The 144,179-nt window shown below is 40.0% G+C and overlaps 1 protein-coding gene and 1 non-coding gene across 4 annotated transcripts; one reads left to right on the top strand and one right to left on the bottom strand.

Annotated features, from left to right (window-relative positions):
• Window positions 1-3,864: 3,864 nt before the first annotated feature.
• On the bottom strand, window positions 3,865-69,570 carry TRIQK (triple QxxK/R motif containing). 3 transcript variants are annotated; one of them, XM_035546330.2, is made up of 4 exons: window positions 68,916-69,015; window positions 51,710-51,790; window positions 21,145-21,230; window positions 3,865-11,710 (listed from the first exon to the last, which is right to left on the bottom strand). In XM_035546330.2, exons 2-4 carry the CDS (start codon window positions 51,768-51,770, stop codon window positions 11,597-11,599), a joined length of 261 nt encoding a protein of 86 aa, XP_035402223.1. In that variant the 5' UTR covers window positions 51,771-51,790; window positions 68,916-69,015; the 3' UTR covers window positions 3,865-11,596. The 3 variants fall into 3 exon arrangements, with proteins under 3 accessions (XP_035402223.1, XP_050564959.1, XP_035402225.1); XM_050709002.1 differs by lacking the exon at window positions 68,916-69,015 and adding an exon at window positions 69,554-69,570 and having other exon boundaries at window positions 4,000-11,710; XM_035546332.2 differs by lacking the exon at window positions 68,916-69,015 and adding an exon at window positions 66,365-66,381 and having other exon boundaries at window positions 4,000-11,710.
• A 36,445-nt stretch (window positions 69,571-106,015) lies between these two features.
• TRNAS-AGA (transfer RNA serine (anticodon AGA)) lies at window positions 106,016-106,097 on the top strand. The gene has a single exon. It is a non-coding gene; the product is annotated as a tRNA-Ser (tRNA).
• The last annotated feature ends 38,082 nt before the right edge of the window (window positions 106,098-144,179 follow it).

The raw sequence follows: 144,179 nt of genomic DNA on the forward strand, positions 1-144,179 counted from the left end.
CTGGGCTAATGTTTCTATTGTAAATTGGCCCCCAGGAGGCTCCCCCTGAGCACCAGGAGCACTTCTGTGCTGTGCGGGTGACGGAGCCCTGGCACAGGCTGCCCAGAGGCTGTGGGGTCTCCTCCTTGGAGCCCTTCAGAAGCCGCCTGGACGTGGTGCTGGGCACCCTGCTCTGGGTGTCCCTGCTTGGGCACGGGTGGCACCGGGTGGCCTCCAGAGGGCCCTGCCAGCCTCAGCCACTCGGGATTCTGTTGTGGCACAATCCTTGATTCACAGAAAATGAATTTATATGGGAACATTGTGGGCTTTGGAAGGAAAGATGGCTTGCTCACTTACTACAAGGCTAGTTCTCCAGACAGGCTTTATAATGAACTCAATTGGGCTATGGTAATGTCATTCATGTGTATGTTGCCAGTGTATTGCTTTAGTTTCTTAAGTTCTCCTTAAGTCATACACAGAAAGGATAAAACTATGCTACAGCAAAATTAGAACATTTACATAAAAAGTTGAATTCATTTGAATAGGCCCACAGTCTTTCTCAAAATCCTCTACTACCATACAGACAATAGCCACAGGCCACCCTAAGAGCAGTTGGTGGCAGCCCTTCAGAGATCACAGTCCCACAAACCTGCACACCCAGAAGCAAATTTATTACTGGCATGCTGTGAAGTGGGCGAGCCTGTCACCAGGTTGTTCCAAAAGTTACCCATAAGGTCCCAGTGCAGACAAGGGGCCGATAAACTGGGAGGGCAGCCATCCTTTGAAGGCAGGGTCACATATCTACAGCTCCAGGCTGCCTTCTGCTCCCTGGTGACTTCTGGTGTGCGCAGCTGTCCACTCTACATCCAGATCAGCCAAAAATCAACCCTAAACCAACCCAACTTCCAAGTGCCCTTCATTTGTGACTAGAGTTGGATTTAGACACCATCCTCCTGACAACTTAGCGTACAGGCTTTGTGTCCCCTGAGGCTTCTGCTCATCCTCCCACCTGCATTCCTGTCTCAGTTTTGCCTCCAGGGTATTGCTTGCACAGGAGTGCTTTGAAGATAAGCCCTGTCAATGCTTAAACTGCTCAGAGGGCTGATGCAGCAGCAGGGAGCATCATCAGCCACCCTGGCCCTGCAGGGACTGAAGAGTCCCAGAGCAGGCGAAGGGGAGAAGTGTCCTGAGGGCATAACCATGAGCAGACCCCTGCCTTCTGTAACATAAGCTGCCCTGCCAGAGGTGCTGCATCCATCCCTGTGAGCAACAGCGATCTGCATCAGCCAGAGTGAATCAAGCTACCATCTGTGTGGGCATTTTAATTTTTTTTTTTTTTAATGCAGCTGCCACATATATATAGAAAGCAAGTCATTAGGAACATTATGGTGTTAGTCAAATCAACTTTGTTTTTCAGAGGGATGAAAGCTAGATATGTAATTCACAAATAGTGGGTGTTGGTGGGTGGTAGCGTTACACAGAGGCTTTCAAGCTCTTTTCTCCTGTGTGAGCAAGTTTTCATTCTTGGAGAGGCATACTGTGTAACTGCTGTTAAGTGGCCATGCAAGGTTTGTTTTTCCCAAGCTCCCAGGTAGGGTGAGCTCACCAAAGCCTTGGTCTTTGGATGGAGAGGCAGAGCTGCTCCTTTGGGCCGTGACACTGTTGTGGGTTTGAGGTTCTGGAAGAAGGGACTCCTCTGATTGCTGGTTGCTACCCTCATATCAGGACTGCATATTCAGCCTTACATATCACTGATTATTCTTCCACTGGGACATACAAGGCCCAAACATTTTTCCGTTGTGCTTTCCAAACAGGGACAAGAGCATCTTTTCTGGAGTACTTTATCCCAGTTCCACCTTCAAGGACATCTGTGATGTCTGCCTCTAAATGATTAAGACTAGCATACAGCAGAGCTTTTACAGAATATCCTCCTTTTCTTCCTCATTAGTCTGCAAACTTCAGCTCACAGCCTATGCTAAGGTCAAGGAACACCTTGTGAGAAGAGCAACATAAGACAGAAACTCTCACACATGTGATGGTCTCTGTATTCCTCAAGACTTCTGAGAAACAGAAGAACTTGACAGCACACGAAAATGTTGCTGGTGGATCTGTTTTTGATATTTGTCTGTGAGGCACGTAATAGTGGGGTATCTATATAAGCTGTAATTTAATGAACTGAGATCTTTATTTCTGCAGCTCTCCAAACTGGGGCAGCTAGGTAGCCTGGTGTTTTGTAATCCTGTTTTACTTAATTAAAGTCTTCATGTTGGCTGGGTGGAAAGATATGTTACCCTGTTGCTAGCAGATGATGAAAGGAGGCAGACATCATTAGTGTACATGACTCCTTCCTCAGCCTCCATCAGAGCTGGGGCCTCTGTAGTTCCTCTGGAACAGAATTAACATATTTCTCATTGAAATGTTTCTTTTCTCTCTTGTTCAGCTGCATACATTCCCCGTAACAAGTATTAAACTGTTTGGTTATCTGTAATGTGCCCAGACTTTCACAAAGGTTCATTCACAAATGAACTCCTGCTGTTAGGTCAAGGAAGGTCTATTTTAGCGCTTGCAGCTCCTATAATATTAAGCTGTTAATGAATTGACCAACTTTTCATCATACTTAGCATGAGGGATGCTTCTCATGGCCTCAACTCTGACTCCTGAAGAGCAAGATTTCACTGGGGTCCTCTCATAAGTTTTCTTGGGTTTATGCCATCGCAGGAGGGAGTGCATAAGAAGTAGCATCTGGCAGTACATCTGCATCCAGTCCCTGATGGCATCCTGAGATCCATCTGCTCAGGCGCGCTCCTCCCTTCATACGGAGCTTGACGTATCTGGTACCCCACTGCCAGACAATCTCAGCACATACTTCTTGCTCTGAGGGAGGCTGAGTCACTTTTTCAGTGTCTTCATCATTTGCTGACCTCCTTGCTAACCTGATGTAAGAGTATGTGGTCTCTTTTCAAACTGCTCACCACTCTCTGGAAGAAATCTGCTGAAGAGTCTTGACCTGAGCAAACAGACCAAAGACCCTAAAGTCTTAATTCTTTTCAGAGGACACAAAAACAAAGCTGGTAACTGCAATAAATGTTGATGAGTGGGCGTGACAGATCTCCAGGCTTTGCAAGGAAGCAGCAAGGAAGCAAGGAGGGCCCCTAGGCCTGCTCCGCTGTTAGCTGATCAGTTGAAAGTCAGTTGTTATTTCTTTGTTATTGTACACCACGATGCATTTTACGTTATTGTACATATCATCCAGTAGACCCTTTCAGAGAAACCAAATAATTGAATACTTAAAAAGGATGCTTTAATTTTCTTCAGTTCTTGGAACTACACAATCATTTTTTTATTCTGAGTTGGCAATGAAGATCCCCAAACTAGTGGTGGAATAGGAGGGATAACAGCTTTGTGGAAGCTACTCTACAGATTTGTACTCTAAGGCAGTGAGTATATGACAAAGGAGTAAGACCTACTTTTATCCTATGTACATGTGCATCGTAATGAAAACTTCCTTTCTGTATTTATATTACCTTTTAAATTTAACACATTTTATGCCCATGCATGTCTCCTGTGCTGCAGCAATGATTACTGTTTCCAAATGCCCTTGCTCACAGGGAGTATTTTTCTTTCTCCTTATGTGTACATTTTACATGAAGATGTACAAAACAGAAGCTATCTTCTGCTGCACACAGTATTCATTTAGTGACATGTCTCTTCTGTGTCTAGGAGCATAACGTAGTGTAGCAGAATCACTTGCCACCCAGAGTTCGGGGTGCAGCAATCAAAGGAAACATTGCAGATTGTCTCAGATGCATCGCCTCTCCATCACCCTGTACCACCGATATAGTCCATTCATAGCAGTGTGTATAAAAGAGATTAAACAATCTATGTGAAGAGTCTCGTACATGTTTATTTTTTTCTTTTCAGTTGTTTTTCAGGAATTACAAACTCCAACATGATATCAAGCCGAAAATTTCCAAATACAGAAGGTAAAATTAGCAGTCAAGGAATAGTTTCAAAACCTTTGCTCTTGTTAGAGTTATAGATCTGAAATTTCCAAGAAGAAATTATCAAATTTCAGCATCACAGTCTTTGGAAAAATTCATACATATGACAAGTAATTCCTATTTTGATGCAACCCTTAAGCAAAGAGAGGTAAATTACCATTGTGTAACATTTCAAATGAGATGCTACATTTGACCAAACTGTATTAAACCAAAACAAAACAGCTTTTCTATTAATTAAAGATGATGAATGTCTATGAGAAATAAACAAATAAATAAATCTGCAGTATTGTCATGAATAATACAATCATGTTTTTAGCTTGCCTTACTTTAATGTGAACTCACAAGTCTTCATGTATAAGTGTGAAGACTGTTAAATAACATTCACAGGAATACAGCAGGTTTTAAAGGGCTGCTTTTCATACTCAAAATCTGGAAAAATTTTCCTAACATAGGTTGCCCAACTTTAAGTGAATTTGTGGCTTTGGTAATCATAGAATCATGGAATGGTTTGGGTTGGAAGCGACCTTAAAGCCCATCTAGTTCCAGCCCCCTGCCATGGGCAGGGACACCTCCCACCAGACCAGGTTGCCCAAAGCCCCATCCAGCCTGGCCTTGAGCACCTCCAGGGATGGGGCACCCACAGCTTCTCTGGGCAGCCTGTGACATTTCCTCACCACCCTCTGAGTGAAGAATTTCCTCCTAACCTCTAAACTAGATCTCCCCTCTTCTAGTTTAAAGCCATTCCCCCTTGTCCTATCACTATCTGCATTAATGAAAAGTTGCTCTCCAAGTAAAATGTTGCTCTTCAAAGACCTGAAGAAGCCTCTCTACTGTCTCCAGTAATCTGAAGAAGCCCCTCTACTGTCTTCTCTGTTCAGCACTTTCTATTATTATTTGAAGGGCAAAGACACAGTGGCACAAAGGTAAAGTAGTGCCTGAGACGAGCAGATTGAGAATAGCTACAGTTAATGAACAAATAAACACAGATACGACCATCTGACTTTTAAGAAGGGACAGTCACAAGCTCATTTGGGCAGCAAGAACCCATGCTACAGTTATTAAAGCAGCCCTGCTTTAATTAGAAAACTATAGCACCTTAGCTCATCTTTTTAAATGAGAAGCTAAAGGAAGCCATCAGAAGACAAGAAAGCAGATAATGACATAAGAACTCTAAATATGTGGGCCAGTGTGAAAGCTCCTGAGGTAAGAAAGGCTCAAAAAAAATCTCCCTGACTTCAGATTTTACTGTCCTTCCCAAAGCAGAGCAGGTCTTTCTGTATTATAGCGTAATAACTATTTGAGGTCTCTTCAGTTTCAGCCAGGTGAGAGCAATGCAGGTGGCAGCTCATCCTGCCCTTGCAAAAGAATAATGTCTACAGACTTCCTACCAAAAGTAGTAAGCATGAGCCTGGCACCCTTTTACTGGAAAGCAGTCCCACACTGAGTAAGGCAAACAACTATGCAGAAACAAGTTTCAAACAGACAACAACAACAAAAAAAGACTTTTCTGGCACCTCTCTGAGAACCCAATAAATAAAAGTAAAAAGCCTCAACCTCTCAGCTTCTCTTTATTTGTGGTAACAAATCAGGCTCCAGTGATGGTAGGAGACTCGCCCTCTAGGTTAAGCACTGCTCTGTTCTTTTTTGTAGCCTGTCCAAAGCAATCCAGGAGTGCAGTACACTCCAAACACCAGCAGCTCCCTGCTGAGCAGGGGTGATGTTTGAGGAGTGCAGAATCAGCAAAAGGGCTCCCCGGCCATTTCCCTCCCTGTCTGTCCTCTCTGCTGTTCAGATCACAGGAGAAGAAGGTGTCTCCAGAGAAATGAAGACATTGCCAATATCAGTAAGAACATTTACATTTAACTCAATAGCAGACACACAATGCTACTTTAGCTTGGCTTTTTTGTTGGTTGTTGTTTTTAATGTGAAGGTAGCAACAGTTAGCCAGGTGTAAATTTACCAAACCCAGTTTATTCCTTACTTAAATATATGAACCATTGATCCAGCGAGAAGCTGCTTCGTTTCAGACATCTTTATTTCCTCCTGCTCCCCTTCCCCCTTTTTTTTTTTCCCTACAAAAAATAAAAAGTTGAGTGAGCTCTGATTTGACATCAGAATTAGCATTTCTTCCACCCTCTTCTCCAGCAACATGGTGACTTGCATGGTGGCTGTCTGCTGGAAGAACTGGCCATTTTTGTTCTTTTTCTTTCCACTCTCATTCCCAGGGGGGCTGTGATAGGACAAAGACATCAGTTTGTCACCATACTCCATACTTACCTCCTGTGCCTCTGCTTTATAAATTCCTACAATTTCCTTGTGAAATGGCAGACTCCCAAAGATCTGTATGCTGCTCACTTCTTCGAAGGTGCAGCAAAATGAAGCTTTTCATATCTCATAATATCCATACCTAAAAACTGACCAGAACAAACACCTTTTGGGAAGAATTTGGAAAAACTAGATAAGCTGTCAGCTTTTATCTGCTTTTCAGTGACTAAGAATAAGACAAGGGAATCAGGACTCTCGTTTGACTAGTCATGTATTTATTTGTGGCTTTAACATGCAAAAACAGTATAACAATTATAGAAGTTAGAAAAAATATATAGCACTGAAAAAAGTACTCATGCAAAATGAGGCTTCTACTTGAACTATTCTTCACAATCACCAGTTAGTTGATTTGTCCCAATATTTATAGTTCATCGTTAAAACTGCCAAAACTGGCAACCACCAGGATTGTTGTCTCAATTAAGGACAGTAAACAGATTGTCCCATTTTTTTAAATGAAAAAATCCAAAATGTAATACTTCACAGTTTAACATGTTTATTCATTTAAACGAGCTAAAAAATAGTGGTGTGACATCTGCTTGAGAGACACTGGTACCTAACATTTTGGCTGTCTCCCCACCAATTTGGTTCTGATTAAGGGGGGGTGGGGGTGGAAGAAGAGTAGAGGATTCTGTCAGTTAAATGCATTGATAAACTACAAAAAAATATTTCTTCACTCTTGGAAAAGTGTAGAAATACATCTACGAAAGAATGTATTACAGCAAACTAAGAGGATGATGGGGAAAAGTGCCGCGATATATCAGCGTCAGCTCTTTCAGGGAAAAATATTGTAAGCATATGATCACAGACAATCTTTGCCAGTTTATTTATCTCATGGATTCATTTCCCAAAGTGCAGGCATAATCCACCACAAAATCTTTTAAGAAGCAGTTCCAACGTCACATTTCTGCTGTCTTATTGATGTGCCATATTGTTATTTTCTTAGTCATAAGCATCACTAATTATTATGCTACTGTAAGTAAAACTTGAAATGCGATCAAGATCTGTAGTATCCTGTTTGTTGGCACACTAACTTGCATAGTCTGCATTTCAAGTACAGTACGTTACAGAAAATTGTCCCAAATGCATTTGACCTTCACCAGTTGGCTCAGTTGTGCCTTTTATAGGCACAATCCCATACATCAGAGCAAAATGAATCATCACTCTACTGGGAGCTGCTAGCAACGTTTTCCTCTCCGAAGGGGCAGCATTCAAAACTTGGCCCTAATTCAGCAGAAAAGCCTCTTTCTTGGTAGCAGTTTTCATGGACATGGGATGGGTAGTTTTGTAGGGCTTCCACTGTGCCTTCGCTTAGTTGGGTTGTTTAGAAGTTGCTTCCAAACACAGCTTGTTAGGTCAACTATTCTAGATTATACCTAAATGAAAGGATGAGTTTGCTGGTGTTGTACATCTTTGCAGTTATGTACGTGCTGTCCCTGCTACAAGCTGGTCTGATGAATGGAAGGAGCTATGACATACCCTGAATCACATGATGTCCATATGATATGCAACAGTGAAGTTTAAATAAAGCGTTCTTCAACAAAAGTTTAAATACATCTCTAGGGTCCATTAGGGAAATGCTTAACATGCCTCCTAAGCTTCCAGTAAAATATATTTATGGACTCTAGGAAATAGAGTTAAAGCCTTTCCTTGGCAATGCTCACCAGCAGCACTAGTAAAACTGCTATACTGAGGCTTCTGTCCTGAGATGGTCTACATGCTGGTTCTGCCTCTGTAGGATCAAAGGGAAAAGAAAAACTGCTGAGGAAATATTTACTGAGCAAAATCACTGCTGGAAGGCTGTCGTGCCTTCCTAGCCAGAGACTCTTCCAGATGGGACATCCTCTCCCACCCACTGCGTGAGGGCCCAGTACAGGCATCTCCACCACAACCTCTGCCTGAAAGAAACTCTGTTTACTCCACAAGCAGACTGAAGTCTGCCCTGTTCCCAGAGGTAAATACCCTTGAAAAAACCTACCCAGTCAAGCCACGGCTGCTGTGTAAGTGATTTGATCAGCAATCTTTCTTTGAAGCAAGTGTATAAAAGTATCACTTTTATAATAAAGTCAACTTGTCTGAAGTTGATGGGAGCTACACGGAACAACTTCATCTACAGAAAATCTGCTGTATTGGTATTGGATAAGATGCCAAGGGAAGTTCTCTTTATTGTCTTTTAAGTATTCATAGGCTACACTTAGTTTGAATATGAGCTCAGAGGTTAGAAAGGTATAGAATAATACAAATATTCTAAAGCTGGTGAATATCACTGTGCACATTTGAACATTGTGCTGTCCAGATTGCTTTAGTGTCCTTTAAAATGTATATGTAATTCAATGTGACACCTCCAACATTAATAAGAGCACAAAGATAATACAAACACATTTATTATTAACATAGGCACTAAGCAACTCATACAAAGATAGATGGTCCAAAAATAAGGAGGCATATTTCAGTCTGTGATATAATTAAGAGCAAAATAAGCCACATGTTTGCAAGATTCAAATCAGTCCCTATCCTAAATTACCAGGTATGGTCACTAGAAAGTAAAAATAACTTCTGGTTAGATTATGATCTTCTTTGAGTAAATCAGCTGTAATTTCAGCGAATTCATAAATGAGTAAGCTCATAATCCAAACTCATTGTTAATGTTGTTGTGCTTGTGCCTTTTAGAAAAACAGGAATGAAAAATTTTATGAAAGGTGGAAGCTTTTAGCTTTAAAAACATATTGACATGGTTCCATTAGAAATTATTGTGCTGATAAGAGACACAGTGTGCTTGCTGCAATATTTACCAGGAATTTCTGTGTACACTGAACAGAACTCTATCCAGTTTATTTAAGCAACAGAAAATCTTCTCATTACATGAAAATATCTTTCATGTAAATGAGAAGGCCTAACCTTAATGAAGCCAACAGACAAACTGCAAACTATGGCACTTGTGGGCAATATGGACTGATAAGCCACAAAACAGGAAAGTTGCTTCAGTCACACATTTATGCACTTCAGATTTTGTCTATGAGTCATAATTATGGGAAATGAGATCTTCATGTTCTAAGAACTTCATAAATTTGACAGTAAGAATAGCATGCTTTTTAATGTAACCAATTCAGAAAGCAAGTTACGAGACAACTTGCATGATGGGGATAACCACACATCATTCTGAGACCACAGACCACCCAGGGAGCTACATACACACATTAAGAAAGCAATCCTTCCAGCATTTTATGGAACAAGAAAATTGCTCATGCAAAGTAAAAGGAGAGGTCTGTAGGTTCTGTGACATGTGGTGTGGCACTGGTGAAATGAACGGCATGTCACATCCAAGAAGACAGATTGTGATATGCTTTTCTCTGCACTGAAAGGCGGGCCATGTGTCAGAAAATGCTTCACCATAAATTCAACATGTTGGTAAGCGTTTGGTCACGTATAAGAGTATTAGCCGCCTATAAGTCATATGAATGTATAAATGTTAAGATTTTGTGTCTGTAACAGTCATAATTAGAAAATGAGAAATATTTGCATGTGTATGTTTTTCCCTTTCATATTCTTGGAAGACGGTTGTACTCTGAATTTCTAGAGGAGTTGTTTTGCATTACATAAAGGGAATGAGGAGTACGAGAGATAAGAAGTGTATCCTTAGAGAGTCATAACGTATATGGTCATAGTTACTGTATGGTTTAAAAATTAACTGCATTGATCTAAGTTCCTTAAGTGGTGATAATGGGACTGTGTCAATTTAAAATAAATATATTTTCCATTATAATAGTTGCTAGGATTTGGTATGCCTTTGTCTTCAAAATCAGTGTATGGAATCTTACTCAGGCATTTCTGGAACAAGTCAGTAAATGTCTCATTTACAATTAAACCTAACCTTCAGCCCACAGACTAGTATCAAAGACACAACCAAGCTAGTCTGCTAACAAAATTTCAGAATTATAGTAGCTTTTCTGGAAGTTAATCTGCCTAACTCATTTGCACATTCAGCACTAATGGTTCCATGCTCTTCTTGGTTTCAAAACAAAACCAAACTAGAGAAAGACTGACCACAAATTTAAAGGATCAAACCAAAACCTTTAAACCATAAGCTCAGTAATATGCTGAAGCTGAAGCAGAACAGTGTAAAGGCAGAATTTAACAGCTCCCTGCAGCTGTTTTGACATACCAACTTCTTCAAGTTGCTTGTGGTTATCAAAGGTATCAGAAATGTTATCTACACTGCATATTCTGAAAGAGACTTTGTGAAAATTAAAGGATGACACAGAGCCAAGATTTTCCCAATTATTAGAAGTGTACATAAAAAAAAAAGCCTCTTAATACTGACAACTTCACACATTAGTTTGATGATAAAAATGATTGTATAACCACAAAGAATTTTTTACAACATCCCCCTCACAGGTAGAGCCAGTTGATACCACAAACAACAGGAAGAGTATAATTAAAATATACTTTTGACTTTATATTAATAATAGAGCAATACACTAATTAAACCCAACATCGACTGAACTTTCTATTTACACTAGTTCAGACAGCACAGGAGGCAAAGAACTGTGTTTCAGAGGCATATGCGAATGCTAGAGCTTCTGTCATCCAGGTGCCATTTCTGACAGAACACATGTGTGCTGAACAGTTGGCGAAAGAATGAAAAAGATTACTGTAGATATATGGGCACACAGAATCTGGGATGACATAAAATTAAGTCCATATAGGAGGTGACAGACTGCTTCTAAAAAGATATTTTTTTCCTACAATTTCTTCCATCTTTGTGTGTGCATGTGTGCGCACACATTTACAAGAAAGATTAAAAGGGAGAGAAAGATTGAGGGTTTTTTGATATACTTTAAATATTAAACAATAAAAGATTATTTTATTTGGTATTTCTGCTTCCTCTTGGGAAAGGGAAAGGAACTTAATTTGGCTATTAGGAAGCTTTGATTCCTAAATTTACTCAAGGCAGATTCTTCTCCTGTGAAGTCAGCATCAATACCCATGATAATAATAGCACCTGTCTTTTGACATCAAAGTTCTCTGCCTGAGAAAAAATAATGTAAACAATAAACTTCATGTGTTGTACTGCAGCTCCTGGCTTCAGCGTTAAGCAAATATACTTGCCGGGCGTGAGTGTTCTTCGTTTATTTTGGAGATCTGGAATGTAGAAGCAACTGATGTATTGCAAAACTTACTAATTTGGACTGCAAGAAATGGCATTGTTTACTGTCTCACAGTGAAGAGACTGTGTATTCCTACGTAGTCTTGTTCAAGCTGAAGAAATCGTGATGATAGATTCATTGCATCTGCTAGTTTTCATCTGGATCCAGATCAAGGTCAACTTCATTGGAAATGTTAAGATAAAAGAAAGCATAGAAAGCCAACAAAAATACCAATATAGCTGCAAGGACAAGGGCAACTTCCTGCAGAAAAAAAAAAAAAAGCAAAACAAAAACTGTTAGGAACACTATCATAATTTAAGATAAATAAGAAATAAATGTTACTTCCCCTCTATAGCGCACATCAAAATAACACCAGACGTAGACTCTGCATAATGTGTCAATACTTTAATGATTTCTTCTTTTTGATTACCAATTCAGAGTGTTATAAAACCCATTCACTTAATAAAGATTTTGGTGAGTTTGATACACTGCCAGAAAGAAGATACTTGGCTCAAAGATCTTGGTCTGACCTAGAAATAGGAGCTTTATGTCCTTTTATTATTCCATCCCTTCCTTTTCAAAAGAAAACAGAATTCATGAACCACAGTTTTGAACACAAATTTAAGTTATGAATTTACACTGTGAATTTTGATGTTTTCTAGCAATATGTTACTGCTTTTTGCCAACAAATTTGTAATTTTTTAATGAAGCAAACACAGTATGGTGGAAGTCAATGAAAATTGCTACCTCTACCTCCCAACCTCCTGGCATACTTTACAATATGGATCTACAAAATCCTTCAGAATTGGATGAAACTTTTCTTCTTTCCTCTCTTCAATAAGGCAAAAAGCACAACAATTCGCACTTGCACTTGCCTCTCTTCCCATAAAATATTGCAACTTGCTGCATCTTCCTTAATTAACATAAAAGAGTCTTCCAAAGTATACATGATTTATAGCAGCTTTCAGAATCAGAAAAAAATGTTTTTCTACTAAACGTCATATTCACTATGTGACTGCCTATCATCATATTCTATCTTAAGGCTGGACTCTGTTAAGCTCCAGCTTTAGATCTTGGATATAACAAATCAGAGTGTGATCGTCCTCTTTATAACACTACTTCTTGCAAAGTTGCAGTGTTTCAGATTTTTAAGTTTTTATTTTCCAGGAAAGCACAGCACACTCCCTTTACCATTGACTCTCATTTTGTTAGACAATAAAAGAAGAAATACAAATTTGAGAAAAACCCCTATGTTCCTCCAGCTCACAGTAAGTACCACTTCCACAGCTAACAGCATGCGCCGCTTCATTACCTATCATCATGAAGGATTTTTGAAATCATGTACTCATAAGGAACAGGTCAGTTTGCCCACCCCCACAAATCACCTACCCCCTACAAAAAGAAGGAATAATCTCTCCTCAGAATCTCAGCTTCATGTTAACCTACAAATCATCTGCATCAGAGCAACCCACCCATATACTTAAAAGGAGAGAAAGAGTTTAATGCATTTATAGCAACTAATCTGAATTGGTACAGAAGATGCTTACATCAAACTTACTCTGCCAGTGGGACAGAAAGGAGATGCCTACACCTCACCTAGACAATAAGGCAACCTTTTCAGGTGAAGGAGAGGATCTGACCCTCTTCAGTGTAAGATTCCTTGTGTCCTAAACAAGAAATCTAAACAAGGTCACAGGGACACCCTCTAAAAATGCCTGTTTCTCCCCTTAGACTATGAAGGGAGTGTAGATGATGGGTCAGGTGTAGAGACCTACACTGCAGGACAAGTCCCATCCAGGATCTCCAGATTCGTGGTAGCTTTGTGACTGACTTTGCATGTCCACTGCCATGAAGGAGTTAAAAGTGTGTTAGCTTCACTTTTTAAAGTCTAGCCCATAATCTGGCATTCTTCTATAGAACAGCATTTCATTTGCATTTACATGAATGCATTATATAGTTTATCAGAATGTTGGATCAATAATTCAACATATGCCGTCTAATAAACTTTGAAATACTACTGCCTAGTTGGTGTAAGCTTTATAGAAGTCTTTGTTCTATAGAAACCTTTGCTTTACATTTTATATGGATGATTAATTGATATGCACTTTAAATTTATTTTACATTAAAATCGTTCCTGTAAATTTGCTGAGGCTGTTTGCTAAGGATTTCAGCTACATTTTCCTCCTAGAGTTGATCCCATTCTCTGAGCCTTACCCTCCTGTTTTTATATGATTTGATTAAAAAAAAATACATCTAATTCACTAATATATTAAAGGAAAGTGATTTTTGCTTTGTTGCAGTTACAACACGTCAGTATCTCACAAAAGGGCATGGCAGCATCAGACAGGTTTCATTTATTTCCTTGTATCCACAGCTGTGCTCCCAGACCCATCTGGCCACACAGCTACTAATCTTAAGAGGATGTAATAAACAAGTGACATACAACTGCAAGCTCCATCTGCTCAGGAGAGTGGACAACAAAACCATACAATGCAGGCACCGTTCACACTTGACACAGACAGCAAATTCATTCCAGTATTAAAAGTTTTTTCCCTTGTTTGGATGTCACACTTGCCATGTTTTCTGCTCTACAATCAGGCCACCTACCCTCTCCCTTCTCCCCAGACTCCCTTATGAAATACTGTGGTAGCAGCAGCAAAACCTGGGGGGAATGTTTGCATTAAAGATTTGTTTTCTGGGATGCAAAACTGGGAAAATCTTGATTTTATTCTCAGGCTGCCCAATAACTGCTTGGGAGCAGTTCTTTAATTTCTCTCTGCCTAAGTTTTACAGCAAATAACACCAAGATAACATTACTTTCCTTACACAGGCATTAGGATGTAGGTGAATGGATCAGTATTTATTAACCCTGGGAATGACAAGCCTTATTGAAATTCCAAGCTTGAGAATTATGCAAGCACCTTAATTCTGAGTTACTGAAGAAGGCCAAGTAACAAAAATCTAAAATAAATGGTCTAACAAAGGATGCCTGGCTCTTAGCTAGGGATATGCAGTCTCTTAAGAATTGTATCCAGTTTATGAACTTTTATAAACATACATTTTGCAATGTAAGTAGCAAATGAGACGCTACACCACTACACTGTCTGTGCAACAACAGTACATATTGTCATTCTAATTTGTTTTATACTTATCAGGCTTTGCTATTTGTATTTTAAGCCATGCATATAAATGAAATGTTAAAATACACCCCGCTTGGCATATATACCTCCCTTTCTCTTGCACTTTATGGATCATCCCTATCATCCCTCTGCAAAATCCATTTATTCTGAGGATTTCACCATGAATAATTAACCAATAAGAAGAAGTCTTATAGAAATAAACTTAAAATGATCACAGGGCTTTTTCTCCTTTTTTCTTTTTTCTTTTATAACATGGTACAGAACAGTAGGAAATAAAATCCCTGCTCTCAAATTCCAAAGTACAGTCAAAGAAGCTTTTAAAAGGAACACGATTTTCTACTATATTCTCTCAAATTTAGAATTTCTGCAGAAATCTATTGATTGCAGCTTAGTTAAGTTTGTCAGAAACTTCTCCATAAAGGAAACACATGCCATTACAAAATACCGTAGATTTAATTCTCCTATCATTTTTGTCAGTTTTATGTCTCTCATGCCAAAATACTCCGGTAATGTCCTCAGATTCAACCTGATGGAATAAGTTGCAGAGTTGGGATCTAAATAAGATTAATCAGGATATGAAAAAAAATGGGGGACTAGGTGAGGAAAATATGTTGAATATAGTTGCACAGATTTGGACACTGTGTATAACAGTATCATATACCACATATATAACAAAATACCACACTCAGGAAATTTTAAATTTTTTACATGTTAACTTATTTGTTTATTGTCCTTCAAATAGAAGTGTGTATATATATATATATGTGTGTATATATATATATTTATGTGACACCATCTTAATCTAGGTGAAAGAGTACTACAAATTTCTGTCTCTGAAATGGTAAACTATTCCTAAATATTTCTGAAAAGGGATAAAAAGAAAATCACATGGACCAAGGATATTTGTCTTTTTAGAAATAAAACTTACATGGACTTAAAAATAAATCTTCTTATCCCATATAATTTCTAAGTGGAAGACTTTAGCTGGGCATTCACTGTGACCATTTTTTAGAATTTCAAAAAATAAGAACTAAAAATGAATGTTTACTTGTTAACAAGACATTTAACATCTAATGCAAGGTAACAAAAGTAATTTACTAACTTTTATCAGTAATTTTTATGTTATAAACTTTTACCATTAAGATTTTCAGATGTTACAAAAACCATTATGGTCTCAAATAATGAAACCAAGGTACTACTACAAAGTCATCTAAAACAGATGGTTATATGATCACAAAGCAGGATTCATTTTAACATAGCTAAATGCAAGATAATATAGTAGTTATAATTGTAATATTGTAGTACTACAAAGATGCTACTAGCTATTGTAAGTGTTATTGTAGCTCTTACAAAGGCAGTACTTACAAAATGGAAGACTCTGCCTTGAAAGCTTGTGACTCTAAAAAGGTCTTTCGATTTAAGAGGTAACCACTCCCTCAGTGCGATCTCTAGATGTGGAAAGGGGGATTTCCAGTAAGAAGATGACTGTTATTTATTTTATTATAGAGAAGAATGAGAGGTAGCTTGGTTACATAACTATATGCCATATACCTGTATTTAAGTAAGATGCTTCACAATGTGGGGTCCTTCTACCTTGTTTACAAGAACCTCTCAAGGTCCTGCCGAGATTAGATAAACTCGGTCTTGAAATAAGATGTAATTTCCTAGGAACAAGAATGAATGAACGTTCAAGTAACCTCTTGGGGAGAATATGGACTTCCATGGCTGTGTGTCTTTTATAGCAAGGTTTCTCAAAGAAATAAAAAATAAAAATAAAAACAATTAGCCATTGGGAAGAATACTTCAACTTGGGCACGTGTGAAAGGAGGTCCTGGCTGCTAGCCCTGGATCTGGTGAACAAAATCCTCCAGACTGCTCCCTTCCTTCAGGGTCTGGGAAGACTGGAATTGTTTTCACGGTCACTGCTACATTCTGAATCCCTGGAGGACCAGATTGTCAAAAATAATGACAGTTCATGCTTCTGTGCTTCAGACTTTTCTATATAGGATCAGAGCATGAGTTTCCTTCCTTTCCAATAAATTTCCCTTCAATTATATTGATTCCATTGCTGGGATATGATGTTTTATTGTTGGACTTCCTTTCTTTCAACTATCCTTTGAAGTGTTAGAGCTTGGTCATAGCCAGATACTAAAGCCTAAGAAAGATGGACTTCTGCTCAGAGATGGTACAGAAAATCCTCCTAAGCTCCCGCCTGGTGCCTCTTGTTCACATGCTGAAAGTCACCATGATTACTGTGCTTAAGTGTACAGGTCAGGCCAGGGTCAGATGGGAGCAATGTGATTTTGTTTTTCACTTTGTACGCTTTTTTTCCTCTCTCCCTTCCATTTCAAGGTCAGGGATCAAAATCTGACTGCTGGGAGCACTGGGAATATATCACACTGCTCATTGGTGGTACATTAAGCTGCCCTGCTCTTTTTGTGAGGCACTTAAACTGGTTTGAAGACCCAGTACTTTGGGCCTACAAAAGTGCTTGGATTTCCTAGAAGGTATCTGGATGAAATTTTATGATCTGTAGTATATAGGAGGCCAGATCAAATGATCTAATAGTCCCTTGTGGCCTTAATTTCTGCAAAGCTATGAAACTGTATTCCCAACATATCTTGGCAAACAGAGTCCACTAACTTAGCAGATTATGAGCAGCATGAAATCAGAGAACACCCTTTGCCAAAATACACTAGGAATGTTTTGTTATCTCTTCATACATAACTTGTTCCAGATGAGATAAACTCTTAATAGAGAGCTAGCTAGCTAAACAATAGATTAAGCAGATATGCAGAAGAATGACAGACAGAGAGCTTTCACTTCTCTAAGAAACATTTATTTCTTAGCTCAATCAATGTACTATGATGCTAATAATTCTCTATGGAGTGGTATTCTGCAGCTGATTACATCTTTGCAAGTGGGTGTAAAATGCTACTGTTCAGACTTGTGTCTGCTTTTCAACAGTAGAGAAGATTTCATCATCTATCCCTTGGACCACAGATTCATTCTTGCAACCTGTGAAAAAAATATCTCTTCAAGACTTCCCATTACTTTTGGCCTCTGCATACAAACCCCAGCTATTTGGGGCTGAACTTGAACACTCCTCAAACCATTTTCCCCTTGCCACCCTCCCACTGGCACCTCTAAGAGCTGAGTCAGCACCGACAGCATAGAGTCCTTGCTACTCCACCTGGTCGTCACCTCCAGGTGGGCTTCCATCAGCACGACCTCTGGGGGCAACAAAACAACCACAAAGAGAAAATTCAGAGGCTCCCTTTTTGGTACCGCTATAAAGAATTTTGTCGTATCCAAAAACCAAGAAACATCCAACAGATTGCTTTCTCTCCAAGTTATTTCTTAAGACAGGGGTCCTGCTTGTCAAAGACACACCATGTATTTTGGCACTGTCTGCATTAGTGTCATGTATACAAACAGAGCCAGCACAATAGCTCTTTTACAATATTTAATTTTTAAACATGTTTAAAGAGCAAATATTACATTGAATACTAGCATGGTCACTCTGCTTGAACTAACTTTTGATAGTTATTAGTGCTTAGCTACTTCTCTGACATTATCAACATGGATAAAATCTCTCATTGGGGAAATTAAAAAGTACTAAATGGCAGTGACTGAAAGAAACTTTGTTACTTTAAACCTTGCATTAAAATGACAAGGCAATCAAAGTTTGACAAGACAAGCTAATTAGTATGCCAGCGATGAAATGTGAAGGATCTCCAGGGGATCAGTTCTCGAAAGTTTTATGTCATTTATAAGGCTTTTTTTTTTAAAGCAAATGTTGTCAGCTCTTATGGTGAAATACACAACAGTGGAATTTCATTATCTTCATAGATATTGAGGACTACATCCCTTCTCTGTTTTTCAGTCCTCCTCTTTCCCTAAATACTTTAGTTTATATCTAGTGGTTGTTCTTCCCATGAATTGGACCCCAGTGCAAAACAATGCTAGAGGTATCAATGAGTACTAAAAAAAAAAATATTGTAAATGGCATTTTCATAAATGTATAAAATTTTCCTCTTTCCTTGAGAGGTTGTACTTCTATAAGTATGATAAGGTTATATCTCCTCTACAGTATTTTTATTACCTGCAACTTAGCTTTTATAGGAAAATGTTAATATATTTTGAAGTGCTGCATACTTACTATATCGTGTATTGAAACCTGGATAAACAAATAAATGGAGAGTGCACATATATATGTTTTTTCTCAAACATTTAACAAGAGTCTTGGCCATTTCTATTTAAAGTGCTGCCTACTTATTGCATTGCACTGTAATTACACCACTTTTCTTTCAACACAAACTGAAGTTAGTCAACTGTCACAGTACAGAATCGGAGCCTACATCGTATAAAAACACTAAAACCTCACCCTTAGGAAGGTGAACCATGTTGTTTACCAGCATCAGATAACTTTGCTAATATGAAGTGACAGCTGTGACAATACCTTCCCAAATGAAGAGCTCACGCATACGCAAAACTCTGAATATTAGGAAACAAACAATTACGTGCATTTAGCCTCAAAATAGTTTCAGAATTGTACATAACCTGATGGGTTATATAAGCTCAGCGAGAAGGTTGTATACAAAGGCATTGCCTTCCTTGCCTCACAAGCACATCCCTGTAGGGAGAAGTGTCCACCTTCCCTTCCCTTTTGCTTAAGCTCTGCCAGCTTTTGTCAGCAATTAGGAAGCAAGGAAAACAACCGAGATCTGTTTGGGGGCAATCAGAATCAGATTTTATGGCCCATGTGTGCAAGAAATGTAACAGCCAGAAGACAATATTTTAAAGTTGTTGTTGTTATTGTTGTTTTGTTTTGTTTTGTTTGTTTGTTTGTTTAAAAGGCAGAGGCAGAATTGCAAACCTAAGACACCTAAGACATTGCAACTAGCACAACCCAAGGAACACAACACCCCATGACCTGGAGAGCACATGTGCACTTTGATGGCAAAGGTCATTCCAAACTGCAACAAAGCTGGCATTCTACAAAAATATGCAGGAACACATTTGTACAGTATAAACTGTTCTTGTTCTCCTTATTCACTAATATTTGGTATTCATTACACATATGATTACACATATGCTTTTCTATTCTCCATCATTTTAAAGTAATAATTACTCAAGATAAAAATGAAACAAAACATAGTCTGAAGGACATATTCTTCTCACTTGTAAGAGATACACGTAAAACTTGTACATTTCTAAAGAACTAGGCTGTACAGCAAAAGTCTCCAGGTAGAACATCACTTTTAAAAGGTCATGTCATTGAAAGTAAAATGAAAAGAAAAAGTAAAATTTAATAAGAAGGGAAGGAGAAAACATAGAACTCAAAAGGTTAATAATCTATCCTTTAAACAAAAAAGGCAATCTACTTTTTCTCATTAAAACCTGACACACAGCACTAACTGAGGAGATTATGTTGTGAAAACATACTGCATCGCACGGTAATGCTTGATCGAGATCAGCAATCAGGAGCAAAAAGAAAGCACTGTTTCGTGATTATAATAGCAAATTCTGGAAGACAACCAAATACATCATCTGGCAGCTCAACAGCTGTTACAGCTTGGTAGTAATACCTTGGCATTTGCTATAAGCTATAACTTGAAAAAATTGATTTCTCATCTGCCAGAAACAAGAAAATGTTCTCCTTTTAACATTTCTAAAGTTCCTTTCACTAGAATACTCAGGTGTCTGATCTTTTAAAAACAAAACAAACAAACAAACAACAACAACATACACAACATTTTTTAACCTTCCTGCTAAGCTAATTGTATATCACTTTGATTCAAAAATAAGTATGATGGAAAAATATTGGATGCCACCTAAATAAACAATGTACATTCAGCCAAACTCCATTTTGATGATACTGGATAGAACATAATATTCCTGATTGCCTTCCTTCTTCATATTCACAGCCATGATCAGCCAGCCACTATTATACTTCATACCAGCCTGGAACAGGGACATTTCCAAAACATATTTCAGTCCCTTTCCAAGTATTTTGCTGTTAGCTAAGCCTACTGTTTTCCAAGTCAGAGGTAGTACACTAGAATGTAGACTGAGATAATAATGCTGTGAATTTACAATATTTAACAAACACTGTCTTTAAATGACATATGAAACTTATTCTAGAACGCCTAGTTCTTAGAAACGGGTATAGGGCAGGAAGAGGAAGAAGGGAGATGTTTTGTGTATTGTCACTTTTGTAACAATATAAAATCATTAAAACATTTGTTCTGTGCACAGAGTGGCTCACAGAAAAGATCAATTTTCTAAGTATACAATATTTTATTGACATTAAAGTATGCATCATAACAAGAACATGGACTACTTAAAATCCTTTAGTGTTTCATCTATTCTAGTTATCTTAGGGTTAAGTAAAAGCAATCCATCATAAATATTTTAGATTCTGGCATTCCACTTAGATTTTGAAGTGTCATAAACAATATCTCTCAGAAATCAATATTCACGCAGTACATCTATGGGGAGAAGAAACAAGAAATACACAAAGGTGGGATAAGCTATCAAAGAGAACTCTACCTTCACGCCTAGTGCAGTTTTCTTGGCCTCTGCTTTTAATCTTGTTGCTCTTAACATAGGCCTGGTTTTCTTATAATCTTGTTTTCCTAGAGCAGAAAAACACATTTATTGAAAATGATGAAAAAAAAAAAAAAAGATAAAGAATGTCAGCAATTATTTCAGTTTGAAAGACAGATCTAACGTTTTGAAAACATCCCCCAGTTCAGCACTTTAACCAGAAGCTGCTTTATAAGCCAGGGGCCCAACCAGTGCAACAACGGTCCTCAGCACAGGTGATGATAGCAACAAGCAAGAGTTGATAAATCAGTGCAGAACTTATTACTCCGGAGAGACATCCAAATACACATACTGACAGCCACCCACTAGTACAATGTTTTGTACTAAATTGTTCTGTACGCATCAGACAGCAAATAAGTAGATTAAAGACGGATGATGTTTTTTTCCCCCACTTTTCAATCAAAACAAAATTTTCATTATTATTTTTGTTGGTTAGTCATCTCTAATGCACTTATAAATGTGTAATACGTGACATTCTGGTGAGTGTAAATGTTTCATCATTCTGAACGGGAACATAATTCATGAGTAGCAGAACTCGGAGACATGCAGGTCAGTCCACGTAAGCATTAATAAAACCACTGCTTCACACCATCCGTTTATAGAAACACGTTACACAGAATCCTCTAGAAGTGTCTTAGATGGACTTTTAAAAAAAATATGGGGACTACCTCTTGCAGCCACTAAATAGTGCAGCCAAGTGTTTCATTACTGTGAGTCTACATGAACCGAGTTCAGAGGAAGACATGAAAGTACTTAGAAATGTCATAAATCTTTTATCTCAACTTAATAATAAAGCATAAAATACTTGATATCTCTCAGGTATATTTTTCCTGCTTAAAGGCCCTACTACTGTTGTACTGTATACTATTAACCATAGCCTCTTTAAGTCCACAGAAGTCAAGGTACTGATACAGTCAGAAAAGGAGGAGAAGGAAAAGAATACTCAAAGAAAATGCTCAGAGGGGTAGAATCTCAGTGAAACCGCTTTGTCTTTTCAAAAAAGTCCTTTCTTCCACCCCCCACCTGCCCCATGCGTACATGCATTTTGTCCTTTTTCCCTATTTACAAAGCTGAGCTGCAATGCTTAAAGCAGAAATCTTTCATTATTTTCTTTACCACTAGTTTTACATTTAGGTTTCATCGTTGTTACATTCAGATAACTTAACCTTTCCTCTAAAAGAGTGCTCAGTAGTTTTGTGCATGCAACACTCCCATTTAATCTGCCAGATGGGGCCTTATGTTCACAATCAATAGTGCAATCTTCTCATTTCATTGTCATCTTCAAAATTGGGATATTACAGCACAGTGGAGAAATTCTGAAACATGAATTGGAAAAGAAAGATCTTCTCCAGCAATACCCTGAATTCATGGAAACACACTTCTACCTTTGTCCACCTTTTCTGTTTCATCTCTCTGCTCATACTCAATGCAGAGCTCTTCTCTGTGTAGAATATTGTGGATGCTGAACTCGCATTATGAATTTGCTCTCATGGTATAATCTCTCCTTAGCCCTGGGGATTATATATTGTGAAGGTCTCTGTATTATCCGCTGGTCAGGTATTATTCATAAAAGAACTGAAATAACTTAGAAAATACCCAGTGACAAATGGAAAAATAACCAAAACCAAGTGAAAAAAGCATATATCCAAGGAATCTTCTTAGAGGATGGCGTGAAGATGACAAAATGACTACTTATGACTGATGTTCCAACATATTCATCCAGTCAAAATATCATATTTACAGGACAGGATGACTGCAGCATTATTCTTCAGAAGTCAATGCTATTTAAAAACAGGATGCAACAGAGAGCGGAGTGCTGTAATATTCTGAACAGTTACGGAAAGAATTGCAGGAACAACCCAAATGGCTAAGTCATGAGATGAAACCAGCCTGAAGGACAATGTGTTTCTTCTTCCTAAAGTACTGCAGTCGTACTTTTGCAATGAAACAGTTAAAGAGCTGTCAGAATTTCCATTATAAATGGCAGGAGTTTATAACTCATAAAAATTCACTCCAGGGTGAAATTTGGCATAGGTATACCCCAGTCTTGAATTTTTTTTTGTTTGTTTGTTTGTAGCCAACTTTCAATAGAGTGATGCAGCTGTTCTTACTTACTCATGAACAAACTATAGAAATTTATCCATCTGATATGTTTTAAGCACAACAAATACTTTCGTTTAGAAGTATAAAACTGACAAGGACTAGGTTCAATTTCAGTTCTCATAATTCAGATTTGCTGTTCTCCCATCTGGGGTAAATAAAGCAGGACAGACGGAGGTTTCCCTTCCTGTGATGCCATGGAGTTAGGTAACAAAAACTAGAAAGCTTTGTAAGGCCCATTAGGAATGAGAAAAAAAGTCAGATGCTGATCCCCACCTCCTCTTCCTCACATTGCCCATTCTCCCTCCTCCTCTCCAAGGACCAACTGTGAAGGTGACTAGAGCAAGCGTAAATATTACACAGTCTATTCCTAGAAAAGGGAAAGATTATTGGTGTTCCTTCCCTCAGTGTCAAGCGTTCTGGTACTGTTTATTCCAGTACTGTGGGTATGGCTAAGACTAGATTCAGCTTATCCAGAGAATATGTCCAGATTTATATTAAATCTGATATGAACAACTAAACCCCCCTATATAACAAATAGGCTATTTTAATAATGACTCTAGAGCTGGTAGTTCTCCAAATCTATGCACCTGTCATGAATTTACCACTCTCCTTGCTAAATGTGAAAGCCAAAGGAAAAAGATATATATGGTAGGGAAACAGTCTGAGTCCACGAAGTGCAAAAGTTTAAAAAGGGCATCTGTGAAGTCCTTTGTAATGAAAACCAGATTTAGCTATTGTACTAAAAGACTCTTAAAACATCTGAACTTTCTGAGGCCTTGGGACAGACATCTGCACTACAGGACTATAAAGAACTATGAAATGCAAAGCCCCTATCACGTGAACACTGATCACTACCACCTGGAAAACAAGCAGAAATAAATAATAATAGCTCCCTATGTTCTTTCGAGTCTGCAATTTCAACCAGTTGGAACACGTACATTCACACTCCCAATTTCTTCTAGTTTTATCTACCTCATCCTGCAAGCTTTCTTGTACATTTATCTGTCAGAGTCATCAGCTAAAGCTGTTTCTTCTTCCCAGGAAGTGACCGTCAAAGCCAGTTAAGATGGACTTATCAGACAAAGCCTCATTTGTCTGCTTTACCCGATGTCTATTCAAGACAGAGAGTTTTCCTGAGGGAACATAGGAAGGCCAGAAAAGAAGCCAAAAACATAGAATTGGAAAATTTCCAGACCAAATCTTACTTTCTGTATTACCTAAGCAAAATACTTTCCTCTTTTACTTCTTCACATTATCATTATTATCAGTTCTTCATTTCTTCTCTCAAACTCCAGTGCTGACTTTCCTTGTTTTGTTTTTTTTTAACAATTTTTTTTTTTTTTACAAACTCACCACTTCTGTCTTTACAACTTTTCTGAAGTCCATCCATCACTTTCTTTCAATTTTTAAGGCCAAAGAACTAGTCCATGATAAAGAAATTTTTCTTACTGACTACAGCCATCTCCTCCCTGCTTCTCTTGCGCCTTGCCAGTCCCTCCCAAGAGCAGCTGCAAAGACCATCCACCTTTCCATTTCAGTGCTTGAAGTTGTCTTCAGAAGCTCTCCAGTACTCACCCTTCATCCCACCCCTTTATCCTGTCCTTGTCTGCCCATATTGTTTTACTGCTCCTTGGGTGGCAAAAGGACCTCAGTAGTAGCTGAACAGAGTTGTGCCCATTTAGCAATCATGCTTTGAAACTTTCCAGGAGTGGAAATGAAGACTCTTCTATTAGCTGTAGAATTAGAAAAGCGTAAAGATAACAGTGAAAGATGGGGAGAGTTTTTCAGCTACTAAACACAGCTGTATTGTGAAAAATGCCAAAGTGTTTCCCTCAGAGCAAATGTTAGGTATTCATAAAATATGCAGCATAAAGTTGTTTCTCCTCATGTAATTAGGATTAAAATGCTATGGATTTCACAAGAAATGTTGTGATTTTTCTCTATTCACACTAGAGAACAAGATCCCAAATAGCTCCTATTCAATAATTTTAATAACAGATTAGAGATGACCCTATCTGGTATATTCAGCATTGGTGTATTCTGGTATATTCAGTATTCTCTTTAACTAAATATCCAATGGCACCACAATTAATGCAAAACTTAGACTAAATAACACATATGAGCTAGATAAGTTCATTAAGTCCTGAGTGATATTTTTTTTTTTTACTCTGCAGAAACACTGTGACATTATGAGGTACTATGCATAACTGTATTTTTGCATAGATAACAAACTCTGTAACACGTGTAACTGAGAATGCAACGTGCTGAGTGCAATATTTTAAGAAAATGGACTACACCTAAGATTTTGATTAAAGATGCTGCCATTTACCATACAACCTGAGCCTATACAATAACTTCTTAAAAAAAAATAGATTCCTGATCCTTCTAGATGTTTACTCTTTCATTCCAACAATAGCTTATTACTGGAATTGAATAACTGACTAAAGACTGCCTCTCTGCTTTTCAATTCATCAGGCTTAAGCAGAAACAGGACTGCATCTTTGGCCTTTGTTGATACTGCTGTCCAAGCTTATTATCATATGAATATCTAGTTATTGTTTTATAAATGTTCACATTTCAGGAGCTCTCTGCTTTCTTTTCTCTCAGTAGACTTTACCATACCCACCTTCATTATCATCATGTGGCAGCACTGCTCTTTGCCTGCATTTGCTACTTTAAAAATTAATGCACTGCTATTTTCTGAATACTGTACTGCGTAAGCTGCTTATGAGTACATTATGCTATCAAGCGAGCACATGCAGAAAAGCTTCCTAAACTGTTATTCTTTCAATGAAAATACAGCTGGTTCTGCTTCAAAGGCACTTCTTTTCACCTGCAAATGGACTTGCTCCTACACTTATTCCTCAATTCATTGTCTTTTATTTGTGTCTGCAAATCTTTAATTGCCTTTAATTAGAAAAAAGTAAATTCAGTGCTTTAATCTTGCAAATACATTCAATCATAATTCTGTCTGGGATGAATACCAAGTTCTATTCACTGACTGATCTTTATAACAAAGGTATATAAATTTATTGTCCGTTTATATAGACCACACCAATTAAGCCACAATGGAAAAGCAAATAGATAAGAGTCAAAATATTTGAAATGAGAAATGTGCAATCTAAATTTAATTACTCAGACGAATTATTTGAAGATGAGTTATTTACAGCATGCCAAAAAACCTGACAGACAGTAAAATTTGCTAATCAACATTACAGATTTAAAATTCCTTTCAACACTTTCAGTATAATTTGTAGCAACCAACAAACTGCTGTCCTGAATCTTTCTGTGCTGGTATTATAGTCATAATCAAAACACTAGTAAGATTTTTTTCCACATCGTAGCAATACATTTCATATGCTAAAGTATTGTTTAAAGCGTAACAAAACTACAGCTACTGTGTAAATTTTAGCTACTGGTAGTAGTTTAATTAAAATACATTAATGTAACTGATGCTGACACCCAGACTAAAATGTATATATAGATAATTAGAAACTAGAGATAGACTGGGGTAAGCTTTACTGTCAAACTGGAAGTGTGAAACAGTACACCTAGTTAAGCTGAAATCAATGTCATTATTAGTATTATTATTATTGGTTTGAATTAGTGAAGGTTCCAGGAACCCTCCTGTGAAATCCTACTGAACAAGGACAGAAGAAAATGATCCTCTGGACTTTTTAGGTTTTCCACAGTCTGCCTTTGAGCAGCCCCTCGATTTCCCCACTGTAACAGGGGTAACAAAGTAACAAAGGGCCACAAAGATGATGAAGGGCCTGGAGCAGCTCTCCTACAAGGAAAAGCCTAGAGAGCCGGGACTGCTCAGCCTGGAGAAGAGGAGGCTCAGGGTGAGTGTCATCACTGTCTATAAATACCTGAAGGGAGGGTGCAATGAGGGCAGTCAGGCTTTTTACAGTGGTTCCCAGTGGCAGGACTAGAGGCAACAGGCACAAACCGGAACACAGGAGGCTCCATCTCGATGTCAGGAAGCACTTCTTGACGGAATGAAGGAGTGACGGAGCACTGGCACAGGTTGCCCAGAAAATTTGCAGAGTCTTTTTGCTTGGAGATCTTCAAAAGTCACCTTGCCATGGTCCTGGGCAATCAGCACTAACTGGCCCTGCTTGTGCAGGGGGTTGGACTAGATGATGTCCAGAGGTCCCTTCCAACCTCAACCATTCTGTGAAATTCTGTGAATCAGTAATGTAACTGATGTGCACCAAAGGAATTGCCAACATGGTTTTACTAAGGTCAGATCGTGCCTGACAAATATGGTGGCCTTCTACAACAGGGCTACAGCATGGGTGGATAGGGGAAGAGCATCTGACATCATCTCCCTGGACTTGTGCAAAGCATTTGACACTGTCCCCCATGATAACCTTGTCTCTAAACTGGAGAGACATGGGTTTGATAGATGGACCACTTGGTGGGTAAGGGATTGGCTGTATGGTCACACTCAAAGAGTTTCAGTCAATGGCTCGATGTCCAGGTACAGATCAGTAACGAGTGGTGTTCCTCAGAGGTTGCTATTGGGACTGGCACTATCTAATATCTTTGTTGGTGACACAGACAGTGAAATTGAGTGCACCCTCAGGAAGTTTGCTGATGACACCAAGCTGTGTGGCGCTGGAGGGAAAGGGCTGCCATCCTGAGGAACCTGGACAGACCTGAGAGGTGGGTCTGTGCGAACCTCATGAAGTTCAACAAGACCAAGCACAAGGTCCTGCAACTGGTCGGGGGCAATCCCAAGCACAAATACAGGCTGGGTGGAGAACAGGTTGAGGAGAAGGACCTGGGGGTGGTGGTTGACAAGCAGCTCGATATGGCCAGGTTGGATGGGGCTTTGGGCAGCCTGGTCTAGTGGGAGGTGTCCCTGCCCTTGGCAGGGGTGTTGGAATTAGATGATCTTCCAACCCAAACTGTTCTATGATTCTGTGAATTCAATAGGCTGCAAATACAGCAAGTTAACTGACTCAAACATTCAAGTCAGTTTGTACTTTCAACAGTTCCATAATTTCACAGTAGTTTATTTTTTAATGTGATGGAATAAAGTTTATTTTTTTTCTATATGCCCTGAAACTCCTGCAAATGGACCGTCTCAGTAGCAGAGTTTTTAAGTGCCTTTATTAATGCCAGCAAGTTAGGTGTCCGGTATGGGGAAAGAAGTGTTTTCTCAAGTGCTTTGTAAAATCATCCAGATCCACAGAGGTATCAATGCACAACTATCACTAAGATGTGTGTACAGAAGTATAGGCTTAAACCTTTTTCGGAGATCTTAAACTAGCCACTGTGCATTCAATGAGTAATAGAATTTGAATCCAGTGAAACTCTGTGAAACTCTAATCATAACTGACATCTATGTCTTAAATACGCATGCATCATCTATAACTCTACAACTTTAAATTTGGAAATAATTATTGGTCTGGGAACCTCAGAAAAACAAAATTCCAAAGAAAATTCTGGCCTAACCTCAGTTAAAATCAGACAGCAAATCACTTATCAGTAACTGTATTTAGGGTGTTATAATCTACCTTCGAGAATTGGTGCCAGAACTCTAGTTCATACGCATGAAAACAGGACCAAGCCCTCAAGTATTTACTATAGTTTTTTGTGGTCTCAATGTCACACAGACTATTCAAGTACCACTCTTTTCCAGAGAAACAGGAAAGAGGTTTTCTTGTTTTTAATTGCTGTGATTACAGAGTTTTTCGAGTCTCAGGTTAACAGAAACACTTTGTTATGTCTTACACATACTCAAGAATATGTGTGTACTCAGAAAAAGCATGAAAACCCCCCACAGACTCTCTTTTTTATTCAGGTTTAATGGCAGCTCAAATCACTGACCATTTTTCAATCTTGAGAGACAGAACAGCTTGACACTAATAATACATTTGCAAAGGACACATCATCATTTAACACAACATTAAGTGCTCAGGGACAACTTTTTACCGTAGACACAATGTGCTCTGAGCTCAGGGTTGACATTTAATGCTACAAAGATAATCCAACCAGTCATTCATGAGGGGTAAATTAATTTTCAAGCAACTATATTTCAGCTCTAAGCCAACAAGAAGGATGCATTAAAATGAATAAGTTCCTTGTATGCTGTCTGCAAGATTAAAATAATAAAATAAAATAAAATCAAAATATAAAGCATCCTTAAATATATCAAAATATACCCATTTAATTATTGCTGTCTTTCTCCAATTCCAAAACGCAAGTCTGGTAATATTTGTTAAATATAATATTCTGACTGGAAACAAAATCCCTTAGAAAATCCCTCAGAATTTCCTCTGAGTTGCCATGAAAAGCAGCATTAATGAAATGCTTTACATTTAAAATCTCAACTAGGGATAGGTTGACTATAACAGGCAATTAAGAAGTATAGAAAGGTGCTAATTCGAATACTTTTTTAAGGAACCTTTCAAAAATATACATAAAAATTTAAGAAAAACATTTCAAAAAGCTGGTTATCAATAACAAAAAAAAATCAATACTTTAAATCAGTTAATTCAGTCATGAAATTTCATTATTTTCAACACCTGCAGAATATTTTCAATTAATTAACCATAACAAAGGTTATGAAGAACAGCAGTAAAAATATTGATATTTACTAGACAGAGTTTGATGGGCATTTTTTCATACATTCCAAAATTAAATAATCTTTTTAAATTTTTTGCTTAAGCCCAACAGGTGTGTGCTGACAGCCATTAAAAAGTAATAGCTCCATGTAGCAAGGAGTATCTTGAACACACATGATGACAGCTCTCCAATTAACGTCTCCAACAATCTCTCTAACATTTTTCACTCAGACAACTATGAAAACGTTAAATACCTTTATTAAAAATAAATTAACATAATTAATTCAAAACAGGTCACTGGGTGAGTGTTTCGCTTCTTTTCTTCTCCACTTACATAATATATACATGCATTAATGTGCATATGTAGTTTTGAGCACATTTTTATTACTTTGCTATGGAACAACTACCAGCATTTGCACTTTCATATACACAACCATGTTTTAGTATAAATTCTGAAACTGAGGAAAGCAAAACAAAAATGTGACTGCTTAGGAGCGAAGTACCAACATTAACATGAGTACAAGCATGCTTTTATCAAACATTTGATTAGATTTTGGGGAGAGAATGGAAACTATCGTATGGTTTCTTTGACAATCAGAGGTGTGAAAAAGGCAGCACAATGTGTGGTAAGGGCCATATAGCACACAAAGAATCTTTCTGCTTTTTTGAGATAGGCTGAGCCCAGCTCCAACTTGGCTTACACCGATTTTATTAACTTTGCTGGCTGCAAATAGAGGAAAATGTGATATACCCTGTAACAAATGGAAACAGAGTTACAGACTTATGGTCAAAGTTTTCTAGGAAGACAGACACAGCATGCAGCACGATCCTTCCAGAACCATGCAAGGTCTGCGAGTGCTCCTTCATTCTTCGCAATCTCTGTCTTTGCAGCCTCAGTCTTTCCTTAATATATTTTGTTTTATGGTACACTCATAACCTCACCTAATAGGTAAAAAAGCTGAACAGGAGGAGATCTACCAAATAGAAGCTATGTAGCAAAGGCAAGAGAAAGGGAGTGTCATCGTCATCATCACTGACACAGCATCTGGAAGACCTTCCAACAACCATGTTCAACACAAACACGGGAACTACAGAATCACAGAAGACAGGTCTGGAAGGGATCTTAGAAGTTACCTTGTTTGTGTCCTCACCCCAGAGGAAGATGAAGTTTACTTAAGTAATTATCGATGGATGTTTGTCTACATAGTTCTTAACAGTCCTTAAAAAGGGAGACTGCACAGTCTCACTAGTTTTCCCCTAGTTCTTCACAAACTTTATCATGGAAGTTTTCCTCATGTTCAATATCTAACTTAGATCTTCCTTACTGAACTCTTAGAACATTACTTTTTGTTATATCCATCATAAACTTGGAGAACAGTTGATTTATTATCTGCTTTTTTTCATAAGGTAATCTTTTACTCCTACCTCTTTACTTTCTCCCATACTGAATTTGCAAACTAAATTCATCATCCCATTTACAATTAAAATACTGGGTCCAGAACAGATCTCTACGGACCCCTCATTACACTTTTACAAACAGACACTAAACCATTAATAACCACCAAGTAGAGTTTTCATAACAATTTGGTACCTATCTTAGACTAGCTCCATATTCACACGTCTCTGTTTTTTTATCAGAATACGCTGTCAAAACGCCTTGATAAAGTCGAGGCATATGGCACCTCTTCCTTTTCTCCATCCTTAAGATTTGCTACTCTGTCACAGAAGAAAATCAGATTGGATTGACAAATCACATTGGCTGCTACTTACCTCCTGGTTGTGCTGTAGACTCTTATAAGACACCGTGTGTCCCTGTCCTGAAGGGTGTGAAAGATGAGGGAGCTGCATTCGATCATTTATGAATATTATATGTCCCATCTGTTTGATTGTTATTGTGATGTTGGCTGTATAATTACTAGAGGTTAGCTCCAGTAAGAGTGAGCCCGTCCTTATGCAGGAGGGCAGAAAATGACTACGAACAGTTCTCCACTGAGAGTATTTCAAGAGGATAAAGGAAAATGTGGAGACTGACAACCAGGTCACCCCATTCAGCTGCCCACAATAAAACATGTCTGTGTAACAGATGCTCCACAAAACATCTTCCCTGTTCTTCTCACCCCCAAAACTACAGACACAGAAATTTCTCCAACTTTCTTAGGTAAAGTTACATTTTTTTGACCTTACACAGAATATGAGTGATTGAGGTCACAGGAGAAGTTAAAGATCCCCTGCCAGCGATTTTTTTTTCTCAAAAAAAAAAAACAACACACATGCAAATGACTCTAAGACCACGATCCGAAGAAAACCAATACCCCCTCTCCTCTTTCCCCACTGAAGAAAACCCGTTCAACACTCTGAACCAGAAAGAAACTCTTCCAGACAATGTCTCTGGCAATAAGTTTAACCTCTGAGCATATGAATGGACCAAAGCAACCACTGCCTAAAAAAACATTTTCAATACTGGTAATGCGAAATTTATTCCCAATTACTCTGGTGTATATCATGCTGGTGCCAGACAACATCACTGAATCACTCACGACAGTGGTTGCTGAATAAGCACCACGGTATCACCACGCACTGTAATATTAAACCTTCTGGATAAAGGGTCGGTGGTGCTTCAGGTCAGCAGAGCTTCTCTCCCCCTCTGCTACAGTTAACCCCTTGCTACCTGATGTCTCCAAGAGTACCGATTGCAGCCTGTCAAGTATATATATACTTGACATTATATTGACATATTATATATACAAGTATATATAATACTGACCAGTATTAATACATAAGCTGTCATTAAATCCTATATCTGATTTTAGGAAAATCAAAAAAGACTTGCAGCAAACAAAGAACTTTGATAAAGTCACATTATGAGTCAGGTGCAGAGACTTGGAGACAATGCAGCTAAAGAGAGGCTAGGCTGACTTCCTTCTAACGCCTGCTTGATGAAAACATTTTTTTTAACATTAGCCTGTCTCTTTGCCACCAAGACTAAAAACATTCTTTGCTTCAGATTGATGTGCTGGTAATTCATCACCGGTGGTCGCAACTTGCTGAAGAAAACCTTCCCGACTCTGAACTAAATCATACCTGAATTGGAGCTAGAACTTGTGTGTAAAGGACTAAATGGAGAGATTTAGTCCAAGTATGAGATTCATGGATTTCACCTAGGAGAGGAGAAGCTGCACGACCTGAGAGAGACACCCTATGAACACTCGCAGCCAGGAAAAACACTCGAGGACAACACTTGATCTAAAAAGGGACAGAGTGGGGGAAGGAACTAAAGACATCTGGGTGAAGGGACTTGCATGAGGTCAGGCACCAGAAGAATGGCACAACTGTGATCCTGAATGTCTTAACTCCTGATCCACTGTCTTATCCAGTGGATAATGCTTTTCTCAGAATTGAAAATAAATTGGATGCTGTCTGCCAAGATGCAGTAATTCCTTACTAGTAAGTCATATCATTCTGGACCAGCTGTATATTACAAGACCATCCCAAAATACAAGTTATAATTTATTAATTCTGCCTAAGTAAAAGGTTTGCAGTAATACTGTCAGCATTTGCAGTTCTCACTTCAATGAAGCACATTGCAAAGGATGCTTTGTCAGACCTATATATCACTGTCACTCCTGGAGTCAATGCACTGACAGCCTTAGCAGAGGTGGATGTTACAGGATACTGTGAAAGTGATTATGTAAGTTGGAAAAGCAGGTTTCTGGAGTCTCACTCCAGCAATGCAGAAATCAGAGGCTTTTAATGGAATTAGCGGAGAAGGGAACATCTCTTGTATACATCACCATTACCCCTTGAGATCCTAAAATTACCTGTGAGGAATAATCTCTCCAACTCACTCATAATTTTAGCACTCCTAAGAACTACATATCTTCAGTTCACCCATAATTTAAACTTCTTTCCTTCAACAGAAACATCACCTGACAGGTCTTAACTAAAAGTGAATGACAGCAATAGCAGCTTACTTGTAGTGTAAAGGAAATGCATATTTACGAGCACCCAGAGTAATGGCTTATGGACCTCAGAACTAAAGGTGTAATAACGTCTTCAAGGCACATCAGAAGGCACAATTTTACCTTCAAAAGCCAAACTGGGCTACAGCCAGTGATGAGATCTGTGTTTGTATTAAGATACTAAAGCTTGCTGCTACAGAAAGAAATGAAGCATGTCTGGCCTTTACGTTTATCTTTACTTTTCCAGACTTACTATTCCATCTTTCTTTCCCCTTTGTGAAGGCTCATGGAAGAAGAACTCCATGTGTGTGTGCAGTGTATTAGAACATGTGAAATAACAGCATCTTACTCCAGACTTCAGGACTGGACTTGATGCCTTACAGGAGAATGTCTCATATCCATTCACTGCACTCATCAATATAGAAACAAGAATAGCTAGACTTGGCTTTACACCTCCTCTTTAGGCATATACCTTTGGCAGTTAACTAAAACACCATATTTTTCCAATCACATTGCCATCAGAGCAATAGCAATGAGTTTATCTGAGACCTTTTGATTTTATTTCATTATGTCCAGAATCAGCCCTCTGTTGATGTTTTTATGAATCAAGTCAGTCTGTTTCAGTAATAGTTTTATTTTGAACCTGACTTCATCATAAACAATTTAAATGGTGAAAGGCATCTATGAGGGCAGTTTACTCAAAGAAGAAAGGACTGCTCCCAGCATAATTTTTTTCCAAAACTTAATTCCATAGGATGATCTTCTAAGTATGTTGCCTCTTGTAGAAAACATAAAAGCTGGAGAGAATGCTGAGGAAAACAGCCTAGAGTCTGGAAAACTATTCTATTAGAGTAGATAAAACATGGGAACTGCTTTTTATTCCTCAATCTGCCACAAAATTATTGTATAACCCTGGGAAATCTTTTTCCCTCACAAGACTTTGGTACTCATCGAAAACTCTGAGATGTAATGGTGTAATAGAAGTGAAAAACGCTCATGAGTGTTATCTATTTGAGATGATTCTCTATTGGCCTATATTAATTTATTTTTTAATATTTTAAAATTACATTTACAAATATAATGAGAAACAATTAAAAAGTACCTGAAAAAGTAACCGAATCTGCTAGTGACCCTTAAAGTCAATTTCTTATTCATTAAAAATGTATGTTAAATATTTATAAACCCATGCACAAAGCAATTTCAGTTTCTGGAATTAAAAGCATACACAAATACTCTAAATTAAACAGAAAATGAACTTTCCTCTGTGCCTGCTTCCTCAGAAACTCTTACTGTTGACATTGGTCTGATCACCAAGGTCCTAAGTAACATCTCCCCTCTCTTTTTCTCTGCTGAAGAAATCTCTTCATGTAAAGTCACCAAGTTTGGCCTCAAGGGCGATACAGGACGCAGAATTTCACCCAGGCACTGTTACATGCAGCCCAGCAATTCGGTCCTGGGTGAGGTGCATCTGCTGGGGGTTAGTCCTGATGTGCAGCAGCAGCAGAGACTCCATCGCTTCCCGTGGCAGGGTGCTCCCAACGGAAAGGACAGGCATTGCTCAAGACAGATGAAAGAGGTTATTTGTAAACTACCAGAACAGTTCTCTATTAACATTCCTCTCTCTGACTGATTCTTCAAACATACCAAAACGGACACATTTATTATACATAGCATGCAGAGTGAAAAAACAGTCAATGCATTTCTTTTTCAGTCATTTTTCAGTCCCTCGCAACCTAGAGGTTTGTCTCACACTCAGAGTGAATTGCTTTTGTGAATGTCTTGTTTCATAGATAGATAGATACGGAAACACAGAACAAAACAAAGCCACACACCCTCCCTATGGCCTGTTTTTGAACAGTTCAGTTCCTCAGAAGAAAAGAGACACAACTTCACTTCCAGTAACAATGCAGTCCTTATGACAAATATGCTTTTCATAGATCCAGGGAAAAGCCTGTGGATTTGACTAAGCCAAGTTCTAAGAACTGAGCAAAGGGATTTTGTACATGCATAATAGGGACCACTAAATTATTAAAACAAAACTAGGGCAACTAACATTTGAGTGAAAGGTGCATAAAATGAAGATTTCCATCAAGTTACCTCGTAGTTCTTTTGGTGCAAAATCCAAAGGAGTGTCAGAAATACAACGCTAATTTCAGGTTCATTTCTAATCTGTAATTTTTTTCTTATGATAAAAGGGCTACAGAGTGTGGCAAAAGAACTCGCTGACAGTTCACACAATGGTGTGGCAGTGCTTTATTTTCTGTTGGTCCCCCCCCTCCGAAATAACACATGAAAATTCCTGAGGTACCCACCTACCTGTATTTTTAATACAGATACAGATACTAACAGGTAGGAAGGCAGGCACTGAAAAGTCAAGGAATTAACATAAAGTTGTCTGTTCCTAATCTATAGCTGAGCACAGAACTCCATTTTACAATAATGTTCAGAAGCACCTTCCTCTCGCCATAGAGAAGTAATATGGATGGTACGATTCATTGATCAAGTAGTATGGTATGTAACAAGTGAGACAAGGGACCAGAGGAAGATAACAAATGCATTTTTTGGTGAGGATAATAGACAAGGACCAAAATCTCTCTTCTTCTCTCTGCCACATGTTTTGTGTATGACCTTGGACAAGACTTTCAAGTCCTAGATTAGTCTTCCTTCTTTTTTGGTAGTAAAAGTGTAGAGATTTTACAAGGTTAAACGTATAGCAATGGCCTTATCTCATTCTTCCGAGGCCAGCATCCCTCACCACCATCACACAGCAGCCCTAGCTGATATGTTAGTGACCAACAATCCCAGTAAATACATGTACCTTGACCACTTTCTGGTCCAGGGATTTCCCTAACTATAACCCACTTCAGCCAATATAGCCATCTACTGCAAGATACACCAGGAATGAAGCTCTTTCAATGTCCCCCATCATAGTGTCCAGTTCAACAGTGGCAACATTTTTATGCTGAAGATTTCAGCAATGTTTAGTGCTGTACACCCACATGAATTTAATTTAAAATGCGCTAAGCTAAGTTAAAATTGTTCTTGGGAAACAACTGATTTCGCATACACTGTTCAATACATACATAGATGGTTTTACTTCTGAAAGAGAACTCTACCTAAAAAAAGCACTTTAGTCAGTGATGTACGCAGTGGAGACCACCCATATTACCATGCCCTTATTCTATAGCCTTTGGCACCCGCTATAAACTCTATCCAAACTCCTCCTATTTACTTACTGAACGAAATATGTTCCTGGGTTCCTTAAAAACCTACAAATGCTTTGTGCTTCTCTCTTCTGTCCCCTTGGAGATGAGGTATTTGCTAGAAGTATTTGGTATGAACCTTTTGTTTTGTTTTGTTTTGTTTCCCATTGACATTTTTTATGATGAGAATGCCTGAGTCACATCCTATTCCTGCCAGTGGGACATCCCACAACAGCTAGGGCCAAGGGATAACAGAAAAGTCTCGTCAAAGACGTATCTTGGGATTCCCCAAGAAATTGTATACTGTAATTACTAATAGACTCTGTCTCTCTCTCAGTACTGTCCTTCTCTAAAATAAAGTATAAAAAAAAAGGCATCAACATCAAATGTACCTAGCAGATTATCAAAACAAAACAACAACAACCAAACAAAAACAACCAAACAAAAAGAGATGATGCTATGGAAATGCTTTGAAAGTTTTACCATACTACGTTGAGAGCACAAGCACTGAAAAACAAAATGTAACATGACCACAGACATGTACCCCTTTTCTCATATCTCTCTCCTTCCATCCCAGACTTTCAGTATGAATTTCATCTTCACTTCAACACGGAGAAAAAAGTGTGTGAAATTCAACATGATCTTTTCAGTTCTCCTTAAATTTTGATTTTGGTGAAAACACCCAGTATTAATTTTTCCGCAAGTAAAACTACAGGCAGAAAGTTATGGTAATCCTTCCAAATGCATTTTCTAGCTATAAATATCTTGGAAAGCTGCTCCACTTCACAGTGAAACTTTGTCCATATGGAACATATGACTAGAAAGGACTTTGTGAACTACTGAAATCCAGTATTCTGTTAGTGAAGGCACCCATATCACTCAGTTTTGTTCAAAACTGATCATAGGAAATGATCAGTTGGAAAGCAATCTAGAGCTTTTCTCGTCTCTTCTCTAAACTACAGGTAGGACATCACTCAAGAACCTCAGTCTCCTACTGGTAACAAATCACTGTCTGTTTTCCAGCTGTGTCTCTTTATGGACAATTTAAATTCAGTTACAGACTGGGTGCATATGGACTGCTGTCTTTCCCTAGTGTTCACTCCTAAAACATTCACTAAGAGCAACACATTTGTCTTAGCTTGTGTTTGGCTGGGCTACAAAAGTTAACTTTAAAATTGTGTTTATTTTCTTGGTCATTCTAATAGTTCTTTCAGCATCTCTCTTTCAATTCACTGATGAGCAAAACAGTAATCAGTACTTCATATGCACCGTCACCTTATCCAATAGTTTTAATTATCTAATAGCTTTTCTTATCTCTACATTCAATACACACAATGATAAAACACACTTTTTCATGGCTGTATTTTGGGTGATCACTGGAAACAAAGGCTCCTATCCTGTCCTGTCCTGTCCTATCCTGTCCTATCCTATGCATTTCTGGCTGATGAATTCACAGCACTGGTAGCAAGCTGGTCATCAAAGTAAAGATATAAGCCATACCTTGAGACATTGACACAACCCACCCTGATATTCTCACATAGCAATGTCTGACAAGTGCCACATCTTTAGTTTTCTATTTTTCCATCTGCCCAGGCAAAGGAGGGTAGTGAGCAGCTCTGAGGACCTTTTCTGTGTTATGACATTATGCCAGTACCATTCAAGTAAATACACTATGAATGCATTTCAGAAGCAAATAATCAGAGGGAAGGTCAGAATAATTCAGGCTGGAAGGGACCTCTGGAGGCTACCTGCTGCAGCCCACTGTTAGGGGGGTAACCTAAAGCCAGGCTAACCTCAAAGCTAGATCATGTGAACTGGGTCTTCATATGTGCCAAAAAGTCTCCAGAGATGGAAATTCCACTTCTCTAGGAAACCTCTACCCATGTTTAGCCTCCTTTATAGCAAAACTTTTCCAGAATTGTTACCAAGTTAGCAACGCGCAAAGTTCTTTGATACTATTTTGACACGAGGCAATAAAATCCTAAAGCAACAGAAGCCCTTCCAGTGTCTAAGTTATTCATTTTTCATCTTCACACTTACAGATTGGATTTTGCTCCCGGTTAAAAGGATGAGCTTCTGAAATAACTTTGCTCAGTTCAGTAGTTCAATACCTGTCCCAAATCTCCACCAGAGTAAAATCCAACCTTCCAGTCATGGCTTCTTGACTGTAGGAAGTGTTTCTCTTTAGACTAAAAATTGCCTAAAACGTAGCTATATAAAGCAAAAAAGTTAACACTGAACCATGCGTTTCAACTTCTCTTTTTGCATTGGGGTAGAATAAAGATGGGGAAAACGATCCTTCATGAACTAATTTTTTTTCTGCTTTAGTTCACAGCGAAACATTTTATTCTCCCCCTCTGAAGAGTATGTAAAAGCACTTCCCTCTCTGTCCCTTTCATGACGATTACTCATTAGAATTTAATAGTTTTCTCTCCGCAAACACAACAGATCATATTTGCTTTTTCCATTAAGCCATTTGGGCAGAAAATCTTCCACAGAATATATGCTACAGGGTCTGTGGTTTTCCAGGCTCCCTATCAAGATACACAGAGCCTCCTGTGCTGCAGACAGGAGTCTGATTTTCTTGTACCTCTACCAATCATTTCCATCTGGTATTGTACTTAACAGGCTGATTTTCTGAGACACTTCACACTATGAAGTATGTTAAGGATTGTACCTTCAGTTCTATTTGATTTGCAATTTATTCAATGTTTCTCCCTGTACACTTCATTCTAGTTTGCACTGTTCCCATCTTTTCCAGAAAAGACACGGAGGACTGCAGTCTAGCTTTTCTGGAAAAGTATTTCTTCAGAGATAATTCCACTAATCATTTCATTCTGTTTCTTTCTAATCTTTGGTAGGCACAATACACTGTACTATGCTTGACCATAATGAAAAAGGCTGTGCCAAAAAAGAAACACATTTAGGTTTGGTTGTGCCTTTCCACACATATGAAAGACTATGTCATTGTTCTCTGCAGAGAGTGCAAAATATCTCCCAAAATAGATGGACTTAAATGATGGTATTCGTCATTCATAATGTAATTCATCAAGATCTGACCCACAGACATCACCCAACTGAAATCAAAAGTGAATCCAAGGACATCAAGGAAAGCCTACATAGGAAGCTAATCCTTCTCACACTGCCTCCTAATCTGTACAATCTGCGTGTTAGACGCAATAAAGACTCTCTATAGACTGACTCGAGCTGTAGTTTGGCTTTACAATACGTTCAACAGCAATACCAGCTTATGGCACTTGTTGGCCTGGGTTCTGGCACGTGTCTCAGTCCCCGCAGCATGCCATCCTGCTCTTCAATGCGTATGAGCTCAGCTGCATGCAGCCAGATGATGAAGCTGGTAAGGGAATTGATTCAACTGCCCAGCACATCTTTTTCTTCAAGCTGGGTTAAAACAGCACACAAACAGCTGTGCCATCGCAAATGATGGTGTAGTATACACCGTGACATGGGGACAGGAGCAAGTAGCAAGATTCAAGTGCCTTAGGTGGGTGTTGCTAAAGGTCACTTCGTAATGTCAAACTGCACCCTCTGGCTATCTGTTTGCAGGTGTACAGCATATTATACAATGCCACTAGGAACTGGAATTGAACGGTCTGCACTATCCAGTTGCGAGCACAGTCCCTGATGCAGTTCATGCCCAAGGTAAGCAGCTCCCAGGCAATTCCCACACATGGCTCAAGAGTTAATATGGGCCTGGAGCAACTTCAGGAAGCAGTCTACATGCAGCCACTCTGTTTTAGGGATAAAGAGCTTAACAGTATGGTCAAGGGCGTTCGATGGCAGTTGGCCTCTGTGCCAGAAAGCAGTCCCAGGCTTAACTTACACGTGCAGATATGAAACATCAGCCCAAATTCAGACTTTTCACCTGTTAGAATAAAAGCCTACAGAGATTATTCTTATACCTCTTCACTCAATACCTCCAAAACTCCTACTTACATTCTACCTTAACTTAAAACTCCTTCCAGCTCTTCAGTGACATTGACTGAAGGTCCCTCAGGCAAGGCCTACACAAACACCTGCACATTCATTCTGCCTGTGCTCTGAAATGGCTAGGTAAAAGCCATTTTCAAACTAGGTGATGCAGTGCCATAGAGCTCAGCATCATGGTTGAGTCAATTAGAATCACAGAATCATCTAGGTTGGAAAAGACCTTCAAGATCATTAATTCCAACCATCATCCTGACCTGCCAAGTCCCATCTCTAAACCATGTCCCTCAGTGCCATGTCCATGTCTCTTAAATAACTCCAGGGATGGGGACTCCACCACTTCCCTGGGCAGCCCATTCCAATGCTTGACCACCCTCTCCATGAAGAAATTCTTCCTAATGTCCAACCTAAGCCTCCCCTGGTGCAACCTGAGACTGCTTTCTCATGTCCTGTCACTCGTCACCTGAGAAGAGAGACTCTCACCTTCCTTGCTGCGACCTTCTTGAAAGCAGTTGAAGAGAGGGATGAGGTGTCCCCTCAGCTTCCTCTTCTCCCAGCTAAACAACTCCAGCTCCCTCAGCCGCTCCACATACTCTTGTTTTCCAGTCCCTTCACCAGCTTCATTGCTCTTCTCTGCACGATTAGCACTGCTAAGAGGCAGGTCAGCATGTGTGCAATGCTCAAGGGGCCCAAAGCCGAAGGATTTAACACACCCTCTGAATTCAGTCTTGCAACAGCTTCAGTGAATCTGGGCCACTCTCATCAGTATGTGATAACCTTGAGCTGAAGGGACCATGTCTAATGCTGAGACACTGTTTCCTTCCATATGCTAGTTCATTATCCAGCTCCTCGCTGTTTTGACTGCCAACAAATAATGATGTTTTTCAACACTTCTCCGCTAGGAACTGAATGCACAAACATTGCATCATAAATGCCACCCAACATCTGCCAGGCAGTTACCATCTTCCCATGACTATCACCTAGGCTGAACCTGAGCAAGTGATTAAGTGATGAGCTGTGTCACATCCTGTTACCTATTACATCCTAGATCATTCAAACCCCAATTCTAACAAACAAGAAAGGTATTCACAGGTATTTGGTTAAAATACCACAGGAAAATTATTTCTAAACAATTAAACACGTATTCTAAATTCACTGTTATTTTGTTAATGAAAAATCAGAAGTCATGATTCAGGTTACCGCTGCTGCTACAAATCTTATAGCATCAATGCAGACATGGTAATAAAGACAAGACATTCACAGAATCTAAACTGAGGCAAAGGTAGCCTTTTTCTACCCTTTGTATTTAACAGGCAGTCAAAACTCTTGAGGATATTATTATTTAATATAGAAGTTATTTTAGAACAACAGCTTTGCAGAGCAAAATCCACTCAGTCATTCCAATGTTACACACCTTATCTATGTGTCTGGGACGATTACAAGAAAAAGACTTCAAGTAAAATATTTCAGAGACTAAACAATAGATCAGTGACTTGCCTTATATTATCTGTAAATTTATTAATTGCAATCAGAGCACTCAATCAGAGCAGAGTACTGGTACATAACCTACATTCCACTTCTCACTGTATGGCTCTTTTGTTCACTTCATGGTGCTGTGTTGTACTGATCCAACACCTACACATCTGAAACATCTCAAAATAACCCTGCCTATGTGAATATTTTCAATAGTGCATATTTTTGATCAGCCTTAACCATCAAGTAAAAGCAAATGACAGTTGCATCATTTTTGCAATTTCTGTAATTCCAATTCAAATTAAGCAATTGCCTTTTTATATTTTCATTCTAGCATTTTGAGCTCACTAAGATGCTTCTCCTGCTATTTCACCTCCCATCCAACACCCAAAGCCTGAAAGTTATATTTAAGACTCAGCAGGCAATCCCATAAATAGTTCAAGACCTTGTAAACCACAATGAAGCCCATTCCTAACTTCTTTCTTCCAAAATAAGACATTATAGAAGAAAAAGCCTCCACTAAAAAAATATTTCAATTCAAATAAGCTACAGAAATCCCTGTCAACATGCACTTAATGGACCACATGACAACCATCACCAATATGTAAAAATCCATTACAAATTCATCCTGCAGAAGCCAGATGGCTGTTCTGTGGTCATGCTTACCCAGAACACAGACACCTAACACATTTTTTTTATGGCCATAAATAGGTGTGATACCTGTTGAACTGGTCACATCCTGAACTATGAAATACAAAAGCCTCTCCAGTTAAACCTCTTGAAAGGAAGAGAATTGAACCAAGGGGATTGTATGTGTTTCCTTTCGCTTCAGTGGCCCCTGCAAAGCTCACCAGCCTCCTTGCTGCCTTCATTTCTGCTAGCCAGACACTGAGGGAGCAGCACAGATTTAATGGACTGCCACACTCCACTGTGGGACAATGGCTGGGCAAAACCTAACAACACCAAATAAAATAGCTCAACATCTTGTAGCATTGTAAGTGAAGATGTGGTTACAGCTATGCATTATGTCCATCTTAAGCATCTAGCAAGAGCATATGTGGAAGTATGCACTGACCATTTTATTTTTCTGCATTGCTGTCTGATGATAAAAAAAAAAAAAAGAGAAAATCAGATATGTAGTTCATTGCTCAACTCTCCTTGCATTTATATTGAAATATTATTACTTACAAGTATAAGCACATGGAACACAAGCAGAGAATGAATAAATACTGTATACATAGAAAAATGATGTCTGAGATTTTTTTACAAGAAATGTGTCTGAAGTTAGATTTACAGACTCACATTCAGATGTGAGTACTTTGAAGTCTACCCTTCATGTATATGAGATAAGATTTTCAAAGGCTGATACAAGAATTTCTAAAATTGTTAAACTGCTCTGTCTCTAGATGTAATATATACATGCTTATGTGTCTACAGCAAAATTTTTATGTATTTTGGATAAGATGCAAAGAGGTTGTTTTAGGATGATTTTTGACTGCAAAATTGAATCCACTGAAGAATGGATCAGGCAGCTCAGAGAAAGCACAAGCACAAATATGTATCATCGCAAGAACCCTGTAGACACCAGCTACCTTACAGGAACTGCAAGTGCTTGAAATAACACCATACTGAAACGCAGCTCAGCAATTGGAAACAGTGAGCCAAATTTCACTGTCATTTACACCTATAAAAAAAAAAAAACATAGCGACGCCACTCAGTGAAATGGTGATATTGTTGATGAGCTTAAAATAAGAGCAGACTATGAGCCTCCATCTGTATAAAAGTACTAAACATGTGTAGTATAAACGTATAGTAGAAGTAGCATAATCAAACAAGTTCAAAGAAACAACAGGGATTTACTGTGGAGAAGGGATGGAAGCCAAGGGAGTTGGATTCTCCAATGAAGCCAGGCTGAGGGATCTGGGATTGTTCAGCCTGGAGAAGAGAAGGCCCCGGGCAGACCTTACAGCAGCCTTCCAGTGCCTAAAGGGAGCCTACAGGAAAGCTGGGGAGGGACTCTTTGTCAGGGAGTGTAGGGACAGGGCAAGGGGGAATGGCTTTAAACTAGAAGAGGGGAGATCTAGATTAAATATAGGGAAGAAATTTTTCACTCAGAGGCTGGTGAGGGACTAGCACAGGTTGCCCAGAGAAGCTGTGGATGCCCCATCCCTGGAGGTGCTCAAGGCCAGGCTGGATGGGGCTTTGGGCAACCTGGTCTGGTGGGTGGTGTCCATGTCCATGGCAGGGGTCTGGAACTGGGTGGGCTTTAAGTCCCTTCCAACCCAAATCATTCTGTAATTCTTTGATTCCCCACCTTCCTCCTTACCATCATTCTCCACAGCACATGGTATGCTGCAGACTCCCCTCCCGTCCCTGCTCAGTAATATCCACACAAACACAAGTACATATCCAGACCCACCACCACTTTCTATGCTCTCAGCCAAGGCAATAAAATACAGCTTTACTGCTTTGGACTTAAAAAAATAAGTGATCGCATACCATACGTGCTTAAAATCCATCATCAGTCTTCACAGAACATATTTAAAAACATCCCATTTGACAAAAAATGAGGATTGCATTAGTACAGCTAGTCTAGGTTTCACTTCATAGCACTGCTTCCTTCAGCTGCTCTTTAGTTTCCAAGAAGTGATGCCACTGGCATAAAATTGAAATTAAAGCAGCAATCACTGGCCAAAAGATATAGCTCAGTTTTTGTGACAAAGAAATTCATTCTCCACAGCACCAACTCCCAAACAAAAGAATGACTACACGTGGTATGCATGGCACATCAGCATAAAGTATGAAACTCAGCATAGGAGAAGATTGCAAAACTTGACGACACTCTCATGTAAAAGCAAAAGGAGTGGTCTTTTTTTTTTTCTCCCCTCCTTTTCTCTTTATTATGTGCTTAATAGTATCTTTGTATTTAAAAACTCAAGAGATTAGAGTTCCATATGTATAAAAAAGTCCTATCTATTTACTGGTTTGTTTTTCTGACCCAAAATAAATACTAGGAAAAGTCCCTTCTTTTTTGTCTCAACTTAAAATTAGTCAGAATAGCAGGTATTTGCTTCTGTACTTTTTCCCTTCCCATCCTTCCCCTAATAAATAGTTGACTGATACCAAATATGGGAAAAAAAAGACTATTTAAAAAAGTAGGTTGGACAATTTCATTCCATTGACATCAGTCCTGGTACATATTTGCTTGTCACAAAGGACAGCAATCTCAATGATCAAAATACTGCCTTCTGGTCCTGTGCCTTCTCTTAGCAGACAAAAGATACAGGAATTACTGTTTTGCGATAAATGGTGTGATTTTGAAATTTTCAGTACAAATTCAGTCCAAACATTTTTTGCTGCTGTTGGTGTTGTTTCAGAAATGAAATCTAAAATTTTGATGCTGACAACAAACATATCCTGATCCAAAACAAAACAAAAAAAATCACATTTCACTTCAAAGTACGTAACGCATTTCAAAAGAAAATATCAAAACATAACAGTTTTTCTGAGCTGAAAATAAAGACAATTAGATTTGAGTACGTATGGCACCATTCAGGATAAGGAAAGCAGAGGAACATTAACTCTTTAAAAAAAAAAAAAGAAAATGAAAAATAATGGAAAACAATAAAAAAGTTGAGGTGGTAGGCAGTAAAGGGAGAGTAGCTTTTTTAACAGCAGGGCAGCTGGATGTGGCACCCTGCCATGAGACAGGTTTCCTTCTGGAGAAAAGGAGGCAACAGGTCCATGCTCAGCACTGAGCTGGTGGCTGGAGGTGGGAACTCCTGAGATGTCCATGCTACTGCTAGTCACATCCTGCTCATGCCTCTCTCCACAATCTACTCCTTCACATCATCAGTGCAACCATATCAGTGCAGATATCTGTGCACAAATAACTCCTGGCTGGGGAGGCTGGGCCTGCCCTCCTTTGTGGTCACCCAGCTGAGGTACTCTGTGCTGGAGGCTGGGAGGCCACAGAGCCCGTCCCTGCCCAAGGCGCTCATGCAGCCACACAAGCTCTTCTCCATCTCATCAGGAATGTAACCCCTGACACTAGGAGGAGGTGTCTTTGTTTTGGACAAGTCTCCAGCTCCCCAAACTCAGGAGTTGTAGAAAAGAGGCCACTTCACCCACAGAGCTGTAGCTGTTCAGGCTGATGGCTCTCTCTCCACACCAGGGTCTCCAGGACTCCCATTCAGTTCCCTTTGCCTCTGCATGGCTGTGTGCGTGTTACACCAGCGAGCACCACCACCATCGAGCCATCACGCTTGGCCTAGCACCTTGTGCTTTCCGAGACAAAAAGAGAATTTATTTTCATTCATAACTTTCACTCCTCCCCAGGGGCCGCACAGAGCCTGGCTTACCCCAGAGCTGTGCCTACACGTGTTACAGACATGCAGGATCAAGCCAGCGAGTCCAAGGACTCAGAGCAGACAATAAGCAGACCTTTGAGTCTACAACTTGGAAGTTGAATGATTGGCAAACAACCTCTCCTCATGAAAAATTGTTACAGCAACACAATAGTAATGTGAGCCAAAAGTATGTCTATTCCTGATTTGTAGACCAGGTTTTAGTTATACTATAATCCTCTCAGTATGCCTGCTTAGGATCCCGCAATCACACGAGTCATGAACACTACCCACAAATCCTGCGGCTCCTATGCTGAGCAAGTGACACACCAGATGAAGAGGGATGGAAAATATACATGTGGAATTGTTCTGGGAACTTAAAGCGCACATAACAGTAAACAAAGCAAATATGGTGCAAAACCTGTTGCTATTTTCACAGCATTTGTGAAGCAAAGCTACGTAGATGCGGAAAGATGCATGCTTCCTCACACCTCTCCTCTGATACCAGCAAATTAAGCACAGCAGCACAAACAGCAGCAGTGATAAATAAATGCGACGCAGAGGAGCGCCTTGTCTGCTGCTGCATCGTGGGGGTGTACGTTGTGCATGCTCAGGTATAAATTTGTGTACAGGAGAGACAGTTGAATAAAGAACATTAAAATCACTTTGCCTCATGCTTCCCCTAAGAGTGTGGGCTGCTGGAGAGGACTGAGCACAGACAAACTTCCATGGCATTGTCCTTCCTCCTCCCCTCTTTCTCCAAGCACTGTCCAAGTCAGCTTGAAAAGGCTGCTGCTGCCGTCCTCTGCCTCACCTGGGGACAGTCTTCAAGCAGCCAGTGCTAGTTTGGTCTGATAAGCAAAAACTTCCCTTTACTCCCTGTAGAAAAAGCAGTGCCACTGTTGGATACTGGAGCACTTGCGAGCACTACAGACAAATTTTGGCTAGCGGCAGAGATGTGGCTGGAAGCCAGATGACAGAGACAAGCAATATCAGTCTTTATTCTGGGGGAACCCTCTGAAAGCAAAAAGCAACTGCTAATGGCGCAGCAGCAAACAAAACACAAGCGATCCCTCACTTGTGAAAGAGAGAAAAAGAAGAATGAACTGAAGCGATCAACATGAACTTAAACCATGGCATAGGGCAAGCATGTGGTGTGCCGTATGGAAACTCAGAACAAAACAGAAAGCTTGGAACAAAATGAAATTAAAAATCTGCTTTTAGTTCAAATTACTCCACTAAAAACCTAATTGAAAATTGTGTTGAAGTTGACATGACTTTGTGACATGTTGTTCTTTGAAGACTTCATTTTCCATCCAAAAAAAGGTACTAAGAATGTTTCAATCTGGCTACCTTCTATTCAGCACGGCTAGGGAACAGTAAATCATGAGCTAAAAAATAACACTGCACCATTAGTCAGCAAAAGATAGCTGTTCAGCCAGCAGACATCACAATATTTTCAAGAACCCGTACATGCTGAACACCTGGAGACAAAGGATAGCGATCATTCACACGTGGGTTTAGAACTGTAAAGGGACTTGATAAATTAAGTTTTTAAAGACAGGCCCCATGCAGCATCCCCTTGCCCACTGCTTCTAGATTATAACCTATCTGGGAAAGGTAATCCATCTCCAAAACACATGATCCTTCTGTCTCTCTTTTCCTACAGACAAGAATGACCTCCCAGAAGCTACACAGTCCTGGAGAGTGACAGTGTTTGGTAAGCTGTAGGGTCTTCTACTAAGCTGCCTCACACTAATGCATCCCTGCAAAGGTATCTAAGCTGCCAAATCTAGGATTATTTGAAGACTAGATTTTAAGAGAAAATTGAAATTCTTCTTTTATGATTTTTAATAAGTACCTCAATGAAATCAGGCCATGAAGAAACAGATTAAATGGAATTAAAATTAAGAGACTGGAGCACCTCTCCTACCAGGAAAGGCTGAGAGAGCTGGGACTGTTCAGCCTAAAGAAGAGAAGGTTCAGTGGGATCTCATTAGTGTATATAAATACCTAAAGGGAGGGTGCAATGAGGACAGAACCAGGCTCTTTTCAATGCTATGCAGTGACAGGACAAGAGGCAATGGACACAAACTGGAACACGGGAAGTTCCATTTAAATATAAGAAAAGAGCTCTTTACATTAAGGGTAGTCAAACTCCGGAACAGGTAGCTCAGACAGACTGTGGAGTCCCCATTCCTGTAGATACTCAAAAGCCACCTGGACATGGTGATAGGCAATCCGCCCTGGGTGGCCCTGCTTTAGAAGGTTAAACCAGGTGACTACCAGAGGCCTCAGCCAACCTCAACCATTCTGTGATTCTGTGACAAACAGATGAGTTATCATCACTTGTATAGAAAAAAAAAAATAAATAAATCATGTAGTAAAAGAAAAAAAAGTCTTCCATACTCATCATGGTAAGAAAATCTGTTCATTGGAGCAGGTTTGCATTTATTGCACTAACAGACCTTGGGAGCATAAGGAGAATAGAGGGATAGCTCCACTAAGTTCAGTTACCAGGCCTGAAGCTAGCCTAAACTGCCTATATGTAAAACTCAAACACACTTGCAACATTAAAGTATAAAACCCTACCCATAAATTTTCAGCTCCCCCCTGTTACATTCATTAAGTTCAGTGGTGAGAGCAGAGAGCTAATTTCCATTGGCAAACTCTGCGGTTGTATTAGTGAACAACCAGAGTGGGAGCTGAAAAAACTATAATCAGAGCAAAAGGCAATGGATAGTCTATTTCAGTTCTTGCTCTCTGTCCTCTAAGGAATAATACAGTCACAGAAACTGGAGACAGAAAAACACCTCGTAGGTTATATAGTTTATTTGCCTGCCAGTGTGAGATTCTTCCCTACAATAATTTTTAACACTTGCCTTTGCCAAGCTAAGAGCAATGCGTCACTTCTAAGGAAAATGAGCTTATTATGAGACTCCTCAGACACTGCACTTTGCAGTACCCAATAGATCACGGTGCTGCATCATATAACAGGGAAGGTGCCAAATTGTTCAGACAACATGCTGTACAAGCCTAGCCCGAAACAGGAGAGCCAGCTACATGACAGCATCCCTCTGAGTGCTGGGCCCAAGTGTACATTCTCTTGTCTCCTTGCTAAAACACAGCATCCTCTCCCTGCTCAAGTCACTGCAGATCAGTCCTGGAACACAGGTGTGAGACGTGCAACCATGGTGCCAAGTGGCATTAGCGTACAAGAAATAGCTAAAGCTTTGAAGTGTGAGGTCATTTTGCAAGTCTCATACCCAGTGGCAGCTTTACCTTCTCACTGGTCCTCCAGTGGTCCAGCCTGGTCCCAGGGGGATCCTGCTGAAGGTAGAGCCTGGACAGAAGAATTTCCTGCTGAAAGGAGAGAAACTTCACGTACCAGAGTCCTGCCCTGCTGAGAAGCCCTTCAAGACCCCTAGTCTCTTCTACCATGCAAAGGACTTCAAAAAACACAACTCCAACAGCAGTCACTTGAAGGTGTTCACAAAAAGAAGAAAAGCAACCCTAAAAGAGGTATCTGGAAAAGCACTGACCGCAACAAAAACCATGCGGAGATGATGTCAGAAAGCTGATGCAATAAGCCTCTCTAAACACCCAGTTCCATGGGAAGCCCTGTCTTGAAGATATGCTGAGGGGTTTCTACTTCTTACCTAACCCACTCTGGTGAAGTATTTGAGGTGTCATCTTCTCCTAGGCAATAGTTTCCTTGCAGGGTTTTCTAAACTGCACAAAAGCACGGAGCCCATCTGAACATTTTCAGTATATTTGTTTCCCATCTGTAAGTGTACTTGGAGATTTTCAACCATGTTTCTAACTATCTCAGAGAATTAACCAAGGAAGTCTGCCACACTAACTGCCCAGGATTAGGAAACACAGAGCATTCTGTAGCTAGTTAAAAAAAAATAAAATAAAATAGTTCCTTACTTTGAACTCTAAATGCAGAAAAGCCCATTAAAACAATTATATTAAAATATTAAGGTAGCACTAAATAAATTAAGGCACACTAAAATTACAATTGTTCACATAACCTTAGCTCTTTCACCATGAGAATGTGCATTATAAACAGCCTTTTCTTCCCAGACACTTGCTGTTTTTCCGCATATTTAAACACAGATGTGGGTGCTTAGCAACTGTGAAACAAAATCATTTACTTAAATAACTAAGTATAGATTAAATTACTTCACTTTATATACGTACTTTAAAAATATTGTATCTGTTTTATAATAATATTTTACACCTAGAGAGACAGACTCCTCATATATGGATTCCAAAAATTAGTCACTTACCTTCGCATATAAGCTATAAAATAGGGATTTGTGTCTGCTCTGTGAGTATCTGTGTGAGTGTATGTGTCTGTGCATGAATACTTTGCATACAGGTTACCTACATCTACAATGGGTAGCAACAAGAAAAAAAAAAAAAGAACTTATTAAAATGTTAAAAGTATTTGAATAATGTGAAAATAAATGTAGTTATACCATGTAAAGGTCTGTATCATTCAGCATATCAAAAATTGTTATAAGCATAAACACTTATTTCTTTTAGAAACGTCCATATTTCAAACTGGAGACAAACAGGAAAATAATGAAAGTTCCAACAGTTCAGAAACATCGTGTAGCCACCTAACTGCAGCCTTTCACTAACATTCCTAAATACAGAAGGTGGATTTTTTAAGTTACACAAAACAAAGTCTGTATAAAAGGTTTTGCTGAATGAATTAGTCAACAGCATACAACATGTTTTCTCAGAGTGTCCATTATTTTGCATCACTTGTTTTAAGCAACACAAAGCTTTTGATCACAAAGAATACATTTTGTTAAACCAACTAGTCTACCTGCACAAAATGGAGTTTTTTTTAAGCACACAAAGTTTTCTTCAGATCTCTTACCTATTTGTTTCCTGTATTGGTCAACAGGAGTCCTCGCTGTAGAGGCATCTTTTCTACCCATTGTTTTCAATTTGAAAATCACTGTCAGTACCAGAAGAAAAGAAGAAAAAAAAAAAGACATTATTCCTAAATAACTTACTAAGGAAATAAATTATTTCTAACACCAACAGAAACTGTAACAAACAGCATTTACTATATTACACACAAAGATGGAAGCCTACCCAGAGACACCGAGACACCAGAGTTAATCATCACCATTCTAAAAACCATTAGATAAATTCTAAACATACCTTTTCCCCCACTGCATAGGTTATTAACATTACCAAATACTTGTTACCTTGACTTAAAAAAAAAAGTATTTTCTTTTTGTTTTTTATTTTCTCTTTGTGATTGTTCTGTAATTTAGCTTTCAATACCACCACTGAATTTCATTCCATGTATATATACAGATATATATATTTAGTAAACCACAGAGGGAATGCAGCATTGTGAGCTTCTCCTATTAGTGGTAAACACATCTATGCAATGGGCAGGAGTCTGAGGCAGGACTAGGCAGGGTGTGTGCACCCACAGGTGTACCAAGTCAAAAAAACTAAGGGATTTCTCCCCAGGCCACCTTGAGCAGAAGATAAGAACAGATACCTAAAATACGGCAATCTCCCACTCTCCTACCTTCCTGCCATGGTCTTTAGAGAGCCACAAATGGAAAGAACAATGGAAAGAACAAAATGGAAAGCTGTGAAATCTTCTGTGAACAAGCATCACTGAGCAGCAATCGAGCAACCCCCCAGTACACCCAAGTAACACGCAATGCCTTAATGGGCCATCATTCATACCCTCACAGGGTTGCTACAAATGTCTCAAGAGATACCATAAGAATCTAGAAAAACGCTCATTTCATCCTTTCTTCTATAATCAAAAAATACCTGGCAAGTCACGTTCGTTGCTGAAAACACCAGTTTTGAAACTTTTCAGCTGGGCTGAAGACAACCCTTCTCACAGTGATAAATCCCACCGTGTGAAGACATCCGTTATCCTAGCGATGCCTTCACCCCACATTTGATCATACGTGTGGCACAAACGTCCTACCACGTAGCCCTGTGCACACCGGAGGACTGATGTTCTCCAGAAGCGCCAGATTTACCATCTCAAGCACAGAGCAACTCCAGCAAGCGCAACTGTTGGCCAAGTTGCGGCACAAGATTAAGTATTTGCCATTTCCCAATGGACCTTGACAAGGACAGTGCCAAGGGCAAACTCCTGCGTCACCACAAACCGTCTGCAGATTGTGCACATACAGCCTTGAAGTCTGGACAAGTTTCACGTTAGGCACCACCAGCTGCTAGAGGAGTGCCCCCCGGTTCTGCCAAAGCACACTGTCTGGGGAGCGTAGCCCTTGAAGGCACTGCCATGCCAAACCACGTGCAGAAACACATGCCAAGTCTCTGCTGAATGGGCTACGGTCGGCGTCACAGCCTTCAACAGCCATGGTATTACACTCTTAACTTCAAACAAGGTTCGAAGTAGACAATCCCATCAGTGATTTGTGCATTTAAAACCATACAATCTTTTTTTCTGTATTTATCTCTTTTATAAGATTTATTAACATTTAATGTCAAATAGCAAAACTGTCGCAACAGAGACTGAACCAGGCTCCTTTAATTCAAAGGGTGGGATATGGGATGTAAAATGAACTTTGGTGCTCAAAAATCAGCAACATTTGCTAATGCAATAACAAGATATAAAAGAATATTGCTATTTTTTAATCTGAACTGAAAACTCAATTATAGTGTTCTAATGTTTCCACACATTACTGTGGTTTAATTCAGAGAATATTCTCATTTTATCTAAAATGCAAAAGCAGGAAGCTGTAATCCATCGGGGTTTTTCCCCCTCTATTATGCTTCCCAGATACTCTCTTGACTGATACTCTCATATAGCATTCACGTTGCAATAACAAGAGTGGAAAATAAAGGTAACACTCCAACTTCCAGCTAGTTGAGGAGATAACAGATACTTTTTGTGCTGCAGAACTAGTTCTTGGCTTCTTTTATGCCACTGCAAGAAACTGTTTTGACTTGCCTTTTGCAATTTCAATAGCCTACAAATGTTTTGTAACAAAATGTCAGCTGTGAAAGATGTTTGCAGTCTTAGCAGTGCCAACAAAACACAAGAAGAGGAAGCAGACAAAGTTATTTCCCGTTATTTGGGAACACAGCTGGCCTACTTTAGCAGAGCCTCTGCCCGCGTGGCTCGGCACCATGGACCCCGGCATCTAGAACCTGAAAAGGCTGCGGCTCTCCTTTGTTCTTCAAAGCCACGCAGCCATCATCCTGCATTTCCACCGCTTTGATGGTTAGATAGCAAACTCCCGGGAAACCCACGGAGGTATTAGCACATACAGCCGCAACGTCTAATAAGACAGCTATTTGCATAAAAGATCAGCCACAATTTAAAATGTGTTGTGATAGATGTGGAAGGGGAATAGCAGATCTATATTAGCATGTACGAAACCATGCTTGTTTTCACAATGTAATTCCCCGGGGACCGTGGCTCATCACCTTCTCTTGCGAAGAATCCTCTGTTCCCCGAGGAAGTAACTTGCTACGAGCCAGAGTTAAACTGAAATATGGATTAATAAGAGATAGTATTTATTATGTATGAATCTTGCTGTAGGAATGGCTTCAAACGCAACTTTTCTGATCAGATTTCTGTAAAGGAAAAGCCAGGATCCTTTATGACTCCTGAAACCACCTGAAAAGAGCCATTCCCCTATTTAAAATAGCAGCGGTCATCATCCCGCAGCAATCGGTCATGTTAAATTTGCTGCAGGAAATTTGTCTTTTTCCACTGTCTTGGGCAGCCCCAACCCCTCCGACACCAGCAGGTTGAGGACCTGGCCTCTTCTCCATCTCTCTGCAGAAAAGGGACCACACGGAGCAACACGCGGCAGCTGTCGGGTCCCTGGCATGTCAATAATTTTGCGACCACCCGAAAAGATGCAACGGAGCTGCTCTTTTCACTGGCTACTAAACGTACCGCAAGAGTGATTTCAGATCACATGAAGTCAACGTGAGCTCTCAACTTCCGAGCTTCTTCAAAAGAGGATTTTAAGAAAATGAAGCGAGGTTGACTGGAATGATTATTTGTTCATTGCTATTTCACAGACTCTACAAGGTCAAAGGGATTTCTTTGTTTTTGTGGTTTCCTTAATTGTTTTCTCACCATCTTTCCCTTCCCGCCTAGTAATTCACTTTTGAAGGCTTACACCCTCAGAAGAACAGATGATTTTTCTTTTCCTCCTGTTCTATTCATTAGCAGTGACTGATAATAATTAATGCACACAATAAATTGCCTATTATCACCTCCAACCGTCAATAGCATTTTGTGTTATAAAACAGTTCTGAAAGTCCATTCAAGGGCTGACCACAAGTGTTTAAATCCCAATGCACAATTCTTGACCAAAAAAAAAAAAAAAAAGGTAAAGCCATTATGTTAATGAAACAGAAATATGCTGTGATTGACTTCAAAAATAATAATAAAAAATAAGTGCAGGGACTATATAGCACCAAGACTGCACTTTATGCATTCATGGTGCAATACAAATGATTAATAATAGTAATAAAGCTTGGAGTGTCTATCAGAGAACACACAAAGACCTACATATGTGCATATGTACAAACTACCTTAGCAGTGATATTTGACAGTCCCCTATGTCTGAATTCTTCAACAATAAGCTGCCTCAATATTAACAGAGGACACCTTAAAACAATAAAAATAATCTATGGGATGACTATTTTTGTTGCTGAAATATAGCTAGTCAGTTTAAAGAAACACTAACAAAAAAGAACACTGCAGAACAGAAAAGTACTGTGACAAGTTGTAATTGAAAATGCAGGTGAATGCACAGTGAATATCTGCATATATTAAGAAACACCTTATCTTTAATTACAAATGGATATCAAACTTAAAATTCCTTTTTTGTTGTCTTTTTGTTGGATGCAATGCAGGTTAATAATTTCAACTCATAACCCAAACCGTTTTTGAGTATGATTCAAAGCCTACTGTCAGTGAAAGAACTGTATTTCATCAGTCACTTCCATAGTCCACAGTTTAATAAATAACAGATATTATGGTTCTTACAAGATACAAGAGATAAAAAATAGCCTTTTAGCCTCCTCAGGTAAAATCCAAGGAAGGCACTGGATTCTCTGTGATCATCAAAGAATAGGTAGCACTGCACTTAAAGTGAGAACATGTCTGCAAATATATATTTTGGACATTATTGCTGATATTTTAATTGGCTATTTTGTGTACCACCTAATTACAGTAACTGTATTCTGTGTATAGCAATGGAAGGAATTTAATGCAAGCAACCAGCAGCCAAAACTGCAGGAATAATGCAACTGAATATTTTATTCACACTTTGGTCAGGAATAAGAATTTAAAAAGCTTTACTAGTACTTAAAAAACATTCACTGGCTGACCTAAACATGTCTTATTCATAAGTCTTACAGCAGTCTTCACCGTTCCTCTGGAAACTTTCTCTCAAAGGATGAGCGTGCTATTTCAAAGGAAAAAAATACTTGCCCATAGTGCTTCTGGTAGAATCTAGCTCTGCTTTCCTTGGGGACTTTTTATTTCTTTTTTTTCTTTTTTTTTAATAAAAGGAATTTAACATATTTTTAATTTAATTTGATCTTGGAAGTAGTGGAGATCACTTTAAATTCAGTTAAATTTGGAAAAAAATAACCAAAAAAAAGCCCGAAATGTATAAAGTCAGGTGGAAAAAACGTTGCTCAAATAACCCAAGGTTACAGCCATCTAGGAATTACAACTTTTATTCTGCCACGTACCAGGCTGTTTGGTAGCTCCATGTAAGCAGTAGGAACAGAACTCCCATTGCTACTTCCAGGAAAACTTCTTTGTGCTTCGGGAAAGGTGCTGCTCTGCTCTTAGTTACACAACACCTACGAAACCCATGAAATTAGCTCCAAATTTATGTTCAAAGGCAGTACACGGGTAATAATATTCCATACGAACACTTAGTATATTCTCTGGGCCATTTCAAAATCCTGAGCATTCATCATAACCCATTAAGAAAAATAAATTCCAAAAACAACCCAGATTAGTTCCACCTAATTTCAGGAATGTGAGACACCTAAATTCTGCACAAAGGCCACCTCAACTACCTTTGCAGTGAAAGAACAGATGCAATGGTAAGAAAACCAAATCCAAATCACCTCTAGCAGTTCTGCTTCTGGGAGACTATGCTCCCAGATGGCAAAAACTAAGATTTTTTGAAAGACTTCATAATGACGTAAATTTGTGTTTTGTGTTTCTTGGTTTTTTTGTTTGTTTGTTTGTTTTTTTAAGCAAAAGGAGACTTAAAATCGTCAGAGGTTCCTTCTATGCCCAGCAAAGTTTGTCACAACTTCTACAGGAAGAAAAAACAAAATGTACTTGGCCCAAACTCACTTATAAAAACATTACTTAGACAGAATATATCTGTACAGTAATTGGTTTTATAGTACTACTTATAAAAAGCATGGCATTTTGCAGATGTGTGTTCCTATTTTAGGGATTATATCCACCTTACATTTACTTTTCATTATTAGGATTTTTATTTGTCTCCAGAACCAAATTCCCTACGGATTTCAGAGCTGAACAGAGCTATACCATCTGTGAAACATATATAAGTTTTAATTTGAAGACAGATCTTCGTCCAACCAAATTTAAAATTGCAAACTTTCAAAGCTGAAAGTTTTTTTGTAAGAATATATGACGGCATTGGTGCGTCAAGAAAATACCCCTGAAGTTCACGAAGGAGAAAAGCATCCATGTGGTTCACTTCTGCCTTGCCAGACAGTTCAACATGTAGTATTTCCCAGAGGAAAGAGCTAAAGGGGAAATCACTACTAAAGGGAAAATTATACAATAAATGACACCATATGCTGTATTTCAGAACTAACATTCTTCAAAATACCATAATCTGTTTAAACATTTTAGGGGGTTATGGTAGAACTCAGAGGTAAATGGGTGGGAAGAGGCTCGGGCAAGCACCTAGCCCACCCTGTGCTCTCTGCCACCAGAGTTAAAACTTCATCAAGTCCGGAGCAACCATGGGAAGCAATTACTTGTTCTGCCTCAGCAAGTGAAGGAGCCACAGCGAAGGTTTTGTGGCTCAGTTAAATACAGGCAGCTTTATTCCCGCTTTGATCGCCAGCACGCACACCTTCAGCACTCATTTCCTTTGATGAAGTAGGGAATAATTTAAATAACAGGTATAAAGCAAGGGGTCAGAGACCTTAAATTTAAAAATCAGCTAAGTCTGTCTAAGCACTTCACTTTTAATATGTTATGAAGTTACAACTCTTGCATTTAGTAGAGCACCACGTGGCTTCACTGAGCTCCTACCCTAGACCTCAGAAACTTTGCTTTGCCCTACTGGATGGCACTGTATGGGAACAGCAACTTCCTCCTTCCCTTCTCTGAATTAGAAAATAATCCCTCTATTCTTTGTTGCATTGGTTTTGAGAAGTGACAAAAACCTGATTTTTTCCAGATGTTACTGCTTTCCTGGATTTGCCACGAGTCATAGCTTGCTGGGTGCTTTAATTATACACACTTTCTAATTCCTCATTTGAAGATCTTAAGCTTAGGCTCATCTTTGATGGAAATGAAATTCTTATTTCCTCCTTAAATTAGAAGAAATATTTAGGGAGTAATTATACTTCCCTTCAGCATGTTCACCTTAAACTGGAGGTCACAACCACCCAGAGGACCGAATGTCTGATTTTTGACATTTTCAATGTTGCAAAACGGGACACAACCTTCAGTGAGAATAAAATAGTAAGTTTTTGAAGTTATTCACAATAAATAAACCCATATTAATATCTTTGTTGTTTCCATTGTGACCTTTTTTTTTTTTTTTTTGCTGGTGTTGTACCATTAAAAATACATAATTTCTGAGTGAACTATTTAAAGAAATACATCAAAATAAGATATTTTGAAACTGGTGGAGTTTTTCCTTGCCTCTCATCCCATCTTTCAAAAAATGTTTTTAAAGTACATTAGGCTACATTTCAGCCTATTTTTTCCCATTATTTCTATTACCGATATCCCATCTACTTTGACTTCATTTTCATTGAACTTTGTCTAGCGTTCATGGTTGAAATACATCTCTCAGCAAATAGTCCATCCCCGCCTGCCAATCAGCCTAATAAATAGAAACAAGAAGAAAAAGAAGAGAGAATAGCCACAAATCAGCCACACAGGCAAAAAGCTGGGAGGCAGACAAGCGTGTCCTTCTGGTCCATATTTCACTGCAGTGTAATACAATGTCCCATCACACATGACTTCAAGCCACAATAATTGCTAAAACTGGCCACCACGCTTTTAGTCTAACGATTGTCTCACTTCTTACCTTGAGCAAGCACACAACAGTTGAAAGCAGGCTACAAATGGCAGCAGCAAATAACACTTCAGCACACATAGACCTAATTGTAACACTTCAGCAAAACTGAATTATTAGCTCCATCACAAAACCCAGTATTTGAAAGGACTTAATGTTCAGAATAATTTTTTTTCCCCTCTGAAACTACTGCAGCTCAATAAGTATTAAATAGCCTCATCTATAAATGAAGAAAAACAGTTGTATGCCCCTTTTGTTGTCTCCCATGATATTTTAGGGATTCAGGAAAGCAACTAAGCTTAATATATATATATATATATATATACACACACACACACGAACATATATATATATTCTAGTCACTATGTAAAAGAACCATTAAGTGTAAAGAGTTTGAGTTTAGTGGGTTTGGCAGGCTTGGCATCTACATTTTCTTCTGTTTTCCAATAACTGATTAAAGGCAGAATAACCTGTGAACCTTCCCCATAAAGACCAGAAGATGAAGCTGACATGCATTTCCTTAGCCTAAATGCACCACATCATTTTTGCATTTTTTCTTTAAAATTGTCTGAGGTGAAAACCAGTAGAAAACCAGAATCTACAGGATTTAGCACTAACATAGCAAAAGTAAAGTTCAGCCCCACAGCACTTAATAATGAGCTTAATAGTCCGTCTTAGTGAACAGACCCATAGATGTTAGCAGCAGCATTTTCAAAACCAAGTCCTACTCTACTGGCTTTGAAGGATTAGGCCATAATTGGGTGCAGAGTTTAATACAGCTTAAATAACATTGGTTCGGTAGGTTCCAAAGTAGTTCGAAACAATAGCCCAAGCACACTCTCTGCAGATTACATCTAAATTGCTCAAGACTTGGCTCTCCTGAAACCTACCTAGACAGCCCATTAAACACAATGATTTTTAAGACAAAGAACAAAGTAATAGTGTACACGATACCATCTCTTGAAGAGGTTTATATTCTATTTGGGCAAAAAAAAAAGTAAGCATAAAATCATTGATATCTATCAAAATACGAATCTTGAAGAAAAAAAATGAATTAAAGGAGTGTATCAAAAGCAGGATAAAACCTTCGTATGTGGAAACAGTCAAATGAAAAAAATGAACTCTGATAGACATCAGAAAATGTGTTAAACTCTTTTGTTGCCTTGTTTCAAGGCAAAGAGTACAAGCTGGAGTGTAGCTGGAAAGAAAAGGCAGCAAAAAGAAAAAACAGCAGACAGAAGAAAAACGTCAATTGGAATAATGGCAGGTTATGTGAACTTTTGAAGGCGCCTGGTGCAATCATTCAGGCACATCTGCCTGGGTTCTTCCTACAGCCTTCCTTGTAAGACCGTGGGATGGGAGGAGACTGTGTCCCTATCTATTGCCAGTATTCCCAAAATCTCAAAGTGTGTGGGTGTGTCACAAGGAAGCAGAAATTTTGCTGCAAATTCCATTGTCCAGGAGAACGCCAAAGGAGAGGATGGCACCAACGGAGATGAACACACAGAAAAAATGCAGTCATTTGGATGTCTGAAGTCACACAAAATTGTATTTATTGTGAAAATATTAGTAGAATACAAAATTAGGAGGAGGGGGAAACACTGCCTGAAACAGAGCCTGGTAGATCGTGTCTGACCAACAAAAACCACTGGAGCATACAGTAAAATGAGTCCTGGCTGGCTTTGGTAAGAATCATAGAATCATAGAATGAATATAGAAGAACAAACATTCAACACCAATAGCAGAAGAAACTGCAGGTCTGTTTTCCTCCTGGTATGCACTAAGCCTTACGGCCATCCTGGTTGTTTCCGTACTTTTTTTTTTTTCTTTTTCTTTTTTCTCTTATAAGGTATGAAAACCTATGGTCTAACATAGTACAAGCACCTTTCCAGCTTTTCGCTCTTCCCAGCACTGACAGTGCTCAGGTCAGGATGCTCAAAAGCAGACAAGTTTGGTCAGACAGCCACTGCCCTGAGCTTTTTCTTCCAAATACCACTCCCTCCCCTTGATGGTCTCTTCGAGGTACAGCACAGGTTCTATAGAGTCCTTCTATGGTCAGGATACAGGATTGAACAGAGCCTATACAATATACATTACTTGTGTGCAGTAAATGACAGAATGCAAGTACTTTGGATTCTCTACTCTGCATATATGGCTATGTTTTAGTACTGTACCCACATTTAGATCATAATTTCCATGGGTATATATAAACACACATGAAGATAAACAGGCTCTCTTCTCATGTAGAACTGGAAGAATTCATCCAGAAGCTTCGCTTCGTAAATCATTTCAGATGTATTTTACTGAAGCCATAAAGGATATTAGCAAGTGCACTGGGACCTTTTGTTTTAAATTACTCTGATCTGTTACTTTAACAGAAGTTACTAATATTATTTAACCCCACTGGTGTACTTAAAATGAAAATAGTTTGAAGCTTTTTTAAATAGGTTTTGTCTCTATAATAATCATTTTTCCAGAATACCCTCTTCCTACTTAGCCTGTTAGTCCGCTGCTTTGTATCCAGAAAGATACTGAGAGAACCCAGACTTTCAAATTATCCTATCTTTCAGAATAAAAAGTTAAAAAGCAATCTAAGAATGCTCTGTTAACCTTTTTACTCCAAATTACAGAAAGATACATTCACAAATTAAATGGTATATGTCAGAAAAATCCAAAGAAAGAAACATCCGTTCTTGCTTTGACCATTTTATGAACACAGATTAAAAACTCCCAAATTATCAGCTGCTGAAATTCTTTCTGGTTCCTCTAAAATCATACTTACATTTACTCACGCCTAAGTCTAAGGCTGAAAAAACACATTATAGAAAGCTTTCTATGATGCACTCAAATATCAAAAAAAGAAACAATGCTTTCCGCATCATATGTAATGGAAAGAAATGACAAAATCACAGGGGTGCCACCCAGACTTGCCTAGGACGCCCAACACTACGTACATAGGAGGGACAGGTGTCTAACATCATGCTGAAGACCAGCATGAGTGAGGTAAGGAAGATGCGTGGTCAGAAACCCATTTTCAAGCACACTGCCAAAGGCAGGCACCACCACCAAAGCACCACTGCCATTAGCAGCAGTAAGCCTGTGTTTTCACCATTTTTGCAATTTTGTTTCAGAATACACTTTTCTGTGAAATTACAATTAGAAACAACATTCCAGCACTGGTCTTACCACAGGGATTTAAACCGCCTTCCCACCTCCACCCTGACCTATCCTAGGCCACACCAGCCCCTTTTGCCACTGCCCTGCACCACAGGCACCTTTGGGCGCAGGAGCGTCCTTACAGACCCTAAGTTTCTCATGGCCCCAGCTTTCCACCCAGATAAGATCATTCGTTCCTCACACGCATCCAGCGCTCCTACTTCCTAAATACATTTGCAGACAGATCGCATTCTAACAAAGAGACTCATGCTGTGGTGATCCCAGCCATGCTATCACGAAGAAGCCGGGCTTCTTCATCAGCCCAGCAGCCACCAAACCACCACAGTTTGTCACACTATTCCTTTTACGTTTACTCCTAGACAACTGGCTAAAACAATGAAAAGCATCACACCCAAAACTAACTCTGCTGAGAGCCCCCACAAGCTCTCATCCGCTGACAGTGGCCTCCAGCCATTGCTTCTGAGTGCTGGCAGCTACCCAGCTCTTTATCCATTTTATTGTTACTGTACAGTCCTAATTTTTAAATTAATTTAAATCTAGTAACAGTAAATCAAGGACCTAATCAAATTTAAATGTTAGCTATACGAATAGGGTACTTTCAGTTTGACAGCCAAGACACAAAAACAAAACAAATAATCCATTGCTTCAGGTTAACTGTTTCCTTTTGGCAGGGACATAAGTAATACAAAACTGGTCTTGCAGAAAAGTGATGTAATCTTAATTGCAGGCAGCTTAATCAGCTCCACAAACAATGAGTTCAACACTAAAACTGCCTACTGGACAATTTCTGTGGCATACTCACTATGTGACCGAAGGATTTATGCTCTCTAATAAGAGCTTTTGGGCACGATCACTTTTAAGGGCAGACAAAACCAGGAGGTGAGAGTTGAAGAAGAGGTGATGATATGGTAAAGCCAAGCACTGAAATGTCTCCCACGCTGATTTGGTACAGAAATAGGTGGAAAATACAGATTATCTGAAAAACAAAGTTAAAAACACGTTCACCTGAAACTACAGGGGAGTCTCATGAACTGTGGGCATCTCCGAGGGTTTAAGATGCTGCTGCCCCCAGCTCTGTGCCAGGGGTGACCTGATTGCAAGAAAAGGCAGCAAGGTGGGGTGTATTCTGCTCCGGGAGCCCTGTTCACAGCCCATGCAACAGCTCAAGACACTGAAAAATAGGTTTAGGTTAAGGTGAGGGAAGCGAGATGCACGTAGTGCTGACTCTTCCCTACAGGCTGCAACCAGAGCCGGAGACGTTGGGAGAAGGCGACCAGCTGGCAGCATCTTCAACCACTGCATCGAAGGCTTCCAGAGCACATCTGTCAGGGCCAGTCATGAAAAAAATCGAGTGCAAGAGTTTGTAGAATTGAGAACTTCATATGCACAGATTACAATCAAAACACAATAGCCAAAAGCACAAAAAGCTACAAAGGCTGATTGATAATGTAAATGTGAGCAGGAATTACCATGGGTAAACTTAACCTTTTCTTCATTTACATCACACAGCGCAGCCAGAAAGAAAACAATCGAAACTTTGAAATCTACTACACTTCCAACCCAATCTGTTTCCCCACTACAAAAAACAGTTCATAACGTAAAAGGTTATTCTGTTTCATTATTTATTTTATTTCAGTGGAAACACATGAGGATAAACGTGGCTTTCTGACTAGAGGCAACCAGCTATGGGCCATGTAACCTAAGCTTTTATTTTGTTGTCTTACTTCAGAATAGAAATAACAGCATTAGTAGCTGACAACAAACTGGTCCTGTGCACAAAATGGTACGCTTCAGCATGCCCTCTGGATTTTAACTTCCCAATACTATTCTCAACATTAACCTAATGCTAACCTTTGCTCTTTCCCTCTCTCATACTTGCCCTTTCTGGCATAAGTGCCTTCTCCACTGTAAGCTTTTGCTGTCAGAACAGTCCTTCCCTGTTTATTCACTTCACCAGCTCAACAGCTATTTCTGGATTTTTATTTTACCCCTCCTCTCCTGACTGCATCTCCTGACCCTCCTTACACGTGCTCTTGCGCTCACATTCGCTAATTCATCACACTGTGTCTTTCCAATTCTGTCTTGTTTTTGATGGTAAACATATTGGATGAAGGATGATGCCAAGAACAATCACAACACATGAATAAACAATATTTTGTTGGTATATGAATTATCACATTAACATTCAAAAAAGTCCTGGGACACAGTAAACTATTGTATAAGCTCCATTGTATCATTGTAATATCTGGTTAGAGAGGCAAAATGAAACTTTAAAACATTACAGCTGTTTTTTAGCCTTGCTGTAAAAAAAAGGAAAAAAAATAAATTGTAGAAGACATTGAAAACAAAGGAATTAGCACTGTCCATGTCAAGAATTTCTGGAGTAAGTGTTTACTTAATGCATTGAATTATAGGGGTAACTACACAGAGCCTGTGATACAAAAGTGCCCCGGGTGCCATGACATTTTCCCATGACCTTCAAATACAAGTCTAATAAAAAGTAAAAATGTATTGGGAATCATAGGTGATGCAGACAATTTTGGGATATTAAAGCTGCATTAATGCAAGTCCTCCTTGGAAAAACACATGCAAGTGCTTTTTCTTCTTCTGTGGCAGTACTAGTGGCCATCTACTTCTGTTGTTCCATGAAACAGAGTTCCTCTATAAATGGCAAACACCACATTTTTTCTGGAGCCATCCTTCTTTTTTATCTTCTCTCCAAAGGGGAAAAAAATCTTACCTGATTATTCTGAGTGTCAAAAAACACTTCAAGACCAAAACTGATTATTAAAGAGTTGTAACATAAATTGTGTTTCTTCATCTCTTCTACCAGCAACATCGTGATGTTTATGTTGTGCATAATATTGCAATGATGTATGAGATCATCAGCTTGCTAACTAAAAACAGTTTCACTGTGCCTGTGATTGATAAACTATGGAAGTATTAAAACATTAAAAATGTTAATCTTTGTAATAATCTCCTGAAAAGTTTTTATATTAATTTAAACCATCGATCATTTTAATATTTAATCATTGCAGACTTCATTTGAAATGAGGATAGCCATTGCACTGAAAAGCACTTCATCTTTCATTTTAAAAAATGATCAGCTTGTATGTATTCCGCTATGCTCTTTACATTTTTTCCTCAAGAAAAAGTAAACCTGTAAGCAAATAAAAAAATCTACAAAAACACAGAATCAGAAAATCAAAAACAAAACAGAAAACTATAAAGCAGACTCAGAAATATGTACTTTTGCAGTTCTGCTCCCCAGGAATAACTGTATTATAATATTAGTATTGGAAGAGGGTCAGAGGATTGAAGGAGATGTCTACGTTCCGTTCTTTTTATGTATTTCATAACAAACATAACAATTTACTTAAGAAGAATAAGTACTTAACGGAGTGCTTTGGCTCTCCAAGGTGATGTTAACCCATATTAGTTTTTTTAACTTGTAACCCCATTTTGTAACATTAACCTACGTTTGGGATATGTAAAGACTTGCCAAAGTATTCTAACCTCTCCTCTTCTATAATTCACAGCTTGTCTTGCCTAATGAAAATTCAGATTAATATGGAAACATCCCAAAGGAGGACAAACCCAAGAACTTCCTAGTTATGAGAAAAATCTCAAGGAAGCTCTATAATTAATCAGAATTTTAAGTAATCTTTATGATATTCACCTGGTTTCTTCTGAAATATTTTTAAAATTATTTAAGAAACAAAAATTAATTCATGGTATCAAGGAAAAAATTACACAGACAAATCCAAGACAAATGTCTTCACTGCACTGCAAAACAAACAAAAACACAAGTCATCTTGTCTTCTGTATAGTCCCTATGAAAACTGGTTGTTTCCTGGAGGTATTGCCATAAAGTGCACCAAGCTTCAGTCCTCCTTTAAGACTCAGCTGCAAGATATGGCTGAAATATCTGAACAAAGTAAAACCTGGATATACACTGGGCAGCATAGCAGGTTAATATATTAGCTTACATGACCAGGTCTTCATTCACAGTTTGTGATCAACAGTGGGTTAGAGGATTTTCCCATACCTGCTATAAAACTCACACAAATTGGCTTCCTTTTCTTAAAAAAGCTGCAATGTAATGGCAAGAACTATGAAGAAGTCAGGGAACAGGCAGAAGCGCACGTGGAATCTTCCAACGTCCACAAACTGACTCTGTGTAGTTCAAGTTTATGAAAATAAATAATAATAATTAAAAAAGCACTGCCTTTATGCATGATTTCTTAAAGAACAAAAATTAATTGTTGCATATTACATTTTGCTGAAGTCTGTTTTAACGAAAGACAAATGGAAAAATCCTGTACATTAAATATGATGCAGTAATTGAATTCAGGAGCTCAGCTGTTTGCATCTGAAGCAGACAGGATAATCCTGTTTTTACAGAACTTAACAGAAACACATAGATATATATGTGTGTATATATAGACACAAGATTTGAAGTTAATTACAAGAGAAGTTTTGCCAATGCTAACAGGAATCTCCATTTTAGTGATCTGATATAATCTTTCCAAACCTAGGTATTTGAAAAGCCCCCGTGATTTTTTTCTACATTGCTTTTGCAGATACAAAATACTATTTTAGAGTAAGAAATCAACTGTAGAATATCACTGTAAACTCTTCTTTATTAAATTAATAAACAGAATAACAGAATCATTGATGTTGGAACACAGTTCTTGAGGTAATCTAGTCAACACCCCTACTGAAACAGATTGAGCTAGCAGATTATAAATACAGAGTTATTAAATAAATTATAAAAAGGATTTATATGTTGAAGCAAGAATAACAGAAAAAAAAAGTGAACAACTGTCAACTCTTTGCGCTGATGTGATTAATTTATTTCAAAGTCAACCCTTCATTGTTTTCTCTATGCTCATACTTAGAGTACTGACCTGAAGTACACTCACATCTTCAGGGCTTCCATAAAGACACAAAACAAGTCCTAGAGGGGTAAGTTGTACTAATTCACAATCAAAGATAATCATGCCAACAAAAGCATCTGCCAAGTTTTTCCTTTGTGAACAGACAAGCTATTTTCTGAACAACCAAGTTTGTCCCTAGCCCATTTTGTACCAAGAGGTGAAGTGATTCAGCAAAGGAAAACATGCCAAACAGCAGTACTTAAGGAATAATTCAAATTTTGCCATAACTGTAGATCTTCTGCATCCCTTTTACAGTTTCCCACTACGGAAGTCACTTAATCCGTAGCGAAGGCTGGAAGAACCAGTCTTTATTAATAGGTATCCTCACATCCTTATCAGTTAATAGCTCTCTATTTTAGGAATGAGCCGGATCCCTAAGAGCAAAGAACTTGCACCCCATATGACATGTCATTGAACTAGCGTGTGTGAATGTGCGTGCCATACCTACAGCCCAGTTACACCATAAGCGCTCTTAGAGGGGTTTTCTGGCACTGTACTCTATCGTCATAACTACATAGGCTGTTGAAACATGCAGCAATTTTAGAGCCATATGAAAACGCTGGCAAAAACCCCTACTGACTTTGCACTTTGAAACATTGCGGTTTCTGTATTTCTGGCCAGGATCTTCTGAACCTAAACACGACCAATGCACACCACAGAAAACAAAAGGGAGCCCAGCGTCCCCAGAGGTAAACACCCACAAGGTAAACACTGCAAACTCAACAAATCCGGGTTGTATCTCATTTTGTCCCTGAGCAGAGGTGGCCACCACAGCGTGCTGACCATGCACGGCTCCATCTGCCACGGCCTGAACTTATAGCCTGTGGGGGACCAGCCTGAACACACGCTGGCTATTTGTCCTGTGCCCAACCACCTGGAAACCGCACACGCAGGTTTTCACCAGGGACAGGGTTTTACATGTAGACAGGGTTGTACATGAGACAGGGTTTTACATGCAGACAGTGTTCTACATGTGAACCCAACCGAGCTGCCTCGGTGGGTGCCACATGAGACGTGGTGCTCTTGAAGGAGCATCATGCAGCCCATGGTGGCCTCCTGTAAACCCATCGCAGGCCTCCTGTCTGCTCCACCACCCTCAGCAGCCCCTTGGCTGCGCCAGCGCAGACCTCGCACCCCTCCCTGACTACAGAGCCCCCCAGCAGGGGATGTGTTTCCCACAAAAGCAGCCTTGGCCGGCAACCCAGCCTGGCCCCGGCTGCCTTTGGGCACAGGGGAGCAAGGGGGCTGCCAAGGAGCGCCTCAGGGCAGCGGGAAGTGGCACAGCCGACCCCAGCTCCTCTCAGGAAGAGGGGGAGGAGGGAGGCTCTTTCTGCCCACACCCAAAATGGCCGCCGCGGCCACAGCCGCTGCCCCCTCCCGCCCCGCTCAGCCCACGTCCCGTGGGCGGCACCCGGGCGCCGCGCCGGCCAATCGCGGAGGCGAGCGCTTCCTCCCGGCCAATGGCGGCGGGGCCCCGCGGCGGGCAGCGGGGCCGGCCGAGAGCGCCGCCGGCGCGGGCGCGCCCTGCCCGCAGGCCAATGGCGCCCCCGGCGCCCCGAGTCGGGGGGCGGGGGGGAGGGGGGGAGCGGTTGCCATGGCAACCGCAGGCCTAGCGGCGGCGGCGGCCGGGCCTAGCCCCGCAGCCCAGCGCCTACCCCGGGACGCGGCGCGGTACCTGGGGCCGAGCGGCGGAGCTCCGCCTCCTGCCTGCTGCCTGCTCCCTCCTCCGGCGGCGGGGCGGCGTCCTGTGCCGCCGGGCCTCGCCGCCGCCCCCCGCCCCGGCGCCCCCGCCGCTCCGCCTCCCGCTCCAGCCCGCCCGCAGCGCCGGGCAGCGGCCTACGCGGGGCCGGGGGGCGGTGGAGGGGGGGGTCTGGGCCCAGCCCGCGGCACCTGCAGGCTGCCCGGCCCCGGCATCCCCGGAAGGTCGGCCGGGCGGTGTGCACTGCCTCACGGCCCCCGTTCAGGCCCCACTACCCACCTGTGATTCTGCCAAGCAGGCGGAATTCAAAGCATGTTGGCCACACGCAGCACAATCCCGCCCGGCCCAGCAGGGACTTACATTTAAGACCCTAAAAGCACACGTATGGCAAGTTGCCCTCCATGCCAGGTAACCTTTCACCACCCCGAGACGATGCCCCTGGCAACACGTAATTCATTTACTCGGGTGCGAGCGATCAGCCCCAGCCTTCGAGCGGCTCGCTGATTAGTATGGCAAGTGCGCGCCTCGCTTCCTGCAAAATGGCACTTGATATTCGGGGGTAACACTCCCCTAGAAGTAAAGATACACAAAACGAAATATTTGCATTTGTTTACCTCTGCAACTTAGGAAGTGAAAGCCCTACCCAGATGAACTTTTCCCATCTTTCTAGATGACATGAATACAGAGTGGAGAACCAGCCTGAAGAAAAGTTGATTCATCAGAGTTTCTGTCTGGCACGCGTACCAAACCGCAGGATTTTCTCCAGTCATTTCTGTAGCAAGCTTAATGGATGGCTGAAACAAAACAGCTTTCTTAGAAATACAGCCAACCCTGACTTCAGCTGATGAGACACAAGGCGTTTTTGTACCTTTTCTGCCAAGAATCCTCATGCTAACGCTATGTAGCTCGTGGAACAAGGCAGCTCACTGGCCACGTTATGTTTTCTTCTTAGGGTACCTGCTCCATGTGGGAGAACGTGTGTTGCACCCGCTGTGGGTGCAATCTCTGATCTTTCTAACTTCTCTGTGTTCAGAATTTGCAATGATACTGTATTTCTTTAAGCTCCTAGCAAGAACCACATACATGTAAAATATTTAAATATTTTGATTTCATGATTGTTTTAATATGATTCAGTTAAACCCAATTAATGATTATGCTCACAGATATTTGAATAGAGTAGCATGTGCAAAACAGCAATCATACTCAAATAGCCGTTACACGTGGTTTTTGACTAGGTAATCACAACAAAAAAAAATAAATAAACATGAAGGAATACTGGAATCAGCATAGCTAGTTACGTGGTTTTGTATTATCTGAACAACTGCTGAGGAGTTTGTCCTTGTGAAACCTCATAGCAAAATGCATTCAGTGCTAGTTCAGTTCCACATAATTTCACCTGATCATGGTATTCATTTCATTATCAAGTTATTCTCCTAAACAATACACCTGTGTATGACCAGCAACCTTGATACAAAATATAGAGTCGGGCATAAGGAATTACGATTTCATGAAAATTATCTCTACAACCACTGAAAAACTGTCGCCATTTTTCACTGTCCTGAATATGTTTCTGAATATATGTAATCTGTCTCTTACAGGCATAAAAACACAAGAAATAGAATTACTGAATATGTAACTACAACTGAAATGCATATCAATCAGGGAGGAATAAGTGGTACCTTCTATTGATGTTACCACACCCATCAATTTGTTGCCATATTCCTTCAGCAAATGACTTTAAAAATCCAAACCTGTTTCTTAAAGCTACATGGTTTTATTTCATCTCATAAATTTTCAAAGAAAATATATGGGTGGTTGTTTTCAGTGACTGTCTTTTCCTTCAGGTTACTCTGACAATTTAACAAAAAACTGTTCCTTTTTGTTCTTTCTATGCAGTAGTTTTCAACTTTATGATTTGTGAAAAATTTTTGAATAGAAGTTGAATTAAGTTAAATTAAGTTGTTAGCATAGGCTTGCTTTTCCTTTTTATCTTTTGTAGAGCTCCTAGAAGCATTCCATGAGTTTCCAGGGCTCAGTAGATCAAAGGCTGAAAAACAATGCTCAACATCTTTGTTCCAAGCTGACAGCACAAAGTAGACTAGCACACAGAATATTAACTCCCCAAAATGCAAGAACTTTTTCTACTGTCTGACCTGGTATCTCTTCGTGTATGTCTAGCCACCAGGTCAAGCGCAAAGATGTAAAAGCATGTTATTAATTATTTTTGGTCCATTCATTTTGTGATCGTTATCAATAAAAGTTATTGATACTTTTATTACTTTATACACTCAGGACTTCAGCCCAAATTTTGCCAACAAAACAATTTAATTGGTGCTAATATTCAGGCTACTGTTGAATCTTTCAGGTACTACCTTTCTCCAGAACTAATAAAAGGTACAGTATGCCCATCCAACCACATACCTAAAACTCTTCTTATGCTCCTGTCACTTCACAACAATGTCATTTTGGGCAGCTTTGACAGATACAGTCTTACTCTGCTCGTATCCAAGCAGAATTGCTGCTGAAAGAAATAATCCCCTTATCTCATTCCTTTGTCCATGTCACTCCACCCCTTGCATCTCTCCCATGTTCCCATATGTACGTGGTCTCTGTAAGCACTTTGCCTTCATTCTGAAGGCCTTTATTCTCATCCTGTCTTGTTCCTCACTTAGCTTTAATACGTTGCGTCTCACAACTGACTAACCCAGGATACTGGATTCCACTGCGCTTTTATTCATTTTGTTTATCAAATCCTGTTGTGCTTTCTGCCATGTAACAACAGTACGCTCACAGCCATCCAAAACCACAAGTACGGCAGAAAGTATACTGCAACTTGATGCCGTTGGTGCGCTGAGCTGCTCCTATCACGCTAGTGGTACTGCCTAATTAATTATCCCATATTTACCATTTCTGTCTGCTTGTTCATGTCTTGTCTTACATTTCAGTTGCAATCTCTTTAGCACAGGTACCTTCCTCGTGCTCTTTGCTTGGTTAGTATTTAGCACCATGGTTCCTAAAATTATACATTCTTAAAGCCTCTGCAACATAGCCCATAGCAGAGCAAGCCCTGAAAACTGTCCTTATCCCTGCTCCCCAGGTGAAGGGACTGCCGAGTCCATCCACTCTCATTCCAGCCTTCCAGCTGGAAATCTCAGCGCAGTGTCAGTCATGATAGATGGTGCATTTTGTGACACAGACAGCCTGCCATTAGGACAAACTCATTTCACTGAAGAGCCATCTGATGGTAATGACTTTCAGTCACAGATTGACCTAGGCCGGCTTGAATCAGTGTGCTGGAGGTGAAAGGCTCCATATTCCATTACCAGTCCTCTGAGCCATCAAGTCTACTCCATCCCTCCCCTGCTTAATCTGTATTGATATACTTGGTAGCATTTTCCTAACTGCTATCATCCATACAGATGTCTGCCGTCATTTTGTTGATCCAGTCAATCAATACTACATTAAATGTTACCTTCAGTTTACCCTTAATTGTCTAAAGTAGATGTGGTATTTTCATTATTTATACAGCCATGCCATTAAATTATGCATTCCAGATTAAAAGAATAAAAGACTTGTTTACATTATTATTATTGCTCTGGCATCAACTTTTGGATTTCTGTGTAAAGAAATTAATCTCCTATCGGAGGGGGAAATGGGGACTGACAAGCACTAGCTCCTGTTGCCTCTGGGACATAATTATGCTTGTAAATAGAAAAGCAGAAAAATCATAAGCTTAACACAGTAGAGACTCTTGAAAGTTTCATCTCAGCATGAAGCTATGTTTTAATTATTATTTTTGTCTGTATTGTTCAGATCGACAGTGCTCCAACTAGAATAAGTGCTTATCCTAGTTAATTCTTCATGAGGCTTATGTCACTGGTAGATGCATTTAATTTATTTCCTTTTTCTTTTCTTAAGCCAGCACTGACTAAGTGGTTATCTATAAACATTCAACAAAGGTTTTACTACTTCAGGGCCAGATCCAAAGCCTGTTGAGTCTGTTGGAAACTTCAAAGGTCTTTGAAACAGGCTCTATTGCAAGACAGAGGTAAGCTATGATTTGTTTGGGAACCTAGAATGAAAATAAACTTTTTTATATTCTGCTGCATTAACAGATTTTCTATATGGTAGAGATCATCTATTCTTTATCAGTGGAGTTTGGACTCTCTGACCCCCACTCTCCCTCCAATACAATAATTTTGTATGTGCACAGCTGGAAATTCAAGCTAGACAAAGTGAGAATAGAAATAACACATATACTTTTTCTAAGCATGATACTGAATTCTTCATTGTTTTACTGAATAGCCTCCTCACCAGCACCACCCCTCAAAGAAACCTTTTTCTATGAGGATGTCTCCTAGCTTTGGGGAAGCTAAAGAACAAACTTGGGGGTGATAATCATCATTTCAGCTTTACACTCTGTGTCTGTACTTAGCACACTACAATTAATGAGTGATTCAGTATTTTTTTTATTGCTGTACATTGTTTGGCCTCCCTTTTTTTAGTTACTACTTAGGAGACAAACTCTTTTCTGAATAGTTTATTTGCCGTATAGTTATTCATATCATTCATATTTGAGTGATTTGGAAACAGGAATTATTTAATCTTCATTGCAGACCTATAAGATCGCAGGCTAGCAGCACCACAGTTTTACAGATGGGGAACTGAGGCACAAAGACCAGCTGAGAAGAGCTGGGAAACTATAGACTAGCACATCTGAATTCTTTACCAGGGAAAATGGTTGAAAGTACAATAGCAAATGGAACTGGATGGATGTCACACACAGGGGAAGATACCCCATAATTTTTGTAGCTGAGGTCATGCCTTCTGCATCTATTAGAGTTCTTTGAAAGACTCAACTAAAAATGTGGATAGAGGTGACTGATCAAAATATCATAACTGGAAAGTCAAAACAGCTAAGTTACTATGGCATAAAAGGGAGGTTACTTCTCTATCTCTCTCAAAAAAACCAACCAAACAAACAAAACAACAGCAACAACAAAAAACAACTAACAACAACAAAACATATAGAATTAATACATCTGTTTTCATACCAATGAGAGAGTGACATATTCACAACAACTTCTCTGGGATCCATACTGTTCCATACAGTCCTAGATGACTCAATATTAAAGCAACATTTTTTTTTTTCCTGATGATACAAAAGAATTCAAAGCCATCAAAAGTAAAACTGGCTTCAAAGATTAGCAGAAACCTCCCATGATAGACAGGGATTCTATTTTAAAATGGCTGGTAAAATCCAGCAAGTGGAAATGCAATTACACCATGGGAAAAAATAACTACACGTACAACTGATGGAAAGTAACGCTATGTCTGTACTTGTACATTACACTTACCCAGGACTGTTCTTTTACATTAGTCATGGCACATGCCCATTATATTATCGTTCTTTGAACCTTCTCAAGTAGCATGGCTCCATTCAGACTACCTGTTAGTGACCATTCCTGGCAGATGACGACTTGTGCTTCAAGAAACCTGAACCATGCTTGGCAATAGTTTGGCAGAGAGCTAGCTGGCACAGGCCAATACTGCACTGGGGAGTGTTGTAGCTATTTAGTAACACAGGTGATGAAATGCAAGTGCCCGGGATCAGCCTCTGGCAGGGCTCACTGCACTGTTAGAGGCATTGCCTTTGTGAGCTATTACCAGCCAAGAGAGAAATCCTAGAGTCACTGTAAACAGTTCTCTGAAAATATCAGTTTGGTGCTTGGCAGAGGTCAAAATACCAAAATAGACTGAGCCAGATTTGCTTAGAAAGGAACAGAGAGCGAAACAGAAGTCATCATTATACCACAGTACGTAACGACAGAGTGTTTGCTTCTTGAATACTGTGTCTCATTACCCTGTCTCAGGAAAAATATGTAGAACCAGCAAACATTACAGAGGTGGGTTAACAGGGATGATCAGATTTGGCTACTGTACAAGAGAAGATTAAATAGGTTAAATAAAACCCTGCATCCTGGAAGACAGAAAACATGAGAGAGACATACAAAGTCATTACTTGCAGAGAGAGCGTAAATAAGGAGCAATTATTTGCTGTTTCCCAAAAATCAAAAATAAGAGGGCGCCAAATAAAATAATCAGGCAGCAGGTTTAAAACAAATAGAAAGACCTTCCCTTCTGAACAGAACACAATTAAATAGTGGGATTCATTGCCAAATCTTCCTTTGGTTTGTGCTCATAAAACAGTCAGGAAAGAGGAATCTATCAAAGGCTATGAAGACAAAAAACATGGCTACAACCTGTGGGTCAGAAGGTCCCTAAACTGCAGTCTGACAAATGCCGAGGACATTTGCTGGGGAAAAGATTGGTCTGTACTTGCCCTATTCTTACACTCTATTGCTAAGAATTTGGTAACAGTCCCCACCAGACAGAGGATGTTAAAGTAGGTGAATCCTTTGTCTAACTCCAAACAGTTGTTCACATTAAAGAAACACTGGGTATCTGGATGCCACTTAGGACCTTGATCAGACATTTTGGGGTACACCTGCATTCAGCCCTGTCTCCTGGATGTCCATGTCCTGTCTCTGTCTCTGCCACTCATTGCGACATATCACATGAGTTTCAGAGAAAGTATAGTTCGTCATAGACACCTGTACAGCAGTGCCTATTAGAGATTTCTTACTTTCAGGAATTTCTTTCTTTTTCACATAATTTTTAGAGCTGTCTGCTGCAGTCTATGAGATTTTGCAAAGTCTTTTCTTAAAATATGTATGATCTTAGCGATATGGTTTAGTGGAGTACTTAGTGTTAGGTCAGAGGTTGGACTCGATGATCTTGAGGTCTCTTCCAACCTAGAAATCTGTGTCTGTGTCTATGATAGAAGTGTGTGAATTGTTCCAAAAATGATCCCATCAACAACAAATTCAGAATTAAGGCATGTCATTTAACTATGACTATTACCCTATTACATGATTTTATGTCCAACAACTGAGTTATGTGCTTTGTCAAGGCTTTGTTTTGGCAAAGTGCATTGAATTGTTTGGAATTAGTGGTCATAATAGTTTCAAAAAATTGTTTTTCAGGATAAGACCACTTTTGCAGGTATCAATTGTAATTATTTGTTTGACTTCAATAAAAAAATGGTTTAATTTTCCTAAATTAGCAAAAGATTCTTATCAGTTTGTATATTAATTCCGTCCTCAATGTTATTTACTACCTGCCAACCTTTTTGACCTCCTCATTTTTAATCAACATTAATTTATTCCATTATTATTGTAGCTGGAGCATTGGCAAAAAATCTTAAAGCATGAGTAGCCTGCTATCAATCCCTGCAAAACTTCAGTCGAAGTCTATCTATCTTCAGTAATAACTACTTTTTTGGATCACCACCTATTTTCTTTGTGTCTTTAATGTGCGCTCCAAAAGGAAAGTCACACTTTACCATTTCTTCCCACAAACACAAGTGGAATGCCTCCTTAGCTTCGCAACAAACCTTAGAAAGAGGGTATTTTAGCTGGACAGCCTAAGTGGCTGGTTGCCTCATAGCTAGGGGCTTCCAAGGTGCAGGAGCATCCTCCAGGCTGCCCTTGGGGCCGTGTTTGCTGCTGGTCCTTCTTTGCTGCCTGGAGGGAAGGTGGTGGTGCCAAGCACCTGCCGGGGCTGCCTCCCCACACGCCTTTTCCCTTTGGAAATGGCAAGTGATTGACATGAGGCAGAAGGATCCTTCCTAGAAAGATCCTGGCGTCACCTGCTAGAAAAAGCAAATGGGATTTTTTACCCAGTGAATTCAAGGCTAATGTGGTCGCTTTCTCTGTCAGCACTTCAAACCACTTAAGTACAGACATAACTCGTACTTCCTGGCTAGCCACGAGCCCAAATACATAAGATAATTAGTTCCTTAATTCCCCTTGAATGCGATAAGGCTTTGTGAGTTTCATTCTCCTCAATGAAATCTGTATCTAAATGTCATCACAACCAGATTTTGGATGCCTGCCCCTAAATCTCAAGCTCTTAATGGTGGACAGCATTCATGGAGAGCATCCTCATTCTCCTCCTTGTTTTACAGGAGGGGAATAAAAGGGGAACGGTAACAAGCTGGGACTCCTCAAACCTTACAAATAATTGCCAAGCACTGTTCTATTTAACTGAGCGAATACTGAACTGAAATGATGGACCTTAGTGCTGTAATGTTTTATCTCAGCTACTGCATGTTGTGTCTCTTCTTGATGCTGCCCTGCCTTAATGGCTGTGGGGATTCTATTTTTTTTTTAAATGAAATTTATATCATAATAGAAGCTAAAATCACCTAGAAAGGATATTCTCTTGGCTAGTACAGCCAAAATGAATCATATTTTCATTTTCATGTTTATAGCATTCACTGACTCAACACCTTTATTCAGGGAGAACAGTTACCCAAAATGAAGAGCACTTCAGAAGATCTGAATGCAATTGCTTTGTCACATTTTGCAAATATGTTATTACTAATACTGCTAATACTAATATGTTGAACTATGCACCATGTAAATATACAACTCTTTGCCTGAAAATTTCTGAAAATGAGCTTCTTGTAACACTAATGAGCTACACAGTAACAACAAAGTAGTGGACACAGTTTGAAAGGGGGATCATTAGCTTCCAAGGAGCTGTTAAAAATGTCAACATCGCTTTAGGATAAGGTACAAAAAACTGCCCAATAACAAGGCAAGAAGCTCTTTCTTCAATGTTATGTGTAAAACATGTCTTGAGAAGCTAGAAATAACTGCTTTTTCTGGAACATTCTTGGTTCAAGCCCAACCTGTATTTATAAATAAAAATTGGTTTCATAAAACATCAGAAATTAGGATTAACTTTCTACTGGGAAATCTGTTTCAGGATAATTGAATTCTGTAGTGACAAAGAGGAAATACATGCAAATAATTAATTAGCAATAATTTAGCATGGAGAATTAATACTTACTCTACATAACAAGGCAAAAGGTATCATAGCTGAAAAACATTATTCTTGGTTATGAACAGTTTTTTTTTTTTTTATCCAGCATTTATTCTTTTCATTCGTACTGAAAATATTATTTATTCCAGAGTTATATGCAAAAATCCTTATTCTGCAAACATTTATGTATATGCTTGATTTTATACAATCCAGTTCTAAGTTAAGAAAAGTTCTGGCTTCCAGGGACTTCAGTTCTCAAGCACTTCATTCTCTAAATCAGCTTAAAATAAACTATTTTTGCCTCTTTAACAGACAGTACATTTTCATGTTAGCAGAATAAATAATAAATTAATGTGACAGGAGGAAGGATAAGTCTGAAGACTGAAACGCTGCAGTTACAACTCTAACCCATTTTGAGAAAAATTTGATCAAAGGCATTTCATGAACAGAAATTTTCCCTTTTGGGGTAAATTGTCTTTACTGTGTGAAGAGAAGCACTACTGGGAGCAGAGAATCTTGTTTTGAAATCTATTTTCCTAGAATGAGTGCTTTACTTTTGCAGTTTCATAGCCCTTAGTCTTTTTCCAGCACTAATCATGCAAGTGATGTCATAAAAAGTAACTTTTATAAGTTTTAATCACATATATTTCAAATCTCAAATAGGCTGTTCAGACAATACACTGCTTAGAAGACCCTATTATACCATGCAGTAGTGTGTGATGAGGAGATGCTACATTTATTTTAGGAGAGAAAGAAATCTGTATTTCATTTGTTACACTGCTAACTTCACTTTAGGTAATTGCATTCAGCTTTATTATTGCCCAGAGCAATAACTGATTGTTAGTTATTGAAGTCTGAAATGATTTTCTCATTTCCCAAGGGAATCTGGAGATTTACATGGTGCACAGCAGTAACTAATAGATATAATCTGGTCATAATGTAGCCCTATAATGTGTTATTTACTTGTTGAGAACAGGGATGTTGAACATTTTAACATTTCCTCAAGAAGTGTGGCAGATTTTGCTCATGATATGTGAGTTTTAAGTGTGCACTACTCCTAGTGTTGCAATGGTTGAAATGCCAGCAACCATTAAAATATATATATAAAACACTGGGGATCACACATATATACAGCTGAACTGAACATTGGACAGCTTTTATCATTTTTTCCCCCTAAAATGTGTAAACATGAATTAAAAATAATCTACAATATGTAATATTTCATCAACTATAGATACTCATTATTTTGTCATGGAGTTTTCTTTTTACATGAAGATAATTGCACCAGGACGTAGTAAGGCTTTTATGGAGCAGACCTTGCTTTTCGTGCTCTCCTCTGAATTGTTTGCATCTATTTCGGTACCTGTGTATGTGCAACCCTGAGTATTTTCAGTAGCTGTGTGCCTTGTTTTATGAATGTGCTGTGGCATCCTGTAGTAAAAGTGTATAAAGGGTATGTTGTCATGAGCAAAATGTCCCTGGTTGTATTCTGGAAGCAGCAGACATTTTGAAGTTGGGATTCAGCTGCCTTAATATAGGCATCTCAGTCCATTTTGCATGCCATGGTGTATTCAAGGCTTCCCCATAGGGATGGCACATAAGGCACGGAACCTGCAGGACATTTTGCCCTCCTGAAGCAGACAGGTGAAATACCTTAGTGTCTAATGATGCCCCTTTTTGTTCAACAGGCTGTCCCTGTGGATGCTGTCTCCTTTTACTCAGTGCCCAGCACAATGGACCCCAGCCTTCTTGTGACCTTCTGTTACTATAGGAAAACAAACCCTAGATAAGCCACTTCAAACTCAGCAGTTTTCTGGTGCAGACGTCTGCCTTTCAAGCCACATTCAGAAGTAGGATCTTAGAGAAAGAAAAAAGAAAAAAGAAAACTTGGGTTCATCCTGGCTTACTTAGTTAAAATACTCCATTTTGAGGTTACAGTAAAATGAACTGTTAATAAACAAACCACTAATAGGAAGCAAAGTGATTTTGGCCTTATGATATATACTGGCAATGCATGTATGCAAGTACGTTATACATGATACCCAAATAGATAAAATACCAATGGCTGCATTGTATAGCAGTAGCACATGTTTTATTAAAGTAGGTTTTCCTTTCTATCAAATATGAATGTTTTATGAAGGTTTCAAAGTATCCCTCGTGGAAACATTACGGAATCTGTTCTCTTCTCAGCCCACAGGGGATTTGTGACTGTTATTCACATTAAACCTAATGAGAATTACTGACATAAATACCTGGTGCACCAAGATACAACAAGGGCCTTTGTCCTTAGCATCTTCATCACTGCACAGGCTCCACCTCTTCCCATTTTTTTTCCCATTCCTACTGCTTTTTTTTTGTTTTGTTTTGTTTTTGTACAAAATCCTTCAGGACTTTCTCCTTTAGTGTGGAAGATTGCTCGAGGAAAGTCCTCCTTGACTAATCATGTTGTGCCACTTTCTTCTACAGCAGAGACAGACCCTCTACCACGCAGCAAAGGTCTGGATGCCACTTTAAAGTTTTATTGGCATTCTTATTGGGTGGGGAGGGAACCAGAGGCTTTTCTACTCTCTGGATTCAGCTCCAGACTGTTTACTGTCTGGATGGAAGATGAAAGGAAAGCAAGAAGGAAGAAAGCAGTAAAGCGAGGACTGCAGGAGGAAAGGGGTGAGTGAGAAAGGACAGGACGGGTCTGTGCTCTGATAAAAGCAAAGTACACAATTAAGAGTTAAAAGCCATCCCTTCCCAAACAGCGATCAGAAAGAGCAAAATAAATGCTGTCCAAACAACACCATCCTCCCTTGAAACCTCGTCCCTTATTATTCTCCCTCCCTCCCCAAAGCCAGAGCAAACAGCCAGACCTGTGCCTGGGAGTTAAGAGGCTCCTCAAAACCCACAACAGCTTTCAACATGAGCTGCTCAACTGGCAGCTCCCCTCTGTCCCCACGCACACTCCAGAAGGAAGGTGCTTCGTTTGCTCCACTTTTCATATGCTAGCCTAGATTCACTGCCTCAGCTGCACCTGCACACACTATAAATAAAACCACCTGAAGCAAAAAGCCTGGGTTCCAGTGGATAATCTTGCATATTATGCCATGATGGATCACTGCCGATAACACGTACTAAAAATGTCACTTTTCACACTAAAACCATATATCAGGTAAGTCCTGCTGTGGACCGTCAGCCAAGGCCACACATATAATCACTAACAGATTATGGCCTGATTTTTTTTCTCAAAGGATTTTAGTCAAAATTAAAATGTCTCAGTCACCCCAAATCCCATAGTGCTGTGCATTTTCCTATATCTTTGTTCTGATCTCCTCTGCCTCCAGTTGTGCTACATGCTCTGCTAGTTCTTTTTTCCCACCTCAGTCACCTCCATGAAACTCTTTTGTTCCTGCACTTCCATATTATAGAGAGGTCCTTTGTTGCAGAACCTTTCAAGCTTTTCTGTGGACTTTTAGTTAGCTTCTAGTGATAGCTGTCACTGCACTACTTCTGCCCTTTTGCTAATCCTAACAGCCTCAAATTCTTCCTTTAAAATTGTATCAGTTTATTTTTTTACATAGGATTTTTTTTTTAGATAGCTAAGAAGTCTATATGTAGAAGATAAGCTTTTGAAAACTTGTCACACAATAGCTTAACTTGTCCATTTATTTTTTCTAATTGCCATCCTCATACAATCGCTGCTATATCCCTCCTGTATACACATCAGGCTAGTTCTGAACATCTCTCCGCCTTTTAATATCAGAATCCTCTTTTCCATGCTAATGATAAATCCACCACTCCACGATGCCTTTGTCGTAATTCTGACATTTAGGTCTCTCCTGATGAGCCCACTGCTGCAAGACTTATCACCCATATTCCAGAAGAATTAGATGAATCTGGAACAGACACTGAAAACTTTTGGATGCTCAGCTGGATGAGAAATGTTTCCTATGGAAGTGAATTAACATTAGTTTGCTGGAATACATGCCACTGGATTTGGGGTGCCTGGTAGGAATTAGTGCCTGCTAGATGATAATATTGGTCAAATAACAAAAAGAGTATGGTAATAATTTTATAAAAGAGTAATAGAATACCAAAAACAAGAACAAATTTTATCTGATTATTATGAAGATTTCTTACCATTTGAGAGCAGAAGGACTGGAGTAGATTTTCAGTGGAAGTATTTATAGAAAATAAATAAATAAATAAATAAATAAACAATCCAATGACTTTTAAGACAGGTGTTGTGAATTATTTGAAGGAGAGTGCCTGGTGTGGTGCTTGTGATTGCCAGGACATAGACTGAGCGGTCCAGGGGTATTTACTGATGCTTTATTTTCACTTAACTTGAAAACATGTCTGTGAGTGCTACATCCCTTTCCCAAATGCTATAAAAGCAGTCACTTCTGCGGTGTAGTTTTGTTGATTCTTTCCAGTCTACACAAAATACTGCTAACATTTCTTTGTCTGAAGACATTTGTCTGCTAAGGTCAAAGTCTTTTTCTTTTTTTTTTTCCACGTTTTAGAAAAAAACAACTTACTTTAGTCATATTTCTTATCTGCATTAGTAAACAAAGTGCGAATCAAAATGCATGCTCCTTGCTAATGTCTTGAAAACCTGACTCTCTAACTTAGTAAATCTGATTTTATTGAAGCCCCCACAACCTATTGGATAAATATGTCAATATTGTACATATCCTCTTTGGCTTGCTACTGTTTTCCTGTTTTAGACAGATTAACTCAGCAAATAAACTAAGTACACATTAACTGTATTGACTGCCAGGTGAATAACTTATCAATTATATATACCTAGCTTAGATTGCATTATCAATAAAGAAACCAAGATCTATTAAAATCAGCTCTTAAAGTTAACTATTTCACTGCTTACTGCTGTTTGGCATTCTCAGACTGTATATTAGATCTATGACAAATGAAGGACAAAGTTTCTTCATTTCCAGAAGAGTTTTATTAGGAAAAGTGCTTTCAGTTGGAGGCAGTGGAAGTTTCTACCATTCTGCTGCCCATCAAAGACTGACAAGCAGGTCTTCAGCTGACTGAACCTTGGTTCACAGTATTTTATGATACCAGTAATTGTTGCTGGTGTTTTAATTTCTCATAAATTGTTTTAATATCTTCTCACATCCCCTTTCCACACCTTTCTTCTGAACAAAAGAAAAGAAATATTCAAGCAGTTGTTTGGTTATCTGCCCATGCAAAGGACTCAACCTCCTTAAAATCATACTAGCTAGACCTTCTTAAAATCATACCTAGACCTCTTAAGCTTTTGTGCTAAAATATGACCATGTTTGCTAGCACATATTTGATAGGGACATATAAGGTCATAAAGATTTCCCTAGACCTTGAGACACAAACTGTAACACCTGATCTCTTCACTCTTTGTAAGGGAATGTGATAGCAGAAATGCCACTGATTTATCAAAGAATAGGGCTACAAACTCATTGGTATTATTTTATATTGTCTTCCATTAAACCACCAAAACTTTGATCAGGAAAGCAAGGTATTTTGAAAGAATGGAACAACACATTTGGCAATGAAAGGGAAATCACTGCAGTCTTCTTGTAATGCCTTATGGATTAGTTATCTTTATTAGTAATTAGTGGTGCATTCATCAAGGTTGGACCCATCATCAAGGAATATGACAGTGCTTTCAGGAAGGAAGCATCACTGTCCCTGGATACATGGGGTAGATATCCTGAACCACAGCTAAAATTCCTACATAAATTGTTACAGTCTTCCTCTCATATTTTACATCTTAGGCTGCCACTGTTTGTTTACAGGAAAGGATTGCAGTTCTTCTGACTATATCATTTTTAATTGACCAATTTAAGAACAAAGCTGAACTACACAAAAACAGTGTTTTTCCAAGCTTTGAGGGATTATTAAATGACCTTGTCAACTCCTGGAGGATAACAAAACCAACATTTTGAAGTTAAAGTGTGAATTTTTCCCTGTTGAAAATTGCCTGTTGTTTTTATTATTGTAAGAACTGGTCCACTGAACTTAGCACAGCCTCTGAGGTCTCTGTGAGAATCCTATGATTAATGAGGTAGCCATTAATGTCAGTAGATTGAACAACTGAAATCTGATTATATTAAAGTGCTTCCCAAACATTAGGGTCACATTAACAGTTTATTGAAACAAGCTGATAAAATTTAAAATGGTCATCTAATTCCCTGGGGTTCCTAATTGTTGCATGATAAATCACTCTGTAGAGAAATCTATTACAATGTTCCAAATGAGAAAATGTAATTTACTGTACCATTAGTGGGGTGTTTGAAGCACATCGGTTCTTTCATAGGGGAGTTTTGCCAGAACAAGACAAAACTCTGTATACGGAGATTTTTTTTTTCTTTTAGGTCAAGATAACGTTCAGGCATTGAGCTGCCTAAATTATGTAAGAAAAATGAGGCATTTTATGGAAACGAATCATCTGACAGTGACTTGCAAGTCTATTACTAAAGGTCCAGCATGAATGAGCATTCATCTATGTTTATGGTATTACTCTACGTACAAGCACATTTTGCAGAGATTAAGAAGTTTTCATTACTCAGTTATGATGGCTTCTTAAAGGGAAAGAATCAGCTTAAAATTTGCACATTTCTGGTTTCAGAATCCCTGTATGCTGAAACAAACATCTGTACAGAAGAGCCAGGTTACTCATATCAATATCTGCAGAGTCAGTGTCAGTATTCATAGTTTTTTCTTCTTCTTGTGTCAAAAAATGCTCCACTGTCAACTTTGAGGGCAAAGTTGATTATTTCTGTTGGGTTTGGATCTTTCCCAAATTCACAAAAAACTGAAAAAAAAAAAAAAAAAAAAGCATTACAAGTAGAAAGGGCTTTCTTAATTGCAACTGGCAAAGACAGGCAGGCAGATATCCCTTTGTCTCAAAAATAGGCTTCAGACTGTGGAGACTTTCTATACTCCAAGATATTTTCCCACAAAAGAGTGGAAGGGAACTGCTGAGTGACTGGAGACCCACTGCAGGGCTAAGCGCCCTCTTGTTTTCTTCACTCACACTAGAGTAGAAATGGTCCATGGGTAAGGGACAACATTTCTGCGATGGAGGGGTAACGAACAGCTAAATGATGAGCAATTCCACATACAAAAAGGAAATTTGTAAGTATTCAAAAAATGCATGACATTCAGGACATGGAGTTATTAGTACTGTTTGCAGCTCTGTAGCATCTGGAAATCCCAGCGACACAGCAGAGTTGCGTGTGCAAGGAGATGCACCAACACAGGACAGAAAGATATGCTGCAGTAAGTTTCAGAGGATAAAAAAAAGGTATGGCAGGTGGATGTGAGGAAGTTAAAAGAGACAGTAAAAGAAGTAACAGTCTCAGCTTTGTTTGTTGTAGGTTTCACAGAAAAGGAAAATTCTAGGCTGGCTGTGCAGAGAATAATGGGGTGCAGCTTGGTGTAAATTTGATTTTCCCAGAGAAAACACATCTGGAAGAGAAATTACTGCCACTGCTTTTGTTTTATGCAGTACCTCAGTGGTCAGAATGGCCTCATGGTAGTCTCAAGTGCCATTTGCCAGTCTTAGCGGTGTGGAAGTCAGGATGAAGAGGATCCAAAATTGTTTTTGAACAGAGGCAACTCTAGATTTTCAAAGTGGAAGAAACAAGAAAAGGAATAGGGTTGCAGTTGAAGGGCAGCCATTTTTTTTAAGATGCAAACATATTTGTTTTTATACTGAGAGGAAGGAGCAAGGTAAGATTAAACAAAAGCAAGGAGTAAGGGAGTGAGTTTCAAGTCACTGTTATGAGAAGGTCCACGGGGGATCAGGCAGTGGACTTAAAATACAAATCTAAACTGTGGAACTCATTGCTACAAGATACTGTGGAGATTTAAAAAAAAAAAAAAAGTACATTTGTTTTGTTTTGTTTTCCCAAAAAGCAATTAGACTTTTATTTAAGATAGGTTCATTAGCATCTATTAAACATGACTGATCAGAAGCAATTTTTGACTTAAGAAGTCACTAGAAAATAGTGGGGTTTATTTTCTTTTCCTTACCACCTGCAAATTACTTTGCTTTCAGATACAGGTCACTAAGGTACAGGTCTATGAGCCACAACCAAAAAGAGTCACTAAAAATGATAAACACATCTGTCTTTAGATGATGATGATGAAAATACCAAAATTTCAAGTGCCCTTTGAAACAGTTGGAATGGTTCTGCCTGATCTTTCTGAGAGGATAAATCCTGCCCGTACTTTGAGTTGTGCCTGACTGTACAAAGCACAGTTCATTTTTAACGTCTCATATCTTCCAATGGCCTGATGGAGCTTGGGGATCTAGCTGCTTTTCCCTAATCACTAAACCCAGGGCTGAAATTGCATGAGATCAAAACCAATATATTAGATCTTCTTTCCCTTCTCTAGGCTGGGCATCTCTTAGGTTGTCATCTCTGTTCATATCATCTCTTATCACCTTTGTTCTTTTCAGTGGGTCAAGTCATCTGGCCACACTGAAAAATGGGGAAGGGGAAGAAAGAAGATTTAAAATCTGCTGTGGAATATTTGATAAAATCATAGAATCATTAAGGTTGGAAAAGAAGTCCAAGATCATCTAGTCCAACAATCCCCCTGCCACCAATGTCACCCACTAAACAATGACCTTGTGTAGCACATCCAACCTTTCCTTAAACACCCCCAGGGACGGTGACTCGGCCACCTCCATGGGCAACCCGTATCAATGCCTAATCTAAAATAAGGCACTTCTTAAGTTTGTTTTCTGAGATGAAGAGATGGGATGGAAAGATGGAATAAAATGTGTAGAGATAATATGAAAAACTCCACCTGAAGAAGGAGAAAGCAAAGGCAAGCTAAGGAAAGGAGAAAAATCAAGGGATATGAATCAGCATACTTCTGGTTCGGGGTCATCTGTAACTGAACTCCTTTCAGCATAATTCTCATTCAGATTGACGCCAATTAATTATTTAGTTTGTGAAGCCCAGGATAGTTTGTGTGAGTTTGGAAAATTAATCACTGACAAAAATGTAGAGATGTGTGCTTCTCTCTTCCCTCTTTTCTCTTCTCCTCTTTTCTCTTTTCTCATCTCTTGTCTCTTTTCTCACATTTGTGCATTGCTTCTGTCCATCTTCTCAAGTCTAGCCCATGGGATGGAGGATTTGGAAAGCAGCAGAACAGCACAACACGTGAAGATCAAACAGTGCCATCAGTATACCAGCACTAGCACTGGCAGAAGGAAAGAAAGAAGGAAGAAGGTTAAAGTGTTCCTTGAGTGTGTCAATTTAGTGAATAAGAGGTTCTTTTTGGGGAACATTTTTTCCTCATGTCTATATCATTGCACATGAAAAAGCCTTCCTCTCACTGGAAGCAATATTGAAGTTGCACATCTGGGCAGTCCACGAAGCACTGTGGCTGGAGAATCCTCCACCAGTTTGCCCTCTGCACTCAGATGGTTTGTGTTTGGGACTGGTACTTTGATCAAACCTCCTCACCAAACCTCCTGCACCTCTGTGCCATTTTGGGCACCACAGTATAAGAAGGACATAAACTGTTAGAGAGTGGCCAAAGGAGGGCAGCAAAAATGACAAAGCATCGAGAGGGGAAGACTGAGGAGTGGCTGAGGTCCCTTGGTTTGCTCAGCCCAGAGCAGAGCAGGCTGAGGGGAGGCCTCATGGCGACCTGCAGCTCCCTCACGAGGGGAGCGGAGGGGCAGGCGCTGAGCTCTGCTCTCTGGGGACAGCGACAGGGCCCGAGAGAACGGCATGGAGCTGGGACAGGGGAGGGTCAGGCTGGGTGTTAGGGAAAGGTTCTGCACCCAGAGGGTGGTCGGGCACTGGGACAGGCTCCCCGGGTAGTGGTCACGGCACTGAGCCTGCCAGGATTCAATAAGTGTTTGCACAATGCTCTCAGACACGGCCTGATTTTTATGTGGTCCTGTGTGAAGTCAGGAGTTTGACTCAATGATCCTTGTGGGTCCCTGCCAACTCAGGACATTCTATGATTCTATGATTCCATGATTCCATGACCACTGAAGTCACAAGGTGGACATACAGTACTGGAGGTATACAACTTCCCAGAAAATCAATTCACTGTCCTTCCTTCCTTGTGCCATGCCAGTCAGTAATGTAGACCTAGCTATAGTGTCCTGTCTTTATTTAGTCTTTGTAAATCTTCATCTGTCTAAACACAACACAGAGGGACAGGAAAAAAAAAAAAAAAGCAGCTATTTTACCAATGATATACACTGGTAGAAGTGCTGAGCCCAAGCTGTCACTGATGGAAATAATGACACACAGCTCTCTGCAGGGAAGACAGGATTCAGCCACCACTTTCATCATCTCTGGACAGTTTTCTCTCCCATGCAGAATGAACAAGAAGCAGGAAGAGGAGGTGGAAGGACTGAGAAGCTGCCCCATGTAGCACAAACGTAGGGTTTCATTGCACTGGGTTGTCATGCTTGTTACCTGAAAGTCCTGCCTCTCAACCCAAAATGACATCACTGAGATTTGCATTATCCTCACTGCATAACCGAGTATTCTGAAGAACTGATAAGAAATAAATAAAGTAGAAAATAAAGTAACAAAAAAAAATAATAAATTAGCAGACATTTCCCTGACACTGACTGATTTCCTAGTCTATGTGTTAATTCACTGCACAGCTGTCGGTTTCGGAGGCAAAAACTACATCACTCACATACTCTCTCTCCCCTTTTTTTATTCTTCAAGAGTTGGCTGACTTTGAATTGAAGACTGCAGAGTCACAGTAGCTGTGGATGTGCCCCCACCGAGTTTTTTTAATACACTATTTTACTGGGAAAAGGTTCTTCAGATGTAACTTGTCTGTCAATTTTTCTCTAATTATTGTTATTACTACAATCTACGAATGATATCTATGAATTTCTGTGGATCTGTGATAACTATGGATTTCTAGGTTTTGGCATTAGAAATGTGAACATTGCCTAATGTGCAATTCAGCTCCTCTGAAGCTGCTGAAGGGTTCCATGCTGGTTTGCAGGGACTGCTTGCACACAACACGTTGTAAATTGGCCCTTTGAATGGTTAGCAGTAGAGTTTTTTGTGATACCCTTTGTGTAAAATTGCCTTCCTGGTTTTGGTAAAACCTGACTGAAGTCAATAGAACTACTGCAGAGATGAATTTGGACCTTTGTATTTTGTTTATTCTTAAAAAGAAAAAAGAAAGTAAATTGCCTTTATGGAATAAGAAAACATACATAGTATTTACCTGAAAGCTCTCAAAAGCTTTTTCATAAATACATGTCATATTTCTGTTCCTATAAATGTGTATTTGTATTTTTACAAAAAACCTACTTATTAGTAGCACAGTTAAATAAGTGTTTTGAATGTGTAGTAGGAGTTTCTTAGCTCAAGCATGATTTACCTTATCGGCTATAATGACTACCAGGGTAAATGCATATTTTGCTGTAACTAAAAATGCATATTAATAATATTTTTATAATAGTTTACATTTATATAGCGCCTTTCATCCCAAATACCATAGGGTATTATATATGTGAATAATCCCATTGAACTGGTGTGAATAGTCCATTGAAACCAATGGGACTATTCACACAAGCAAGACTATTCATATGAATTAGAGCTATAGAGTCTGGCCCTCGATCTATAATGTATTTTTACTCCACAAAATTGACACTCACCATACATGTTAGTTTTAAATAAATTAATTGGAGAGGAGATGAAATTGCAAATGCTTCTCCTTCCAATATACTATCAGAAATTCGCATTTATGAATAAGGGTAGGAGGCCATATAATTTAATCTCTCTCCCTCTCTTTCACTCTCTCTCTCTCTCTGGAGTATATTAACATGATAGTTTAGTGCTGATTTAAAATGAAGATGTCTCTTATTAATGGCTTATCCCCAAACAACTTACTACAAATAAGGGGCTTAACCCTAGAAATTTTTACTTAAGGAAGAAGTTTTTAATCACATAAAGAACCTTATTTCATTCAATGGGATAAAGCACATGAGTTATGATGCCCAGATCGAGACTAAGTCCAGATGAACCAGTGGCTAATGTAATTGATTGCTTTTTGATCTATATTAAATAAATATTTTACACTGAAACAGCCACTTGAGGAATCAGATTTGGGTGACAAACTCTTGGTTTGCAATGCAACTTTCCATCTCTGAGGGTTAGAGATGCTCAGGAGGCAAACTTGTTGCAAGATTCAAGGTATGTTATATTCTACTTTGCAAGCTCTAACTCAGCAATGTACCATAAATAAAACTACACGAGAGAATAATTTAATTTGGCATCTATTCCTTGTGAAAGGATTCTTGCTCTGCTCTGTTCCATGTTGTTTGTTCTTACTTTTTCAGCACACCCTGGCCTATGTCCAGGCACACAGTTGTGCAGCCACACAGCAGTTAGGTCAAGGACTGATCTGACTGAAAGCTAAATAACTATTTTTTTGGCCTGTTTAGCTTTGGTCCCAACTATTTGCCCAGATGAAGTCCATGACTACAGAAACAGCTGTGGCAGTACCAAAGAGATGGTGATGCTCTTCTTAAACTGTAGAATGGTGGAACCAGTTCCTTCAAAATTGACCGTGAAAATACAGCTGCAATATATAAGATGTGAGGTCAGGGGTCTGAGCATTGGAAAGGCTTAAAATTTAGTGACAACTCAAGTTGGTTTTCCTTCTGGCAGAAATAGAGGAAGGTGCCTGGAAAAATATCCCAGCACACATAGGCAGGGGTGGTGGTATTCAGGAGAACCCCAACAAAAGAGTTGGATGTACTCTTGAGAGAATCTTTTCCACTTTTCTGCTCATAAGATTCTGAATAGGGTTCCTGCACATGGACTTAGGGAGTTAGTATCTGGCTTTTCATACTTGCCTCTACAGTTCAATGCAAAGCAGACCTCCCATAGGAGACACTAGAGGAGGCCTACCTTGGAGGGACAGCACTCCCGGGCAGATGGGGGACTCTTCTGGCAATGAGTGAGACCAGGACTCATGTTCTGGCCCTACAACAGGCAGAGTGATGATGAGAAAAGATTGGACAGCCCTGTTCACTATCAACACAGTAAAACTGAGCATATCACCCAGCTAGGCCCTAACACCCTGAGGCATGCCCCGTCAGGAGGCTGTGGCAATGAACGCTGGATAAGGGTTTGCATAAGTGCCCAGTGTGACGGCTGATGTCCAGATTACCCAGGGGTGAGGGATACAACAGGTCAGTAAGGCTGGCTTGGACTGGACCATTGGTCAGCATGTGGGCAATTTCTTGATGTCTAAGGAAATAGAGGTGCCTAGGGGATTTGGTTGCTTTTGAGGACCTCAGCTTTTCCCACTATTGAACCTAAGTACTTCAAGTGGCAGAGCATTGCCTGAGTCCCTTTTTACAGATTAGTCCTAAATTGTTAGAGAAAGTATAATTTATATAATATAATAAATATAATATAATATAATATAATTCTGTGTCATGCCTCCTATGCCCTGTCCTAGAGGTTGTATTACCACCCTGAGAAAAGGCCACAGCCACAGGAATATGAGGACAAAAATTTACTTTTCAGTTTAGTATCCATTATTTGGAGTTGTCTATTAGTTCTTAATATCGCATGGCCCAGAAGGGCCTTATTCTCATTCAAAAAGCAAATACCCCTCAAGGGCATTTAAGAATCTCTGTTTGGAGGTCACATAAAAATGAAGCAAATAATCTTTCAAGAAAAATTTTAAGCATATTTAATACTTTGTTTTCCTAAATATTTATTTCAAATACTTCAGATTCACTGTGCTTTTAATACTAATGTCATACTTAAAATAAATCACAATGTGTACTTCCTGTGATCTTTTCAGAATGCAATAAAACAGATTGTTTTTAATGGCTGTTCCAGCAATGAAAAATATCTGTGTTAGGTGGAAACAACAAATTGATGCTTTTTCAATTCCTTTTAATGGCATGAGGATCTTTGCAACATGCTGTGAAAAATATTCTCTTAATGATAGGCCTGTGGCACAACTTAAGGAGTCATCAAGAAATAAATGCTCTGCTGTCTGGCTGGCAGCTTGGTGTCCCTTAATTGAAGTATTATAAGATTCTGTGCAGAGTAAAGCCTCCAGGGTTTTGTAGCTAAATGGCACGGACACCTCTGATGAGACATGCAGATGAAGATGTGTCAATACAATCTTCACCAATTTGCTGTAATAGCAGAGACTGATTAATTTTATAACCACGGGTGCTTCTATTAGCTAACCTAAGGAATGATTTAGACTTTATTAAGCGACTTATTTCTATCTTTTTCGAGAGACTTCTACAGCATAGTTTATCTTCAAGTGCTAGACAGCATCACTTTTTCTAATAATGATTCTAAATTTATTATTTAAGGAGGGATCACGAGTGTGACTCAGTTACGTGCAGCTTAGTGGGGGCGAATCTTTGCGACTTGGCAAATCAACTGTATTTAAGTTGGTATTTCTCAAAAAATAAAGTGGCTTCATATCCTATGCAACTGAGATGGCAGCTCCTCTATACATTTTTAATGTACAAAAAGGGAAATTGAAGCAACTAAATCAAAAGTATGTGGCTGTATATTTTTATCTTTCTTTTTCTTTTTTCTAGGCTATAAAACTCTTTTAATATTTTATTATAATTGCTTATGGACAACTAACATAATTTGGTTACCCGTGATCAACCAATAATTTATATTTTAGAACTTTCTTCAATAAAACATGAATTACAACATGGACAATGCATTTCATGATTGCTCTGCAAAGTGCTGGCTGTGCAGTCATGCTGCGCTTTCTCCCAGGAATAAGGAACCCAAAATGACTCTTGTACATTCTGGACACAGCAGACAGTTAGGAAAATGGTCTTTCTTGTCTGGATGGAAAAAACACGAATTGATCGCTGTCATCAGTTTTCTTACCCTTTCAGCAGGAAGACTGATGACCATGTTTTTTCCATTGCAGATGCCAGCATGCCTCCCACTGCGAAAACTGTGCATTCCACATTGTACCCTAATGCTGCCTCCTGACATGGGACTGCATCCTTAATGCTGAAGGCAAATGTTTTGCCGTTGAGTAGAGACAAGACTCCCTCCTTGTGGATATAAAAGTATTACTTACCAAGAATACTGGAGACAGACCAACTTTGAAATTTTTTTCTGTATTATTATTGTTTTTAAACTAACCAACTCACATACAAACTAACAAAAAATATGCTGTTCACTAAAGCCAGATCCACACATCAGAAATTACAACCATAAGCATGGGTATGGAGTAAACCACTTCCAGACCATGGGTCAAAGTTGTACTCCTGCAGAAATGGCAGAAAAAGCACTTATTTTTCAGTCATCATGGTCAAAGGATCCGGATGCAATATAATTCAGAATTGTGCTTGTTTACTTAAAATTTTAAAATCTGATTCTGGAATGGATATTTACTGCATAAACTCATCTACTACAAGCTAGGAGAGCTGCACATACAATCTGAGATTTACAATTTTTTTCCCACCAGCAGAAAAGCAAATGTGGGATAGTGTTTCTCTGGATAGTGTCTTATTTCTTCCCTTCCCTCTCCCCTACTGCCTTTGTGTATTATTATTATTATTATTATTATTATTATCATCATCATCATCATCATCATCATCATTATTTGGTGATTCACCATTTTTATATATTCACTTCTCAATTGTGGCTGACTTCATAAATATATTTCAACATTTATTTGGTTGAAAATTGTTCTCATTACTTGTTTCCTACAGTTTCTGCTCCTTAACTAACTGATGAAATTATGAAACAGTAATAGATAATTCCTGAACATTGAACGACAAATTCCACTTTTTCTTATGCATATGTGCAACTCCCTCTAGCAGCAAGATTCTTGGGAAACAATACTTCAGTACTTGGTAAGTTCAGCCTACAAAATTTATGGGAATCCCTACATTGTGACTTGTTTGAGATCTTCTGAAGGTCAAATTATTTCTAAATGTATGTCAGGTAGTTTCCATATATATCTTTCTCATGTATCTGGCATTAGCTACACGCCAGTGGGGACCTGCTCTAGTATGGCATATGCTAGTATGGTACATGCCAGCTATATCTAGACTGCTTCTCCTAGAATTTCAGGGGAAAAAATTGTTCCTGCAAAAATGAAGAATAGTGCCACTGATTCAGGTTACATTCTTGTTAAAGTGAGTAAGAACTTGCACCAATGCTCACAAGTCTCACTGAATACTGCTGTGGCAGCTCCACAGTGTCTTGGCACCAAGGAGTTTTGCCTTCACAGATTTTCACAGAGCATTTACTGGAGATCCGTTCCCTTGGGCTTGAATTGGCAGCATGGAGACACAGGACAATGGAGACATGGTTGAGGAAAGTTTTTAAAAATATACATTTATATACGTGTGTCTGCGTGTGTTTGCATCCATCACCACCAATACACCTTTAAAAAGAATTATGTATGGCCAGATCACTTTCTGAACTAAAATACAGGCTATTACCTCAGCTTATGCTTGTAATTCATGTAATGCCCCTAGCCCCCTGCCCTCAGCATCCTCATGGAGAGACAGGAAGGAGAGCTAAGCTCAGATAGGCTCATTGGCACCATATTACCCACCATATAACCCCTGGAATGGTGCTGCACCTAGCACTGATTGAATCACTAAGCACTATTGATTTCAGCTTTCTAGAGAAGCCATTCATACAGCCTACAGTGTATAAAAGAGCTTCTATTCTCCTTGAAAATGATTTAATATAAATAACTAAAATAAATGTCAGTGGGAGATCTGTGAACTTATTAAGAAGAGGTAGACCTCTTGATGTGCTGCTCATAGACTGAATGTGTATGCATATAGATTTAAATAATGATACGTGTATTTTCAGTCCAAGTCTGGCACAGCAGCAGAACGGACCTCAGAGCGAGTGCAAATACACCGGACAAATTACATAATGTGCATCTGCATAGGGGAGCCCAGACCACAGACGCACCGTGCAGATTAATCCTCCTCCAGAGACTCCTAAAGGCTGGAGAATGCATGCTCATAAACGTGGACTGCATCCCTTGGTCACAAAGCGGTCTCCAGGGACCCATTTGCACCAACCTTGGCAAGTTGCATTTGTGTCTTTGAGGGTGACTAGAGAGAATGAACAATTTCTGCCTGTCTTCCAGAAAGGTCCAATTTCTCCCAATGAGGGTGCCCTGCACCTTCTTCTATTTCTGTCCACTTTGGGCAGAGGAAGGTGACGGCCACGCAGCTCTGGCTATGCATGGGCTGTGCAGCTCTGCAACAGAAGGAAACAAAGAGCGACTGCTTTGCAAAGAAGCAATGATTTTTCCCAGCATCTCCCGGTCTTTAAATAGTCTTGTTTGTTTATGCTTTCTGAAAGTGAGGCATGGAAAATACAATACCACGCCAGATCCAGGCATTTCAAGTTAACATTTAAACTCTGATTCATAATCTGCTGCAGGCAGTAAAAGTTGCTCTATCACCTTTGATAGAGTCTGAATCCGGCACATATTGAGACCTTAACAAAATCCAAAACTACATATGCGCGCGCACACACACACGGAGTGCTCGCACAGTACATGCACCTACACATTGCTTTAAATTTTCAGGCTAACGTAGCATAACACTAAAATATAGAGTGGGCCATTGCTCTGTTAGCTTTTGAAAAAAAAAATAAAATAAAAAACGTTTCCCCTAAAAATGGACAAGATTTTTTATATTATGTTTTTAAGGCATGACAACCATCGAAAGAGCTATTTAGTATGTTACATGGTTTAATAAAAATAACTTGTCTGGCAATGTCTGAAAGCTTTTGCAGCTGCAGGGGTACTTCTTGGAAATAAATTTGTGTTTACACAGGTGCAGCCATATTTAACAAAATTTTTATATGCAATGCAAACAGCTGCCTGTCTGTTTTCTTTGGCAGAGCTCTTTCCAACTGAAACAATTTGTATCAAACATCTCTCTCCGTGATACCTATATAAACAATAGACAGAATTCCTGTAAAAGGAAAAGGTTTGCAATAACGTGTCTTTTAGATAAACTGGAAAGCAGAAGCAGCCTGATTAAAAAAGCTTGGCCCTTCATGAAATATTTTACATTCGAGAAGACCTTGGGAAGCTGCTGAGGAAGTATTAAGCACTCAGTAGGACAACTCAGAGGATTTTATCAAGTTACAGTCAAGCTGAAGGATCCCATGACCGGTTAAAGATGCTTGGGAAACTGGATATTTTCCTTAACAACGGTACAGTAGATACAGAAGTATACTATATTATTCAACTTTTCCATACATTTGTATAGTGTGAAGTCTTTGCCAAAATATTTAACCTTAAGGCAATTATCTTTTGTTTTTTAACTTTACTATACTTTTTTGTATTTTCTCTTTTTTTTTCCATTGTATAAAATTCCCGATCATTTAAAAAGCTCCCTATAATTTATGAGAGCCGTAGTAACCCTGCACTTTCCCAATTCTTTGCAAATATTCATGCTTTTGAAAGGCTGCCCTATCACCAGCTTGCTTTCTTTCAGTCAAGATTCAGCAGAAGAAATGAAAAGTCTGCATTTTGAATGGCAGTATGGAGTTGGGGTTTCGTAGACACCTACCTCAGCCTTCCCTGCTCCTAACCAAAACAATGAATAGGAAAGAAAGATTTCTCCACTCAATTCACCTTGACGTCCTCAATTCCTTCCACTGTTTTTTCACGGACAAAGTTTTTTTCTGTTTCATTTGCAGCAAATATATATATATATATTTATTTGTGTTAATATTTATTTCTATTGATTCAAATTTTGTTAAAAGGTTATTGTACACATACACAAAACAGCTCAGAAATTAAATATTAGTTTATATTAGCAATTATAAGGAATAACTTTCTGTCCACAAAGGAAGACCTAACTCTCCAACATTATCTTCTTGCGAGTTTTTTTCCTTCTTCTATAAGAATGCAGTCTTGCATGCAGTATATTTGATCAGTCTTTTTGCTTCAGAGAGGGTCACAATGTTTCTTGCATCCTCTCTACAACAGAAATCAAGTGTCTAGTTTAAGGTTTTAATAAATTACAGATTTGTATAACTCCACTGGCTTCAACAGAGAATCCAATAAATGACCTTTTCTTAACCCTAGGCAAGGCATCTCCGGATCTCTCCGTAAGAAGTATTCACCTATACATGTTGTATTGCCATATAAAATGACACTTCACATTACTGCTGATTGGAATTATGGCCACAGGAGAAGATTCTGTGATTGCACGTTTTCTACACTTTCTGAATTGTTTTGATCTTCTGTTTGAACTTTGTTTTGATGAGTTGAGAACCCAAAAGATGTGTTAAAAAAGTTGTGCTCCATGTGTAAAGACTGCTTTATGTTTACATGCCTGCATTAGCTGCAAAAAGCAGTTAGAAAATGAAATTTTTTTGTGGGTATTTAGCTTCTCTTTCCCATCTAAATGGCATTTAAAGCTTTAACTATGGTGTGATTATTTGTTTCTAAGTTTAAGAGACATACTTCTATCATCAGGCATGCCTGCACATTTGGTCATTGTGTAAGCTCTGTGGTTTTGGTAGGAATAGATTTACTGAGTGAATGAGAACTACACATACCCCTTAAGCTCTTAAATTTTCAGACTGAAAGATTTCGCTGTGGTGCTTTTAGCTAAACCTGACCCTAAGCTAAATTAGGAGCGCTACTCACTGACAACCAAGGAGTCAGAAAATTCAGTACGTGTGACATGCTTATGATAACAATCTTTTTCCTAATAAATGAATAATTAGATAAAAGATGATATTACATTATACTGAAATTAAAAGCATTAATAAAAAAGAGATGGAGAAAATTTTGATTCAGTGGAGGAAATTTATTTACACATTAACTTGGGATCTTGTGCTCAAGAGCTATGATCTCACCAGACATTACAACAGAAGCAGACCTGAGTGTGGGACAGCAAACCAAAAGTGTTGAATATAGCACCCCTTTATTTCAGAAAGTACTAACCAGCATTTCTTAGCACTGCTGGAAATGGTTTCTTTTAAACAAGTTGCCTAGCTGACTACATGACCATGACATGTTTATGAACAAGCTATTCCAATATCTCAGTCAGATTCTAACTTTCTTTCCACCAAAACTCCCTGTTTAACCAGCATAACCAGCACCTCTCTGTTCAGCCCCAGAATAAAAAATATTGACAGGACCATATAATGGTATAAAGTCTATGAATACTTGAAGAACCTCTTAGACAAAAAGGTGCTTTACAGAAGCAATTAATATTATTTGGATAAGCAATCTCTTCATGTAACTTGCTTTAAATAGACCTTATCTAAACCACTTCACACAATTCATGTTCTTTCTGTTATTTGATCTCTTTATGTGATACAGCCCAGGTTTATGTAGGGACACTGAAAGATGAACTGAAATGCTACAGAAGCTGAATTCTTAGCCTTGGATCTGTGTATGATGATGCACCAAGCTGAAGATGTATTTTAAAGGGATAGCCCATAATAGTTTAAATCATGCGAAGTCTCTAAGAAAATTGTGTCTTTAACATAGATATGTCTAATGAAGACATTAGACCCTCCTAATGAAAGGAATTCTAGGGCAACCACCATGGAAATAAAGAATAAGAATGCAATAACAGCAATAATACTGAATGCTGGTTAAACAAGGCTGAGACAAAATGGAGATACATTAAAATCAGACAGTAATATTAAAAAGACGATACTCAGAGCTACCTCAGAGCTATCAGATAAATATCTTAAAAATGAATACGAACACAACTATGAAGCTTAACTGCATTTTTTGGTATAAACTATATCTTGAGTTATGTCTCCACAACAGAGGCCTGTACTGCCCTGCCATGGGTGGTTGGTGAGGAGGCTTTATTCCGTTCTTTGTCATTAGCTTATAAATCACCCTTCTTTCCTTTCATACTTTCCTCTTGCTTCCTCTCCTTGAAGGTCCAACATTAATTTAGGTTTGCCGCTATGTGCTCGTCATGCACATCTGTGCATTCACACCTAGAGCAGACACTGCTGGTGGAGCAGCCCAGTCCGAACGCGTGGGATAAGAGCTTCCTTTACAGATAAATGGTCCATCCTGCACTGGTCTGATCCAGCCAGTAATGGTGTCACCCACTTCACCTAAAGATGAAGTTAAGTCATTGGGAATTAATTATCCCAAGATGACATGGCAAAGCAGTGGTGCAATTGTATTAATGCATCAGTCAGATTGATCAAATATACAGCAAAATTATGTTGCTTATGATAATGCTAGTGGAAATAAATTATCATACAGATAATAAGAAATAAAATGGGTCAAGGACCTGTTTTCTATTTTCCATAATTCTCCATTCTAGCTTTCAAAGCAAGGGGCACATCTCTCTCATATCCATATGATTACATTTAATTTGTATCTCTTCCTATTCCCCCCAAAGAAAACAAAAGTGGTCTCGTACTACATAACCCCTGCTGGTAACAATCCTAGTCCCACTCGGTCTCCCACAGCACACCTTTGTATTAGCTGCTCACTGGCGTGTGCTGAAACTGGACTGGGGAGTGCACTAACAATAAACAGTACGGACAGCCAGAGGCCATATTTATGCCATGACCATAACTGCACCATGGGCACCCTGCTTAGCTTCCTGGCTCCATGCTTCATTGGCACTAAGGCATTTTGAAGGTAAGGGAATATTTTAATTTTGATTGAGCTAAGGACTTAAATTAATCCCAAAATTCACCTTACCTTCTAGCATTAGTGCTTACATCTCAGCGGACTTTCAGAATAATGTTTGGTGACTTTCAGAAGAATGTTATATCACAAAGTCAATTTAGATACAGAAATAAATAAAAGTGTATTAGTAAAATGTTTTTTTAAAGCATACTGACCGGGAAAATATTGCTTCATTTCTGCCTGCCTCTCAAAACCAACCAACCAAAAAAATCAAGAGGCAAACCTACCACCTTTTTATTAAACATCTCTGTGGCATTTGTTTGTTTGTTTGCTTGAGAAAATAAAGATTTCTATTCAGTCCATGGCAACATCGCAAGTGAAGTTTGTTATTAAAAACAGATCTATGTCCTAGGACTAGAACCCAAAGTCCCATGAAGTAATAAAACCTGTGATAGAAAGGATAAACTCTTTTTGCTAAACAATACAGTCTCGTCAGCCAAGTGATTCTTGGGTTTGAAAGCTAGTGAGAAATCTGCCATCTTTGATCTCCAGGAGGTGAGCAGTGCCAAATGTATTTGGCTTCGTAACCAGCAGGTGCTGTGGTAAAAGAAAAGTTCTTAAGGGGCATTTGACCGCATTTCATCCTTACTCGTCCTTATTAAGGTAAACACAAGCCACTCAGTACTGTCATCTATTGACTTCAGAAAACAAGTCCGTAACTGCGGTTCTAAATCCCTGTTGCCACTGTCTTTTATTATGTAACCGAGGTTATAATATTATTGTGTCCTCACTCTGCCTGTGATCACAACACCACTTCATTGTTCTGGTCTTTTCTGTTTGAAACAGATGTTTAAAAACATTTGAATAAGATATTTCAGTTTGTAGACTTCTTGTCATCATCCTGCAAATTTACAACAGTCAGCAATGTAAACACGTACTTGACAAACTCCAGCAGCTTGTAGACTTCGGAGTTCATCCACTCATTTCAGTGAGGCAGATGTTTCATTTTAATACTCTTCATACTATAGATTAGGATTATGTTTTTTCTTTCTTTTTCTTTTTTTTTTTTTTTTGAAAAGGGAATAAACCTGACATGCTACTAATGTCATTTCACACTGCGGGCCAGATGGCGAAAAATGCAAAGGCTGCAATTCTGTTTATGTATGGGGAAAAAAGGAATTTTGTTCCTGAAAGACTTTCAGCTCAATCATTTGTTACTTTAAACTAAACACTAGATGATGAATAAAGTAGGACTATCTGAACTTCAAAAAGGTCCTTGAGATTAAGTGCTTAACAATGTAATGCATCTGGAGGAAGAGTATTACATTATTCCTGCTGGCTGCGTAGGAAAGATGCTGGGAACGTTTTCACTGTTGTGGCAGCCTAAGAGTAGGGTGCTTTAAGACAACATTTGGCAGTCCCTTGGAAATTTCAGGAGATATAAATCATATTTCCATCACTTTTTTATTATTATTACCAAAAGACAGTACTTGAGCAGAGGATTGGCACACTGTCTGTGTTAAAATAGCTTGTTTTATCTGTCATTTCAAAGCAACAAAATGGTATATTTGCCAAGAGCTCTGTAAGTTTTTTGCAAAGAAATTCAGCATTACTCTAGGCATTATTTCAATACAGACTGGGAAACTTAAAAAGGAGAACATTTTTTTTTTGCCTCTTCTCTGCTCCCCAACAGGTTTGTATTGATTTGCAGATTATCACAGACTTCATCTAAAATCTGTGATTCTATGTGATTTTGAGAGAAAGCCTGAGAAAACTCTAATTGTGCTTTGATTTGTTTGTTCACAAAGCAAATGTTCCAGAGTGGGAGAGGTTTTGGTTTGGGAATCAAACCATTTTGATTTTTCTTTTTTTTTGGCTCAGTGCTGTAGCACAATTGTAGTACATCTTGGATATTGTGGTCCAGATGCTTCATTCTGCTATGTGGGTTAGTGGGCCAGTATTTTCTATGAAGTACCATCATTCTTCAAGAATGGAAGTCTCTCTCATGCACCACTGGAGACTCCAGTTTGCCAGAGAATTATCCCTCAGACAATGGTGTGAACAGAAGGAAGGCAAGCTACAATTCCAGCTAGGAGTGTGGCATCATATTGAACTCTAAAAACTTGCATTTGGGACAAATTATCTCTCTCTCTCTTTTTTTTTCTTTTTTTTCTTTTTAATTTATTTATTAAAACGTGTTTAAAGGTTTGTGGTGGTGGTTTTCCATGGAGATTTTACTTCCTCAGCTAGTTGCAGTAATTCCACAATAAAGATAGGAGCAAGGAGGGAGTAAGTAAGAGAAAATATTTTGTTCCTTGTTTCAAGAGGCTTTATTTTCATGAATTTCCCTGTGATCATCACAGCCCATGCTGTGTCTGACACTGGACTGTGTCTGGAAGAAGACACTCCTAGGCAGCTTTTCTCAAATGAGTTATGTCAGATTTGTAGAAGAAGGAATTAACTATGTAAAGAAGGGGAACAACCTTTTGAAATGAAAATTGTCTGGATGAACCCAAGAAAAACTCAAATAGAAGAGCATTGACCATCCTGCGACCTCACAAAATTGCTTCTTTCACTCTTGGTTGAACACAGTGATGATATATCACAGCGTGCATGAGAATCTGCGCAGATTTGTTAGTATATCAGGACCTAGTTAAGACTGAAAGGCAAAGAAAGGATACGAATGGACTGCATCTATCCCTGAAACATTTGCTGGTGCTGTACATGTTACCACATAAGTATTCTCCAGTGTCAAAGTGATCAGGAATAAGAAAGAAAATACATTAAGATATTTAAAAGAAGTTTTCAGCAGTGCTTTTGATAGTTCAGCTGAATACAAAGGTAGCATCAATGGAAATTAACATAAAAGTTTGGTTAAATCAGGTAAATAAATGTAATGAAAATGAAACAACATCAGGTATAAGTAGACAAGATCAGATTTAAATTTAGTATATAATCAAATAATATAAACTGTGCTTAAAGTGGATAGAGTCCTAAAGATTATGGTCATAATAGCAAAACACTCATATTATTTAAAGAAACTTTTATATCCAAAGATGAATATCTAAGAGATCTAAAGTAAAATTAACTTTAATACTGCTCATGTCTTAATTGGACTCAAAACTCATCTTAAAATTTAAAATTATAATGCAAACCAGAATTAGACAAGTACTGAAAACTCTGATTGAACCTCTTCAAATGGCTGAACTGTTTGAATGTGCCTGAATCTAACCCCTCCCCATGCATTTTTGATTCTTAGCCAAATACAAATTCAAAGAGGGGCTTACTTATCATTTTAGATACAACTGAACTTTTCATGTGAGGAACAGACCTCACAAGTTTTCCAGCATTCATACTGCTAGAAATTTCTGAAGAATAACTTGTCATGAAAGTTTTCTTCTGTTGCAGACTAGCAAATCCTAATATAGTCTCTAACTTAATACAGCTTCCACTCTATATCCAAACTCCAGTCTACGCCTAAACAAGATCCAAGTGCTTGCTGAATCAGGTTTGGCTAATTTTTTTTTTCTTTTAAGTCTGAAGTATATTTTGGAATTAATCTACTGTCAATCTTCCAACAGTCTTTTATATTGTCTATCAAAACTGAAATGGAAGTATTTTGATATATAGAGACTCCATTACAGAAACAATACTCTGCATTATGACTAGGAAAGTCTTATAAAATCTCTCTGTGTTACTTAATTAAAAGATAATGGGCAGAAGGGATAATAGGTTGTTTCTCAAATTTTAATGAATTTTATCATCATAATGATGATTACCAAATGTCTATATTTGCAAAAGAACAGCAGTTCATAAATATCAAATTTGTGCTATTATTAACATGCAGAATGTGCCAGTTTTTATCAATATAGGAATCTGGTAATTATCACTACAGCTATTCATTAAAATTAAGAAGTAACTAAATAAGGAATGGGAATGCCATTTATTTCTTAACATCCAAAGAGCAGAAATATCTACCTATTATCCTTTTCAGGCATCTGACACTGTGACAATGGAATAGAAGGTTGTCACGGTATAATAGTCCCCAGCTGCTGGGTGGATGTGAGCCGAAGCTGAGGCATTTATCAAAAGTAAACACCGGGGGAAGCCGGGAGACATCGATAGCGGGGCAACGCTCTGTTAAAATGACGACATTTCTGTTCCAGCCAGTGGGGATGCAAACACTCGGTCTGTGAGTGTGGATATGACCCAATAATCCTGCTCACCACATCACAGGGTCCATGTGGTGAATGGTAGGGGGAGCAGGGGCCAGCACGGGGCACCCGACTGAAGGGGAGCTTCTGTGGGGCTTTGTGAGGTGTTGCCATGTCACCATGGAGGCTCCTGACCTCCTGGTGGTGGTTCCCGGCCCCGTTGCTTACCCAACTGCTGGAGCTGGTGGTGGGCCCACGTACAGGGCGAGTAGGGACTGGAGGAATGATGAGTCTATGTCCCACCCCTGCCCCAGGGACACTGTGGGCACAAGCTCCTGGGCCTCTTCTATAAATATGCGTAGTAGGGCCAACACCTATGAGCGTGAGAGGCCTGAGGGGCGAGGCTCACCCACCATGAGGTGTCCCCAGTTTCACCATCATTGCTTTGGATAGGATGGCGAAAAGCAACCAGGAGGAGGTTCGGCAGCTGTGTGGGCAGAGTTCCTGAGGCTCCATAAGAAAGCCCACCCATACAGCACACTCATATAGCTGGGCTGATGGTTATTACATGCTTCCAGGAGAACAGCCACTGAATAGCCAGGCTGTGCACACTCCAAGCCAAGTGATGTCTGAGGAAAAGTGTGCTGCTGGAAGGGATTTCCATCATGATTAGAAAGATATTAGTGCTGGCCAGCAAGCCTCGATTGCATTGAACACAAGATTTTGAAGCAGACATGGTCTTCCAAGGCAGTGAAGGAGGCAGAAAGGTTACATTTTAAGGCAAATACCAGTTACCTCTGTTTCAAAAAGGCCTTTCTGCTCTTCTGGCATTGTTATACATCTTCAGCCTCACTCACTGCCCCCTCCTGTGTAAAATTTACACAAGCATTGAAAGATTGTGGAATACCCAAGGAAATCATTTTTCAGTCGATTGAGTTCTTAATGGAAAAACCTCCCTGAATGCTATCTTACAAATTAGAAGATCCCCTGCTTTCTAAATAGTTCAATTGAAATCAGCTTTTGTATTTATCCTTCAGGTCATTCAGGCTCAAATGTTGTTAGCTCTGAGTCAAAAAGTCAGATTTTTAAAGGGAAAATGTCAAGTCCTTTTAGGCTTCAACTGACCTTTTAAACCAGATTAGGGATTTGAAGCATTACACATGGATTTCTACATTTTATATCACAGTATTTAACAAATGATCAAATACAACTCCCAAGAATACTATTTTTACAAGCTTGACATTTCAGGCCTTAAAGGATGTTGCTGGTCTTTCTTTTACATAAAATTACCCTGGAGAAATTCAGTCTGTTTTCTGTTCTTCCATGTCTATTTCATAAGAGGGGAAGTTCTGTGGATTTTATTTCATACTGTTGTTCTCTCTCTGGCATTGCAAGCAGCAAAATATCATGATGAAATGCTTGAGATATGTTCAAAGTGATTGCTACAATAAATTCACTCAGTGGGTGTCACATGTGGTAGTAGTCACTAGGGTAGTTATAGATGCCAACAGGGCCTTAGGAACAGGTCTGATCTTACGTTTATGCCTGGAATGTCAGATAATGCCCCTAAAAATGCACTAAATATTCCTGGGAAGTGACAATGGAAACCCTCCTTTGGTTCCAAGTGCTTCCCACAGGTGGGACAAGCAAACTGCGAAGCAGAATGGGAGTGTGGATGTATGAGAGGACACTCATGAGGTGAAGGAGCGAGCTTGGTCCAGTGCCCTAAGCTTGCAGACACAGCAGTAACAAGAGGATGAGTCCAGTTCTTAGCTACTGAGGACTGTAATGGGTCTCTGACAAGACTCTTACAAAAATGAATGGGATGGTCACGGTCATTTGGGACTTCTAGATGAAGACACGGAGAAGATAGAGACAAAGCAAATTTCCCTTCTGCTGAGGGTCAAGTGACCTCCTCTCCTCTCCTCTCCTCTCCTCTCCTCTCCTCTCCTCTCCTCTCCTCTCCTCTCCTCTCCTCTCCTCTCCTCTCCTCTCCTCTCCTCTCCTCTCCTCTCCTCTCCTCTCCTCTCCTCTCCTCTCCTCTCCTCTCCTCCCCTCTCCTCTCCTCCCCTCTCCTCCCCTCCCCTCCCCTCCCCTCTCCTCTCCTCCTCTCCTCTCCCTGATTTGACTCCAGTAAAGACAAACATAGTGCAACATTTTGCAACACACCACAGTTCAAAGGGGTGGAAGCACAAGAGGTTGTTAACAGTCAAGTATTCTGCATCCTTTGATAAAGAAAATGAGTTTAAAAGATATGTTTTAGACCAAAAAAAAAAAAAAAGTGGAAAATAATTTGAAGTTGCAGCCCTGAGTTGATAGTATTTAACACAAGTGTTTTTGTATATTATTTGCCACATGTTTTTGTATTTTATTTGTGTAGTCATCACCAAGCAGTGTGTAGTCGTGGCCGAGTGGTTAAGGCGATGGACTAGAAATCCATTGGGGTGTCCCCGCGCAGGTTCGAATCCTGCCGACTACGGCTGGAGCTGAAAAGGCTCCACATGACTTTTGAACTGGTAATGACATGGAGAAGGCTGAGGTATGCAACAACTTCTTTGCCTCAGGCTTCACTGACAGTCAGGCTTCCCAAGTCTTTTGTTTCCCTGAACTGGTACGTGGAGGCTGGGGGAGCAACGTCCCACCCACTAAGTGAAGAGCAGGTTTGAGACCACGTGATGAATCTGAACAGGTGCAAGTCTATGAGACCTGATGACATGAATCCCGGGGTCCTGAAGGAACTGGCTGGTGTAGTTGCCAAGCCTCTCTCCATCATATTTGAAAAGTCCCGGCAGACAGGCGAAGTCCCTGGTGATTGGAAAAAGGGAAACATTGCTTCCATTTTAAAAAAGGATAGAAAAGAGGACCTGAGGAACTACAGACCAGCAAGTCTCACCTCTGTGCCTGGGAAGATTATGGAACAGACCCTCCTGGAAGCAATGTCAAGGCACATGCAAGACAAAGTGGTGATCTGAGACAGCCAGCATGGCTTTACCAAGGGTAAATTGTGCCTGACCAATCTGGTGGCATTCTACGACTGCATCAGTTGACAAAGGAAAACAGACCAATGTCATCTACCTGGATTTCTGCAAGGCCTTTGACCTGGTCCCACATGACATCCTGGTCTCCAGATAGGAGAGAGATAGACTTGATGGGTGGACCATTCAGTGGATAAGGAGTTGGCTTGAAGGTCACACCCAGAGAGTGGTGGTCAATGGCTCTATGTCCAAGTGGAGGCTGGTAATGAACGGTGTCCCTCAGGGGTCTCTCCTGGGACCAGTGCTGTTTAATATCTTTATCAGTGACAGAGACAGTGGGATTGAGTGCACCCTCAGCAAGTTTGCAGATGACACCAAGCTGAGTGGTGCAGTTGGTAGAACAGAAGTAAGAGATGCCACCCAAAGGGATCCGGACAAGCTTGAGAATTGGGCCCACATGAACCTAATGAGGTTCAAGAAGTCCAAGTGCAGGGTGCTGCATCAGGGCCAAGGCAATCCCAGACATGAATACAGACTGGGAGAAGAACTCACTGGGAGAAGAACTCACTGAGAGCAGCCCTGCAGAGAAGGACTTGGCGGTTCTGGTGGATGAAAAGCTCAACAGGAGCCAGCAGTACGCGCTTGCAGCCCAGAAGGCTAACTGCATCCTGGCCTGCAACAACAGAGGCATGGCCAGCAGGTTGAGGGAGGTGATTGAACCCCTCTGCTTTGCCCTTGTGAGGCACCACTTGGAGTGCTGTGTCCAGGTCTGGTGCCCCCAGCACAAGAAGGATATTGATCTCTTAGAATGGGTCCAGAAGAGGGCCACAAACGTAATCCAGGGGCTGGAGCACCTCTCCTATGAAGAAAAGCTGAGAGAGCTGGGGATGTTCAGCCTAAAGAAGAGAAGGCTCCAGGGTGACCTCATTGTGGCCTTTCAGTACTTAAAGGGAACTTATAAAAAAGATGAAGAGCGATTCTGCTCAATCAGATAATGACAGGATGAGGGGGAACGGTTTTAACCAGACCACAGTACCTGGATGTGATTAAATACTGGCTTTAAAATCTATACATTTTAAGTAAGCTCTGTAGCTTACATTCTGAAATAGAATTTTAAAGTTTCAATTGCAGAAGTTACTGGTGTGTTGGAAGGGACTGAAGTGGTAAATTTTGTTATGCCCAGAAATCATGCTGACTTTGATTCACATCTGGTAATTGCTAACAATAAAATAAACACCATTCTCTGTACAGAGTAACTGTATATCCCTGTATGCTTTGATACTTTCTGCATCATGACACTAATATTGTCATTATAAGATCAGGATAATTCATTTTTCCCAAATCTACATTTAAAGGGAAAAGTATAAATGGGGCAATCAGCAGCTCTGTGCCTGGGATACAAATCCATTATAGTCTGAATCTAATGGATCAGAACTGGATGGAGCAATTATTTGCAGTCCTTAATGTTAGTTTTGCTGGTAATTTAACTATTTTCAGCTCTTTTTGTGGATTGGTTTAGAAAGAATTCTAAGTTATTCAAAATAATACTTATAACACAGAAATAAGCGTTCGTTTGTTATAGGCAGATGTAGAAAGTCATGACAACACCTAATGATAAAATTACCAAAGACATCTGTCAGATGCAATCTTTCTGATGCTATTGTTTTTTTCTAAAATAAAATAAGCAGCTATGCAGCTGTTTTAAAATGTTTGTCAGACTTTATCAAAATCATTTACTTATCACCATATATTTGTTACTTGTAATAGAAAATACCTGTAGTATGACAAGAAGATGAGGTTAATCTGAAGCAAATCAACATGATAGTTTTCCATTATTGGAACTCAAACAGGCTTGTCAACAAGGGATGACACAGAATAACAATGCTGCTGCTGTTGTACAAACAGGCATTCACAGAACAAGGAGTATTTTGAGATATGTTTTTCTTCTTATTTGGCAACATTATATCATGAAAATGAGGCTATTCTGTTAAAGCTCGGGAAGGCAAGCCCTTTTGAAATGACATGTTCTTCTCAAAGCTTTTACTTTGCTCAAGTTTGTCTCCTTTGCTGCCACACAAAGGAGTTTTTCATTGCTCTAGTCTTTATTATAAAGACGGAATTAAGACAAGCTTGCCAGAAACATTAGGATTCATCATGTGCTCCAGTCTTAGTGGGGAGTAGCTTGTTTCTTCTACAAAAGGTATACCTACTTAATTTGTAAATTTTACAGGACAAATCTTATGGTCATCTGTAATTTCTTTGGAAGCAATTATGCCTGGAGCCTTGTTGAACTCTCTGTCTGACTGGAGAGACTTTTTTATGCCAGTCAGCTCTGTGCACTAACAATTAGAGGTTCATTTGAGTTGCGCCAAAGTGCTCACAAGATAAAGCTCCTAAAAAAAGGATATTGCCCCCATAGCTCCCATTCACAGCGCTCTGGACTTCCTTCTTCAATTAACCAGATGTGGCAAGGAAACACCACCTCAAAACTGAAATGGTTAGTTAGTAATGATAACTTAATGGATATAGCATTTTACTTTGTCTGCAATTTGGGGGACATCTTGTCACAACAGACTTCTATACTAGGTGACGACAGTCAATGAATTTTGCAGAACTTAAGGGGCAAAATATTTTTAGAGTTACAAAGCAAAAAGACAATCAACTGGAAACACTATGTCTGGGATGGATGGAGAAGAAGGTTTGATAATATTAAACACCCTACAATTTTAGAGATTGTTGTTTCTTGCTATTAAAAATTGCAGAAGCCTCAGTTGTTGTTTCAGAGAATCTGTCTGTTCTCTTAGGTATGCTGCAGGAATAATTTTTAGCAATTTGTTTTGGGAACAGCCTGACTGATGAGGAACAGAGTCATCTTTCTAAAGCAAATGTATCCCTGAAGTGCACTGGTAGAGCTACTGGTAACCAGTGGGCCATGGTCCTGTCCGCACTGTGCAGCAGGGTGTGTTGCAGAGGCTCCTGAACAAGTGCCAGATATGATGGTGAGCCTGACACCACGTCAGTGTGCCCAAGCCAACCATAGCATGGCATTTCTGATTTGGGATCTCAGCTGCTATCTGTGCAGACAGTTCAACATCAGCATGCATGTGCTCAGCAGCAGCAGGTTGCTCAGGTGTCTCTAACACCGTGCCCCTTGCACTCTGTTACATACCCGTATCTAACAGTTTTGTTCAGCAGTTCATACTTGATGCTTCCCCTTCTTACTCCCCTTTTTTCTCATTTCCTCAGTCTGAGAAGTCACTCCGCTGCCCGATTGTTGTTCCCTGCATTCATCCTGCCCTCTGCCTGGGAACAGTCCATTGGAATGGTGCTGGGGCTTTTGCGGCAGAAAAATTGTTAAGACTTTAAGAAGGCCAAGAGAGAGTGGGATAAGGTACATGTAAATTTAGAATGATCCTGCATTCAGCAGTGGGGCCCCCGGCACAAGGACATGGACCTATTAGAACAAGTCCAGAGGAGGGCCTCAGGGATGCTCAGAGGGCTGGAGCACCTCTCCTGTGAAGACAATCTAAGGGAGCTGGGGTTGTTTGGCCTTGAGAAGAGAAGGCTCCAGGGAGAACTTTTAGTGGTCTTCCAGTACCTAAAGGGGGCCTACAGGAAGGCTAGAGAGGGAATATTTTTCAGGGAGTATAGCAATAGGACAAGGGGGAATGGCTTTAAAGTTAAAAAAAAAAAAAAAAGTAGATTTCAATTAAATATTAGGAAGAAATTCTTTACTATGAGGGTAGTGAGGCACCAGGCCTCAGGTTGTCCAGAGAAGCTGTGGATGCCCCATCCCTGGAAGTGTTCAAGGCCAGGCTGGATGGGGCTTTGAGCAACCTGCCCGTGGCGCGAGGTTGGAATTAGATGATCTTTAAGGTCCCTTCCAACCTAAACCATTCGATGATTCCTTTTCTAGCCCAGAATACATTCCTAGGACTGTACATCAGCTGAAAGGTCGTGATGAGATTTTCAGAAGCACATGGTTGCCTTGCTCCCATTTAACGTCTGCCTTTACCAGACTAAACTAGCCAGAACAAGAAGATCTGGCAACCCTTCTCTAGGGTTCATGCTGTTTTCCCACCACATGAACTCACACATTGCACCACTCTGTGTGCTCTCTCCCTTCCAATTCACTCCTTTTTCACAGTCACCTGCTCTTCCTTTCCCTCGTGCTAAAGCACCCTGATTCCTTCCCCTAAACTCCTGCTTTGGCTGCATACTTCAGTTAGCAGCTCAGTGTCTCTATGTACAGAATTTCTCCCAGCATCCGTGCTTTGGGGCATAAAGCCTTTTGTTTGCCTGAGAACGCTTTCCCTTGCCCTTGACTTGTAGGCAAAAAGGCTTTTCTTTGCTAACTGTTACTTTACATTTATATTGGGTCTATCTTCTCAGAGTACCCCAAAGCACTTTACATACTCTATGCAGGAATCAGTGGAGGGTGACTGCATTGGGGCTCTCTTGTTATTTCTGTATTCTTAGTTACAGCACTCTGTGTCATGGAAGCTGACTTGGTGACTGACAAGGTTAATTCTGCTTTGCCTAATTCATTCCAGTAAAAAAGCCATGAAAAAGTAGATTTTAAGTGTATAGCATTTTAAAGCGAATATCAAACACACTTCCTACACTGTTTTAATCTTTCTCTAAGGGAATATATGAGAAGCATAGTTGATAGGAGAGAGTATTTACATAATTTAGATTACTCCGGGGCGCTTCATTATAATACCTAGAAAGAGTGGTAAGGACAAGTCTTTGGGAGCTGGGTGTCTGGGCATCAGAACCATCCTTAGCCAATGATACACATCAGCCCTTTCAGCAGTCAAGGAGACTAGGGTTTGGGTGATGTTCATCAGAAAAGTGTAAAACGCATGAGTAAGGAAAAAGTATTTTACATTTCCAATGACATGCCCCTATCTATTGTATTTCAGCCATTAAATAGAAAAAGCAACCACAGGTTATGCAGAATGAGATGCTAGTCTCATTGTTTACTGGGAAAACACATGTTGGTATAACTGTAGTCTTACAGAGACAAAATGTAGTCACATATTTTAAGGCTTTACAGCCTTGAAACAACAGTGATTTCCCTGCTCACTTTGGAACAGAGGAGGAAGTATGAGCATGTTTAAACTTAAGAGATCAATACTTCACAATGTTTAAGGAAGAGAGAAATATGGCATTTCATATAACAAGCAAATTCCTTTTTGGATTAATAAAAGGAGTGTGGTATATTAACTCTTATTTTGAAGGTGACTTTTAGAAGGGTAGAACACAACTGAGAGTGGCATTATGTATGGAAAGTGGTGACACAGCAATCACAGGATATGAACAGTGAACCCTCTTACCTTGGGGAATCACAGATGCATAGCAGGCACTTAATGGGTATCTGTTTAGCATGGTCTGTGCAGCTGTCCTCACTCTCTCCTCTTCCTGGTTAGGGTGCGACACCTCCTTGTACCCACTTCCAGTTGTTTGCCACATGATAGATAATCACAGAACAACTTCAGGTTGAAACTGCTAGCCACTGACAGTGGAAAGGATGCTGCTCACAGCATGGAGAGCAACTCCATTTTTCAGTCACCTGGCCAAAACTAAATGAATAAAACCCTGAGGCATATCCCAGAAGAGGCTTTAGGAAGGTCACTCTGCCAGCACAAGCATTTCAATGAAAGGTCTTCTTCCAAAAGGCCGTGGAATCATAGAATGATTTGGGTTGGAAGCAACCTTAAAGATCACCCAGTTCCAACCCCACTGCCATAGGCAGGGACGCCACCTACTAGATCAGGTTGGCCAGGGCCTCATGCAATCTGGTCTTGACCATCTCCAGGGATGGGGCATCCACAACCTCTCTGGGCAACCTGTTCCAGTGCCTCACCACCCTCTGAGTGAAGAATTTCTTCCTAACCTCTAATCTAAATCTCCTCTCTTAATTTAAAACCATTCTTCCTTGTTCTGTCATTATTTGACTGAACAAAGAGTTGCTCTCCATCTTTTTTATAAGCCTCCTTTAAATATTGAAAAGCTACAATAAGGTCACCCCAGAGCCTTCTTTTCTCCAAGCTGAACAACCCCAACTCTATCAGCTTTTCTTCACAGGAGAGGTGCTCCAGCCCTCTGAGCATCTTTGTAGCCCTCCTCTGGACTCACTCTAACAGCTCCACATCCTTCTTGTTGTGGGGGCTCCAGACCTGGACACAGCACTCTAGGTGGGGCTTCACAAGCGTAGAGCAGAGGGGGACAATCACCTCCCTCGACCTGCTGGCCACCCCTCTGTTGATGCAGCCCAGGATGCAGTTAGCCTTCTGGGCTGCAAGCACACACTGCTGGTTCACGTCAAGCTTTTTGCCCACCAGAACCCCCAAGTCCTTTTCTGCAGGGCTTCTCTCAATGAGTTCTTCTCCCAGTCTGTATTCATGTCTGGGATTGCCCTGGACCAGGTGCAGCACCCTGCACTCTGACTTGTTTAACTTCATTAGGTTCATGTGGGCCCAATTCTCAAGCTTTTCCAAGTCCCTCTGGATGGCATCTCTTACTTCTGTTCTACCAACTGCACTACTCAGCTTGGTGTCAACTGCAAACTTGCTGAGGGTACATTCAATCCCAATTGTCTATGTCACTGATAAAGATATTAAACATCACTGGTTCCAGGACAGATCCCTGAGGTACACCACTCGTCGCTGTCCTCCACCTGGACATAGAGCCATTGATCACCACTTTCTGGGTGTGACCTTCAAGCCAACTCCTTATCCACTGAGTGGTCCACCCATCAAATCCATATCTCCATTTCTGAGAACAGGATATCATGCTGAATCTGTGAACACCTCCAAACTCCACTTGGCTGGAGCTGCTCTAAAATATGGCCTACATTTACAGTGAATGTTGTGGTCTTGTTGATTGAAGTTGTCCAGCAATTCTGAAGAAAGCCCATGCCCAGCAGGTCCCTGGACATGTGGAAACTAGTGTCTCTTGATGCCTGGTTCTACCCGTAAAGTAGAGCACTCCCATGGCAGAAATCCAGATTTGCAGGAAATCATGCAGTTCAGTGCATCATTCTTTGTTATTATAAAAGACAGTTCCATGAAGTATATTGCATGGCCCTGATATTTTGTGGAAGGTCCCTGAGTCTGGTCTAATGGCTTCTGCCTGCAATTACGCTCAGCTGAACCCACTGCTAATGATGATGACTGCAAGTTCACTGAGCCCTACACCTTGGATGCCCAAGAATACCAAGAGCTAAGCAATGACTTTGAAAGGAAAAGCAGTGACATATTCTTGCCTATTGGCTAAAAGTCTCTCCATCAGTTTGCACCTAAAATCCCTTTTATAAAACCTTATTCCTTGTGTAAACCAGTAATGAAGGTGATGGATGGAATACCTGGAAGAGACTTCTGACCATCTATCATGGTCTCCTGATGGTGTCCCAGTTGTGCTTGTCTAGAATTAAAACTATTTCTTAATCTTCATAGATGGTTACAGTGTTCCAGAATAGATCACCATTAAAAAAAAAAATAAATTCTAATTACTGAATCATTAGAAAGGAAATTAAACCAAAATCGGTTTAAGTAATCTCATGATTTGTTCCATACTCATAAGGTGATCATTAAACAGTTCCACATATGATATGGCTTAGTATACAGTTATTTCTTTCTGGTTTATCCAGTGTTCCATACATGCTCTGGCATTTCATCAATAACACTGTCAGGGACAGATAAGCTCATGGTCATGAATTTTGATAACTTTATTTTTCTGAATCTGAACTTCTTTCTGACTAACATATCCCTGTGGTGCTAAAGCATTTCAATAAAAACCCCAAATGATGTTCAATACAGTGGAGCTCCATTTCTGTGCCACCTGATTCGACAATTGCAGCAGGAAGACAAAAAACAGTACGTGCCATCATGGCATGGGCAGCTCTTTTAAGTATTCACGAGTACATTGATTTTGATTTCACTAAGTTTCCTTAAGGCAATTCAGCAAAGATTTTTCAAAGGCAATGCTTTACTATGCTTTGAAAAACAACAAAATTGACTGGATAAATGAAGCAGTGTCTGCCTTTAACCAGTTTAAAGAGCTTTCATTATCTTGCTGTGTCCAGACTGAACAAAACCCTTCTTTGTAAAGATGAATACATAGAATTATAAAATTGGACCTGACCTTTTGTAATGCAAGAACCCCCAAATGAACACTGTTTGTGCACGTTCAATTCCCACAGTGAGAACTGAATATGAAAATGGCAAGGAAATTCAGGCACCAAGGAGCCCTTCAGGCAATGACATTGTGGTTTAGAAGGTGAACAATGTCTGAATCAGGTTTTCATAAAACTTAAGAATTTCAAAAACCTCCAAAGAGCCTTGATCCAATACCAAACTCAAGGGTCATTTTTCTTCTCTAAGTTCATTTTCACACTAACTGTTGCCCTGGTCCAAGCACAGTAGTCCCAGTGCACTATTCTGTTAGTAGGAATAGCACCTTTCAACGGCTTGCAATTATTTTATGATCCTTCCATTTTGTCAGTGTCTCCATGATCTGTAATGCAATATCGCATATTAAGGCAAGATCATGCCAAGATCTGTTTTCCGTTGAAACAGAATGTGTCAAGGGAAAACCTGGTCTTCATTCAGTATTTCAGATCAAGAATGGGCTTGCATTCTTCAAAAACTAATTTTACACTTGGGACAAGTAACCCCACTGAGTTGCTAAGACGATGCCACACTTCTCTGAGAAGCAGCCACCTTGGATGTTTCGAATATACGAGCACCTATCTCTTCAAGTCACATTTTAAAACTTCACAGGCCGTGGGCCGGTGGTGTTGCTGATTAGAGAGCTCACGTTGCATCTCTTTCCTGGCAGGCAGAGATGGAGATGAGTCAGCCCACGGCTCCGGCCCTGCCTGGGACCCCGTTTCCTGCTACGTGGGAAGTGCACATCTGTTCAAATATCATGGGAGAGGCCGAGGGACCCTGTGGGATCCAGAGTGACTACTAATAAGGAGCAACTCCTCCAGAAAGCCACCTACCTTCTGTCTCGTGCTGAGGGGCTCCTGGGAAAGCAGGAAATAAAAGCAAAAGGTCATGCGTGCTCTGTGTGCACAGGACATCTGGGCCTTGCCAGCGGCTGCACCACCATGTCCTGCCCTTCTCCACAACTGGAGGGAGCCCACCCAGAAGGGAAGGCTGGGCAGCCCTGGTCAAGAGCAGGCCTTTTAAACAGCAATTAGGGAAACATTTGACTGTCAAGTGCTGCGATCCTTGCCTCACACCACAGCTTCAGGCTCTTTCCCCTTGCCTTCAATTACTTTCAGGTAGCTGTTTCCTTGCCCAGGCAGGGAGGCTCCTCCACCTTTCCCTTAGGCCCACGGAGGGTGCTGCCTGGAGCCATGGCTGCAGCCCAGCCTGGGCCTGCATCCTGAAGGCACTGGCCGTCGGAGCTTTGCTGTTCTGCTGTCTCTGGCTAATTGGCTCTCTGAGACCTGATATTCTCCAGGCCTCTTCTCATAGACAGCCCAGGAAACTTAGGGGGACAGAAAGGGCCTGGGGGTGAAGCGGTAACTCTATTGAAGTAAGAGGCAAAGCTCCCTTTGACTTGAGCAGGGTCAGAGTTTTCCCCTGTAGCTTTAATTAGCTGGCATTGTTGTAATTGTCTTGTGTCGTCTGCTACACGTGGAATGTAAAGCATGGTATGTTGAATAGTGGTGTACACATAAATGATTTAAGAGGATATTAAAGCAGAGGAGTGAATTTAAATGGAATGAAGTTACAGGAGCAGGCTTGTTTAAACACTGCCTACTCTGTGCTTCATAATGAAACTGAAATCTACATGAAGCCCTGTGCTTTAACCAAACAAACTGGCTCCCCAGAAAGCCACTACCTGTGAACCACTGGGAAAAATGCCACAAAAAAAATGATCTGACAAAAAAATCACCTATAAACCATTCAGAGAGTGCCCCTTCTGAAGTTTTCATACAGACTTTCGGGTTTTAAGCAGGATGAGATGGCTGCCCTGTCATGGAGAGGAAGGAAGACAAATCTCAGTCATCTGCAGAAGGGAAGGGGGAGCGTGGCTACAGGATGCTTAGCATGCTGGAGCACAGGGGGCGCAGGGAACACGTGTCAAGGTGACACAAGTTGTGCACGGTGGCCAGAGAGCCGAAGTTGGAGAGTGACTGATATTTTGACAGGAGCCGGTGTGCGGCCAGTGTTCTATGCAAATGGCGTGCCTCTGATAATGAATAGGATAATTTTTTCCTCTTCTGAGAGTTTCACTGGAAAGGACACCTGGATTTCACAGAAAAGCCCCCACAGAGGAATTAAAAAAATGTTTTATTCATTCACGATGCAGACTCTGTCTTGTGTGCAGATTTTATCATTTCATTGTCTCTGCTATCTCAAAGAAGAACAAACAGCTGGGTCCTCACTAGATGCCTCCATAGAGGATTAATTTTATTTTATTTTATTTTATTTTATTTTATTTTATTTTTATTTTATTATTTAATTTCTTTTTTTTTTTTTTAAATCCTTTTTTTTTCCCTTTCCCACAGGAAAATACTAGTCTGTTTGTACAGGAAAGAAACAGGCAATGCTTCCATATTTCCAATTTCTTACCTATGCTAAGTGAAGGGTCAGTCCAGCTTGGGAGAGTACAAAAGCGAGAGCCAGGTCATTTTCTGACATTTTGGAGTCCTTCCTCATAGGTGGAGTTGATTAAAGGGGGGGGATCCAAGTGCTGGAGTTAGGAGCGAGCACTACCACTGCCCTCAAAAGGTGTGCACAGGGCTTCAGTTTAACAGAAAGTCTGCAGTCCAGGAGTCAGCTCCTGTGTGTCATCTGTGTTCAGCTGTTGTTTGTATGACATAACTACACTCAAGATACCTGAAGTAAATCATCTTGTCTGTTTTTCCTTAGCCTCCCCCAAATCTTCAGTCTTTGGAAACTTGCCTTTAGACATTCCTTTGAGGCAGGATGATATCAGGCACACTTCCATTAGTAAAAGCCTGTGAAGTACAGGTTGAATTTGCTTCTCGAGTTGCATTCTGTCAGGTCATTCCACTCTGTGCTTCAGTTGCACAGGTTTGCTCCAGGTCTTATTTATGCTAACAAATTTCAACGTCCTAAGGTGCTATGTATCACAAATTTAATACCAGCAATTCTGATTACTTTGTATTGTATTTCTAATTGCTTACATGATAGCTGTGAGAACAGAAAATATAACTCAGTGTGTTCTGAATTCTCTTAAGGGAAGAAAAAAAATTTTTCCATCTCCTTTGTTATTGCTATAACTATATTCTTTGCTAATGCTATTTACAACTGAAATTTAATGTTTTACTCCATAATTTTTGCTAGATTTTACATTGTGACTCTTTTCCTTTTAGGAAACTCTGGGGAGACAGCATGTCTCTATCAAGAGAATTCCCTACATAAGGGAATTAAAAAAACAACTTGTAATGAAATATGCTAGCATTTGTATAAAAATACATTGTGTGGGACTTTTGCCTGTGGCAGTATGTACGCACATGAATGACAGTATTGTGTGAGACAGAGCATTGTGTTGTTCAGTGCCAGTGTATAAAGCTACACTCATTTTGCATAAATATTTGACGGTTTTCTGAGATGTCTGGGATTTTTTTTTGTATTTTTTTTTTAAGTAATGTTCCATTTTTCTTTCTCTGCAACAACTCCTTGGATCTGCATGTCTCAACCATGGCTGTGACAATTGGGAAATGCTCACGTGTCACTTCAGTAAATTTGATCAAATTGGGGAGGGGAAGAAGAGGGAAGAAAATGTGTACCATGAAAATCAACAAAATCTTACCTTTTTTTGTGCATAAACTATGCAATAAAAATCATACAAAATAGAGTACACTTTTAGGCAGAAACTCCTTTAAATTTTTATTTATTTAGTCTTTGCAGTGTTCCACAAACTTAGGGGCCACATCTACAACTCCATAGAAAGCCAGACGATGCCATCTGAGGATGTGGTACTGGTATATTTACAAGTGTTTGTGTTTTAGTGTTTCAATCACATGTAGACACATGCAATAAAGTTTTTTCTCTATTCTGATGCTTCAAAGCAGTCATTTCTTATGTAGTTCATATGATGATGACAGTAAGTCACAATAAGATTGATCTGGACTGCTCACTTATGTGAATCCACTGCTTTATAGCCTACCACAAATGTATACATTTAATGAGCAGGAAGGTTACATCTGCAATATGAGAGATGACACCTTGGAAACTAGAGGTTCAGAATAACATTCAAAGGAAGGAAAGGGCAAAAAAAACCAACATGAGCTTCAAATGCATTGCGATGAGGAAGCTAGTTTCAGCTTTGTAACTAGGTGGGCCAAAGTGGTGATAGCACACTGGAGAGATTAATGGTGGGACAATGTGTTGAGGTTCAGTTTTAACTTGGAAATTTGGAGTTTGAAAAAAAAAAAAAGTCATAAACTTTACATGAAGGCTAGGGAAAATACTTTACAAATAAAGACAACTCATTTAGATTCTTTAACTTATTAAAACATAGTCTGAGAAATGACTTGGCTGCAATAGAGAGATGGTTGGGTGGTGAATCACAAAGGACCTTAAAGTCCCCCTTAATCTAACAGAAAATGGCCTGACACCAAGGTAGATGCTATAGGTAATACAAATGAAATAACATTTAACAGTGTGAATTATCAAAGTACCAGGGCACAGTCTCCATCTCTTGGAAGCTTAGTCAACACTGGCTTCCTGGAAGGTGCTGGTTACCTGTCCATAAATTATGTTTTATTTCATAAATGGTAGTCAGCCCTCGGAATAATAACTGGGTAAGTGATAACAGACCATGTTGTCCAGGAGATCCGTGAGATAATCTAATGTCTGTACACCTGAGTAGCTCAAAGGAAGCTCTTGCAAGATTGGGTCAGGATTAAGAGTCCTCCCATTGCTCCTATCTTGCTACTGTTGCTGCCCAGCTTGTTCACTCAGCAGTTGCAAATATCAGCTGTGACACTTCCCATAGACATCAGTGTAACCAAAACTGAAGGGAAGGCAAGAATCGAGGGCAGCTCAAAGCATTGCCTATTAACAAGTTGGCAAAGCGAGTTATCGTATATGCTACCACTCCAGGGCAACTGCACAAGTGCAAATGGCTTTTCAGCCCTGGGTATCTCACAGAGAGCAGTCCCAAGGGGTTCCCTGAGTCACCCAACATCCAGTAAATCTAACCCATCTCATTTGGCCTGACTAATTTTTATATGTGCTAGCAGGCACTTGAAAACACAGCCTAGGACTTGCCTCACTGTGCATCCCATTAGTAACTTTTCTGTCACCTTGTGTCTGTGGCCTGGGCTACAGGACTGAAAGAATGATACCCAAGTTTTCAGCCTATACCTTTCTGTTATTTCTGTTTCAGATGAACTCAGAGTATTTAACTAACATTGAAAAAACACCTTTTTTTTTTTTTTTAATAAACAGTGTTGTAATTTCTTATATACTTAGGTTTGAAAAAGTCATAATTCAAAAGCAAATATAAATCTACTTCATAATATGTCTGATTAAAAATAAATAAATAAATAAATTTTACAAATTCCATTATAGTGTAATATGCTGTAGAAAGGAATTCAAGAAACCCATCTCAGATGGGAGAAAGGCTGAGATCATGAACAAGCCACAGAACATGAAGGTATTTTTTCCATGTGATATGTCAGGAAATAGGATTGACAGAGGGCTCAAGGAGCCAATCTTTAATTCGAGTCTGTGAGACTGGCAAGACTTGAGTCATACTCTGCTAGTCTATGGCCACAGCAGGAGCAACTTATGCCTTCTGCATATGCTGCACTGCTGTTCTCCAGTCTGTAAAGTTTGACACTCTGCTGCTGTGAAAAAAATTTCCTACGTGGGTCTCAGCAGGGTAGGAACCTCCCAAAATGACCACCCCTCAACCAAGCCCAGAGTCTCCATATGTAAGCAGTCCTGATACTCTCTGCTGGTCTCCTCTGAGAGATGTCATGCTCTAGCAGTCACCAACCCTTCACCAAAGCTGCTGCTATCAGTCAAGCTTAAATGGATATTAATATCTTAAATGGAGAATGACTCATGCAGGCAAGATGTAATAAAGGTGAAAGGCAGTGATCGCCTCTTTGTTCAGATAGACTTGGATACAATGAGCTCCTCTGGCATTGCTCCATTCTTTCAGGTTGCTAAAGTAACCTTTCTGGCAGCAGATGCAGATGGAGTGGCAGGAATGTCCTGCACAGCCTTTGCTGGTCTCACCTGCGAGGTGGCACTCAACAGCCCCACATATCACTGAAGATCGAAGCCTACTGCCAGCATGCTCTGCCTTGCCTTGACTCCTGAGAGGTGGCAGATACCCATTCCTCTTTCTTAGGCTGCTCTCGAGGAACAGACTAAAGTAGCCAACAGGGCATTACAAGAAACCTCATGAGCAGCCAGTCAACTATGACTCGATATCCCATTAAAACAAATCGGAGCATGGCAGCAAACCACATCTCCTCTCACTCTCCTTCCCCAGAGGGCTGCAAACCTTGAACTTCAAGATGCAAGAGCCTGGCTTTAGACCAACTCCATGCATGGCTGATGAATTAGGAGGCAAAGTTAGGCTCAAACTGGGACCAAATCCATAGCACAGACTGTTCCAACAAGCCTTTATGCATGTAGACCTCAGAGCACCTCCCACAGGGCTGTTACTCTTCTGCATGGTTTCCCACCCAAAATAAAGATTAATATCTTAATAATGGCAACAGGCATTCGTAATGTCCACCTGCATCACACAGACTGCATCTCTTAAGACGGGGAGGTAAACTTTTGATATGTCTGTGGGGCAAGTGTGGAAATCATTATGTATATATTGGTTTCACCGGGTAGCTCTGATTGTGAGCAGAACTTGACTGTGCAAAATATCCTATACAAACACAAAAGACAAAATTTCCCTAATTTTAACAAGCCAGATTGAAAGGGGAAATAGAGGTGGAGAGAGGTCAAGGTACTTAGTTCAAGGGCATTCATCAGATCAGTGATAAAGCCAGGGCAGACAGTTGCCTTACATTGTCTCTCCAAACAGATAAAGTAGTACTGTGAGAGTGTCCATATTTGTTAGCATCAGATATTTTCATTACGTTTCTATTGAATTTTCCTTGGCAGGGGTTCTTCATGTTACTGAAATCTGGCCACATTTTTTTTTGAAAGAGTGATTTAGTTCCTGTAGGTTAATAGATGTGGTTTTTACTGTCACAGAGAAAAGCCACTATTTTTGGTACTTTAACAAACTTGTGTTCTGGTGAAGGAGGTGAAACAGCTGAAAAAACTTGCCCAAATTACTGCACTTGGTCAATGGAAAAATCAACAGATGACAAAAGTTAAAACATGTTGCAATAAAGTGCAATCAGCTACAGTTTATCCTGGGGATTCATTCATCCAGTGTTAACCCTATGTGAAAGGAAATCTGATATGTTTTCCCTATTGCAAACGACTCGATAACAGAATTTGTCAACTATCCCCATGTTAATTTCTCATTCCCACATTGCTGCACTGAACAATACTGAACATTTTTTTATAGTTAACGATCTCACAGTTTGTCTTCTAAAAGAAACTATCATATTTAAGGTTGAAAAAAATAATATTCTATGAAAAAAATAGAGAACTAGATTTTTTTTCAAACTTTTTGATCAAAGAAATACCATTGAAAATGAATTGCTTTATTCTTGAAAAGAGTATCAACAGCTTTATGTCCATTTGTATGAAATACTTAAACAAGCAAATACATATTCTTTTCCTTACTTTCATGTGAGCACCCAGAGCAATTCAGGAGCTTTTTCAATAAAATATTTTCTGACAGAAAAGCAGTTTCTGCAAAATCAAAATTTCCACAGGGAAAATTTATCAAGTTTCTTTTCTTTTTCTCTAGGGAAAATAGAATTTAAATATTTAGTTCTGAAACATGCTTTGAAGTGTGTGAATTACCTCCAAGCTGAACACTCCACTTTCTTGCATCTATAAATAACCAGTGTGTCTCTCAGTCATGCATATTGGTGATGCTAGCAAGCAGTCCAGTGCCCAAGCACTTACTCCTGAAGGGCACAGAAAGGCATCCATTCTCACTTAGTCTGTGTTTCAAACATTACCAAATTCAATTATCAATCCTCTGAGAGACTGTGCAGAGGGGACAGCATTTTACATTCTGTATTTTCAGACAGAAGTGGTAATAGCTGGGGAGTGTGAAAGAGTTTGGTAACATTTAATCCCATGGCACTCCCCTGTCGATGAGGTTTCTTGTTACATCGCTCCACTGCTTTGTCCCAGAAAATGATGACCAGCTCAACACTGTGCAATGCTGTCTGCAGTTCACAGCATGGGCAGAGCCCCATGGCAGCCCAGTACGAGTCCAGATGTTTATTATGGTCATGGGCAAATAAAGTTGCTAAAGTATCAAGGGGAAACTAGAAACATTTGGACCAGAAAAGTAAGTTTGCTCTGCATAAATCCTGGCTTAATCATTTATTGTATTGTTATTTTCATTATTTGTTATCAGCTATTATTTAGCTATTGCATGCTAAGATTATATGCTATATTCATTATTTTGTCTGCTATCAATGGCTGTTTTGTAATCTGAGTAGTCTAAATCTCCATGGTAAGGAAGATGACAAAAACATATGCAATAATAGAAACAGAAAGGTTTTTATTAGGTTTAAATTATAAATTATTGTAAGTAAATAATATGAATATTCTTAAATTATATACCAGAACTGGAAGGCAGTTAAGTGGAAATAATACTGTTAGTGTAGGTCTGCCAATCAAATGTTAAGGTAGTATTCTTTTTGGTTTTAGTGGGCATCTGGCAACCTTGCTATTTAATTCTCCTGTCCTGAAGAGTCATGTGCTCCTGTTAACAAAACCAAAAACAAACAAAAAAAACCAGCATCTATATATTTTTGAAATAAACTTTCAGTGACTGTCAGAGTACAAAATCAGATGTACAATTGGCAGTGTTCAGTGTCCCACATATGACAATGAGGACGAAACAACCTCTGCAAATGGTGAATGCAAAACTGTGTTCTCCAGGACTGTTATCTAAAACCCTAAAACAGAGACTAACTTAAAACCAATGTCTAAGATATTATATTATTCTAGAGGTAGTGTGGCGGAACAGCACAAAAGGTGTTAATGATGGAAAATGAGCTAGCTGTGATAGCTGTGTTATTTGTGTTTTCTATATCCACACTATACCAGGCCTCTTGTATCCAGTATGAAGAGAAAGCTTATAGAGGGCAGAAGCATTCTCAAGGAAACATTGATTTATGCTGCAGTATATTATCCACATAATTCACCACCCTGTTTTGAACATTCTAATAACTACACATTAAACTGAGGTCTTCGTTGTGTGTTACCTGATTTTACCTATCGCAAAACACAATTATTCTACAAACATTTTAACCAGAAGGAGGACAAAGCCAGGTTTATAGTACCAAGATTTTGGTTTGTCCTTCTAGAAGAGAACCATAAATATCTACAAATAACAAGAACATCCAGAGTTGTATCTGCAGGGTTAAAGCTGAACTGATTTCCATGGGGTCTCTTCTAAAAACCAGTGGAGAGGCAGGACAGCAGGAGGCAGGGCTGGCCAAGGCACAGTTACAACAGGGCAGGGGCTGATGGCCCTGGGCTGAGCTGAAATGGGGTCCTGGTCCATGGCCAGGGGTGGGGAGAGGGCCCAGGGGAAGAAGGGCAGGGCCAGGAAGGGCTCATGGTACCCTTGGGGCAGATACCTTGGCTGGCATCACCCCTATCTTTCCCTTAAAAGTCTGCGAATGATACTGGCAGTGAAGAAAAGGCTCACAGAGTGCGAGGGAACAGCAAGGCTTTCAGAAAACTTGGAATCCTCAGTGAGATGCAGTTCTGGAAAAGACTGTCCTTTCATGGGGCTCTTCATACTTGTAAAACCCATCTCCTGCCAAAGGTAGCAGGCACTTTAATGAAATGATAACCTCTGTGTAAAGGCTTCATGAAGGGAATATTTTAAAATAAGTAAATAAATTGCCCCACTGAAATTAAAAAAAAAAAAAAGAAAGAAAGAAATGCAGGTCCAGAGGTGTTAGCTTTGCAGGAAATCCTGTCTCACTTGGATGGATATAGAGAGCCTGAAAAACAGCAGAACCATTAGGTAGCAGAGGTGAGAGAAAGAGGGTTACATACACACTTTACAAAGGGACACTATTCACCCTGTGTGTACACGGACTGCACACACAGAAGGCTGCACTCTTTAACAGAGATGTAGAAAATCCCTGTACAAAGTGCTCTTTCTACAGCTGTCTTTGAGACAAGCCACAGTGCATCCCTGTTGCTAGACAGATGCTAAGCTGGTGTGTGTTAGCCAGCGTATCGAAACCTGCCTCATCAAAACACGAAAGCCTTTGTCCATCACAATAACCACCACTGAAAAATAAATAAGTAATAATAATAAAAGGGAAAATTAACACCTGAGGGAAAGAAAAGAAGTCCCAAAGCTGATCTTGAGAAACAACAGACCTGGGATCTGTTAAAAGAGAGGGTGAGAAACTAGTTCCAGGTGATGCAGCTACTTTTCTTGAAGTTGTCCTGCGCTGAGACGCAGGTGTGGATTTCCAGAAGGCCCGGCAAGGAGGGTGCACTTTGACACCACCCTCACTTACAGATCATACCAGATGGTTAGCTGGCAGTTGCACGGTTGCAAACCCATCCCATGTGCATTCACCCCCAGCCAGATGCACACATCAAGTCTTGTCTCTTTAGATGCTGTATCTGCCAAGTTGAAATGCAATGAGCTTATTAATATATACAGCCTTCAAAGCAGGATGGGCCTTATAAGTCAAAATTAACCCAGAATTAATTGTGCCCAAGACCAAAGCTTCACAGAAGTACACGTTATGCCCTGTGCTAGATGGTCTGTAGACATGGGTTAATATCTGTCGAATGCCAGGGTTAGGGACAAAGAAATTCACCTGTTTAATTCAGATCAACTGTTAAACAAATTCTGGGCTTGAGCAGAGGCAGCTCAAGGTCAGACAGCAAATCTGACACCGGGCTGTGCTCTGCGTGGGACACCGATGGTTTAAAGCACAGGAAGGTAAAGATGGAGTAGCAGTGACCCAGAGCACTTCTTCAGCTTCATATTCCCCTTTGCTTGCTATTTTGGATTAAAGCCTGTATGATGCAAGGCAGCACTTTATTAAGAAACACTCTTTTTTTTTTCTTTTTTCTTTTTTTTTTTTTTTCGGACAGCCAGATGAGTTTTTGGGGCCAGCTTTTATCTGTCATCAATCAGTATGCAGCACTCAGTGGAGGAGTGTAATAAAGCAGTTCATCAGTGTATGATTTGCAATAATGTGAAAGTATTTAGATTCAGATGTCTCTGTTTGAGTGTGTGTGATGTTTCTGCCTACTGTCCATAATGAAACCCAAATGCAATAGTGAAGCGTCCATTTCTGCCCTTTGTATTCAAATCAGTAGAGCTATATCCTTTTACCCTCAACAATTATGGCAAGTTTCTTACTAATATCTGCTTTGTACTATTTTACACTAACCTATATGTATGTATGTATATTTCATATTGGTTTAATAACCAGAACCCTAAAAGAATTTTCCACAGCCCATTGGTGCCTGGCTTTCTGCTGCATGGATAAGATTTGCCTCCTGTATGGCTGTAAGTTATTCTTACTGCAGAGATTGTCAATATTCTAGAAAAGCAAGGCAGTGGACCATATCCAAGCACTCAGAAACCTCAGTGATAACAAAGAATTCGTACGCAGGGAAGGAGATGTACAGTTCTGTGCCATCTGTATATCACCGGCTTTTAAACCCAGTTCACTCAGTAGCTGGATGCATGTAGACATTGAAAGGGACTAGAAAAATAATGGGTCTTTGTCTAGTTGAAGAGTTACTTTGGATTCATGCCACCTGTCAGACTTGACATAAGGTCAACAGTGCCACACACTGCAAAGATATTAAGGAGAATAAGAATGGATCTCTCCCTTGTATCCATTGACAGCAACAGCCCTTCTGTGCCAGTCATCCATCAGTGCCAGTAAGACAGATTCAGCTCCTTGCCCCGGCCTGTGTCTGTACCGCCTGTGACCCTAGATTAACATGAATAAACTTGTAAGTGGGTTCTCTATGAGCTTGCCTGAGAATACCAAGTTTGATGGTAGGTGGCAGATGAACTGAAATGATGTATTCAGGATAGATTATTGAGGAGAAAAAAAAATGAGGTTGGGTATTGCTAGAAATACTGAGATTCCCTCCCTGAATTAAGCATGAGCTATTTCTGCCTGGATGATAAAGCTGAATATATAATGATAACACGAATCCCCAAGTCTTTGACTCCTTGTCTTGTGGATGTAATATTAAAATAAATTAGGAGGCTGTCTAAATTGCTAGAGCCTGGGAATCTGTTCAGTGGTACTGGGACCACCAAGCCCAGGGATAGCCAGGGAAACCTCCGTGGAGGACCACTGCACAGGCACACGAGCACAGGAGACCTCTGTAACACCTGTTAGTGAAATTAATATATATATATATATATATGCAAATTAGTTAAGTGTTGCAATTCAGACTGAGCCCAAAAAGAAACATACAGGAGAGTTACAGGGTCGCTTGCAGATTACCACTTGTAATCATTGTCCCTGTTATTCTTTTTGCACCGTAGCGTCCTCTCTAACCTCGATTGTGTTGTGTCATCGTTAACACAGAACAACAAAAAATGTTTTACCAAAGTCTGTAAAGCTCCTGTGGGATGCCACCCACTCTTCCGAAAGAAAAAGCATTTGCTGAACAAAAACATATCACCTTCATGTTAAGAGGTTGGATAGCGTATGTAGAAGGAATACACCTATAAGACCACCTTGTCATGGTGACAGGCAATCTAAGACAGCCTGGTTTGTGTTTTGAGGTTAGGCTGTTATAGATGGCTCAACCTTCAGGCAAACTGCTAAGAATTGGCCAACAAAGTTGTTTTATCGTCTGTGATGCCATGAGTGCACAAAAAAACTAAGCCAGAGTTACACCACTGAAACTGGAGGGGTACAAGACATCAAACCTTTCTTTTCTCCCTCCTTTAGGTCTTCAGTTATGATCGATATAAGAACCATAAATTAAGTGCAGGGGACCCTATCCACAACAGAAGGCTCCCCCTGTTTTCAAATGCAGGGTTTTTTTTTATGCTCTATTTGACATATCACAGGATCAAATAATATTAATTTCAAGTCATCTAGCAAAGTGTCTACATGTCTTGCAATTACAGTGAGAGTTATGAATATAGGAATACATTAAAATGACCAGATTTTAATAGATTGGTTTGGAGACCAAGTGGACTTACAACATCTATGCCCATTTTCTCTCAATTTAACTTAGCTGAAGGAATCACTCCTATCCTAAAATTAAATATTCACATCCATTATTATTCTCGGACTAGGGACAATAATTTAAATTAATATCAAGATGCATTTTTAAAAATCATCAATCTGCCATCTTAACTACATTATTTTGTACCTTCAGGCACTTGTTGTAGTTTTTATGAACATGATTCAAATAAATTGGCTCTTTTTCCTCGGTGGCTTCTTTAATTACTTTGTTATTATCCAAGGAACCGGTTTAATTTAAATGAACACAGTGTTCCTGCTACTACTACCCAGAGAAAACACAGACTAAGAACATGCTGTTTTGTAGTTACAGTGTATGGCTCTGCATGGGGATGCCAAAACTGGTCTGGTCTTACCCAGTTACCTGCCTTGTGTGATCCAACAGGCTCCTACCAGCCCAGCATAATCGCTTGTCCCAAACACCTTCTTATGAGGCTTTCCAGATAAAGAGCAAAGGTAATTAGGCAATTAGATTAAAGGACACTTTTACAGAACATTTATTTCATGCCCAGACTACACAGTTACTTCATCTTACCTAGGGCAATGTTCTTTTACCAAATATTTGTGTATTTTTAATCAAAGAAATGTGCCTAACAAATAAACACAAGAAATTAACAGTATTTGCCCTGTTACGTCCCTATATTCCTGTTATAATAATACAGGTTGGTAACCCAGTTCTGCACATAGGTGTAAGATTCCTCCTCTCCCTCCTTTTGGTGTCTTTCCAACTAAAGTACATAATAAAATACATAAGAGGGTGTTTAAAAAAAATACAAGCAAACATTGGTACTTCATAAAATATTTAAAGACCTTACAAAAACGCAAAACTGTATTTCATTTCCTGAAATAGTTATAGTTTCAAACTCCATCTATTTCTTTTAAACCAAACCCATATGTGTTTGAGGCAGTTTTAATCTGTGGAAATACTTTATTTCTGGCTGCCTGCATGAGTGAGCATTAAGTATGAAGCAACTAGTACGGCAAGTCAGGATATTGAGAAGAAATTGTTGTATCTCAAAAAGCAAATTGTTAAAATCTGAGCAATTTCACTGTTTTTTTCCCCCCTGTGATTAAATAGGAGCTACATGACAATATTTCACAGACGTGGTCTAGGTAGCTGGCATATTCTGATTTTTCTGCATGTTTCAATGATGACACGTCTTCCCCCTGCCACACAGCTGCCATTTTGTGTTCCTTTACTTGTGTCCTGTGTACAGAGGACACATGCAAGGAGATTTTTTTAGGACAGCGTGCACATATGTAGGCACGTGGGCCAAGACTCCTTACTTTTGCCTTTCCCCTATCCCTTTCTTAATACCACAAGGAGCCCTCAGAGACAAGCTGCTCAGCACGTAAGGGCTTGTTTCCGCACGGAGGAGCACAGACACCTTGGGAAGTCGTTTACAGCAAGGTGAAACGGGTCCTCTGCTTTAACAGCATTTCACACCACTCTTGTACAGACAGAAATGATGCTCAAAACACAAGTCAGAGGAGAGCTGGGCCCAGCAGCTCTCTGTACTCGAGCTGTGCTCACTACAGATGACAACCCTGGTTGGCCCTGATGTTTCTCCAACATTTGATGTGAATTTTGTTGCTGTTAGTCAATTAATATTGTCATCACGAAATCAGAGGGAGAGGCAAGCGCAAGAAAGACTATGTGATTATTTTCTTTTTTAATGTGATCTCTGCTGAGCATAAGGTTTATATTTGCTTAATTAGGGCTTCACTATAAACATTAATGACCCTAAGGCCAACCTGATTTGTTTGAGAAAGGTAATAAATTATCTGCCAGAACAGTTTGATCTCTGTGTAGAAGTCTTGCTCCAGCTGGAGCCTGCCTACATCCCCAAGCTTCCCATCAGTTCATCTCACACGTCTTTTTACTGCACCACAATTCCTCTTGCAGCAGCCTCAGACATGTCAGCTAGGAAAAATATAAAAAGCCTCGTCTTTCCCTTTCAGATGGATGCTCTGCTGCCCACCACAGAGCTGCGTTCGGAACAATCATTGCTTCTTGCAACTACCAGGAACGTGTCAAGATCTTGAAAGAAATAATTAGATGCCAACTTTGGATAATAGAGTATTTAAAAATCAATTAGCCTTAATGGGAATACTTCGCAAGTTTTCTCATGATTCTGCCATTTGACACAATGTGTTGAAGTGTGTCTCACAGACAAGTAATAGCCCAGTATCTCACGGGAAAGTGAAGCCTCCACTGTGATGTACTAAGAGTGCATTTTACTGCTTCTGGAGGCCATTCATTTCTTGCCATCCCAGCGTCAATGAACTTCCTAGCTGCTGTCAGCGTGCTTAGTGCACATGTCAAGCCAGCACTGTGCTGGCCCTGACATCAAACAAACTGTCGGCAATCAAGATATTACCTCGAGCTGGCAAGGAAGAAAAATAACAGGACCCTATAAAGAGCAATAACCGAAACACTTTCTTTATCGACCACCCCAAGTTTCCTGTAATCTCATGGCCATAGCATAATTAATCTGCTACAGATGATGGCATGAAGAGTGTTGAGAAGAAACAAATTATATCTTCTGCTTCACACTCCATGAAAATGTCATTTTAAAGCTGATGTCTGGGGGGGGCACGTTCCACTTTCTCATTTCCCAGGGTCCGCCAAGGAGCCAGTCTGGTCCAACTTTGTCCCCTTGCTGTCAGTGCCTCCTTGCATACCTCTTTCTCCTGGAAGGCAGGCTGCAGACACGGCACCGCTGGGCTGCTTGGCAATTGGGACACTTTGTGGATTTGCTTTTTTCTCACTGCTTTCTCCCTGATGACCTAACATGATGCGATGGGGCAGCTATCTGACTGACCATTAGCTTCATGTGTCTTTCCGAATACAGCTATAACCAAATCAGTTCAGATTGATTCGAGTGTAAGATTTATTTCTTTTCTAGTCTTAGTCCATAAAGCATATGCACATTTTATTTGTCTACCTCTAAGGAGAAGAAAGAAGCCAAAGAACCACAGAAATTCCCCTTCTTCCCCTCTTTGGGCCATGGCACCGAGATCCAAGCACACAAGATGTGGCAGACTCAGGATCGGTTCCCATTTTCCTGGAGGGCACTCAAGCCTGTTTTTTCCAGTTCCTCACCCCCTCAAGAAGGATTTTCGATCTTTGTGTTTGGGAAACAACAGGGAGATGAGATACTTGCTTTTCAGAGCCCAGCCTAGAGCATGGTTCGTGTTTCATCCACAGCAGCACAGTGCCAGCAGGGCAGATCAAGCATGCCCACACCTTGCAGCAGCCCTTTGCCTGCTCCCCCGGGAGTTGAGAAATCCAGGGTGCTGTGCTTCATACAGCAGTTGCCTCCAGTGTCTTAGGTCATAAATCCTGGGTCATGGACAGATGGGGATAAAGAAGAGACCCAGCCCTGCCTTTTCCCCACTCTTTCATGCCTGAGATACTTCTTCCTACTTACACACACACACAAAACGAATCCATAACAAACAAACAGTTATTGTATTCCTGCCCAAATCTACTCAACGTTTTGTTGTTGTTTCTTAAAATGCTTTTTGTGTTGAAGTTTCTCTGATGCATTTTAAATGTTTCAGAAATTAAACAGAACGGCTGTTCATATAATAGATGAATATTTGCCTGTTATGTGTCCTAATAGCAAAAAGATACTGCATGGCTAAGGGAATCATAAAGACTGAAAACAAAAATGCTTCATAAGCTAAATAAACAAAAACACATATATAAATTAAAAAGTAGCATAAATCAAATTTTGTCTGTGGGGTGCCCTTTCAAGCATCAGAGCGTGGGAAGAGACTGCTGTGAAACATTAAAAAAAATAGCTCTATTTGCATCATTCCAGTGGCTCCAAACAAAACAGCCATCATTGCATGAGATGAATAAGGGATGCACTTTCCCCTGTCATTTTGCCTGGCACTTTCTGACATCAGCTCAAACTTTAAGCAGCACTCAGCCAATCCTGCAGCATTACCATATCTCTTTGACCATAAAATAAATAAATAAGCAAACGCACCCAGATGCAGCAGCATATCTGCTTAAATGGATTGTTCAGAGATCTCTCCTTGAAGTTAGTTTCTCAGGCTTTTTAAATGGGTAGCCTTGAGCTCATATATCTCTGTAAGTACCAACACTATGAATCACCTTGAAGAACTTTAAAAAACAAAACAAAACAAAACAAACTTTACAGATGTACTAAAAATGAAAAATGGAGTTCCTTCTGGCTTCCACTGCCTGAGAACAGTGTCATCTTTTTCTTTTCCTTCTTCTTCTAGTTTATAGATTTACGAAATAAGCATTTCCCAGGGTTTGGCTGACAAATATTTGTATACGAAAACACCTGCACGATTAAACAGAACAACATGCTTATAACTTGTCCTTTACTCTGCTTAGCAATCAATTCTTTTGCAAATTTGCATAGTTATGATGACACAGTAGCAAAGGAGATCTAAGCACTTGTTTTATCTGCTTCCATTTTCAAGTGCTTATCATTCAAGCATATTAAAAAATATGGCTTTAAGCTGTGCAACCTGCTAGCTGGGACCCTGAGAGAAGATACAGGGACTATTGCTTCATGTTCCTCCTGGAACTGGATGGGAAAATGGTGTATGGCTGTACCATGTCCTCTATTCCCCAGGTGTAACCACAGGTAGATCCCCCTGTTGGACCAGACTAAGGACTAAGACTCCTAATCATCCTGTTGTGGGCTGTTTGGAAGGTTTATATAAGGCTGCTGTAATAAAGTTGAGAATAAAGGCAGCCAGAGGCATGAGGGGTGTTCCTGAGTTCAAGTTCACTCCCTTGAACATACGGAGCTAAAACTTGTTCCCTCCTCTTTCCATCTCTCTTTCACTACAGATATAGTAATGAAGGAGGTTTAATTTTGAGTTTTTTACTATCTATCTTAGTAAAAAAGCAATGTTTGAAATGGGGGGGTTGTTCATTTTTTGAAGTGATTATTTTTAAACAAGGATTTAAACAAACCAAAAAAAAATCCAGCCTGCATTTTATATTTTTCCATTGCAAAATAAATAAAGAAAAATAAAAGATGGGCATACAAATTAGCTGTACTAGTAGGAGAAAACATCGTATCTTTGTTTAGTATCAGAACACATTCAAATACAGAGGTATTTGTTATTCTTTAGTTAACAAGGAGTTAATTTTGAGATTTTCTTGCCTCCTTTCCCTAGCAGGCACAGTAAGAACTGCAAGGGAGACAAAAGATAGGAATACATGGGGGAAGGCATCCCACCAGTGGTGGTGTTTGTTACTGTCTGGCTTCCTGTTCTAATTTGTTTTCATACAGGTTTTCACCTTCATCAGCCCATAGCCTGCTTTGTTTCTGCTTTGAAGCCCTAACAGGTCTGAGAGCAGCTGTGTTCGCCCTGGACATCGTGGCACCGCCAGGCAGAGCCAGAGATGACCCTGTGGGATGCCGAGAGACTGCAATATCCCCCGGGGTGCTTTGATCGAGATTAGGCTCTGGAGGTACTGATGGAGACTGCCTCTTCCCCTCTGATCTTGCCATGCAGCAGCTCCAAGGAGGAGGGGGACCATTTCACCTTCAGAGCGGGATCTGGCATCAAATCAGCTCATGGTGATGGGATGCAGAATGGGAACAGAATAAATTCATCCGAAAAGAGCTCTTGTGCCCAGACAACAGGCCTATAGGCAGGCGAGGGAAGCTGTGCATTTATATGCAGTGTGGAGGGTTGGCGAGGCTGCTCTCCGGGCTCCGAGCGCTCTCTTGGTTAGACTTCAACATGACAGACAGCCATCAGGTGCAGACACAGATGGGAGATATAGGAATTCTTCCTAGAGAGGACCGAAATAGCTCCTGACATTCAGAGAACTGCACTGGAGATGGACACTTCTCAGAGACAGGGTAAAAACCACCGGGGCTCCGTGTAAGGGGGCGGGGAACATGGAAGAAACTCTGTTTCCTTGAAAAAAGATTGCAGCTTCTCCTGAAAAGAGGCGTCTTCTCCAGGCTGGGAGCTCCTGAAGATCCTCAGCCAGACTCATTCCTTCACTGCCATGGCTTTCTTCTGGTGTTGCATCCTACCTGGCCTCCTCCCAAATCACAGGGACACAGCCTAGGGCCAGAGGAGAAGGCTGAGCAGAGGCAGCTCTCCCCCATCTCCGAGGAGGAAACTGAGGTGTTTCCTGAAGACAATCACTATGTCATTCAGGCTAGTGAGAAGAATTATATCTACTACAGTCCTTTTAAAAAAAAAAAAAAAAAAAAAGGAAGAATAAGAAACATTAGCAGCCAGGAATGAAAGACAGAGTGAAGGAATGACACACACTCAAACCAGTGGTGACTCACGTGCAGCACGGCACATCCAGAAGGAGTAGTGATGAGCTTTCACACACATGATGATGCTCGTTCATTCAGACAGCTCCCAGCAAACCCTAACTCAGAGTTTCTCACAACCTCTCTGTCCGAGAAATTCTTTGTCCAGCTTCAAATGTTGCCAGCCCTGCTATGGAATGAAGAAAATGCTTAACAGTGTTCAGAAGCACTAAAAATAAAGAACTCAGTGAAAGTACAGTAGGATTTTCACATAAACTGAGTGTGGTGGGGGAAAGGGTGAACAACATCAGGCCAATTGCAAGCCAGAAGCACCTGCATTTTCATATTGCCCCTCAAACTGCCAGCTTTACACTTATCTTTGCTTGCACTTCTGAGGAATATTAGTGAAATGAACATTGGCTGTTATATTCTGAAATAACACAATGCCTCAACTGGCACATGTACTGTAAGCTTTTTTTTCAGCCCCAACCCCAATCCCAACCCCAACCCCAACCCCAATGGACTTGTCAGCAGTTTCTATCATTAGCAACATAATCCCTCCCCTCTCCCACTCTCTCTTTTTATGTTTTCCCAGGGCTGCACCAATAATGAATAATTTACCAGTGTGGAGAAAGAAAAGTGTCACTACTGGAGTCTCAAGGCTCATCACTCACAAACCTGTCACATGGTCAAGAGTCATCAGTGCCATTATTTGTGTGAAGAGAAATTAGCACTAATCTATCACCGAGTCTCTTGCTCCAGCCACTGTAAATGGTGCCAGATTCTTAACAGAGCAGATTGTCTGTGCCACTGCAAATTGCTTATCCTGATAAAATTAAACAGAAAAAAAAAAAAAGAAAAAAAAAAGAAAAGTCTTCTTCTCACTTACTTTGCAGACAACATCCCACATGTACTAAGAATTAAAGGAGAGCCCCTATAAGGCAAAGGGCTTTTACCTTTCCCACGCTGGAGAAGATTTACCTCTCTGCTATTAATAAAGAGTGATTCAATCTGCAGAGCGGATTTCAAGCAGTGCTTTCAAAGGTGTACATTTTTTGCAAAAAGGAAATATGCCTTTCCATGTCATAGCATAAGCATGTGAATGCTCAGGTTTGAATTTTAGGAAGGAAAGGAAATGCCCTGTACTGAACTATGAAATATAAACAATGCACAAAGTAGAACAAAATGGTGTCTTGACTAAATAATCAGGGCAACAATGAGAACTATTTTGTTATGAGGGGCTTCCTCCTGTGAAAGAAAGGAAGAGATTGGTAATGCACTCGCATTTGTTTCAGCAGTGATTTCCATCTATCAAACTGGGGATTTTAACGCTGTGACCATCAGCAGGTTTTTGGAACGGCCCCTACAGGAAATCAGCAGCAAAAGCAAAGCCACAGCAACCCAGCTCATCCTCGCTGCTGAAGACGTGACAGCTGGGGTTCGGGGGCAGGAAGTCCCCCAGTCCCTCCAAGAGGCCTTGGTGGATCCCTTCAAAGGATCAGGCTTAGTGTCCACCAGGGACTGACCCCCATGGCTGGTGAAGTCCAAGCAGAGCTCACAGCAGAAAAAAAAGTGTTTTCTGACTCCAACGATTCAATTCATCTCCTTCCTCTCCCGCCCTTTGTTCAAAATAATTTTGCAATTTTAATGGCTAGTGAAGTAGCTACTGAAAGCCTGTACAACTAGGGGGTCATGAGTGAAAAATGTAATACTTTGGGTCATGAGAAATGCTGGCCTAAAATCCATGCCATTATAAAAATTTTGGAAGAAATAACTTTTTTAGTTTGATCAAAAAGCACTTAATTTGTTTTAAAAGTCTTGTTTCATCTCACTCTGAGAGGATCTACAGACGGCCAGGTCTCCAGCCTGGCTCTGAGCCCAGCAGCCATCCTTTGAAGGCTTTTCAAGGCCTAAGGCTGCCCTCACACCTTTCCTTGTCAGCAAAGCTCCCCCAAAACCCACTCTCAGGGCACCCCCCAGCTATGACAGCCCATGTAGGAGGCTGCATGAGGAACATCACACTGCCTTGGGCTTAATTAGGGTTTGCATCTAAGAACCTCCAAGGACACCACGCATCCTCCTACCACAGGGTCATCTCCTCTCAGCCTTGAAGGTCGCACTCTGTCTCCGCTGGGACCTCCAAAGAGGCTGGGCTGCTCTTGAGGAAAACAGGGAGAATGGCATGGCTTGAAGAGGATAGCCCTGTCACAGCAAGAGGAGGACCAAGTTTGTGGAAGTGCTCCTCAGCACTGAGATTGGGACTGACCCCAATAGTAGCCAGATGTTACGGAAATATCTGCATCCAAACACCACTGCAAAACCTCAAAGGCCTTCTCAGACATCAAAATAAGTATGGGTTTTAAAGTTCAAAGGTCTTTGGGATTTGCTCTTAAATTTTTTCATAATTACTCTTTTTTAATTAAAAAGAAATGTCAGAATTTCACACAACTCTCCAGTCACCTGTGAAAACTAATGACATTATCCTAAAGCTGTATTCTTGACTGAATTTCCAGAGTTCCTTACCAATAATTAACCTCTCTACTATCCCTCTTGTCATGATTTTGATTGTTTGTCACTCCATGAGTGTAAAGCAGTAATTATTAAATAAATAATTAGTAGAAGTGCATCCAGGTTCTCTCTCCTTCTCAAGCACATCCAATCCACTACAGGCCTGGTATAGTTTTGTGTCCCAAGCCACCACACACCCACTGCCAAAGAGCCTGAACCTCGCTGTACTCACTGTGTCCCTGGTGCCCAAGGCTGACTCCCTTCGCCAAGGCCAAAGTTTCTGTTACTCATCACTTCCTTGCCAAGAGAAATGACCTGCTTTCCAGAAAACCAAGGCATTGCAAATGTGTTCTGGGACTGCAGTATCAGACATCAGGGGTGGGGACCAACCCCTGGGAAGTCCAGCTATGGGAAGAAAGGTTGAGGGCTCTGAAAGAGCAGCTTGACTGAAAAAGAGGCATCTCCTGGTGGTGCTGGGGGGCAGCACACCGTGTCCTCCCCCTGCTCCTCTTCACTTCTGCACTGCAAATCGCTCTTGCTGTTCCAGCTTGCTGGAGCAAAGAGGTAGAAACGCCAGCTACAGTGTTTGAAGGGACTCCTCAGACAGAAAATGTTTGTGGCTGAAGGCAGACTGTGAGACAGACAGGCTGTATTCAGATTTGGATTGTACTGCTATGTCACCGAGGAACCCCTGATGTTTTCTCGCTCCCTGAGCACATCTGTTGCTGGAAACACAACAATGTTCACCTTGTTAAAAGCAACCTGAGTCACAAAGCAGCCAGGAGGAGCAGAGTGACTGTGGAGGCTCCCGGGAAAGTTTTCCACTATGCCCTGCTCCCTGCAGCTTGCAAGGTGAAGGAGAGGGCACCCTGGACCACATGCCTGGACCAGTTACACAGGCAGTCTTGGCACGCCACGGCCTCATGATTAACCACAGGAGGACTGGTCCCCACCTTCCATGGAGAGGGTGAGAAACTAAGCTGTGAAAGCACCTTACATCACTCCACTGGCAAACAAGGGCTTTCTTCATCTGGCCAGGCAGTATGTTGAACCCATGAAGGCCCCTGGAAGGTCTGCTAGTCAGATCTTGGCTTTCTCTGTGATTTTCCAGTGTCTCCATTCCCACGATGGCTAGATTGTCTGGCTAGATGGTGTCACCTCCCAGCAAGACGAGAACCTCCTAGATGACAGAGTAGCAAGCAGGCACCAACAAAAGGCATTCGAGTTTTCTGCAGCTGCATCTGTTCTGCCAAGTACTATAATATTTTCAGTCACATTCATTTTGCCTTCAAGGAAGAAGTTTATTATGACCTCAGACCACAAGTGGAGCCAGTCTGAAAGATGAAAAGTGTATCATATTGTATCTGATGATGTCAGCTCACACTTCTCTGTAAGCCTCCCCCAGACTGAGTCATAGCAGGAGGGTTCAAAGTGAATACTAAATAGGATTAGCTTAAAGATATAATGCCAGCAGGCTAATTTATCAGTAATTCAGAATGGTGTGAATTTCCCTGACTTGGTGATCTCTTATCTGTCCCCTGGTGAAAGTGAAGCAGGATGCCTTTCTGGTATCTCAGATCAGTAACAAGCTTGGGATGATTTTAATTTAAGATCCCGGCTGCAGTATTTGCCTTTTTTATGTCTTAGCACACTTTACACCCTCGCACAGTGTCAGAAATCAAGCCTTTAAATATGAAATTCAAAAATACACATGAAGACTACAGCCATCTTTAACATGTTCATGGCAAGCTGCACTCTGTCAGACATGCATCCCAAAGCTTTGTTCTACAATCCTAAGTGCTCCAAAATGACCCTGAAATAAATCACAATATTAATCTGACTCAGAACAGTAAAATTCAGGTCACTCAACACGTACATGACCTCCCCAAAAAACTCTTAGGCAGATAAATGTAATCTCCATTAAGATCTCCTGAACAGATGTCACACATACTGAAACTTTGGAATGCGATGCTCCCTTGCAACAATACATGTCATTAACTGCTCGATATCATATATATTGATCCAGAAGTGATTCAATACACAGTCCACCTCTTAGACTGTTCTCACAAGCAGAAAGCACTTCCTAAGCAGGTGATATTCAGTGGTGTCTATGCAGCACTGTTGACTCACAACACCTTGCGATACTTTTCATGCTCTGCGTTGGGTCTGAGCAGAGCAGAGCAGTGGCAGTAGATATCTACAATCCAAGCTCAAGCTGTAGGTCCACTGTGAAATTTGTTGCACCACTGACAAGTGGCCAGTATCTCTCAGTGACTCAATGAGCCTCTCTGAAAAACATTCTGCTTCACCCCAAAGAACCCTCTGATTGATGTAGTCGGCAGCATTTGTTCTTTCTCAACTCATGCTTGCCTTCTGACGCTGCAATAAATCACAAGTGCTATGATGCACTAGTTGGTTTCAGTGCAGATAGAACCCATTGCAAATATAGATTTAAATGGCTGCTTTGAATTGCACACACACACACCCTTTTTTTTTTCTTTTTTTTTTTTTTTTTTGTTTGTTCAGGTTTCTTTACAGAGGCTCATTTTACAAATGTCTGTTTACTCTCACACTTTAATATTATCAATTAGCAGGGTCAAAGAGCTCCCCTTAGGAAGGTTTAAAACAACACTTTTTGCCTTTGGTTTTAATGCCGTACACAAGTTTGCGTGCCATCTACTGTGTAGCAGTATACCTCCCACTTGCTTTGTAATCCTAAAAATCTATGCCCTGATTCATGGCTGGGGCATGCAGTGGCAGCCAGATCACAGCACTTACACGCAGACCTTTTCATAGGAGCACAATGGTGTCCATTAAAAGAAATGAAATCTCTTGCTTGGGAAGAAACAAAAACACACAAACACACACACAAAAAACACAGCATCCCTATATTATAGTCTGTAGCTAAACCTGAAGCTGCATGGACCCCAAGCCAAAACATAACCACAGTTTAGGGCAAGTGGCATAACGTGTTCAAACAACAAGATTCCACCACAATAACAGACTTAAAGAGCCAGGCAAAAGGTGAGTTTATTTGTCTTTGTTGGCAGTGAAGATATGTGGAGGTTTCTTTGGCTGAAATTTCTTATTTCCTTTAAAAAAGGGCAAATGGAACACCTCCCTTTCCCCATCACTCTCCACAAAAACGTCAACAGCTGGATCCCTACGTGCTCCATCAGCTGTGGGCAGCTGCCTAGCGCAGACCTCCTTTCAGTGAGCTATTATTTCACTAGTGGCTGTAATAGGTTATTATCCATGTGACACAACCTCTCGAGTGGCAAAAGATACTCGTTTTTCCTCTACTGACAGACTGAAGAGCTAAATTACAATTTAAGGAACCAGGTACCCAATTCTGTCAAAACATCCCACGCGATTGTTTCTTATTCAAGAGAAAACGATACATAATCAAGTAGAAATGCATGAGGGCTCCAGGTCTAAAATGAGATATCAGAGACAATATTAAGTGATGTCAATACTAGGACCACCTTCTAGCTATAGTGAGCTTCAGGTTAAACAACTTAAGAAAAGCTCAGTAAGGAAAACAGATATGGCTAGCTTTGCAAAAATTAAAATAACTACAAAGTGAAAATGGTTTTCTGAACTTCATAGAATAAATAATAAGAAATAAGAAAATTAAAGTAAAAAAAAATAATAATACAAAAATTAATTTATTCCACAGGTGAGAGAAAACATATGAGTTTTAAATTCTTTCATTTTGAAGACTTTATGGTTTTAAAGCTTATGAATTAACACGAGACAGTGTTATGCTAGAAATTTGGTGAGTATTCTTCCACGTAAATTAAGAGAAGATGAACTTAAAACATTAAATGATATTTCTTGGAGAATTTTATGTATCACTCCCAGAGAAAATTTAAACAAAATTCAAGGTGCCCTACTCTTGGCACCACATAGTCTTTGATTTGTGAAGCAGTTTTTAGATAATTTAACAGCCAGAAATGGTTTAAAAGACAGATAAGGAAACTGCAGGTATATATACCAATTTGTATGCTCTGTCTCAAACCTCATAACTTGTTCCTGTTCCTGTGTGACAAGCACTGATTGGAACATTTGTGACAACATTTTAAACAATGCTGAGACAAAACTTTTGCCATTATTATCCTCCCAACTATATAAATTATTTACACAACACCATTCACTTTCCCTATTAAATATATTTTGATATTTTGGGAACAAAAAGAGACCCATCTAATGCTTTTAGGGACATGGCTGTTTCTAACCCCAATTTTTTACATTGAAAATATCTGCTTAAGATGAGTGGCAAACTTTGCAAAATTCATCTTGCATCAGTTTTAATCCAGCACTTATGCTCATGCCCCAGCAAAAGCAGATGACACCTCTGCTGGTCCTCCATGGGCCCCAATATGGGTCCATACCACGGGGTCCATCCCCCAGGAGCAAACTGCTCCAGCACGGGTCCCCCACGGGCGGCAGCTCCCCCCAGACCCCTGCTCCTGCGTGGGCTCCTCTCCACGGGCTGCAGCTCCGGCCCGGGGCCTGCTCCTGCGGGGGCTCTCCATGGGCCGCAGCCTCCTCCAGGCCACATCCACCTGCTCCACCGGGGGCTCCTCCACGGGCTGCAGCATGGAGATCTGCTCCGTGTGGGACCCGTGGGCTGCAGGGGAACAGCCTGCTCCACCAGGGGCCTCTCCACAGGCTGCAGGGGAACTTAAGCTCCAGTGCCTGGAGCACCTCCTGCCCTCCTGCACTGACCTTGGGGGCTGCAGGGCTGGGTCTCACTCCTCTCTCCCAGCTGCTGCTGCACAGCAGTTGTGTTTTTCTTTTTCTTTGATCTTTTCTCCTAGAGGCCCAACCAGCATCGCTCATGGCTTGGCTCTGGCCAGCAGCAGGTCCATTTTGGAGCTGGCTGGAGCTGGCCCTGATCTGACATGGGGCAGCTGCTGGGCTGTGCTCACGGAGGCCACTCCTGCAGCCCCCCTGCTACCTAGCCCTTGCCACGTAAACCCAATACACTCAGATGGGTTAACGAGGCCAGATCCAACAACACAGTTGGGGACTTCACAATCCCACCTCAATCATGCTGCATTTAACTGTGTTACTGGTATTAACAGCCTACTTGTTCTGTATTTGTCCTTCCTCTGTAGGAAAAAGTAAATTAAAACGAAGAAATAAATTCCACTGAACTTGTCTCATCTGGTAGACATTGATTAAAGCAGGATGGTCACCCTGGCTCACCTCTGCTTGCTTCCAATGTCCTACTTCCAGTTACTTCTATTCTGCCTTCAGTAATGTACTTGGCACTACAGCAGGGAGTAGCTTTGCTTACAGGATGTTTTCCTGTAAGTGTTAATGACTGAAAATATGTCAATACATGGACAATGCACCATTTTAAGTGTATTCCAGGGATTAATTTTTACCTTGCCTTTTTTACTTCTTGCAGCCCGGGGATCCCAGATTGCTTCTTGAAGAGTCCATTAACACCCAATATTTTCTCACCATGAAGGTGAATCTATAGCAGTCATGTAACCTTTCACTCTCTTTCTCAATAGAAAAAACAGATCTTTTGAAGCTTGCAAATGCAAAACATTTTCTCTCAAGTTTGGGAAATATGTGTATATATATATATATACGCATACACACACATATATATATGTATTTTTATATTTAAAATTTATATTTAATTCCCTTTTGAATCTTTCAACATCTTTGTGAAACATAGACACGTGTCCATCATAAAGTCAACACTCTAGCTGCTTCCTACTCTGTGATTCAGTGATTACATTAGCTGTTTTGTAACAGCTTGGGATTTGGAGTTCGCTTTGAACTGTTTATCCCTAGGACCGCTACTAGTTTTGGAGTCATTGCTTGCCAGATCTGCTGCTGTGAAAGTCTGCCACCATTCTTATTCTCTGTTCATCTCTCTGCATTTATCTGTACTGAAATGCATTTTCTTTGTCTTGACCAGTTTGCCAAGCTGTATGTATCGCCCTGTATGGCTTTCTTGCCCTTGTTAACTGTTTTTGTTTGTCTGTTTTTTCCTGTCTACTTTTCCATTAACTGAAAAGGATACCAGCATTCCCTTCGTGGGTGTAAAATGAGCACTGAGCTTCAAAAATATATCTCCAAATTAGCAATAATTTCATATATGTGTGTATTAATTTTGTATTTACCTGCAGATTATATAAATTATCTGAACAGCACAAGATGACTCAAAATGACCCATAATGTGACAGCTTCCCCATATGTGATTTCTCAAGACCTCTGAGATATTAGTCTTTCTAATTGCTCTCTCACGGAGATCATTTTTAAATTAAAACTCTACTAAATATTAAGACAATGTCAGTAAAATTTCTGTGTATCATCAAGGAAATTCATAGGTTCAAAGAATGAGAGCTGCGGTGGTTCTTAGCAGAAAGCTGCTACCAATAAAAACACAATGGTGGAGCCTAGTGACCACTGTCCTGTAATAACACAGATTTAAATTTGGTGTTTACATTCTGATGCTCTGGGTTTTTGACAATGGTGTTAGAATGACTTTAGCCACTTAAAAATTATTTCTCAATACACTTAGCTTTGCTAAACAGAAAAATAGAAATTATCCTTGTCTTTGGCTCCCTTATTAAATCTGTACACTTCAAAACTTATGTAGTAGTTCCTAACTTCTCTACCTACTAAATATTTATTTTATTTTTTTTATCTCTAGTTCTTGCTTTTCCTTCATCATAGCCAGATGGACTTTATGCAAAGTTGTCTTCTTTCTTGGCTGGGAAATGGCAAACTTTCTGGTCCTCTGACAAGCTCCTCACAAAAAAAAAAAAAGTTTTCTCAGTTTTCGTGTAGATCTTTCTCCAGAGTCAGTTTCACCACACCATATCTTTAACTGTGCGAAACCAGTCTTTTTGATGTGTCAGATATATTACTGGTTGAGATTGATGTCCGTTTTACAATGTTAAACCTACTGATGAAGTGAAATCTGGTACCTTGGTGACCCTGGCTATAGTCCAGCAACTGATTTTCTTCATCATGAAATCCAAAATCAGGTTCTCCTATCAGTTAAAAATAAATAAATAAATAAACAAGCAAACCAAAACCAAACCAAAACCACACATTTCTGTGCCAACAAATGATCACCTGTAAGGACTTCAGTATGTAACCTCAACAGCTCAACCAGGAGCTGGGAGTGAAGGTGACAAGGACCTCCCCAGAGGACAACCGGGGTCTTCTGGCAACACTGACATTTTCTGTTTTCCAAAATAAAACTTTCCAACATCCTCTAGGTACCCAACTTTCTACTACTTTGCCATTTATAAATAGATTTTAACATCTCTTCCATCACTCCAGAGACTTCAGTAAGGGCAATTATGTGCAATTTTTTTGTCATCCATCAATATTTGATTATTTTCCTCCTTACCTGATTTCCTGTCCTTGGCCTTTCTAAC

This window comes from Cygnus atratus, chromosome 2 (genome assembly GCF_013377495.2).
Source record: "Cygnus atratus isolate AKBS03 ecotype Queensland, Australia chromosome 2, CAtr_DNAZoo_HiC_assembly, whole genome shotgun sequence".
NCBI classification, from domain to species: domain Eukaryota; kingdom Metazoa; phylum Chordata; class Aves; order Anseriformes; family Anatidae; genus Cygnus; species Cygnus atratus.

Bases quoted from the DNA above. Each gene is read 5' to 3' on its own strand.
- TRIQK (XM_035546330.2), bottom strand. From the start codon at position 51,770: ATGGGTAGAAAAGATGCCTCTACAGCGAGGACTCCTGTTGACCAATAC. The intron at 21,231-51,709 runs GTAAGAGATCTG...TTTCTGCTCTAG, and splicing joins CCAATACAGGAAACAAATAG to GAAAACAAGATTATAAGAAA. The intron at 11,711-21,144 runs GTAGAGTTCTCT...TTTTTTCTGCAG, and splicing joins AAACTGCACTAGGCGTGAAG to GAAGTTGCCCTTGTCCTTGC.